Source organism: Nicotiana tabacum, chromosome 17 (genome assembly GCF_000715075.1).
Source record: "Nicotiana tabacum cultivar K326 chromosome 17, ASM71507v2, whole genome shotgun sequence".
NCBI lineage: Eukaryota > Viridiplantae > Streptophyta > Magnoliopsida > Solanales > Solanaceae > Nicotiana > Nicotiana tabacum.
This window is the reverse complement of record NC_134096.1, coordinates 134187378-134331556: the sequence shown is the minus strand read 5'-3', so window position 1 is coordinate 134331556 and position 144179 is coordinate 134187378. Positions and strand designations below refer to the sequence as shown.

The following is a 144179-nucleotide window of genomic DNA, read 5'->3' as shown; positions in this document are numbered from 1 at the left end:
ATTGTTGCGACGTACAATCCCATTAACATGACACTGTTGCGGCGTGCAACCCGATCCACATAACATGCCTATGGCGGCGTGCCACCCGATCCAGACAATATACCAGTGGCGGCGTACCACCCGATCCGCATATAACATCAAGAAGAAAAACACACATATCAAGCCGTAACGCTTATACTTACGAAATGCCCGAATATCGACCACAAGCACGCCAAGTGCATAATACAAATCCTGGGGAGACGGATAGCGCCATACGCTAAGAAACCCAAGCTCAACTAAGGTGCAATGATGACCTGCATCTCTAGAGCCATTTTGCTAACATAACACCACAAGCTACACGGGACCTCAACATGTGTGCGAATAATCAAGCCGTCTCACAACCCACATGGCACAATAGATATTACACGGAATAGCTGACGATGATAATAACATCCCATGCTCGACGAATCCTCTGTAAGCAATGCTATGACAAACGAACATATCCGACCTGACGTAGAGCACACACTCATATTAGACCCACCAACGAACCTCACATCGATTCTAATCATACCATATTGGTCCAATAACCTTCCAAAGATCCACAATGGCCCTATTCATGACACATAAGAATATCCGTCAAATCCGAAACAAACTCACATGGTCCACAACCCAAGGAATAGGATGCCTCTCAGGCATAAACTCTCGCATTTGCGATATTACCATAACCTCCATACTTGGTTTTACTCTTTCACAATCAAATGACTAACAGGCCATGCTTATACAATCTTCTCGGGGGGCACGCTCCCACGACCCTCCGTACCAGGTAGCGAAATCTGCACCTCCATACCACCAATAGTACTAATTCTCTAAGGCAAATCACAATCCACAAATCAATACACAATGCCTCTTCCATGGAACACCATTCTTAGGCGACACTAAGATAATGCCAGCTTACTCTAAACATCTGAATTCTTCCCTGCTCATCTGAGCTCGTGACATTCTTATCAACACCAAACCGCAACATTGATCCTCAACTTCCAATTCCTATGCCGCTTACTGCACCCATTATACTGCTACACGAGAGTATAATAATTCATCATAACTCCTGAACTACTAGTAGAATGAACACTCATTGGCTAGAAACCTCTCACTTAACTCATTTCAGAAGAACCAATGCAACACACAACTGAATTCCCAAACCGTAGAAAATACAAACCTCAAGTCGTGATCTAGACCGTCATGACTCTTCCGGAATCCATTTACACAACAAGGCCATTTGAATCAAATACCTCCCAAATCAATCAAGTTACAGTGGCTGTCAAGCCCGCACGTACATCCACAACTATATGTATAACTTCACACGCCGAATGAACTGATCATTTCCATAATCATGCCGATTCAACCGTTACTAACTGACCTAACTTCTTTCAATTTACTCTGGACTTGCCTCAGAAATAATAATACCTCCATTCAAAACATACGAACCCAATTTGCACTTATCCCGAGTGACCCGAATCGCGAGAATGTGATACCACCTTGTCACGACCCAAAATCCAACTAGTCGTGATGGCACCTAACCCAACCTGTTAGGTAAGCCAATTACCAAATAACCAATTTCAATAATAATTATTAAAGCAATTTAAGTGAATAAAGGTCTTAATCTTGTACAATCCCCAAGAACCGGTAGTACAAATCATGAGCTTCTAAGAATAGAGTATACAAAGTGGAAATGAAATAAATACATAGTCTGTTTGAATAATACATAAATAGAGCTTTTATAAATCTAAAGCTACCCTGAACAAGAGGCAGCTACAAAAGGAACACAGGTACATCTTCAAGTCCCGCAACCATCGAGCACAGCAACAACAACAGCCAATATCTGCACGCAATGTGCAGAAGTGTAGTATCAGTACAACCGACCCCGTGTACTGAGTAAGTAACAAACATAGCCGTAGGTTGAAATTAGTGACGAGCTTCTACCAATGGCGGGTCCATAACCAATAGTCCACAACAGTCCATAACAACATAAAGCAAGTAATACCAGAAGTAACTCATAGATAAAATGCTCATCCAAATCATGATTTTAAAAAAAAAATATAGTTCTTTCTTTCAAATACATCAGTGAAAATCCAAATTGTTTGCCGAAGTTGCCAAAAATATGAATAGTTTGAAAACAACAATTTCTCCCAAAATCTTTTCAATAATAAATAAGATGTTTCATTTTCCTTCCGGATAACCCGTGTAAAACAAATGCATCACTATGCCCATCTGTAAAAATTGTGTGAGAAATCATGAATGATGTGATGTTGTATAGCATGAGAAAAATACATCTATATGCCCGTATGTCATGTGTGCATGCCAATGCGATGCAACTTAGTGATAAAATCATAAACAGCCCCTCGGGCAGAACATCGCTCATATACAGCCCCTCGGGCAAACCTCACAGTCACTCATGCTACTCGGGCACACCTCACAATCTCTCTTGCCACTCGGGCATACCTCACAATCACTCATGCCTCACACGCACTCAGCACTCGGAACTCGGCACTCGCACTCAGTAGGTACCTGTGCTCACTGGGGGTGTGTACAGACTCCGAAGGAGCTCCTTCGGCCCAAGCGCTATAATCTGCACGGACAACTCACGTGCTATAATAATAAAGTATGATGCAGGCGGGCAACCCCGATCCACACTCATCCTCACAATCAGGCCCTCGGCCTCACTCAGTCATCATCATCCAATTACAAGTTCAACCATACTAATTTCACTCAATTCCGACTCCGAATCGGTATTCAAACTCGAGAAATTCGTTTGGTAACATTATAGAAATTTCCTTCTATTTATCTTGAAGATTCGATAATCTTACACCAAATATGAAGATTAATTCATGAAATATAATCACAAGGGAGTTAAGAACACTTATCCCAAGTTGTGTGAAAAATTTCCTCTCTAAAATCGCCCGAACCGAGCTCCAAAATGTCCAAAATGAGAAAAATCTCGGAACCCTCATTTTTAACACTGCCCAGGCATTTTCGCACCTTCGGTGCCTGGGCTCGCACCTGCGCATCCGCTTTTGCGGACAAAAATACGCACCTGCGGAAACAACCAGACTTCAAAACCTCCCATCTGCGGCCCTTTTTTCGCATCTGCGGGCTCGCAGATGCGCATTCCCCTTCGCAGCTGCGGTCGCCTCACGCCAGCCCCAGCCCGCATCTGCGCCAACACCTTCGCACCTGCGGCCTCGCAGATGCGGAAAATTCCTCGCACCTGCGAGCACTGCCCAATTCCCCACTTGGCCACTTCTGCGACTGATCTCACGCACATGCGGCTTCGCACCTGTGATAAAAAGTTTCGCAGGTGCCATCACACCAATAGGCAGCAGCCCTAGCATTTCCTTAAGTCCAAATTTGATCTGTTAACCATCTGAATCTCACCCGAGCCCCCTCGGAACCCCGTCCGAACATACCAACAAGTCCCATAACATAACATGGACCTACTCGAGGCCTCAAATCACACCTAACAACATCGAAACGACAAATTACACCTCAATTCGAAATCATTGAACTTTGAAACTTCAAATTCTATAACTTGTGCCGAAACACATCAAATCACGTCCGATTGACCTCAAATTTTGCACACACGTCACATTTCACATTATGGACCTATTCCAATTTCCAGAATCGGATTCCAACCCCGATATCAAAAAGTCAACCCCCCGGTCAAACTTCCCAAAAATTCAACTTTCGACATTTCAAACCTAATTCCACTACGGACCTCCAAATAATTTTCCGTACACGCTCCTAAGTCCAAAATCACCATACAGAGCAATTGGAATCATAATAATTACATTCTGAGGTCGTTTACACATAAGTCGACATCCGATCACTATTTTAACTTAAGCTTTAAACCTTGGAACTAAGTGTTCCAATTCATTCCAAAACCTCACCGGACCCGAACCAATTACCCCGGCAATTCACACAATAACTGTAAAGTACAATTTGAGAAGTAAATGGGGAAATAGGGTTGTAATACTCAAAACGACCGGCCAAGTCGTTACACCCATGAACCATCACATAGCCTTCTCAAGCGCACAATAACATCTCCAACTGGTACACCCATTTTGCAAGACCTTCTACGAATCCGAAGCTATTTCTTCATTTACTCCAATACTGCACCGCATACCCAATGGTGACATAGAACATTCTAAGTTCCGTTCGCAATCCACTGCGATAACTCTGTCCTTAACCACACAACGAACCCGAAATCCTTAGGCACTGTACTTTAATTCTTAAACCCACTAGGGCCGTTGTTGAGAGCCACCCACTCTGATCTGATCCCGAACATAACCGAACTCCAACGCTCTGCAAGCACATGAACACCATCTCAAAGAAGAAACATACTGAATTCTTTCCCTTGTACCTTACGTCCACAAGAAGCATAAACTCTGAGTCTTCCCAAATCCTGCACCTCAATCGATAAGGAGAAGTAAAGCACACATTCATCGAGTTCCTTGTTCGAATTACTCCTGACATTTCCTTTTTCATAGTCATAATTAATCCACCAGCGCATTGATAACCAGAAACCGCACAAGCAGACAACCACGCAATCCAATCGTAGACGGTGGGACTGCTCCACATAGCTTTAAGCTACCATCACATAATGTAGAGCCCACAATGATTCCTCCTTCTCAATTACCATTATCTCGTACCTTTAACTTGTCAACTTTCTCGAAGTCTTTTGTTAAGCTCTTCATGAACATTCCAAATCATCAGTCACAATCACACATTCGACCTCCTACCGGGTAGCAAGTAGTATTCTTTGTAGAAGCTTCACCAACATCACGCAACTGCTAACCTGCTCACAGGAGATAACCCACCTGTGGAATTCCATGCCGACATCTTCCAACGGTGCTGCACTAGGTACAACTACTACAATCAGTAAACCCTCCTAAGCCCACGCTCGTCCACCGGCTGTACAAGTCTGTTCCTTCCCCATTGACATCAACTGAAAATTCAATAATATCTTCTAAATTCAAGTCATATTGCATCTGAAACGATAATCAAATGTTCACACCCTTCTTCATTTCAAGCAAACTCCTTTATGCTATATTCAATCTCTCTTTGTACAGTAACTATCATTCCAAATAAAGTCCGTAGACCAAATCACCTTCCATCACAATTTCCAAACTATTTTACACTTTCTCAAGGCACGCGGCTATCCTACCGCATTATCCATATGCTAGTCTGCCACTCTTACTTCGGTTAAACCATCTCCTTTAAGCAACTCCTCCACCCATGTTATTTATACTTGATCTGCTAGTAATTCAACTACCGCGAGACACTTCGCGCCATGTCCTCCCTCATACTTTGCTGCCCAACTGCTGCCTTATACCAACTCCATATTTGTAGCACCAGAGCTAATGAATTGCCACCAACTCTAAACCTCATAGAAGATCATATTTCTCGAGCCATAAACATTAGAAATACTAATTCAATCCTAAACTGTTGCACACTGCTATCTCAGACCACCGCCCCTCAGTCACCATTGCACAACACCCTACCCCAAAGGCAAAATCAAGAAGACCATAACACCGGCGATCCGTAATGCGTTCAAACGAGGATGACGACACCGTATCACAATGAAAATTCCACCATGCTCAAAAATACCAAGTGTCGTTACTCCATCAACCAAAACCTAAACATCCATAGTGCTATTGCCTTTCCATTACTGGAATTAAATGTTGGACCTCTAAATCATTCACTGAGAAATCCTCCTTTCGAGCCATTCACTACCGCGATCCATAAATAAGCTCTCTACCATTATACTAACATTGCGCGATAACAACGCATAGACATCATAGCCATCCGTGCACAGTCTCGAAACCATATGTAATACAGATACTGAGTTGGAATAAAAGAACATGATTTTGCAAGGCGACAATAATAGCATGCCCGTACACGTAGGGAAAAACATCTTGCACTATGTCTACAGTACCAATACAACTCCTCGATGCCCAATTGATAACAAGTGGCCCACTTTGCGTAAGATTGAGTAGGAAGGAAATAAAGGCACAAGCCTCAATGGAATCAAACCGCACGATGAGGAAATCAAGAAGGGAAGTGCTCCTAACAGTCCTGTAGCCTCTCGAAGATAAGTACAGACGTCTCCATACCGATCCACAAGACTTTACTAGACTTGCTCATGACTCGTGAGACCCAAGTGAACCTAAGGCTCTGATACCAAGTTGTCACGACCCAAAATCCTTTATAGGTCGTGATGGCGCCTAATGCCGCCGTCAGGCTAGCCAACGTTGATTTACCAATTTATTTACTCATTTTATTACTTTCGAAATCATAATCTCCATTACCTAAATGGAATTTACAGGGTAAAATGATAATAACTATGTGAACTAAAATAACGAACAACCAGTAGGAACCCCCAAAATCCGGTGTCACAAGTGCATGAGCATTTTTCTAAGGAGTACAATAATAATACAATATCTGTCCCGAATGTAATAAGATAGAATAAAATAAATAGTACAATGGAGACTCGGTGGATTGCGATATGTAGCCTGGAATGCAGCTCAAAAAAGTCTCCTCAACTGGTGTGCCTACGCGCCAAGGTGATCATCAAATGAACCTGTCAAATCCTGCACATTAATGCAGAAGTGCAGCATGAGTACGTAAATCAATGCGTACCCAGTAAGTATCTAGCCTAACTCTGGAGAAGTAGTGACGAAGGGTCAACATCGACACTTACTAAAGGTCCAATAAAGCAATATAATAAAACATAAGTAGATATGAGGCATACGGCAATGATAGGGTAAATCTGTAAGTTAACCCAAACTCCCTCTGTATAACGCCGTGACGGCACCTAGTCTCTATGACTAGGTAATCCTAACAAATTACAGAAATAACAATACGAAAGTAAAACTTAGCAACTAATAGCAGTGGATAACTGAATAACTAGTAACAATGCCGCTCGGCAGATACAATAACCGATACTCTATAATACACAGTCTTCCCAAAACCTGGAACATCATATGTCACAAGCTACATAAGGAAACTAGTATCTCTATACAGCAGAGTCTAACAAAAGGAGTACGGAAGGTAAATGACATAGGAGAGAATATAGGGGGACTCTGAGGTCTGCAGACGCGACAGATGTACCTTGAAGTCTCCGTACAGTAGCAAGCACTCTCAGCTAACAGCAGGGCTGATAAGAAGCACCTGGATATGCACACAAACCATGTGCAGAATAGTAGCATGAGTACACCATAATGGTACCCAGTAAGTGTCAAGCCTAAACTCGGTAGAGTAGTGACGAGGTCAGGTCCGGACCCTACTAGGATATAAGAACAAGATAGATGATATAATAAAAATGAAGTAAAACGGAGAATTTAACAGAAGAAATTCACAGAGAAATAACAACACACAAACAATGTGATAACAACAGGTGGCGCTCCCGAGATACCGTCCGTAGTCCCAAAAGTAAATACTCAACAGGGGATCTCCCGAGTCTCATAGTCCCAAATGTATATATGTGAGGAGATATCCCGAGGTATCGCCTCGTAGTCCCAAGAGTACATGTACAGGGAGAACTCCCGAGGAACCGCCTCCCTTCTCAAAAGTAAATATGCAGGGAGAACTCCCGAGGAACCGCCTCGTAGTCTCAAAAGTAAATACACAGCTCAAACCGCTAAATACAATAGTTAACAGCAAGATTTCTACAGTTATACTGATAAAGAGCAAGGAAAAGCAGGAAATCAACTAGGCATGCTTCACAGAGTTCAAATAATACAGTTAAAGCATGTAGGCATGCGATATTAGACTAAACAGAATAGCTACACATATTGGAATAGCTCGATTAAGAATGAAAACAGGCTAATACACATTTAAACGGTATAACTCAATTTATAGGAAAACATATTACTACTCAGTAAAATAAATCGGGTTTTACAACAAATAGCCTGTATACGTACTCGTCGCCTCACGTACATGGCGCTCACATATCACAACAGTACCAAATCCTAAGAGAATTTCCCCCCACACAACGTTAAGCAAGCCATTTACCTAGAACCAAGCTCAATCAATCGGTAACAATGCCTTTTCCACGAATATCCGACTCTAAATAGCCAAAATCTAGCCAAAAATCAATTACATACCATAAATACAACTATAAGAAATTAATCTAATTAATTAAATCAAAGCTAAAGCAAGAAATTAGGAAATCACCCCAAAAGGTCTCCCAGGCCCACGTCTCATAATCGGGTAAAAGTCATAAAATATGAACACCCATTCGCTCACGAGTTCACTCGTACCAAAATTATCCAAATTCAATGTCAAAATCGCAATCAAAACCCAAAATCTTAGTTGAAAAACTTCTTCCCATTTTCTCCAAATTTTCAATCCCAATCCAAAATTAAAAGATGAAATTAGTGATAGATTAGTGGAATATAACCATAAATGGGTTAAGAATCGTTACCCAAAAGCTTCCTCTGAAACTCCCTCGAATAATCACCCAATCCGAGCTCTCAAAGTCCCAAAATAAAAAATGAGATCAAACCTTCGAAATTGATCTTTTCTGCCCAGTGATACCGCATCTGCAGACCACCAGTCGCACCTGCGGAATTTCCATCACAAGTGCGGAGATGGATTAAGGTCTAAATATTCGCTTCTGCGGATGACCTTCCGCATCTGCGACTCTACCCAGGCCACCCCTTTTCGCTCCTGCGGTCAATCCTCCGCATCTGCGGATGCGCAGATACAGCTCCCATTTTGCACCTGCGCTCATAGACCAGCTTGACCAAATTGCACCTGCGCTCCTCCTTCCGCACATGCGACCCTACACCTGCGGTCTCCCCTCCGCAGGTGCGAAAACACCAGAAACCAAAAAATCTTCAACAACTAGCCTAAGTCCAAATTCAATCCGATAAGCATTCAAAACACACCCGAAGCCCCAGGACCTCAACCAAATATACCAACAAGTCTTAAAATACCATACAAACTTAGTCGAGCCCTCAGAACACGTCAAATAATAACAAAAACATGAATCACACTCCAATCCAAACTTAATGAACTTGAAACTTCAAAATTTCTACAACTGATGCGGAAACCTATCAAACCATGTCCGATTGACCCCAAATTTTGCATACAAGTAATATTCAGCCATACGGATCTACTCCAACTTCCGGAATTGGAATCCGACCCCGATATCAAAAATTCCACTTCCAGTCAAAATCTCCAAAAATTCGACTTTCGCCATTTCAAGCCTAAATCAGCTACAAGCCTCAAATTCACAGTCCGGACACGCTCTTACGTCCAAAATTACCCAACGGAGCTAATGGAACCGACGAAACTTCATTCCGGAGTCGTCTTCATACAGTCCCGAATACGATCAAAATCCTAAGACTTAAACTTCCGTTTAGGGACTAAGTGTCCCAATTCACTCTGGAATCACAACAACAACCTCCCAAGAAGTCACATACTCATAAAAAGATATGGGGAAAGCAGTAAATAGGGGATCGGGGCTATAACTCTCAAAATGATTGGCCGGATCGTTACATTTCTTCAAGGTAAGCAATCCCCATTATATTGGTATGAAATTCCATAATTTCTACACTAGTATTGATGAAATCTATACATAAAATACTTAGATCCTCAAGAAATTTCTTCAAGAACTCAAAGGAGAATTTTGTAAGATTTCTTCCAAAAAAGAAATCATTCACCCTTAGACTTACATGTATGGATTTATTATGAGTATGTGAGCAAGAAATAAGTATTAATACCTATTGTATAGTGCTTGAAAGCCATAAATACTTAAACTAGATTATTGGGTGTTGTAGAGATTTTGTAATGAATTAATTAGCAACAATTGGGTGGATGTGAGTTCATTGATGATTTTAATGGTGCTAAAGAAGGTTATTTGTAGACAAAGGATGGTTTAATATCTCTTGTTGGTGGAAAGGAGGAATTGTTGGATGAAGAAACACCATTACTAGAGGTAGTAAAATGCTATGTACTCTAGGTATTTGATAAAATGCCTAAATGACCAAAAATCTAGAAATTTGTTTACTAATATTGGTGCAATTGTGTGGCATTGTTGTAGATTGAAATTTTTTTAGTGTGGTGGACCATCGTAGTATTATTAAGGGGCGAATTTCATATTTGAGTCATCCGAAGGTGGCTTCACTTGCGAAGATCATTTAAAGCATTGACTTAGTTTCGTCGAGGTAAGTATCTTGCCTAACGTTAAGTGGAGGAATTACCACTTAGGCATTGAGTCTTATATGGAAATTGCGTAATTTAAAACCATGTACGTGAGGTGACGAGTACATACTTGGTTTATATATGCAAATTATATCGGTTGAAATTCGTAGACACCCTTATGTATTAAATTGAAAAATTGTTGGAACTGAGTAAATCCTTGATTTGTCATGCCTCATTCCGTGTTGGTCGAGTTTGTATTGTATATGATAATTTGGTGTGATTGCCACTTAGATTTTTATGTGAATTCTGTGTATTTGTTGATTTGATATTTCTTGGAAATAATCATATTATGGATTTTTCATCTGCAAATAATTAATTAAATAAGTTTAAATTGAGGCGTTTATATATTTATCTAAAATTTGGATTAAATAAGGTGTTGTCCTATGATGAGTTATTTTCCCATCCTTGTGGTTGTTTTTGAGATTTTAGATACATTGTGTTGAGCCGTGGACTATCTGTTGTGAAATTAATTGACTTTGTTGTACCTTTGGAATGGTTGTGGCCTACAAGCAATTTGTAAATACGAGTTGATAATGTTGTGCTGTTGTGATAATATTCTGTGTGAATTGTTGTGTGATTTGGGTTACTGTTATGCGGCGTATAAAGGTGGCATTACATTGTTGACATTATGGGGGCATAAGGGTGGTATTTCACTGTTGTTATGTGTGTTGGTATATTATCTAGGCAGAGTGATAAGGGAGGCTATTAAACGAGGCGATAAGGGAGGCTATTATTGGAGAGATAAGGGTGGCTATAGGAGTGATAAGATGGCTATTGATATTGTCAGGAGAAGGGATTAGGGAGGCTATTATAGGAGTGATAAGGGTGGCTATAGGAGAGATAAGGTTGGCTATTGTCAGGGATGATATGTGATGATGTGGTGTTATTGCATTGGTAATTTTCATCTGATGTTGTGATTTTCCTTGTATTTATTTTTATATCTTGTGCAACTTATCTTGTTTTTCGGTAAACTTGATAATAATCTGCTCTATGTTGAAATTATGAGCATGTGGCTAGTGTCGAGCAGATTATGTTATTTGGGATCGGGTTGCACGCTGCAACAGATATGAAATGTGGGCACGAGGTGCCGGAGAAAATATGATAATTTTTATTATTGGCATGTGAGTTGTCTGTGCGGTTTTGATAGAAATATGGGCACGAGCTGCCGTGAAAATATGAAAGTGGGTTGAGACCCGTATTACGAAAATATAAAAGTGGGTTGAGTCCCGTATTTTATGATTATGAAATGAGGTGTCACAGAGTAACTTTTATTTGAAAGAATTTATATTCGAAAGATATTTATTTGAAAGAAGTATATTCGAAAGATATTTATTTGAAAGAAGTATATTCAAATGATATTTATTTAAAAGAAGTATATTCGGAAGGTATTATTTCGAAAGAATTATATGTGAAAGATTTATATTCGAAGGACTTGATTAATTGGTTGTACTTGTGTTCCTTATTCGTTTGAGCAATAATAATGGTGTTCTTGTTGCCTTGCTGTTTATATCACTGGTTGATTTTTGTTGCTATCACTGCTAGTTATTTTTCAGTACTATTGTACATTGCTATATTGTACAGGTTATTTGACTAGTGAGTATCTTGACTATACCTCGTCACTACTCCACCGAGGTTAGTCTTGATACTTACTGGGTACCGATTGTGGTGTACTCACACTACACTTCTGCATATTTTTGTACAGAGCCAGGTATTGGAGATATCGGACTCGGGCAGAGTTAATGTGTTGATTGCAAGGATTCAAGGTAGAGCTGTTTGGTCGTCACAGTCCCTTGGAGTCTTTTCATTTTATTGTACTGTCAACTATTATTCGAACAGTATTGTATATTCGATCCTTGAGATCATTGCATGTATTCAGTTAGAGTTTGTGGCTCAGTATTACCAGTCTTAGGAGGTGGTTATATTTGTTTCCGCTTTTGGTTTCGACACTTGTATTAAATTATGTTTTAAAAAAAATGGCTCGAAGTGTAATTGTAATCGGCTTACCTAATCTTACAGACTAATAAACGCATGTAAATAGTCTTAACAAAATTAGAAAAAGCATGAAGAAATATATATCTCAACAAAACCTGCAAACAAAGCATAATGACTATACATTTATCTTCGCCCCAAACGTTCAAAAGTAGGATTGTTCGTTCAGATTAATAAACACTTCCTCACAAGTAGAAATGAAAATAAAATTATAATAAAATCTAACTTACACTCATTAATTAAATATTTCGCTTTACTCAGCCAAGTACTCACAATTACACACCAAAATTTAAAACTCGTAATCTCAGAAGATAACAATAAAAGAAATAAATACAAGAAAACATAGAATGAGACTAAAGTTATAACACCACAATAGCCAAAAAGATACATATTTATTCATTAAAGTTACGATACCTCTAAATACTATAATTTAAATGGATTAACAACTGAATAGTTAATTATGAACAATACAAGAATTATATATACAACACAATCAGAATTTATATATTGCAAACCCCAAGCAATAATAGAAAAGGCACTTGAGTAAACATGTAACGACCTGACCGGTCGTTTTGAGTGTATTAGCCCCGATCCCTTATTTACTATTTTTTTCGTACCGTTTTCTATTTATGTGACTTGCCGGGAGGTTTGTTTTTAGGTTTCAGAGTGTTTTGGGACACTTAGTCCCTAAAACGGGAGTTTAAGTCTTATGATTTTTTACCGTAGTCGAAACTTTATGAAGACGACCCCGAAATAGAATTTTTTTTATTCTGTTAGCTCCGTTGGGTATTTTGAACTTAGGAGCATGTCTGGATTGTGTTTTGGATCCGTAACTTATTTAGGTTTGAAATGGCGAAAATAGAATTTTTAAAAATTTGGACCGGTAGTGAAAATTTTGTTATCGGGGTCGGATTCTAAATCCGGAAGTTAGAGTAGGTCCGTAAGGTTGAATATGACTTTTGTCAAAAATTTGAGGTCATTCGGACGTCGTTTGATAGGTTTCGACATCGGTTGTAGAAGTTTGAAAGTTCCAAGTTCTTTAAGTTTGAATTGGAGGGTGATTCGTGATTGTAGCGTTGTTTGATGTGGTTTGAGGGCTCGACTAAGTTCGTATGGTGTTTTAGGACTTGTTGGTATATTTGATTGAGGTCTCGGAGCCTCGGGTATGTTTTGGATGCTTAACGGATTGAAATTTAGAACTTAGGCCATTGCTGAAGTTTCAGACATTTGGTGTTTTCGCACCTGCGGTGGGGATACCGCAGGTGCGGGCTCGCAAATGCGAAGAAGCAAACGTAGAAGCGGATTTGGGCAGCTCAGGCTGGGATCGCAGGTGTGAGGTTAGTTCCGCATCTGCGATGCCCGCAGATGCGAGAGGAATCGCAGATGCTGCAAAGGACCGCAGAGGCGGACAGGTATCCGCAGGCGCAAACGCAGGTGCGGCCCCATTGCCGCAGATGTGGACACAGCCTTCATAAGTGACCTTCGTACCTGTGATGCTTTTCCCAAAGGTGGGGTACCACAAGTGCGATGATGAGATCGCAGAAGCGCGTTCGCTGGGCAGAAAAAAGAGAATTTCGAGGGTTTGATTCATTTCTCCATTTTTGGACTTGGGAGCTCGGAAATTGACGATTCTTTGAGGGATTTGCATAGAGAGCTTTTGGGTAACGATTCCTTACTCGTTTATGGTTGTATTTCATTAATCTATAGTTATTTTCTCCATTTAATTTCGGATTTGGATTGAAAAGTTGAAAAGGGGGGAAACGTTCCCTAACTGAATTTCTAAGTTTTGATTGAGATTTAGACATCGGATTTGGATAATTTTGGTACGAGTGAATGGGTGTTCGTATTTTATGACTTTTATCCGATTTCGAGACGTGGGCCCGGGTCGACATTTTAGGGCGAACTTCAGAATTTTTGTTAAAATCTTGATTTCATTAATTAGATTAGTCTATTATAGCTGTATTTATGATATGTAATTATTTTTGGCTAGATTTGGACCATTCGGAGTCGGATATTCGTGGAAAAGGCATTGTTACCGATTGATTAAGCTTGACTCGAGGTAAGTGCTTTGCCTAACTTTGTGTGAGGGAAATCCCTTTAGGATTTGGAACTATTGTGATATGTGAGCGCCGTGTACGTGAGGTGATGAGTACGTACATGGGCTAGTTATTGTATAACCCGATTTTACTGAGCAGCAACCTGTTTTTCTTTTATTTTGAGTTATACCTTTTTTAATGAGTATTAATCTGTTTTCATTCTTAATTGAGTTATTCCAATATGTGTAGCTATCTTGTTTAGTGTAATATCGCATGTCTACGTGCTTTAACTGTTTACTTGAACTCTGTGAAGCATGTCTAGTTGATTTCCTGCTTTTTCCTTGTTCTTTACCAGTATAGCCATAGGAATCTTACTGTGAACTGTTGTAAGAGATCCTCCTGTACTGCATATTTACTTTGGGACTACGGAACGGTATTCCAGGAGATCCCCCTATCTTGCATATTTACTTTGGGACTACAGAACGGTATTCCGGGAGATCTCCCTGTCTTGCATATTTACTTTGGGACTACGGAACGGTATTCTGGGAGATCCCCCTATCTTGCATATTTATTTTGGGACTACGATACGGTATTCCGGGAGATCCCCTGTTGTATTTCTGTGTATTGAGTTATTGCCTTCTATGAATTCTTTCTTGTTAAATTTCAGTCTTTTTTTACTGCGATATTTCATTCTTGCCTTGCCTTATTATTAATTACACCAGTAGGGTCCTGACCTGACCTCGTCACTACTCGACCAAAGTTAGGCTTGGCACTTACTGGTACCGATTGTGGTGTACTTATGCTACTCTCTGCACATATTTTTCGTGTGCAGATCCATGTGCTCCTTATCAGCCGCACTATCAGTGAGTCGGGACAGCTTTGGAGACTTCAAGGTATATTTATCGCGTCCACGGACTTCGGAGTCCCCTTCTATTCTTTCTCGTGTCCATTATCTTCTGTATTTTTCCTTTCTTAGACTCTGATGTATAGAGACACTAGATTTTTCTTCTGTAGTTTGTGATTCATGATGTTTCGGGTTTTGGGATTGTTGTGTATTTTTGAACAGGTTGCTAAGTTTATGTTTTCATTTCATTATTCTGCAAATATTAGAGTTACCTAGTTGTAGAAATTAGGTATCGTCACGATATTACACGAAGGGAAATTTGGGATCGTGACAAAACAGAAGACAGATGAACAAGAATAACAAAGAGAATACATGAAGAGTTCATCTGGCAACATAATATTTGCCTTGGCCTCGAAAATAATGCTAGAACTCTAAACTCGGTAGAAAATACAGAGCATATACAACAATATATGAATAAGGCCTTTTGAATTTCCATTGCCCAACACCTCACAATCAAGATGATAACTCACTTGTCATTGTCAATAAATAATCAATAATGTTATTGTAAACCAATGAAAAAAATATTATTTTCACATGGCACAATTCACATAAAAATCTTGTAATGTGATTGTACTTATAAGCCAAAAAGTACGCTCAAGGATAATGCTAAAATCTCAAAAGTCACGATAATGAAAGGTTATTAGCTAGTTTTCTTCATTTCTGTTACAAGTGAAACAAACACGGCACATTAGAGAGACTTTAATTTCAAAATAAATATTTAATTAGTAGCTTTTAAGTGTGTAATTATTGGTAGAAGTTGCAGCACGCAACTCCAAATGCCAAGCAAAATGTGGAAACATACATATATTTAATTAAATAGTAGTAACTCTTTATTGTCTTGCTAATTGTAACTTACAATTGAATTTTAGTCCATACAAGAATTTATAACGTATATTTACATATTTTGTACAATAATAACAAATTGAATATGTGTCATAATTGGGTAAAATGGTCGATCAATATTTGAAGGATATAGTATTTCCACTATTGATCAATAACAAATTGAATATGTGTCACAAATTGATCAATATTTCCACTAAAAGTCTTCACACTTGGAATATAGTATGATTGTTGCCGGATTAGTTGTCGATTATCAAGCATCACACGTTCACATTACAAGTCAATATATCATTTAATACTTTTAGTTATCAAGCACTTATTGAGATCGAAATAATAAGATGTTATGTGTAAGCCAAAAAAATAAATTTTGAGTAACGATAAAAAGACAATAGAAAAAATATATTACAAGAGACGTAATATTTAATATGTTTTGATCAATTGACCTACATATGTGGAAAAAAGTTATATAAAAGAAAGTATAAACATAGTCCCCCAACAACTAAGAAATTTAATGTAATGACCAAATCGGTCATTTTGACTTTTAGAATCCCGCTCCCCTAAACAAAACTCCCCGTATGTGCTTTTATTAATTTATGACTTGTGGGGATGGTTGGTTCGGAATTTGGAAGTGATCAGGTTGAAATCAGAACAATTGGTTCCCTAGATGGCTTTAAAAGGCCAAGTTTAACTTCGGTCAATACTTTGAGAAAACGACCCCGGAATCGGGATTTGACAGTTCCAATAGGTTCGTATAATGATTTCGGACTTGGGCGTATGTTCGAATCGGATTTTGGACAACTCGGAAGCGTTTTGGCGCTTAATAGTGAAAATAGCTATATGAAGGTTTAAGGTTCTTGAAATTTGGTTTGGGGTAGGTTTTGGTGAAATTGAGGTCCGTTTAGAATTGCGAGCCTGGGAATAGTTCTGTATGGTGATTTAAGATTTGCACGCAAAATTTGGTGTCATTCCGAGTAGTATAAGAATATTTCGGCGCATTCGGAGTAAGTTTGAAGAATTCAAAATTTCTAAGTTGAATTAATTTGGTTTGGGGTATGATTCTTAGTTTTGATGTTGTTTTACACGTTCCGAGGGTTCGAGTGAGTCCGTTTTATGATTTCAAACTTGTTGGTATGTTCGGGCGAGGCCCCGGGGACCCCGAGTGTTAATCGGGCGAGGCTCGGACCAATTTCGAACTTGAGAGAAAATGCTGAAGCTTTTTGCATCTGGTACGATCGTACCTGCGCTTGGACACTCGCATGTGCGACCCTCGATGATGCGACTTTTGTTCGCAGAAGCAGAAAGGGGAGGGCATGCCATCACCCGCAGATGCGGAATTTTGGCGCACCTGCGAACGCGCAGGTGCGAGGCAAGGCGCGCAGATGCGAAGTTGGGTCAAGCGAGTGAAACTCGCACCTGCGAGGCTTTTCCGCAGGTGCGAAGCTGCAGGTGCGGTCACACCTCCGCATGTGCAAAAGACCTGTTTGCCAGAAAGTTTAAAGAACGGGAAACAACCATTTTTTTCTCATTTTCTCTCTATATTTGGGCGATTTCAGAGCTTTTGAGAGGGGATTTCAACTAGCAACTTGAAGGTAAGTTAGTTCTATACACTTTGAGGTAAATACATGGATTATGGGTAGATTATAATCGATAAATCGTAGAAATCAAGGGTTTAGATGAAAAACCTAGATTTTTATAAAAATGAGATTTAACCACGAAAATGGTTATGAAATTGGATGAAAATTGTATATTTGAGTTCTTGAGATTATGGGTAACGTTTTCCTCCGAAAATTTCCGGAATCCAGGCACGTGGATCAGGTGTAAATTTTATTATTTTATCATTTTGGATAGGGTAATTTATTTAATAGTCTAATTTCGAATTATTGAGCATATATTAATTATTTGATATAATTTTTGGATAGTTTCAGATTTTTCGGCATCGAATTGAGGTTTTATGCGATATTTTGATCGGGAAGTGGACTTTGAGACAAGGTAAGTCTCTTGTCTAACCTTGTAAGGGGAAATCTACCCCATAGGTGATTTAAATTAATAATTATTATTAATTGTGGGGGCTACGTACGCACGAGGTGACGAGAGTTCGTGCGTAGCTACTATTTATGCTAAAATTCGGGCAGTTTAGGACTTAATTCATGAATTATGTGTGAAAATTTTATCCTTTATTTAATTAAAGTATTGGAACTATATTGTGAATTGTTAGAGAAAATAGTAAAAGATTGAAATCTCATATACTTGAATTTTTGTATAAATTAATAAATTATTAAAAGAAATTATACATCGTCTTGTATTAATCTTATAATATATATATATATATCCTCATTCCGGAGGTACATAAAAAAATGTCCTCCTTTCTTGTGGAGCGGGCCGAACGCCTCGACAGTATAGATGCATCTATGGATCGCACCGCACGTCCCTCGGCAGTGTACACGACACTCTGGATCGGGTCGTACGACCTCGGCAGAAATCGTACCTAATAATAATAATTACACGATACCTTGATATTTTAATTGCAGCTTGTGAAGTTAATTAATAAATTGAAAAATTATCGCATTTAAAGGAATTTAATTATTTCAGATGGTTAAAAAAAATTATTGTTAATTATATAAATCATGTTGATTTAAATATTTTATTTTATTTATTATTGTTGACCCTTAGTGAGTGTCAATGTCGACCATCTCGTCTCTACCTCTTCGAGATTAGGCTTGATACTTACCGGGTACACATTGTTTACGTACTCATGCTACACTTGCTGCACTTTTTGTGCAGGACCTGAGACGGGTGCTATAATTGGACCTATCGGCACGCACCCACGTTATCCAGAGGCTTAGTGGTGAGCTGCTTTACTGAGCCGTTCTGAAGCAACTAGTGCCTCTTTTTGAAATTTTATTCTGTCTATTTTAAATCAGATAGTATTTAGAATATTTGTATAATCTACTAGATGCTCATACACTTGTGACACCAGGTCTTGGAACACACACTAGTAGAACTGTTTTTTGAATTTAATTATTTTCTTGGTTATTTTAGTTTACCATATCTTTTCATACCGTCTTAATTATTGTAAGTAGGAAGAGTTAAATTATTCGGTTAATTTTTAAAGAGTTGAATATGTGTTTAAATCACTAGTTGGCTTGCCTAGATGTATCGTCGGGCGCCGTCACGGCCTATAGGTGAAATTGGGTCGTGACAACATGGTATCAGAGTACTAGCTTCACGTAGGTCTCATAAGTTATGAGCAGGCCTAATAGAGTCTTGAGGATCGGTACGAAGACGTCTGTACTTATCTTCGAGAGGTTATAGGGTGTTAGGAAACTACCTTTCTTCATCTTCCATCGTTCAATTGATGTAGAACTAAATATATTTCTCTTATTCTCTCACCGATGGTGAGAACGCGCTCTAATGAGGTTCCAAACCAGGGAAAAACTACTCCCCATGTTGTTAGAGGCCGAGGCAGAGGCCGAGGGAGGGCTCCATCCCGTGGTAGGGGATGAGGACGTCCCAGGGTTGTTCCAGTTATGCCACAAGTGGGTCCAGCAGAGGATCCAATTATTGAGGAACATGGCGAGGTTCTCATGGCGGAGCCAGCTCCGGTGGATTTCACGTCTGCACCGGGATTCCAGGAGGTCATGGGCTGTATGGTGCGGTTCATGGACACTATGACTCAGGCATTTATTTCCGGTAGACCCAGCCATAGCTCAGGCGGGCGGGGGAGAACAGACCCCTACCGCACAGGCTTATGGGCAGGCAGCTATTGTATATCAAACCCACGATGCACTACCCGTGGGTGGAGCCCAGCCAGTGGAAGCAACTGCACCTGAGCCCAGACCAGCTGCAGCCACCGAGCCGCAGAAACTATTGGACAGATGGACTAGACTACATCCTCATATCTTTGGGGGTGAGCGACATGAGGATCCCCAGGACTTCATTGATCGGTGAAGGGACAGACTGCACAACATGAAGATATTGGAGTCTCATGGGGAAGACTTTGCTACTTTTCAGCTAGAGGGCAGAGCCCGTAGATGGTGGAAGTCTTATCTTCTTGGCAGACCAGCAGATTTTCCTCCCATGACTTGGGACAGGTTCACTCGTATTTTTCTGGACATGTATATTCCACCCTCTCGGAGGGAAGAGTTGCGGTTTCAGTTTGAGCAGCTCCAGTAGGGTCATATGTCAGTGACCGATTATGAGGTAAGGTTCTTTGAGTTATCTCGCCATGCACTTATGATACTCCCTACTGAGGCGGAGAGAGTGCGGAGGTTTGTTGAGGGTTTACATACTGGCATTCAGGCCACTATGGCCCGAGAGGTTGAGATGGGTACTTCTTATGAGTTGGTTATGGAGATAGCCCGGAGGATTGAGGATGTGCGTCAGCGTAGCCGAGAGCAGGTTATGAGAGATAAGCGGTTTAGATATTCTGGAGAGTACAGAGGTGCTCCGTCTGGGGGTAGAGGTCAGTTCGTGAGAGGGCAGTCCAGCAGGCCCCCATATCCAGCATCACTGCCTCATCGGGGTGCTCCAGTGCGACCTTATTTCAATGTTATGTCAGATAGTTCTTACTGCCCACCAGCTATTCAGGGTTCTTCCAGTGGGTATTCAGGTCACTAGGTCCAGGCTCTTAGTCAGTAGCCCATAGCACCGAAAATGTGTTACGAGTACGGGGATCCCAATCACATGCGGAGATTCTGCCCCAAGCTTTAGGGTAGACCAGTGCAACAGGGTCAGCAGACTATGATTACTACACCAGTTGCTCCACCAGCCGTCCGACCACCAAGGGGTGGAGGACAGGTGGGTAGGGGTCGTCCTAGAGGTGGAGGTCAGCCAGGTGGAGACCATCCAGTTGGCGCTCCAGCTCGGTTCTATGCTTTTCCGGCCATACCAGATGCAAAGACCTCAGATGCCGTGATTACAGGTATTATTTCTGTTTGCGGCAAAGATGTCACCGCATTATTTGATCCAGGATCTACGTATTCATATGTGTCATCTCTATTTGCTCATTTCCTGGGTATTACTCGTGAGTCCTTGGGTACTCTTGTTTATGTGTCCACTCCTGTGGGTGATTCTGTTATTGTGGATCGGATTTACCGGTCCTGCATTATTACATTCTGTGGTTATGAAACTAGAGCAGATCTTCTGCTACTTGAGATGACCGACTTTGAAATCATCCTGGGCATGGACTGGTAATCTCTATATCATGCCATCCTAGATTGTCATTCCATGACTGCTACCTTGGCTATTCCAGCATTTCCTAGGCTGGAGTGGAAGGGAGTCTGTTAGTGTATATAATCGGGTTATTTCTTTTCTAAAGGCTCGACATATGGTCGAGAAGGGTTGTTTGGCTTATCTATCCTATGTTCAGGATACTACTGCCGAGACTCCGACTATCGATTCAGTGCTTGTAGTTCGGGAGTTCTCCGATGTATTTCCTTCAGATCTTCCATGCATGCCACCAGATCGTGATATTGATTTTTGTATTGACTTGGCTCCAGATACCCAACCTATATCTATCCCACCGTATCGCATGGCTCCAAAAGAATTGAAAGAACTGAAAGAACATCTTGAGGAGTTACTAGCCAAAGGGTTCGTCAGGCTGAGTGTATCGCCTTGGGGTGCACCGGTGTTATTTGTAAAGAAGAAGGATGGAACGATGCGAATGAGTATTGATTATCGCCAATTGAACAAAGTCACTATTAAGAATAAGTAGCCATTACCACGTATTGATGATCTATTTGACCAGTTGCAGGGTGCTAGGGTGTTCTCTAAGATCGACTTGAGGTCGGGGTACCATCAGTTGAAGATTCGGGATTTGGATGTTCCGAAAACTTCTTTCGGGACTAGATACGGTCATTATGAATTTCTGGTGATGTCTTTCGGGTTAACTAACGCTCAGGCAGCATTTATAGATTTGATTAACAGGGTATTCAGGCCATATATTGATTCATTTGTCATTGTCTTTATTGATAATATTTTTATTTACTCGCGCAGTGAGGAAGAGCACGAGCAGCATATGAGGGTGGTGCTTCAGACCTTGAGGGAACAAAAACTATATGCTAAGTTCTCCAAATGTGAGTTTTGGCTAAATTTTGCAGCATTTTTGGGGAATATTGTATCGGGTGAGGGCGTTAAAGTTGATCCTAAAAAGATCGAGGCAGTTCAGCATTGGCATCGTCCCATTTCGGCGACTGAGATTAGGAGTTTTCTAGGTTTAGTAGGTTATTATCGTCGGATCGTGAAGGGCTTTTCATCTATTGCAGAACCTTTGACTAAATTAACCTAGAAGGTTGCCCCGTTCCGATGGTCCGATGATAGTGATGTGAGCTTTCAGAAGCTCAAGACAGCATTGTCTACAGCACCAGTGTTAGTGTTGCCTTCCGGTTCGAGAATGTATACAGTATATTGTGACGCTTCACGCATTAGTTTGGGTTATGTATTAATGCAGGATGGGCGAGTTATTGCATATGCTTCACGTCAGCTGAAGCCCCATGAGAAGAATTATCCAATGCATGATTTGGAGTTTGCTGCAATTATTCACGCTCTTAAGATTTGGAGGCATTATCTTTATGGAGTGTCCTATGAAGTTTACACTGATCATCGTAGTTTGCAGCATTTATTCAAGCAGAGGGACCTAAATTTGAGGGAACGCAAATGGCTTGAGTTACTAAAAGATTATGATATTACTATCCTGTATCATTCGGGAAAAGCAAATGTGGTTGCAGACGCCTTAAGTAGAAAGGCGAAGAGTATGGGTAGTTTGGCTTTCATTTCAGTAGAGGAGAGGCCATTAGCTTTGGATATTCAGTCCTTGGCAAACAGACTTGTGAGGCTCGATATTTCAGAGCCCAGTCGAATTCTTGCATGAGTTATGGCCTAGTCTTCACTATTTGAGCAGTTCAAGGCTCGCCAGTATGATGATCCACACTTAATGGTTCTTCGAGAAGCGGTACTATGGGGTGATGCCAAGGAAGTTACTATTGGCGCGGATGGTGTTCTGCGACTCCAGGATCGTCTATGTGTTCCTAATGTGGATTGACTGAGGAAGAAGATCTTAGAAAAGGCACATAATTCTCGGTATTCTATTCATCTGGGTGCTACAAAGAAGTATCGTGACTTGAGGCAGCATTATTTGTGGCGGCGAATGAAAAAGGACATAGTTGAGTATGTAGTTAGTTGTCTAAATTTCCAGCAAGTTAAATATGAGCACCAGAGGCTAGATGGCCTACTTCAGCAAATAACTATACCGGAGTGGAAATGGGAACGCATCACTATGGACTTTGTAGTTGGGTTGCCGTGGACCTTGCGAAAGTTTAATGCAGTTTGGGTCATTGTTGATAGGCTGATCAAGTCGGTACACTTCATTCTGGTTGTGACTATGTATACTTCTAAAAGGTTGGCCCAGATATATATTCAGGAGATAGTTCGGTTGCACGGTGTGCCAATTTCCATTACTTCACATTTTTGGAGAGCAGTACAGAGTGAATTGGGGACCCATGTAGAGGTCAGCACAGCCTTTCATCCGCAGACCGACGGGCAGTCAGAGCGGACAATTCAAATTTTGGAGGATATGCTCAGGGCATGTGTGATTGACTTTGGAGGTCATTGGGATCGTTTCTTGCCTTTTGCCGAGTTTGCTTATAATAACAGTTACCAATCCAGCATCGAGATGTCTCCATTTGAGGCTTTATATGGTCGGTGATGTCGTTTGCCCATCGGATGGTTTGAGCCCGGTGAGGCTAAGTTATATGGTACTGATTTGGTGAAAAATGCCTTGGAAAAGGTAAAGTTGATTAAAGAGCGACTTCGTATAGCACAGTCCAGACATAAGAGTTACGCAGATCAGAAAGCACGTGATTTATCATTTATGGTGGGTGAAAAAGTCCTCTTGAAAGTTTTGCCGATGAAGGGAATTATGAGATTTGGGAAAAAGGACAAGTTGAGCCCAAGCTTTATAGGTCCATTTCAGGTGTTGAGACGAGTTGGGGAGGTTTCTTACAAGCTTGCTTTGCCTCCCAGTCTATCAGGAGTTCATCCGGTTTTCCATGTATCTATGCTCCGGAAGTATCATGCTGACCTGTCACATGTATTAGACTTCAGTACAGTTCAGCTAGATAAAAGCTTAGGTTATGAAGAGGAGCCAGTTGCCATTGTTGATAGGCAGGTTTGCCAGTTGAGGTCCAAGGAGATTTCTGCAGTAAAAGTCCAGTGGAGGGGCCAACCAGTCGAGAAAGTGACTTGTGAGGCCGAGGAAGACATGCGGAGCAGATATCCACACTTATTCAGCACTCCAGGTACAATTGTAAACCCGTTCGAGGACGAATATTTGTTTAAGAGGTGGAGAATGTAATGACCCAACCGGTCATTTTGACTTTTAGAACCTCGTACCCCTAAATAAAACTCTCGGTATGTGTTTTTATTAATTTATGACTTGCGGGGATGGTTGGTTTGGAATTTGGAAGTGATCAGGTTGAAATCGGAATAATTGGTTCCTTAGTTGGCTTTAGAAGGCTAAGTTTAACTTCGTTCAACATTTTAAGAAAACGACCCCATAATTGGGGTTTGACGGTTCCAATAGGTTCATATGATGATTTCGGACTTGGGCGTATGTTCAAATCTGGTTTTGGACAATCCGGGAGCGTTTTGGCACTTAATAGTGAAAACTAGCTATATAAAGGTTTAAGGTTCTTAAAATTGGGTTTGGGGTAGGTTTTGGAGAAATTGAGATCCGTTTAGAATTCCAAGCCTGGGAATAGTTCTGTATGGTGAGTTAAGACTTGTACGCAAAATTTGGTGTCATTCCGAGTAGTATAAGCATATTTCGGCGCGTTCGGAATAAGTTTGAAGAATTCGAAATTTATAAGTTGAATCAATTTGGTTTGGGGTATGATTCTTTGTTTTGATGTTATTTTACATGTTTCGAGGGTTCGAGCGAGTCCGTTTTATGATTTTAAACTTGTTTCTATGTTCGGGAGGGGCCCGGGGGGGCCAAGTATTAACCAGACAAGGCTCTGACCAATTTCGGACTTGGGAGAAACTGCTGAAGCTTTCTGCTTCTGGTACGATCGCACCTGCGCTTGGACAGTCGCAGGTGCGACCCTCGCAGATGCGACTTTTGTTCGCAGAAGCGGAAAGGGGAGGGCAAGCGAGGAAAGGCGCGCATATGCGAAGTTGGGTCAGGCGAGTGAAACTCGTTGCGAAGCCGCAGTTGCAAAAGACATGTTTGGCAGAAAGCTTAAAGAACGGGAAACAACCATTTTTGCTCATTTTCTCTCCATTTTTGGGCGATTTCAGAGCTTTTGAGAGGTGATTTCAACTAGCAACTTGAAGATAAGTTAGTTCTACACACTTTGAGTTAAATACATGGATTATGGGTAGATTATAACCAGCAATCTTAGAAATCAAGGGTTTAGATGAAAAATCTAGATTTTTATAAAAATGAGATTTTAACCACGAAAATGGTTATGGAATTATATGAAAATTGTGTATTTGAGTCCTTGAGATTATGGGTAATGATTTTCTCCGAAAATTTCTGGAATCTGGGCACGTGGGCCCGAGGTAAATTTTAGGAATTTTATCATTTTGGATAGGGTAATTATTTAATAGTCTAATTTTGAATTATTGAGGATGTATTAATTATTTTATATAACTTTTGGATAGTTTCAGATTTTTCAGTATCGAATTGAGGTTTTACGCGATATTTTGATCGGAAAGTGGACTTTGAGACACGGTAAGGGGGAATTTACCCCATAGGTGATTTATATAAATAATTGTTGCTAATTATGGGGGCTACATACGCACGAGGTGACGAGAGTCCGTGCGTAGCTACTATTTATGCTAAAGTCTGGGTAGTTTAGGACTCAAATCATGAATTATGTGTGATAATTGTATCATTTATTTAACTAAAGTATTGGAATTATATTGTGAATTGTTATATATATATATATATATATATATATATATATATATATATATATATATATATATATATATATATATATATATATATATATATATATATATATATATATATATATATATATATATATATATATATATATATATATATATATATATATATATATATATATATATATATATATATATATATATATATATATATATATATATATATATATATATATATATATATATATATATATTTTCTTGTGGAGCGGGCCGAACACCTCGGCAGTATAGATGCATCTATGGATCGCACCACACGTCCTTCGGCAGTGTACACGACACTCTGGATCGGTTCGTACGACCTCGGCAGAAATCGTACCTAATAATAATAATTACACGATACCTTGATATTTTAATTGCAGCTTGTGAAGTAAATTAATAAATTGGAAAATTGTCGCATTTGAAGGAATTTAATTATTTCAGATGGTTAAAGAAAATTATTGTTAATTCTGTAAATCATGTTGATTTAAATATTTTATTTTTATTTTTATTTTATTTATTATTATTGACCCTTAGTGAGTGTCAAAGTCGACCTCTCGTCACTACCTCTTCGAGATTAGGCTTGATACTTACTGGGTACATGTTGTTTACGAAATCATGCTACACTTGCTGCACTTTTTGTGCAGGACCTAAGACAGGTGCTATAATTTGACCTATCGGCGCGCACCCGTGTTATCCAGAAGCTTAGTGGTGAACTGCCTTTCTAAGTCGTTCTGCAGCAACTAGTGCCTCTTCTTGAAATTTTATTCTGTCTATTTTAATTCAAACAGTATTTAGAATTTTTATATAATCTACTAGATGCTCATACATTTCTGACACGGGTCTTGGCACACACACTAGTAGAACTTTTTTTGGATTTAATTATTTTCTTGGTTATTTTAATTTACTAGATCTTTTCGTATCGTCTTAATTATTGCAAGTAGGAAGAGTTAAATTATTCGGTTAATTTTTAAAGAGTTGAATATTTGTTTAAATCACTAATTGGGTTGCCTAGCTATATCGTTGAGTGCCATCACGACCTATAGGTGAAATTTGGGTGAAATTGGGTCGTGACATTTAGTCTCTAATAGAAACTAAGGGTCCACCAAACTATGTAAAGAATCAACTTCTCTATAAGTTCCCACAGAACACACGCATACTGCAGTAAGTAAGTAACACAATGGAATTTTACGTGGAAAATTTCTAGCTCACGGGATTAAAAATAACGACATACCATTGTAGGATTTCAACTTCACTACTGAGAAAACTTCAGATTACAAACCATTGTAACTTAGGAATTAACCTCTTAATCTCTCACTAACTTGTAACAACTCTATTACAAGCCCCTTTGTAATAACTCTATTACAAAGCTTACAGCCCGATTAACTCGAGAAAAGACACAAATACAAGGTTTATGATTTTACAAAGATTTCCTACACAATGCTTCTAACTAAGCTAAGTAGGAATTACAAGTAAAGTGATTTACCAAAGGTGCAACACAACTAAGGACATGTAATGACTCAATACAGGAAACTGGTCCTTCGTCATGTTGTTATTTGTTCTTGATGCCAGTGAGAATCACTTGCAAGATGACACAGACATGAGAGAATGCTTGATCGATTCTTGAATGTACAAGTATTTTGTTTTACCTTTGCTTGATATTAATAATTCATTTGTGACATCACTTGAATGATACAAGCAAGTTAGGTAAAGGGCATTCCCCATAAAGTTGACTGTTGCACTGTTTTTGCACTGTTGCGTGTGCAGGTAACAACTTTACAGCTGTTGGGAGTTGACTTGTACAGTCACCAAGGGAACTGGTGGTCATATGTTCCCTCTGTTGTTCATTTGACTCAGAAGAGTTGAACCACGTCCCCGACTTGAGACTTGTTATTCTTTAAATACTTGAGGATGTGTAACAGATTCCTTATCTGGTTCTTATCATTAAGTTTGTTAGATCATCAAAATATAATAGGGATATGTTATAAGAAAAATCAAATTATGGTGGATGTCTACTCTTCCTCCATGATCTTCTCAAATGCTTAATGACATATTCAATGACATATTTCTATGCTTAATGACATATTCAATGACATATTTTTCTTTACTTTTCATGCCTATATAAAGACCTTGTAATAGATAGAAAAATACACACAATTGAAGAAGAAAATCTCTTCCTTCTCTCTATCTCCATTTCTTGTTCATATTTTACTAAATTGCTTTTATTTCATAACAACATATCTTGTTCATGTTTTACTAATTTGCTTTTATTTTATAACACGTTATCAGCACGAATTGCTCATTTCATGATCTTCTATGTCAAGACTATATAAATTATAAACAGACAATGAGATCAAGTACAATGAAAAATGTCTTGGATGATAATACAAAGATAAGTTTTACATCCATCTAAACCCATTCATACTTTCATATCTCTGCATTAACTTTATGTGCAGTGTTTAGTTAAAATATTTTTTTCAATTGTATCAAATGAAATAAAGAACTGGAAAGGTATGTCTTTATTTGCTACATCTCTTATAGGACAACGATAATATTCCAACGTATATATATGTTCTAACCTTTTACATACTATGATAGATAATTATTAAGGTAATTTAGTAATAATATTTTTACCATAACATGATGTATTTCATTAAAAGCAAAATTGGCATATATCCTAACTAGCATTTTTGTTGCAGAGGAACTGTTTCAAGATTGAAATAGTTATATGTCTTCTTGAAAGTTAATTTATTTATGCCTATAATTATGAAGTAATAATATTTAAGGGCTCAAGTGCGAGTCCTAGTGAATTTTGGCCTATTATGCCAAAGATTGAGGGTAAGACGATGGGTTCAAGTCCCAACGCACTATGTTGATGAAAAAATGTTGGATTCAAATTCCAACGCATTATGGCCTAGCATGCCTTTATATGGGTAAGGCATTGGGTTTGAGTCCTAATGCACCATATTGATAATAATAATAACTAAAGAAAATATAATGTAATTTTCATGAAAAAGCATGAAACTTGTCCCACTTGATTTGCTCTATTCTTGAAGTAAATGTGATAGCAGTGCATGATAAGTCTAAATAAAGACAAGTGGTTGAACAATGAATGTGAGCGAGCGAAAAGCCAAAATAATAATAGTTATCACTATGGTAATTATAAAAAGGGAGAAATTCTTTGAAGAGAATGTGACATGTGCTAAACATTGAGATTGCATACTCATTCCTGAAAGTGAATGTGAAAATATATATATATATATATATATATATATATATATGATAAAGATTATGCATAATAATGTACTTGTGTATAGTTGGATAAATACTACAACTCACCTCTAAGGGAGGTTTGAGACAAAGAAAGATAATGAATATTATTGTGTAGTTACATTGGTCGCATGCATATGATATGCCAAAATATATTTTGTCATGCCTTATGAAAGTTATTAAAAGCAAAATTAAAGCAAAAAATTATTTTGCTTGTGATGATTTTGAACATTACAATTATTATGATATGATTCTCTTTGTGAAGGAGACATTCATTATATGGATGGTGTGACAAAAGATCTTGTAGTACAAAAATAGTTAAGAGCTCTGAAAGAACTAATTTGTTACTACCCGGATGAATGAAATTGTTCATAACATTAATATTGTAGTAAGTCTCAAAAGAAATATTTTGATTTACAAATATATTAGCCAAAGTGATTGGCATATTGAGACTATAAATGAAAAGAAGATTGAATATCTTTATATTACTATAATCATACCGGGTAAATATGAAAGGTTACCTGACTTTTCTTTTATTTGTACTACACAAGTATGAGCATGATGATGCAATCACAAGCCACAAGTAAACTAGAGGTTTACTGAAATAAATATTAGTTGGCATGACCGGTTGACCATCTCGGTTCAATTATGATGCGAAAAACTTAATTGAGAATTACATTGGCATATATTGAAAAAATATAAGATTCTTCAAGAATTCTCTTGTGCTGCTTATTCTCATGATATACCAGTTAAAGTTGGGATTGACTCCCTTGATTTCTGGAATGAATAAAAGGTGATAAATATATAGGCCCAGTCACCTTCCATGTGGACCGTTTACTATTATATGATTTTAATAGATGCATCTATTTTATGGTCACATGTACATTTGTTATCAACTTGTAGTTTGGCTTTTGCAAGATTGATTGCTCAAATTATTAGAGCACAGTTTCAAAATATAAATTATAATGATTTATCTTGATAATACTGGTTTAAATCCAAGTTGGTTTAGTAGAAATTGTATGCCTCCAATTATATCTAAACCATTGGTTATGAGAACAAAATTGCCAAAATAAAATTTGGTATTTGATGTATTATTTAATATACAACAGCACTTGTAAGCATCTAGCCAAGTTATGATAAGTTCTCCCTATCACAATCGGTTCAGGGTCAGGAACCAAATAATTTTCATCTAGAAATATGAATGTGCTATATGATTTAATTGTTCCACCACAGTGCACAAAGATGGATCCCCAAATAAGGCTAGGGATATGTGTTGGTGATCCCAACAATAGGGGGAGAAAATGGGCAGCTGAAAAAGTAATGCATGTAATGAATTATTATGAGTACATCGAGATCCTCGTACGAGAAAATGTGAACTTGAAGTTCAAGTGATAATTCATTTGCAAAATATTGCCGGGCGTATTTGCTGATCCAAAGCTAAATGTCATATTCAGCTGCTAATGCTCCAAATAAAATAAAGTCCATAATAAATAGAGTCCATGGCATGCATAAATCATAATAGACTAATCGGTTCCAAAAATAAAACTCCTTGAAGAAGGAGAGGAGCAAATATTCAAGATGGTCATAATAAGGAGGCAAGTGCTCAGGAAGAGCACCACGACATAACACTTCATAAGACCTCATGGGAGAGGCTCAGGTACCTGAAAATAATAAGATAAAGAGTTGTCAATAAGTTATGTCTTTATTGAATAATAGTAGAACCGATATAAAATAATCGTCGACGATATTGTTAATATAATATAGCGCTCAATATTATTAATATTGACGAGGATCTTGAGCTCAAATCTGTCATGAAATTTGGACAGATAAATGATTGGCCAAATGAAAAATACGCAATGCAAATGGATTTCACATGAAAAATATGAAGTTGGACGGATAGTCCCAACACCTAAAAGTATAAAGCCAGTTGAGGTATAAAATGTGTTCTTGTGCGAAAAAAAAAAAGGTCAAGTCGATAGACATAAAGACGACTTGTGTCACAAGAAGATTTGCAAATATCCTGGCATTGATTATATAGAGACATGTTCTCCTGTGGTGGATGTCGCCATTTCAGGTTTTAATCTGGCAATACAAGAAAAACGTGATATGCGTATAATGGAAATCATTGAAGGATTTAAATTGTTCTGAAGCATATTAAGGTTTCCAAGTAATTTATTAAATAAAGCTTCAAAAATCCTTATACGGATTGAAATAATTAGGGCACATGTGGTATAATCGCCTGAGTGAGTACCTGTTGAAAGAAGGGTACAAGAATGATTCAATTTGTCCTTGTGTCTTTATAAAAAGATCTGGATCTAAATTTGTTATAATCACCGTGTATGTTGATGATTTAAATATCATTGGAACTCCTATGGAGCTTCCTAAAGCAGTAGAGCTTCCTAAAGTAGTAGACTATCTAAAGAAAGAATTTGTAATGAAAGATCTTGGAAAGATAAAATTTTGTCTTGGTCTACAAATTGAGTATATGAAAGATGGAATTTTTGTCCATCAATCAACATACACTAAAATAATTTTAAAGCAATTTTATATGGATAAAGCACATCCATTCCGACCTCATGAAAATAATGAAGAGCTTCTTGGTCCCGACATACCATATCTTAGTGCAATTGGTGCACTAATGTATCTTTCTAACATTACAAGGTCTGACATAACTTTTTCAGTTAATGTCTTAACAAGATATAACTCTGCTCCTACAAGGAGACATTGGAATGGAATCAAACACATATTGCGGTATCTAAAAGGGACTATCGGTATGGGATTATTTTATGGAAATGATTGCAGTCCCGATCTTGTTGGTTATGCCGATGCTGGGTATTTATATGACCCACAAAAGGTTCGATCTCAAACAGGCTATGTGTTTACATATGGAGGCACTGCCATATCTTGGAGATCGACTAAGCAATCAATCGTGACTACTTCATCTAATCATGATGAGATAATTGCTATTCATGAAGCAAGTCGAGAATGTGTATGGTTGAGGTCTATAATACACCTTATTCGAGACAAATATGGTTTGAAGTGTGACAAACCACCCACAATTTTGTATGAAGACAATGTAGCATGCATATCCCAGTTGAAGGGAGGATTCATAAAAGGGGATAGGACAAAGCACATTTCACCAAAGTTATTTTTTACACATGATCTTCAAAAGAATGGTGATATCAATGTGCAACAGATCCGTTCAAGTGATAATATGGCTGATTTATTCACCAAATCTCTACCGACGTCAACCTTCAAGAAACTAGTGTACAAGATTGGGATGTGAAGGCTCAAGGATGTGAATTGATGCTCTCATCAGGGAGAGTTAATACGCGTTGTACTCTTTTTTCCTTATAAGGTTTTGTCCCACTGGGTTTTCCTTGCAAGGTTTTTAACGAGGCAATCAAAAAGCGTATTTCTAAATATGTGTACTCTTTTTCTCTCACTAGGATTTTTTTTCCCATAGGTTTTTTTTTCTAATAAGGTTTTAACGAGGTACATTATCTATGGACATCCAAGGGGGAGTGTTATAAGAAAAATCAAATTATGGTGGATGTCTACTCTTCCTCCATGATCTTCTCAAATGCTTAATGACATATTCAATGACATATTTCTATGCTTAATGACATATTCAATGACATATTTTTCTTCACTTTTCATGCCTATATAAAGATCTTGTAATAGATAGGAAAATACACACAATTGAAGAAGAAAATCTCTTCCTTCTCTCTATCTCCATTTCTTGTTCATATTTTACTAAATTGCTTTTATTTCATAATAACATGTCTTGTTCATGTTTTACTAAGTTGCTTTTATTTTATAACAGGATACATATAATCTATTAGTCTCTAATTTTTATTTGAAGCTAATCTAAATGCTACCAAGATAATCACAATTACATTGAATTGTTATCCAAGCACCATCAACTTAGTCCCCCAACAACTATTACAACATGTTGGAGCATAATAGCCGGAGAAGCCGGAGAAATACGCAAAATATTAACCAAAAAAGTACGAGGGTACGATTTATTATTATTAATTAAACGACCTTTGCTCAATATAACCGTTAGAAAAATTAGCCAAAAAACAGAAAAGAAAATGAAGTTACAGTAAGCTGAGGGCGATTTTAACTGGCTACTTGAAGTCAGTCTTCAACTGGTGCGATTTTAGAAATGTCGTTAAATGCCGTCATTTGAGTGCCCCTATTTTACTTTGTTTAATTTTATAAATTGTCAAGATTGACTCCATCATTTTAGGTAACAATTAGTTATACCCGGACAACATTGCGAGCCAAAGATAAAGGCGGAGAATTTTAAATTTATGAGTTCTGAACTATAATTTTTCTTAGTTAATGAATTCGCAATTAGATATTTATACGTATTTAATAAATTTTCTAATACAAAAATTATTAAGTTCATCTGAACCCGTAGCCATTAGTCTACCTACGCCCCTGGTTGTGGTAGGCTTACAACCGGAGTAAAACTTGTCATTTGCGATGAATCCTCCTAATACGGTCTTAAGCGAAGTCAAACGGATAGCCTCTACTTTCTGGTTCTTAATTAATTGCTTAAAGAGTTTAACTTGTTTTAGATGAAGACATAAAGAAATTTTTATACTATCATATCCCCAAACTGTTCATAAAAAATGAGATTTTTGATCTTAATAATAAGGTAAGTTACTGTTGCAACTAGGGGTATTAATGAATATTTAAAAATTAATTAAACCGATCGTACTGAATTGTACCGAACAGATTGTTAATTAGGTTTCTTTTAAGTAAACTGTAGATTTTTATATAAATCTATAACTGTACCGAATATTAGACTATGTTTTTAATTTTATGAAAACAAATCGAAAAATACCGAATCGTATCGAAAAAATTTACATATGAAAAATATATTTTATATATTAAATTTAAAACTTATAAACCATTAAATTTTCCTTGATCCCTAGGATTATGAAAGCATTTACAAGCCAAATAAGTAACTAAAACTCAAAATTCCAACTCCCAAACCTCTTCTACTACCCATATTGAAACTAAACTAGTTCCAACATCTTGAGTAGTACATAAGATATTCCAGCGATTTTGAGTAGCAAACTACAATGTATTGAATATTGTTTACTCTCGTATGATTTAGATTTCTCTTTTTGAATACTTAATCTTTTATAGGCTCTATTCTTGAGTCTCACCTTAATTAATATTTTTTCACTTGTGTGATTTATATTTTTTTTATTTTTATTTAATATTTTTTTACGTTGTTGGAGAATAGTGCAATGGATCTCCACTCTAGTCATCTTTCATATCTTCTTGATTTATCATCATTAAGCAGTAAAAATGTTTAGAGAGTTTTGCCAAGTCCTACACAAGCACATATATATGTTATTAAGTTCTAACTTCTACAAGCGAATTTTATATGACATTTAATAAAATAGAGAATATTAACTGAACTGTGCGGATACAAAAAAAATCTCGAGATGATTGATATGGTTTCAAAAGGTCTAATTTTGATTGTACAAAATAATATAACTAAGAAATTAGTATAGTGAAAATATAATTAAATAATCGGTCGAATCGATCCATTGACACCCATGAATGCAATATATCATTTAAAAGCCTTTATTCTCTTTCCTTCTCAATTGTTTAAATAAATTTTGAGGTTTTGTTGTTATCATCAAAATTATTGATACGAATAAATTATTTTAATTAATTATTTTACTATGTTCAATTATTTTATTCATCAATTTTATGTGCTTAAGCTCTTATTTTATAACTCAAAAATAATTTTAATATAATATTTATGTAAATTAAAAAATTACTCGTCGAAACATGTATATGCGCAAAATATGTACGTTAAGACTAATTAGATAATGCCTAAATAAAGCGGTAAAAGAATTATATTAGTTTCAGTAGCCTTTGACAGATTGGGCCAAATTCGCCATAATATCAGCAACCGAATTATAATTTACCTGGTCCAAAATTCAAATGATGATGCATTAAGTTTGCAGTTTGAGACTGCAAACTATATTTATGTTCTTTTTTAATATTTATATATGCCTGGAAACTATTCTTTATATATATATATATATATATATATATTTATTTATTTATTTATTTTATAAGTTTTACATAATATAGAGTAAAAAGAAAAAAAAAAAAGAAAAGAAGCAAAAGCTAAAAGTTGATAATTTAGAGAGTAAAATAGGTATTTGACCACCAAAAGTATGAGAAAACTAATTGAGTGACCTTCTGAGTGAGTGATGGACTCAAATATACTAGCCTACTGGGAATCTACACAAAATATCCATAAAATCTAAACTAATTATCTACCCTCAAACTAATTATAAAAACTACCCATACGGTTAAAAATAATTACACGGCCCTTCACTTATCTTCTACCAAGGTATTGCATTCACAAATCACGACGGCATTGTTGCTATGACCATCTACCCCCATTACTCACTCATGTGTTTAACTCATTAATTAGCACAAATATTTATAGACATGGAGAAATCACTATTGTCCTAATATATACGATGAAAATATATTCTTTTTGTAGATTCTCACGGGGAATGGTTTGAGCTTAAGCATTTTGTCACGACCCAACAAATAAATTAAACATATATCAATCATTCTTAGAATAATTTTCTAAGTAATTTTATTCTTTTACTAGCAATATTAAAGAAATTAGAAACGATACTAATAATTTAAATCAAAGAAGATAATACAAATCCAAATTCTATCAGTATGTGTGCAAAGACCTGGTGTCACAAGTGTATGAGCATTTAGTAGATTATACAAAACCCCAAATATTGTCTGAAATAAAATAGACATAATGTAAATACAAGAAGAGGGAATGGTAGCTGAAGAACTGCTCAGAAAGGCAGCTCACCGCTACGCCTCTGGATAACGTGGGTGTGCGATGATAGGTCCTCCACTAGTGCATATCTCAGATCCTGCACAAAAAGTGCAGCAAGTATAGCATGAGTACGTAAACAACGTGTACCCAATAAGTATCAAGCCTAATCTCGAAGTGGTAGAGACGAGAGGTCGACTTTGACATTCACTAAGGGTCAATAATAATAATTGAAATAAAGATAGAATATGTAAATACATGATTCCTAGAATTTACAATAATTCTTATTTAACCAGCATGAATAATTAAATTCTTTCAAATGCAACAAATTCCAATCTATTAATTAAATTCACAAGATGCAAATTGAAATATCAAGGTATCGTGTAATTATTATTATTAGGCACGATTTCTGCCGAGGTCGTACGGCCCGATCCAAAGTATTGTGTACACTGTTGAGGGACGTGCGGCGTGATCCATAGATGCATCTATATTGCCGAGGCGTTCGGCCCGCTCCACAAGAAAGAAGGATATTTTCTTATGCACCTCCGGAATGAGAGTTTATTTATTATAAGATTAATTCGAGAGGATGAACAATTCCTTTTAACAATTAATTAATTTAAACAGAAAATTAAGTATATTAGATTTCCATCTTTTAATATCTTTCCTTAAAAATTCACAATATATTTCTAATAATTTAATTAAATAAGGAATACAATTTACACATGTAATTCATGCTTTGAGTCCTAAACTACCCGGACTTTAACATAGATAGTAGTTACGTACGGACTCTCGTCACTTCGTGCGTACGTAACCCCCACAATTAGCAACAATAATTAATTGAATCATCTATGGGGTAATTTCCCCCTCACAAGATTAAACAAGAGATTTACCTCAATTTGCTCCAATTTAATCAAATAGTAGGTCTTATCCTCGATTATCCCACTCTTAATGGCTCGAATCTAGCCAAAATAAATTTGATACAATCACTAAAATTTATAGGAATCACTTTCATAAGAAAATACTACATTTTTCAATAAAATCCGAAATTAACTCAAAAATGTCTGTGGGGCCCACGTCTCGGAATCCGGCAAAAGTTACGAAATATGAACGCCTACTCAACTACGAGTCTACCCATACCAAAATTACTAATTTCCGATAATAATTCGGCCCTCAAATCCTCAAATCTATCCAAGAAGGTTTTCAAACTTTTCCAACTTAATTCACTGATTACATGATAAAAACAGTGATAGATTCGGGTAATTTAACCAATATTGAGTTAAGAACACTTACCCCATTGTTTTCTCTGAAAATCGATCAAAAATCGCCTCAATCCAAGCTCCAAATCGGTAAAAATTCCATTTTTACAACTTAAACTCTCTTCCCTGTGATTTCTTCTACGCGATCGCGCACAAAATAACCCTACGTGATCGCGAAGTTCAAACCTACAAGCCCACGCGATCGCAAACCATTTCACGCGATCGAGAAGCAAAAATACGTGGCCTTCCCTACTGCTCCACGTACTCTACGCGAACGCAACCTCCTCCACGTGGTCGCGAATACCAAATTCCCACACCTACGCGATCGCGGCCCTATTCACGCGATCGCGAAGAACAAAAATATCACTGCCTCAAACAAACCTACGCGATCTCAAACTATCTCACGCAATCGCGTAGAACAAAGTCACCTCTGCCAAAATTACACTACGCGATCACAAGCAAACTTACACGATCGCGTATAAGGGAATCAGAAGAAAAATACCAGCAGCTATCAGCAGTCTCCCAAAGGCCAAAAGTGGTCTGTTAGCCGTCCGAAACTCACCCAGGCCACTCAGAACCTCAACCAAATATGCCAATAAGTCCTAAAACATCATACGAACTTAGTCGAACCCTCAAATCACGTCAAACAACCCTAAAACCACAAATCATACTCTAATTCAAGCTTAATGAAAATTAAAATTTCCAACTTCTACATTTGGAGTCGAAACATATCAAATCAAGTCCGATTTACCTCAAATTTTACATACAAGTCATAAATGATATGACAGAGCTATGAAAATTTTCGGAACTGGATTCCGACTCTGATATCAAAAAGTCAACTCCCTGGTCAAGCCTCCAAACTTAAATTCCTATTTTATCTATTTCAAGCCTAATTTAACTCCGGACTTCCAAATAAAATTCCGAACATGCTCCTAAGCCAAAATACCATAAGGATCTGTTGGAATCATCAAAATTCTATTTCGGGGTTATTTTCTAAAAATATTGATCGAAGTCAAACTTAGCATTTTAAGGCCAACTTAAGGAACCAAGTATTCCGATTTCAACCCGAACACTTCCAAATCCCGAACCAACCATCCCCGCAAGTCATAAATTAATAAAAGCACATACGGGGAGTTTTTTTTAGGGTAACGGGGTTCTAAAAGTCAAAATGATCGGTTGGGTCATTACATTGTCCACCTCTTAAACAAATGTTCGTCCTCGAACGAGTTTAGAATTGTACTTGGAGTGTTGAATAAGTGTGGATATCTGGTCCGCATATTTTTCCCCGCCTCCCAAGTCGCTTCCTCGACTGGTTGGCCCCTCCACTGAACTTTTACTGCAGAAATCCTCTTCGACCTCAACTGGCGAACCTGTTTATCAACAATGGCAACTAGCTCCTTTTCATAACCCAAGCTATTATCTAGCTGAACTGTGCTGAAGTCTAACATATGTGATAGGTCGGCATGATACTTTCGGAGCATATGTACATGGAAAATCGGGTGAACTTCTGATAGACTGGGAGGCAAGGCAAGCTCGTAAGCAACCTCCCTAACTCGTCTCAACACCTTAAATGGGCCTATAAACCTTGGGCTCAACTTACCCTTTTTCCCAAATCTCATGATTCCCTTCATCGGCAAAACTTTCAAGAGAACTTTTCACCCACCATAAATGATAAATCACGCGCTTTCTGATATACGTAACTCTTCTGTCTGGATTGTGCTGTACGAAGTCGCTCCTAAATCAACGTTACCTTTTCCAAGGCATCTTTCACCAAATCAGTACCATATAACTTAGCCTCACCGGGCTCAAACCATCCGATGGGAGAACGACATCGCCGACCATATAAAGCCTCAAATGGAGCCATCTCGATGCTGGATTGGTAACTGTTGTTATAAGCAAACTCGGCCAAAGGCAAGAAACGATCCCACAACCCTCCAAAGTCAATCACACATTCCTTGAGCATATCCTCCAAAATCTATATTGTCCACTCTGACTGTCCGTCGGTCTGGGGATGAAAGGCTGTGCTTAGCTCTACACGGGTCCTCAATTCATTATGTACTGCTCTACAGAAATGTGAAGTAAACTGAGGGCCTCTATTTGATATGATGAAAATTGGCACACCATGCAATTGAACTATCTCCTGAATATATATTTGGGCCAACCTCTCTGAAGTATACGTAGTCACAACCGGAATGAAGTGTGCCGACTTGGTCAACCTGTCCACAATAACCCAAACTGCATCAAACTTCCGCAAAGTCCACGGCAACCCAACTACAAAGTCCATAGTAATGCGTTCCCATTTCCACTCTAGTATAGTCATCTGCTGAAGTAGGCCACCTAGCCTCTGGTGCTCATATTTAACTTGCTGGCAATTTAGACACCTAGCTACATACTCAACTATGTCCTTTTTCATTCGCCTCCACCAATAATGCTGCCTCAAGTCACAATACATCTTCGTAGCACCTGGATGAATAGAATACCGACAACTGTGTGCCTCATCTAGGATCTTTTTCCTCAGTTCATCCACATTAGGAACACATAGGCGATCCTGGAGTCGCAAAACACTATCCGCACCAATAATAACTTCCTTGGCACCACCCCATAGTACCGTTTATCGGAGAACCATTAAGTGTGGATCATCATACTGGCAATCTTTCATTTGCTCAAATAGTGAATACTGGGCCACAAACATGCAAGAATTCGGCCGGGCTCTGAAATATCCAGCCTCACAAGTCTGTTAGCCAAGGACTGAATATCCAAAGCTAATGGCCTCTCCTCTGCTGAAATGAAAGCCAAACTACCCATACTCTCCGCCTTTCTACTCAAGGTGTCTGTAACCACATTTGCTTTTCCCGGATGATACAGGATAGTAATATCATAATCTTTTAGTAACTCTAGCCATCTGCATTGTCTCAAATTTAGGTCCCTCTTCTTGAATAAATGTTTCAAACTGCGATGATCAGTGTAAACTTCACAAGACACCCCATAAAGATAATGCCTCCAAATCTTAAGAGCGTGAACAATCGCAGCTAACTCCAAATCATGTACCAGGTAATTCTTCTCATTGGGCTTCAGCTGACTTGAAGCATATGCAATGAATCGCCCCTCCTGCATTAATACACAACCCAAACCAACACGTGAAGCGTCACAATATACTGTATACATCCCTAAACCGAAAGGCAACACTAACACTGGTGTTGTAGTCAATGTTGTCTTGAGCTTCTGAAAGCTCACCTCACAATCATTGGACCATCGTAACGGACCACCTTTCTAGGTTAAGTTGGTCAAAGGTGCTGCAATAGATGATAAACCCTCCACGAACCGACGATAATAACCTGCTAAACCTAGAAAACTCCTTATCTCAGTCGCCGAAGTGGGACGATGCCAATTCTAAACTTCTTCAATCATTTTGGGATCAACTTTAATGCCCTCGCCCGATACAATATCCCCCAAAAATGCTACAGACTCTAGCCAGAACTCACATTTGGGTAACTTAGCATATACCTTTTGTTCCCGCAACGTCTGAAGCACCACTCTCATATGTTGCTTGTGCTCCTCCTTACTGCGCGAGTAATCAAAATATCATCAATGAGGACAATGACAAACAAATAAATATATGGCCTGAATACCTTGTTCATCAGATCCATAAACGTTGTCGGGGCATTAGTTAATCCGAAGGACATCACCAGAAACTCATAATGACCATATCTAGTCTGGAAAGCAGTCTTCAGAAAATTCGAATCCTGAATTGTCAACTGATGGTACCCCGACCTCAAGTCGATCTTAGAGAACACCCTAGCACCCTACAACTGGTCAAATAGATCATCAATACGTGGCAACGGGTACTTGTTCTTAATAGTGACTTTGTTCAATTGACGATAATCAATACACATTCACATTGTTCCATCCCTCTTCTTCACAAATAATACTGGTGCACCCCAAGGCGATACACTTGGTCCAACGAACCCTTTGGCTAGTAACTCCTCAAGCTGATCTTTTAATTCTTTCGGAGCCATGCGATACGATGTGATAGATATAGGCTGGGTGTCTGGAGCCAAGTTAATACAGAAATCAATATCACGATCAGGTGGCATACCTGGAAGATCTGAAGGAAATACATCGGAGAACTCCCGAACTACAGGCACTGAATCAATAGTCGGAGTCTCTACAGTAGTATCCCGAAAATAGGCTAGATATGCTAAACAACCCTTCTCAACCATGTGTTGAGCCTTCATAAAGGAAATAACCTAATTAAATGCACTAACAGACGAACCCTTCCACTCCAACCTAGGCAACACTGGAATAGCCAAGGTAACAGTCTTGGCATGACAATCTAGAATAGCATGATATGGATATAACCAGTCCATGCCCAGGATGATTTCAAAGTCAGTCATCTCAAGCAATAGGAGATCTGCTCTAGTTTCATAACCACTGAATGTAATAATACAGGGCCGGTAGATCCGATTCACAACAACAGAATCGCCCGCAGGAGTGGACACATAAACATGAGTACTCAAGGACTCACGAGAAACACCCAGGAAATGAGCAAATAGAGATGACACATAGGAATATGTAGATCCTGGATCAAATAATACTGAGGCATCTTTTCCGCAAATAGAAATAATATTTGTAATCACGACATCTGAGGCCTCTACATCTGGTCTGGCCGGAAAAGGATAAAATCGAGCTAGAGCGCCAACTGGCTGGCCTTCACCTGGCCAACCTCCACCTCTAGGACGACCTCTACCCATCTGTCCTCCGCCTCTTGGTGGTCGGACAACTGGTGGAGCAACTGGTGTAGTAATCATAGGCCGCTGACCCTGTTGCACTAGTCTACCCCAAAACCTGGGGCAGAATCTCTGCATGTGAATGGGATCCCCGCACTCGTAACAAATTCTCGGAGCGATAGGCTGCTGACTAAAAGTCTGACCCTGGGAACCTGAATACCCAGTGGAAGAACCCTGAATAGCCGGTGGGCAATAAGAACTCTCTGGCATAGCACTGAAATAAGTTCATACTGGAGGAGGCGGTGGTGCTGGATATGCGGGCCTGATGGACTGGACTGTCCTCTCACGAACTGACCTCTGCCCCCAGACAGAGCACCTCTGAACTCTCTAGAATACCTAAACCGCTTATCTCTCATAACCTGCTCTCGGCTCCGCTGACGCACACCCTCAATCCTCCGGGCTATCTCCACAACCAGCTCATAAGAAGTACCCATCTTAACCTCTCGAGCCATAGTGTCCTGAATGCCAGTATGTAAACCCGCAACAAACCTTTGCACTCTCTATGCCTCAGTAGGGAGTATCATAAGTGCATGGCGAGATAACTCAGAGAACCTTGCCTCATAATCGGTCACTGACATCTGACCCTGCTGGAGCTGCTCAAACTGAAACCGCAACTCCTCCCTCTGGGAGGGTAGAATATACCTATCCAGGAAGATACGGGTGAACCTGTCCCAAGTCATGGGAGGAGAATCTACTGGTCTACCAAGAATATAAGACTTCCACCATCTATGGGCTCTGCCCTCTAGCTAAAAAGTGGCAAAGTCAACCCCATGAGACTCCAATATCCTCATGTTGTGCAGTTTGTCCCTGCACCGATCAATGAAGTCCAAAGGATCCTCATGTCGCTCACCCCAAAGACATGAGGATGAAGTCTAGTCCATCTGTCCAATAGTTTCTACGGATCAGAGGTTGCACTTGGCCTGGGATCAGGTGTAGCTGCTGCCACTGGCTGGGCTCCACCCACGGGTAGTGCACCCTGGGTCTGATATACAATAGTTGCATGTCCATGAGCCTGTGCTCCCTCGCCCGCTTGAGATATGGCTGGGTCTGCCAGAAATAAACCAGCTTGAGTCATAGTGTCCATGAACCGCATCATACGACCCATGACATCTTGAAATCCCGGTGCAGATATGAAATCCACCGGAGCTGGCTCTGCCACAGGCACCTTACCCTGCTCCTCAATAATAGGATTCTCCGTTGGACCCACTGGCGGCATAACTGGAACAGTCCCGGGACATCCTTGTCCCCTACCACGGGCTGGAGCCCTCCCTCGGCCTCTGCCTCGGTCTCTAGCAGCTGGGGGAGTAGCTCTTCCCTGATTTGGGGCCTCATTCGAGCGCGTTCTTACCATCTGTGAGAGAGTAAGAGAAAGATATTTAGTACTACATCAATTGTATGACGGAAGATGAAGAAAGGTAGTTTCCTAACACCCTATAGCCTCTCGAAGATAAGTACAGACGTCTCCGTACCGATCCGCAAGACTCTATTAGGCCTGCTCATAACTTGTGAGACCTACGTGAACCTAGTGCTCTGATACCATGTTGTCACGACCCAATTTCACCTAAAGGTCGTGATGACGCCCAACACTACAGGTAGGCAAGCCAACTAATAAATTAAACATATATCAATCATTCTTAGAATAATTTTCTAAGTAATTTTATTCTTTTACTAGCAATATTAAAAAAATTAGAAAAGATACTAATAATTTAAATCCAAGAAGATAATACAAATCCAAATTCTACCAGTATGTGTGCCAAGACTTGGTGTCACAAGTGTATGAGCATCTAGTAGACTATACAAAACCCCAAATACTGTCTGAAATAAAATAGACAGAATGTAAATACAAGAAGAGGCAATGGTATCTCCAGAATGGCTCAGAAAGGCCGCTCACCGCTACGCCTCTGGATAATGTGGGTGTGCGACGATAGGTCCTCCACTAGTGCCTGTCTCAGATCCTGCACAAAAAGTGCAGTAAGTGTAGCATGAGTACGTAAACAACGTGTACCCAATAAGTATCAAGCCTAATCTCGAAGTGGTAGAGATGAGAGGTCGACTTTGACACTCACTAAGGGTCAATAATAATAATTGAAATAAAGATAGAATATGTAAATACATGATTCCTAGAATTTACAATAATTTTTATTTAACCAGCAGGAATAATTAAATTCCTTCAAATGCAACAAATTATAATTTATTAATTAAATTCACAAGCTGCAAATTGAAATATCAAGGTATCGTGTAATTATTATTATTAGGCACGATTTCTGCTGAGGTCGTACGGCCCGATTCATAGTGTCGTGTACACTACCGAGGGACGTGCGACGCGATCCATAGATGCATCTATATTGCCGAGGCGTTCGGCCCGCTCCACAAGAAAGGAGGACATTTTCTTATGTACCTCCAGAATGAGAGTGTATTTATTATAATATGAATTCGAGAGGATGAACAATTCCTTTTAATAATTAATTAATTTAAACATAAATTTAAGTATATGAGATTTCCATCTTTGACTATCTTCCCTAACAATTCACAATATATATATATATATATATATATATATATATATATATATATATATATATATATATATATATATATATATATGTAAGAATACAATTTACACAAGTAATTCATGCTTTGAGTCCTAAACTACCCGGACTTTAACATAGATAGTAGTTACGTACGGACTCTCGTCACCTCGTGCGTACGTAGCCCCAACAATTAGCAACAATAATTAATTGAATCACCTATGGGGTAATTTCTCCCTCACAAAATTAGACAAGAGACTTACCTCAGTTTGCTCCAATTAAATCCTATAGTAGGCCTTTTCCTCGATTATCCCGCCCTGAATGACTCGAATCTAGCCAAAATAAATTCGATACAATGACTAAAATTTATAGGAATCAATTTCATAAGAAAATACTATATTTTTAAATAAAATCCGAAATTAACTCACAAATCGTTCGTGGGGCCCGCGTCTCGAAATCCGGCGAAAGTTACGAAATATGAACATTCACTCAACCACGAGTCTACCCATACCAAAATTACTAAATTCCGATAATAATTCGGCCCTCAAATCATCAAATCTATCCAAGAAGGTTTTCAAACTTTTCCAACTTAATTCACCGATTACATGATAAAAACAGTGATGGATTCGGGTAATTTAACCAATATTGAGTTAAGAACATATACCCCATTGTTTTATCTGAAAATCTCTCAAAAATTGACTCAATCCGAGCTCCAAATCGGTAAAAATCTCATTTTCAGAACTTAAACTCTCTGCCCAGTGACTTCTTCTACGCGATCGCGAACTTCCTCACGTGATCGCGTTGCACAAATTTTTACTGCCCAAAAATAACCCTACGCGATCGCGAAGTTCAAACCTACAGGCCCACGCGATCGCGAAGCACAAACGCGTGGCCTTCCCTGCCGCTCCACTTACTCTATGCGAACGCGACCTCCCCTACGTGGTCGCGAATACCAAATTCCCACACCTACGCGATCGCGGCCCTATCCACGTGATCACGAAGAACAAAAATATCACTGCCTCAAACAAGCCTATGCGATCGTAAACTATCTCACGCGATCGCGTAGAATAAAGTCACCTCTGCCCAAATTACACTAAGCGGTCACAGACAAACTTACGGGATCGCGTATAAGGAAATCAGAAGAAAAATACCAGCAGCTATCAACAGTCTCCCAAAGGCCAAAAGTGATCTGTTAGCCGTTTGAAACTCACCTGAGCCTCTCGGGACCTCAACCAAATATACTAATAAGTCCTAAAATATTACACGAACTTAGTCGAACCCTCAAATCACATCAAACAACGCTAAAACCACAAATCATACTCCAATTCAAGGTTAATGAAACTTAAAATTTCCAACTTCTACATTCGGTGTCGAAACCTATCAAATAAAGTCCGATTGACTTCAAATTTTGCACACAAGTTATAAAGGACATGACGAAGCTATAAAGATTTTTGGAACTGGATTCTGACTCTGGTATCAAAAGTCAACTCCCCGGTCAAACTTCCAAACTAAAATTCCTATTTTAGCCATTTCAAGCCTAATTTAACTTCGGACTTCCAAATAAAATTTCGAACACGCTCCTAAGTCCAAAATCACCATACGGAGCTGTTGGAATCATCAAAATTCTATTCCGGGGTCGTTTTTCGAAAATGTTGACCGAAGTCAAACTTAACATTTTAAGGCCAACTCAAGGAACCAAGTGTTCTGATTTCAACCCGAACACTTTCAAATCCCGAACCAACCATTCCCGCAAGTCATAAATTAATAAAAGCACATACAGAGAGTTTTATTTAGGAGAACATGATTCTAAAAGTCAAAATGACTGGTTGGGTCATTACACATTTATACTTGTAGCCTGAATGTAGTTTTAAAGTAAGATGTTATGCTATAGTAAAAGAAAGGATATTAATCATACTGAATTTTGGTTTCATTTAGAGCTAATTTGAGGTGCTTGGGATTGAATTTTTAAAGACCCGCTATTCTTGAGTTTGAAGCTTTTGAATTGAAATTTCAACTTTAAGATCAGTTGTTTGATTCAAAGTACATATTTTAAAAAGTTATTTCTAGTATCTTTAGAAAGTTCATACTGAATATTTTTGAAGATTTATTATTAGAAAAAATCAAATGCACAATTGAAGGACTTTGAAGCTGGAAATTCATGTAGTGGGCTTGTTGAGTTTATAGTTATTTTAATCTGATTATGCTTGGGGTTTGTTTGAAATGTTGATTAAAAGTTGTAGCAAAAGCTTGAGCCAATTTGATGGAGATTTTGCAGTAGATGTGAAATTTGGGTTGAAATTAAATTGAACTAGCGAAGAAGATGGATTTGTACTGTATAACGAAATGGTATACATGTATACCACTTTAGTATATAATTTTTAATTTATACAATTTATTCCAACATTATACTCTTATAATATACAGTATAGTGTAATAGTATCCGTTATAATTTGGTCCTTTTTATTTATTGAAGTTTTTCATTGGAATCTTTTTAAATATTTAATGGAGTTTTCATGCCTTTTTCAAATTTTTATTATTCAAAAATATTTACTTTTAAATGTTAAATAGAGATTGTGGCTAAAGTTGAGCTAATTTGGTGGATTTTTTGTACTAGAGTTATAAAATTTGGGTTGAAATTGAGTTGAACTAGCAAAGAAGATGAATTTATACTATATACCAAAATAGTGTACATGTATACCGGTTTGGTATCATAGAGGACTGAGCTCTTTTTTTGAAGGAATGAACCATACCTATATATTATGTCAGTAATGATATATACCATGTGGGTATCATAGAGGATTGACGAGTATTTTTTTCTGTTAAAGGAATGAACTAGTCCTCTATGATACGATGTTAGTATATGATATATACCAGGTTGGTATCTTTTTCATTGGAATCTTTTCAATGTTTCAATAGAGTTTTTACGCCTTTTTAAATTTTTTATTAAATAAAAATACTTAGTTTGAAATGTTGAATGGAGGTTGTGGCTAAATTTTAAGCTAATTTGGTGGAGATTTTGCATTAGAGCTGTGAAATTTGGGTTGAAATTAAGTAAAGGTAGCGAAGTAGATGATTTGTATTGTATACGAAAATGGTATATTTGCATATCAGTTTGGTATCATAGAGGACTGAGCTCTTTTTTGAAGGAATTAACCAGAACTCTATCTTGTCAGTATATAATATCTACCATGTGGGTATCATAGAGTATTGAAGAGTATTTTTTGTTGAAGGAATGAACCTATCCTCTATGAGACCCTGTTAGCATATGCTATATACCAGGTTAGTATCATCGAGACTCAGTGTTATCTTGGAAGGAATGCCACATTATATCATGTCAGTATATGGTATAAACCATATATGTATTATAGAGAACTGAGTGTACTTCTTGAAGAAATGAGACCTCTATGATACCTTGCCAGTATATGATAATATACCATCTGAGTATCATAGTATGCTACAACAATATACTTCAATTACTACTAATATACTATTTTTCGTATACTATATGCTAGAGTAAGTTATTTTCTGATAATTAGTATAAGAAAAATTAAATAAAATAAAAAGATGTACTACATCAATTTTTTTTTTTACTGATATAGTAAAAAAAGAGAGAAAAAGAACAAAAATAAAGGAGCCCAAAAGATGTGTAGAATTAGATTATGAGAAAAAATAGAAATACATAAAAATAATTTAAAAATAATAAAAATAATATTAGAAGAGGGGAAAAAAGGAAAAAATGCAATGAAAAAAGAGAAGAAAAAACATGTATAATGTATAAGTTGTTCTAATAATTGATTTAGAGAAAATAAATGAGATAAAAGACATAAGGTATATTATATTAGTTATATTAAAAAAATAGTGAACAAATGTTTACTATATTAGTTATGTTTATTACTATAAATAAAGAAGAATAAAGAAAGGAAGCAAAAAAAGTGAATGTGATTAGATTATGTAGGAAAAAAAGAAAAAAAAAAGTTAAATGAAATTAGAAAAGAAACAAGAAATAAAGAAAAATGAACAAAAGAAAAGAAACAAAATAAAAATTAAGGACCCAAAATTGAGTATGGAATCAAATTATGGTAAAAAAAGAAAATAAAAAACAATATAATTGAAAAAAACATGAGAGAAAGGGAGAAAGAGCAAAAAATAACGAAAAAGAAAAGGAGAAAAAAAGAGTCAATTACCCACAAAAGCTACGATGGGTAGGAAGACTAATTAGTTTTATGGGTACAAAAGTAAATGAGTACACACAAGTAATTAGTTTAATTTTTATGGGTAAAGCTCTAAAAGTCCCAATATACTAACCAATTGTTTTTAAAAAAACTGATGGGCTGCCTTAAGTACGGAATAATAAAAAATTCCATAATGGAGGAGTTACTCCCCCCGGTCCACAATAAGTAACCAATTTGCTTTTTTATTTTGGTCCAAAATATGTGTCCATTTATATAATCAAGAAAAAATTCAATTTGTTTTTTCAAAATTACCCTTACGTATGTATCCCTAAAAAGTCTTTTACTCCTCACATTAACTATGCTGCAACATTTAATTAAGGGTAGTTTAGTCACACTAACTATTTTTGTCTAGAATTTTATATTTCTTTAATGGGTGTGCTCAGGATGGTCACTTACTGTGGACCGGTGAAAGTATTAATTAACACTTCAGTTATTACTCGAGGCAAAGAAATCCAATTATTTGCTCTCTATATATATATATATATATTTGGGCAGGTCCAGCAATTGGAGTTTGGAGCTAAAAGGAAATCATCAACCAGATAATCCTCCTTTCCTCCGATAACCGAGAAGCATCAGTCGCTTTCGTATGTCTATTTTCTCTTCTTCTTTCTTTACCTTGTTCTCATTGCTACTCGTCTTCTCCTCTATTGTGTTTATATTTGACTCATCTTTGTAGTTGTAGCTTATAAGTTACGAAAAGAACATGAACTTCACAATATGGTAAAGTTATAAACCACAAAATTAGCCTTATAACATTATAGGGGAGGAAAAATAAATAGGTTGATTCAAATATTTGAAGCCTGAGAAATTATGTGTCTTATAGTCCAGAATTTAGAAGATGTACTTGTCATTAACTCGAAAAGATATACAAAGAGCCGATATATATATATATTGATTCTGCATTAGATTCCTGTGAAGCATTTTGACTTTCTATTACTTTTTTAACATGAAGATATTCGTGGAAGTTTGAAACGCATCATAACCAATATATAGTCATATATATAGATCACTTACTATATTATTTTGAAATTCTGAATATTTTTACATAATTTTCGTTAAAAACGGAGCTAAACGTAACCTTTTCGATCCTGTTTATGCAGGGGCGAAGGCACAAGCCGGCTTACGGGTTTGGCTGAACCCAGTAATTTTTGCTTAAATAATGTATTTGGTATTTTTAATTCATTAAATATGTATAGATATTAAATCTAGAACACGATCGTTAACATTTGAAATCCAGAAGTTGAAATTATGGCTTCGACTTTATGCCTACGTCTTAAGTAGTATATATCAATCTGGTTCCAGTTTACTTACTCTGTACATTTTTTGTAGAAGCCAGTGCAGACAAAACTATAATGGCGGAGAGATCTATACGCAACGAATTTCCCTCAGCTAATGATCATTTTGAAGATGAACAAGGATCTCCAAATGATCAAATTAGTGACGTTGAAAGTCAACCTCCTCCTATTTCCAGTCGGCAGCCTGTACTACTTGTTAGTAGTAAGTTCACTGTTATATATTCTCTTTTGTTTTTGGTCAAAGGGAAAATTATAGAGCAGTATATATTAAGAACTACGTTACAGAGTACTGGTTAGATGGGGTACTTTAATCCCCCTAAAACAGGTATGTTTTGTTCTAGTATAAGGCATATTTTATTCTAGTATATCAATATTACATGCCAAAAAGTGTCTAATTATTTCAGTTCATAGAATGTCTCCCCAAAATACATCGTTTGCAAACACAACTGCTAGCATGGTAGTTCTTCCTAATTTTTTTGATTTTGCTGCTTCCTTTGCCAGTGCATCGGCCACTCTATTCTGCTACCCGTAACTATGTCTTACCATCACCCTGTCCATCCTTTGGATCAATAACCGATATTAACATATCATAGGATCATAAGTTAAATTGCCTATCTCACCATCACCCTGTCCATCCTTTGGATTAGTAACAACATTATTACTTCTAGAGGTACTCATCCATTTTGTTCAGCATTTTGAAGGCCCTTCCCCACCAATTCTCCAAATGCCTGGGTTGAGTTATATATTCTCCATATGCATGTGTAGATTCACAAATCAATTAATCTTGAAACTTAAACATAGCTAGTTTATTTTATTGGCAATTCAATTCCATGTGTATTTTATTCTCGCGAAAAACAGAACTTTTAGCAATATAGATACCATATTAGTTGTTATTCACAATGCAATGGGATAGGTGTTTCAACTTATGTGAACTATACCTTATAAGATTGTTTTGAATTTGTTTTTTTAAAACTTAGAAATAATTTAATTTAAACTAATTTATTTCTACTTCTTTATAATCTTACAAATATATAGCAAATTTAATTCCGTTTTTCCTTTTTAGTAACTCTTTAACTCCAACCTTAAAACCACAAATGCAAGAATATTTTGATATACTAGTATATATTTTTATTTTTAAGAATACAAATTTTAAAAGTTTTTTTTTTATTAAACTTCATGGCTAGTTGAATGAAGACACAAATAAATTGCAACGGAATGAACAGTTAGCCACACAAGCAACAACTTGTTTGGAGGGTTGTTGTTTGGTAACGTATATTATTGTATTGTAATATATCGTTTGATAAATATAATGTTTGGATAGGTTGTAGCATTTGCAATAGTTTTATGATATCATGCACCAATAATATGAAGAATAAACTTATAATATTTTAAAGAAAAATTATGATATGGATAAATTTATTATACAAAAAGATAAGATAAATAATAAAATAAAATTATTTAATAATAATAAATGGTGAAATAGAAAAAAAAGATAAAGATAACAACGCCACGTCAAATAGGTTGTTATAAACGGTGACATATTTTGTTATTATATAAATAACGTATTTAATACAATAAAATTTGAGTCACTTGAAATTACTTAATGAATTGTTTGACGATCCCACAATGAAATCGGTTCCCGAATTCGTCAGATGAGGAGCGTCCTCGTTCTTCAGATGTTGCTTCACCACCGGCGTCACCGACGATACCGGCGCCGGTGTCAGCGGAAGGTTTTTCAGATCAAGTTGTTGAGAATGTGCTAGAGAACTTTCTCTGTTTCCTCATTTCTTTCATCAGGAGAAAACAATCTCTTGTCGATCAGATACAAGAAATATCCCTTGACTTTCCCCAATTTTGTGCAAATGTGCCAGAATTTGGGTGGATCTTCCCCAATTATCAGAAAAATCACAGCCCAAGCAAAATCGAAATATCTAACCCTAACCCACTTTATAAGATCTACTAAATTTCTTGAGTAGGGCGATCCAAATAGTCTCGAAAGACAGAGGAATATGTGTTGTTATACCAGAAGTTTTTTCTGTATGCAAGTATTCAAAAGTAAGGGAAAAACAAATTTATGCTGTCATGATACATACATATTGAGTTGCCTTAGAATTACGTAATCATGAAGCTTCTCAATTTTTAGGAGGCAACAAAATGAAGTATCTTACCGTATATCAAGTTCTTTATCAAGCTGCTCTGAAAGATAATTGGAGAATTGCTGAACCTATCCTAAAGAATGATCCAAGTCTTGCTCGTCATAAGATATCAGAAAAGGGTGAAACAGTTCTTCACATTGCAGCTGCAGCAAGGAGCACCTTATTCGTACGAAAGCTAATGAATCTGATAGAAAAAGAGGACTTGGAATTGCTAAATGACGAAGGAAGTACGGCTTTTCATTTTGCAGCAGCGTCAGGGGTTGTTGAAATTGCTAAAGCAATGAGGGAGAAGAATGTGAAGTTACCTAACATCCCCGGTGAGGATGGTTTACTACCAATCACTATGGCAGCTACAATTGGGAACAATGATATGGTATCATACCTTTGTGAGGTCACAAGTCTTGATGTGCTACAACAAGTACGCTATGCACTTCTTGAAACCGCAATCCACAATGAGATGTATGGTACGACGTCTCCGCTTACCAATATAGTATTTGATTGAGCACGAAATCTAAAATGTTAATTTGATTTATATATTATATACTAATGTTAGTGGAATAAAATATTAAGATAGTGATTGAACCGTTATTCTCGATTGATAAACACTACATCAAAATTTGAAATTTGAATAATGTAATATATTTGATTGTTTAAAAGTTAGAGAAGTTATAAACTATACAATTGAAATAGTTTAATAAAATTAAATTGGAAGCTAGAAATTTTTTACAGAGATGAAATGAGATCAAACATTTTGCATTCTGAAAATGGTACGAGTGTCATATTGTTATGTCAATATATGTATAGAAATCACATTACATATACACTCGCTTTCTCTCTGTCTCTCTCTGTTTTTCTTAATGGACTATGTTGTTTCGTTGATTATTACTTTTCACTATTCACTTTGAAACGCTCACCTTTTAAGAAGCTAGTCGAGTACTGTTGAGATATGTATTTCTATCGCTAAGTTAATTTATTTTATTCAATTTTTTTCTTGCAGATGTGGCGTTGAATTTATTCAAGAAGGGAGGTGGTTTGGCCACTAAAGTGTTAGAAGGAAATGCATCAGTCTTGTACGCGTTAGTTAAAAAGTCTTTAGCAATCAGTAACCAAAATCAAGAAGGGAACTGGGAAAGATTCATTATACGAGCTTGTTCTCCAGTGTGGGGAATGTTTACTAGTGCAATTTCCATTGCTAGGATGCAATTCACTCCATGTAAGATAACTTTAACTTAGACTCTTCATGTTTCATTGGTACTAAGTAGACACAGTAGAAGTTGACACGTTGGGGCAGTATAGCTGAATTAATGAAACTGGTATCAAAGAATGATGAGCTGGTAAATCATTTTCTTTAGGGTCAAGATATGTTTTGTTGACTAACACCACTATCTGAATAGAAATTTAAAGCACACTGAGGTTTTATTATGTGCGTTTCTGGGCAATATGGTATGATCTTTTGACTGGGATGAGTTCTGTTATGGTCGAGAGTAGATATCATAACTTCTTACTTGCCCTTACGTGGATGCAGACATACATAGATCTTTTACATACGAGAAGAAAAAAGAGCTAGATGGTCTTACCTAATTAATAAGTGCCTTTGCTGAAAAGGGTCACACTACTCTATGTCCCAATGGAGACAAAACATTAGGTTATTTCTTCCTGTCTGTCTAAGTCTTGGTGGACAGATTTACTCAACAACTGTGCTGGTGGGAGTAGCAGGTATCTCGTGAAAATAGTCAAGGTGCACGCAAGCTGGCCTAGACACCACCCTTATTTAAGAGAAAGGGTCACTACCCTATATGCTGCCTCGCAAGCAACTCTCTTCCTATTAACCATTTTATGTTTCCGAACAGTTTAGGTAAAATGGACTTGAAGCATTAAATGCTCAAGGATGGAAACAAAAAGACAAAGAAAAATGTACTATCCGCTACTAGTTATGGGTTTAAGAAGTTGTCAAATAGTCTAGATCGTAGAATAGTAGAAGAATTCTGATTAACTTGAGCTAAAAAGTCCATACTTGAAATGATGATCTAAAAAGTCCATACTTTGAGCTCAAGGAAAATTTTGAAATAAAAGTCAAAACTGCAAATTATGGGGTTTGTAAAACCAAAAAGAATGTCAATTATGTTAGAATGTTAGTATGTTCATTTATAGGGTCAGTGTTAAGTTAGTCGCTCGACGCTCATCAAATAAATATAAGATGTCAATTATATCTCACACCTATAGATATGTATGTCTTTTGTTCCATTATCATCCATCTATTTTTATCTATCTTTATCCTCTCTTCTCTTATTGTTATCTCAAATCTCAATCGCATTTTATGTCTTAGGTCTTAATTCTTCGATAATTCTATTTTTTTCTCATAACGACTTGGTTTATCTTTTAAATGAAAGAAGATTCAAGAAACTAAGAATCATTATATCACGAAGGTATTTAACTAGCATATTGGGCGTGCACCATTTTAATCCCAGTATGTTCAAAACTTCATACTACATAATTGGAATCTATCTGGCAATCCCGATAGGTACAAAATGATGTCTTTTGGTGACAAAAATGATTCTACCACTTGTTAAGTCATACAAAATGATGTCTTTTGGTGATTGGTACTGGCACGCTAACATTGATCCAATAAGGGCAAACCTGCAGTCAGATTCTTAGCCTAAGCAAATTGGTCAGTGTCTTTGTAGAGCTGCTGCATTAGTCTCATCACTCGGGCTGAAATCATGGATTCATGGTGCCATAGATATTCTGGGATCTGAGTAATGAATCGGAATTGTTACCTCTTATAGATGTTCTGGGAATTCTAGCCAACATAGAGAACTTTGGAATGTAGGCAATGAGTTCGATCTCTAATGGGTCAGTGGTCAAGTTTAGGTGGATGCACTTATACTTTCTCTATGTTGTTCGTAGATGAATTTTCTTACATACTGGTAAATATTGGGAAAACTCACCTTATAAAAATCTTGTTGTAATTATATCGATGAGTCCATTAATTTCTTTTTCCTCATATTTATATCAAGACGGAGCTTCATATTTGTTCTAGTGCTAATATTGCTTCACATTTTAGGCTTCAGACGGGTTCAGGTACTTCCTGAAAAATCTTTACTGAAGAAGCAAGCTGGTCTACTACTTGAGGAGCTCTGGGCAGAGTTTCAGAAATGTGCAGGGGATAAGCTATTTGATCTAGTGGAAAAGTCAAAATTACTGCATTCTGCTGCAAGAGCAGGAAATGTAGAGTTTCTAGTTGTGCTTATTCACAATCATCCTGATCTCATATGGAAAGTCGACAAAAATAACAGAACCATTTTCCATGTTGCTGTTTTACATCGAGAGGAAAAAGTCTTCAGTCTTATACACCAAATAGGAGCAATTAAGGACTTAATCACTCTAATAGTAGATAATGATGGCAATAACATTCTACATTTGGTTGGAAAGTTAGGGCTGGCAATTAATAAACAGAAACTTGGAGAGATAGACGCCCCGAAAAACAAAATTGAGCAGTCAGTGCCTTCTGACGCTGATAATCATGTATTTTTAGAATCACTTCAGCAGCTGCTGTTGCGACAGACAGAGGTCATTAAACAGATAACAGAGTCAATGTGTGTTAAGGTACAAAACTCTTTCTTATTGTTTATATATAAGCATATTTTCAATTCTCAGCCTCCATTTCCCTTTTATGATCTCTTGTTTAAACTATACATGTTCCCATCTACCAGCCCAATTTAATATGATATAGGAACTATTATATAATTAAAGCGTCCCATTTTTGGGTTATCATTGTTCAAATAATTACTCAGTACTACAGGAAGAAGAGAAGATTATGCCGCCATCATTTCTCAGGGTATCTGGAGCAGCTCTTCAAATGCAAAGAGAGATATTGTGGTTTAAGGTGAGAGATGACCGTATTACGTTTCTAATCTCTTCCATTTTATTTTTAGTATCAAAACGTACATTTTAATGTTATTTTAATGTGATATGAGATTCTTTAATTTAGCATAACTTTTAAGTAGAGTTATGAATTTTGTATTATGCTAGCTGATAATCATCTGACTGGAATGCTTATTGGCTAGGAGGTGGAGAAAATTGTTCCACTTTCATTCCTCAGGATGAAAAACAATGATGGGAAAACCCCGAGGCAATTATTCACAGAGGAGCACCAGCTATTACTCAAAGAAGGGGAAAGGTGGATGAAAGACACTGCAAATTCTTGTATGATTGCTGCAACTTTGATTGCCACAATGGTGTTTGCTGCTGGCTTCACACTTCCAGGCGGTAATAACAGCGATTTAGGTACCCCTGTAATGCTAACATTGAAGGGTTTTTCAGTTTTTGTCATATCAGATGCAGTAGCACTGTTCAGTTCAATTGTTTCCATCATTATGTTCTTGTCCATTCTGACGTCTCGGTACACTGAAGATGATTTTCTTGTATCATTGCCTGCAAAGTTATTGTTTGGACTCACGACACTCTTTGTCTCGATAGTTAGCATGCTCTTGGCTTTTGCAGCAACCTTCTTCTTGGTCTATAATAATCATATGGCTTGGCAGCCAAAGCTCATTGCTGCTTTTGCTGGTGTTCCTGTAGCTTTATTTGGGTGTTTGCAGTATAAGCTATGGTTTGATGTGGCAAAATCGACATACTGGTCCAAATATCTTTTTAGACCGGGAAAGCACAGTCTCTATTAACAAATCCTTCACTACAGAGAAGCGGGCTACATCTTTTATTGTTAATAAGATGCTGCAGCAGCATTTCACATCCTAGGTCATAAGAGAACCAGGATTCTTGTTTTACAACGTGATACCTTGTTCTAAAGAAGGAAATGTAATGTTTGTGCATGGAATTTTGGAACTTTTTTCTATAACTGCTATTTGGGACTTGTAATAGGAATAGCACATTTGATTTCTGTTCTGAAAATATTAAGTTTGATTATGTAATGCTTTATTAAGCTCATTTTTTCAGTTAGATAATAATGAGCACTGCAGAAATGTCTCATAATATATCTTCGGATAGTAGTATTTGCAAATTGCATAAGCAGTTTTATCAAGCAATAGTTACATTTATTTCATATACCCTAAAACAGTGATGTTTTGCTAGTCTTCAAATCTTTTCTTAACGCTTCCTCTAATTTGTTTAATCTCAAGTCCAACCGGTTATCTTAGTTAATTCTTCGATTTATTTATGAGACAATACGTGGTTAAAGGCTGATTACCTATAAAATGCATAAAATCTTTCTAGTCATATCTCCACCTAAGTCTAAACAAATAGCAATATACCCCTCAACAATAATAACGAAATAATAATAACACCAAGAGATAGATATTGATTCCTAGGAATTAAGAATCCTAGGGAGTTGTTCCACTTTTGATAGGTATTATGCAAAGTGAATCTGGATAGTCAAGTCAGTTGATTATCACATAATTATACCCCCCCCCCCCCCCCAAAAAAAAAAAAAATATTTTAAGTACTATTATATCACATGAAAGCCAGAAAGAGGAAAAGAAAAAGAAACTAATGGTAGGAGAGTACGAGTTCTTTTTTACTTGACATCTATGTCATATTTCCCATTTTCTAATTAATTACTACATCAGAAACAAGGACAAGAAATAATTCATTTGAGCCTATGGCTCTAAAACTTACTCCTTGATTTCCTTCTTCTTTATCATTTTTTTTTTGTTTTACAAGACGCCAAACCAAAAGGCTAATCTTCAGAACAGAAATTAAACTGATAATAAGAGAGAGAAACTTGTATAGGAATTTAAGGGACGGCTGCTGGGGGTGGAACAGCAACATTCGGAACTCCAGGGATTGGAAAAGAAAATGGGTTATTATCACCAGTACCAGGAATTCCAAAACCAGGCAATCCTCCTCCTGATGCGGGTGGAAACCCAAAGTCAGGAAATGGGAAATTGAAGGGTATATTTGGAATTCCATCAGAAAAGGGTGGAAAATTGAATGGAAAAGGAAATCCTCCAATGTTTGGTGTAGCTGGAGAAGGAGAAGCTGAATCATCCTTTTCCTCCTTAAATAAGTTGTCATTTTCCTTTCCTTTCCCTTGGTAATTATTTTCCTCTCCTATCTTAGACTCCCTAAGCATCCTTTTAGCATTACAAACACTGGAAAAGTGAATTAAACAAAGCAAAGTGACAACACTAACAATCAACTTGACAGAAAATGTACAAGTCATTTTCCTTTCTTTTCTTTGATATAAAATAGAAAAGAAATAGACAAGAGTAATGAATATTGGCTTACACTAGTAAGCTGTTTATATAGAGGGATTGGAGTTCAAAGGGTTAAATTCTCAGTGTTAGTAGTTAGTATCTTTTGTTCTTTTCTACTCCTAGTATACTTTTGTTGGTTTGGTTTTTAGCTTTGTTATTGACTAAGAGTGTAGTATAAGATTGTTTTAAATCTATTCACACTTAAAAAATATGTTTTGCCAGCTACATCTTTTTATCCTTTTTTGCATTTGCACTTAATGATGATGGTTAAGGATATAATCCTAATTAATCCACTTTGACGTTTTTCCTGCTGAAGCAAATACGAGTTGTTGGTTGCTGGAGCATTAATGTTACTACACCAGGTTTTCAGAATGATGGTAGTTAGAAAGAAAGAAAAATTGCCCTTGATACTTAATAGTAGGATTTAATATTTTTCCTCTCTTATAGTGTTTCATTTGTCTATAGGTCACGAGTTCGAATCGTAAAATCACAGCTTTTGAGGTGCAACTCTTCTCTCGATCATGATTGAACGCGAAATATACTGTGTACCAGATTGTCTTTTTATTTATTTATAGTGTTTCATTTGTTTGAAATATTCTTCAAACACAGAGACTTTAATTTATACTAATAGTTTGTTAATTGTTACATCGTTGGAAGAGTTTCAAAAAACTAAAAACAGTACAAGAGGCAAGCGATTAAATCCAAGTAAGCATTAAGGTTAACACTATTTAATTGTTTTAAAAACTTGATGTAGTAAATGCTGGAGGAAAGTTCGAGTTTCGGTGGGGAAGGAGGCTGGTAGTTTGTACTTGCAGCTTGTTTGGATGGTCGATACATATTGTATCGTATTATTAATTTAAATATAATATTTGTTCTGATTGTTACTTAAATTTTATTGTATTATATCGTTACATAACGACAAAAAGTGTCACTTCATATAACGATCGATTTGGTGTAGTCGCGTCGTTTTCTTGTCTATTATCTTGCCCTTCCTTATTCTATTAGATAATCTTATTTTATTCTTTACCTTACCTTTTATATAATAATTCTACTTCGTACTTTACTTTTTCTTTGTAATATTGCAAATTTATTCTTTATATTGTCGGTGCATAACACAATAAAACGACTACAAATAATATAATTTATCCAAATATTACGTGAAAATAGCACGTGCTAGCTAGTTTTCGGACTGGTAATTCAAAAATAGCCAGCGTTTGCAAAGTCATTGAAAAATAGCCACTATTTTGTTGCAACACGGAAAGTTCCAGCATAATATACTGGAGATTGTTGCACATGTGTATGAACTTTCAGCATTTTATGCTGGAACTCCAACACATGGAAAGTTCCAGCATAATATACTGTAGATTGGAGCACATGTGTATGAATTTCCAGCATATTATGCTGGACCAGTATATTATGCTGGAATTCCAGTACATTATGCTGGAACTCCAGTATATTATACTGTAGAAGTATATTATGTTTGAAGTCCAGTATATTATACTGGAACTTCAGTATATTATGCTGGAAGTATTTTTCAGATTTTGAACAGTGTTTTTGTTCAGATTTATCTTTATATGAAAAATGACTAAATTTCGATTACTTTTTGAACCGTGACTATTTTTTAATTACCACTTGTAAATCTAGCTATTTTTAAATTTCACCCAAATATTACATACAGCCAAACGATTCAGTACAATACACTAAAACACTACTGTTACAGTTTAATTTTGTGCAATTCAAGAGAGAATAAACATTTGTCTCATTTATTGAGACGGTGGACTAAAAAAGAGAACAAGCATTTTCTTGAAACGTGTATCTTATAACTTTTAAATAGAAAAAGTTATAGTAGCATAAATTACTAGTGATGATTTTTTTTTTCGTCTTGTAATTTGAAATATGTAAGCTATTTGTTTTACGAAAAAATTGTTAGTGTCACATTTAATTATTTTCTATTTTAGCTTGCGTTTTATTTACTCAGTTAGATGTGTAAGACTTTCATTGTATAAGAGGTTTAAGTGTTTGATTTTAAAACATATACAACAACAATCAATAACATTATTATTTTTGCTGCTAATTCTCATTATATAGTGGGATTCAAGTATATTTGCTGGGTATTTACTAGGGGTATACATGGACCGGGTATGTTCGATTTTTATTAAAACCAAACCAAATCAATTATATCGGTTTGTATTGGTTCGATTTTATCAGATTTTTTGGGTTTTTCGGATTTTTTTGTAACATGAATACTATGTCAATCTTACTTTGTTAAATTTTTGCTAAGTAAATATAAGTTTAACAAAAATTTAAAAATTGACAAACATATGATCTATTAAAATATTCTTTTGGTAAAATTTTCTTAGTAATACATAATAGTTATTTTTTTTTGTTATCTGACAATAATTTTTCGTTGATGTGCATTTTCAAGGTTAATCGAATTTAATAATTAAATATAAAAATTAATATGATACCTAAATAATGATATGTTCTATTTAATTTTCAATTGGGATCTTTACATAAATAGCCGATTATATTCACTGTTTACTTTTTTTAGCCATATACATAGAGACATTAATTATACACAATTATGCATATATAATACATAAATTACGTACATATTATACCTGCACCGGCGATTTTTAGTTTAAGCGGTTGGGTGGACGGCTATTTAGGTTAATTCTTCTTTTCAATTATCGAAATACCACTTCAAATTCGAAAAATATATATGAATTTAATAGATCTTGACATATGAATAAGGAAGAACAAAAAGATTATCGCAATTCAATAACACTTTTAAGAAAGTGATCATACAACACATTATTTAAAGTTAATAAAAAATAGAGCACTTCATATTTTATTAAATATTATATCCCATAAGAGAATCCCAAATATTTTTAGATAGTTTTTTAAAAAAAATCTATATAAAGTATTAAAAGTATATATAAAATTATATATTTATATGTCGGTTTGATTCGAATTTATTTTATTCAATACCAACCCAAATCAAATCAAACCTTATCAGATTTTTTAATCGGTTTGGTTTGACTTTTCCGCCATTTTCCGATTCGGTTTTTACATCCCTAATATCTGATATCTGCTATCTACGAATGAATCACATTATAAGAGGGTTTAGAGTAATTAATTACTATTTTTTCAAACTTCAAATATTATACAACCGGTCCTCATTTGTCCAATGACCGAAAAACTAATATTCCGATGAACTCTAGTCTAGATGAAGGATAGCAGAGTATACATACTTGATACTCCAACCTTGAGATGAATTTAGATAACTAATGACTGAGCTGAATGTCGTAGTACACAGACATCGTAAATTTACCTTCAGTAAACCCCGCCTCAATTTAATCCCGCGATATTGACAGTATCAAAGCTGCTGCCATTAGACCTTAAGTTGGGTTAGGGTAAAAGGGTAACTGGAATAGTGGCCTCTAAACTTGAAACTTGTTCCTCGTCCTAAAGTTGGGTGATGCACGTAGAGTTACATAGCTAGTACTGAACTGGAATGATATCGCTCAGGTTTTGTCACAGAAGACTTTATGCAACACCAAAATTTACCTATGCTGAATGGGGATACTTTTTGGATGTGGCGAAAAGAAACTATCATTTAATGCAGGAATCCCAACATTTTCCCCTGCAAAATATGCTCGAAATCAACTCCCAATTGAAGGAGTTGGTAAAGAATGGTCAGTTGGAAAATGCACGCCACATGTTTGACAAAATGACTCAGAGGGATGAGGTCTCATGGACCAATATGATTTCTGGTTATGTCAATGACTCTAGTTCATTACAGGCGTTGTCATTATTCTCAGAAATGCGGCGTGATCCTATTCTCAAAATGGATCCTTTTGCTCTTAGCCTAGCGGTGAAGGCATGTGGGCTTAGTATGAATTTGAGGTGTGGTGAATCATTACATGCGTATTCGATAAAAGCTGATTTTGTTAGTTCTGTTTTTGTAGGCAGTTCACTTGTTGACATGTACATGAAAGCTGGTAAAGTGATGGGGGGTTGCAGATTTTTTGATGAAATGCCTCTTAGGAATGTAGTTTCTTGGACAGCTGTTATAACCGGGCTTGTACGTGCAGGTTACAATGAGGAAGGGTTGGTGTACTTTTCTGAAATGTGGAGGGACGGCGTAGAGTGCGATTCGTATGCTTACGCTATTGTGTTAAAAGCGTGTGCTGATATTGGGTGTCTGAATTACGGGAGGGAAATGCATACTAGGATAGTGAAGAAAGGCTTGGATATTAGCTCTTATGTGGCTAATAGTCTTGCTACAATGTACAATAAATGTGGGAAACTAAATTACGGTATGTGCTTGTTTGAAAGAATGAAGTTGCAAGATGTTGTCTCGTGGACTACAGTAATCACGACATATGTTCAAATAGGTCAAGACCAGTATGGCATACAAGCATTCTTGAGAATGAAAGAATCGAGTGTGACTCCTAATGCGTATACATTTTCAGCAGTTGTTGCTGCTTGTGCAAATCTTGCAAGACTAGACTGGGGCGTACAACTGCATGCAAATGTTGTACGTGTAGGTTTTCTTGATTCTCTGTCTGTGTCGAATTCAATTGTCACAATGTATTCCAAATGTGGACAGTTGGGTTCGGCGTCACTTATATTTCATGAAATGAGTAGAAAGGACATTGTTTCTTGGAGCACTATTATTGCTGGATATGCTCAGGGTGGTTGCGGTGAGGAAGCTTTCAAGCTACTATCATGGATGAGAAAGGAAGGACCAAAGCCAACAGAATTTGCTCTTGCTAGTGTACTTAGTGCATGTGGTAGTATGGCAATCCTTGACCAGGGTAAGCAACTTCATGCTCATGTTCTTATCATTGGATTAGATCATACACCGTTAGTACTGAGTGCTTTGATCAACATGTATTCAAAATGTGGAAGTATAGCAGAAGCCTCAAAGATATTTAATTCATCACAAGATGTTGACGTTGTATCTTGGACAGCCATGATTAATGGGTATGCTGAACATGGATACAGCCGAGATGCTATAAGTTTATTTGAACAAGTTCTTTTTGCTGGTCTAAGACCAGATTCTGTGACCTTCATTGGTGTTCTAAGCGCTTGTAGTCATGCTGGCCTTGTTGATCTAGGTTTTCACTATTTCAAATTGATGAAAGAGGAGTACAAAATAAGTTTGTCAAAGGAACATTATGGTTGTATGATTGATCTTCTCTGTCGCGCTGGACGAATAATTGATGCTGAGAACATGATCAAGAATATGCCATTTGAAAAGGATGATGTTGTTTGGTCAACCTTGCTTAGAGGCTGTAGGCTACATGGTGATGTTGAATGTGGAAGGCGTGCGGCTGAGCAAATTCTTAAACTTGCTCCAAATTGTGCTGTGACTCACACTACTCTGTCAAACATTTATGCATCAAAAGGGAAGTGGGGTGAAGTAGCAGAACTGAGGAAGTTGATGAGATTGAAAGGCGTCATGAAGGAGCCTGGCTGGTCTTGGATTAAGGTCAAGGATCAAGTCTCTGCATTTGTTGCTGGAGACAAAAGACATCCACAGAATGAAGATATTTATGATATTTTGGATCTTATATCCTCAAAAATGGAATTTTCTCTTCAGAATATTGCTTCTATTTTAGAGTAGCCAAAGCTTGAGCCGTTGGTTGAAGCTTCTCGAAGCATGAGCATCCTTCAGAGAACAAAAGAGAGAAATTTATTCTTTAATTTTATAATCACAATAATCATCATTGGTATATTATACTAAAAGATTCATAGCAATCTCCTAACAGCTAAAAGTGATTTGATTGGCATAGCTCGTGCTTAGTACTACAAGCAGCTTTGTTTAGTATTTTTCCCCAAATAGTTTGGCCATTTCCTTCGGAAATGATCTTGATGTGCTCTTTTGTAGCATCGTCCATTTATGGTGTTGTCATGAGATGTAATTTTGATTTTGAGTGGTAAAGCTGGTGTAGAGCGATGCTATGGGTTTGTGTTATAGTGTACACATGAAAATATTGCAGTCACAGATGTGTCAGATAACTTGACAACAGCTTCATCAAGCAGAGTCGCTTGTGTACTTGCCCTGTGAGCTTTGAGTCAACATGGATGTTGATTCAGTAGGGAATGCAGCTAGATAAGGCATCCTGCAAAACATGTGGAGGAAGATCTTTAGTTGATGGGATAGGATCCATATCTGGAAGCATGCTTAGCACTATCGGTTTGGAAGTTGTAAGTTCTATAAATCTAGAGTTGAGTTGGAAAGCTGTGACAAAGAAAATGTGCTCTGGAAATGCTGCTCAAATGGGGATGAAGGTAGTGAACTAGAGTCCCAAGAGAGTTAGAGGATTTTCAGGGTCAGATATGGACGGGGTACCTTTCATTCAATCTTCTTTTGTAATGACAGGGAACCTTTCGTTCAATCTCTGTGATGGTCATGTTTATTAAGGCCGTGCCACCTCTTAGGCCTTGTGAATAATTTTTCGTCTACCAGTTTATATTGCACATAATGTCTTGTGCCGTTGGTTTTTCTTTTCCAAATTAGAGTGCAAAGCGTTGCAAGTATTCTTTCTATATGAACTCTTACTTGAAGAAACCAGACGAGTATCTAGTTTTTTATACTGGTGGAGAAAAGATTCCGTTGTTTTCTCTACATACTGATTGTTCCCTCTTACTTCTTTCTTATCGTTCTGCACTCCAGATATAGCTGTGGAAAACTGAGTGTCCAAAATTATTCCTACTTCCCCTTTTATTCAAATGACTACAGGCTGTTTAGAGCAAAAAAAAGGACAAATTCAATGTCTCTGAAACCTGATTTGTTTTTATTTAAAAACTCAGCCACACCTTGTTGCAAAGGCATTATGCACATCATCTGTTGCATCTACAGTCCAATAAACTCTTGCTCCTCATAAAAATTTGCAGACTGTTGTTCAAAGACTGAAGGGAAGATGGGAATTAGTAGACTGTTGTGAATAAAATGTATATCATGTCAGCATGACAATTCAGACACAAAAATAAAAGGAGCTGCCTGAGATTCTATATTGTTGGCCCATGCTAAGCATGATGAAAGCTCATTCTGTCATAAATAGACACATTCTAGTGTAAAATGCTTAATTTTCCTTTTTTGGGGGTTTAAAGCACTTCATCACTCTTTCAAGGATATAAACGAATAAAAAAAACTGATGTAAAAAGATTAAATGTTAACAACTTTATGTATGTTATAGTATGACCAAAATAATTTAATGACAAATATTAGTTTGAAACGCTTTAAGTGTAAAATTAATTTTTAACGCAAAATGGAGTGTACAAAAAATTCAGCATTGCATTGCAAAATTCATCCCGTTACTTCTGATGGAAAAGATTACAATTCTAAATTTTATGGTCGTCGTTGATAAATCACGTCTATTCTATGTAAGGCTGTAATAATGTAACAAAATTATATGTATATCTGAAAGCACCTTTTTAAGAAATAATGGATGCTAGTACCACATGGATCGTAAAAGAGGGAGAACATGTATATCTAAAATAGCAGTGAGTAATTGAGTATTAGACTTGGAACTGCAAATATGTGCAGGGTATAAGGACTAAACAGTCACTTATTGCAAAGTAGTTTAGTTCAGATAGGAGAAAGAGTGTTCATTATAAACCACAATATCAGGTACTCCTTGCCTTGCCTTGCCTTCTTCACTGACTTCAGGTTCGTTACCTTCGTTTTTTCTTCTGATATCTGAATCTTTTTCTCTCCTCTTTCTTGTTTCTAGTTCTGGGTTTTAGTTTGGACCATCTTATGTTTCTACATTCCATTGTTGTGGATTTGGCAAATCTATTTTGCATTCCTGATGTTCGATGAAATGCTTCTGAGAATTTCTGACTCTTGTTTTCCTCTTTTTAATCGCTTTCAGAATATACGTAATATCATTGTTTTCCGATGGAGAATATTTGTCCGATTCCAAGCGATTCATACAAGGTGGGGTTCATAGGAGCTGGAAAAATGGCTGAAAGCATAGCTAGAGGTGTGGTTAAATCTGGGATATTGCCTGCTTCTCGTATTCGAACTGCCCACACAGGATCCGCTCGTCGTACTGCTTTTGAGTCTTTTGGAGTTACTGTCTTTGACAATAATACTCAGGTAATTTCTTTGCTGATAAAAAAAGATGCTAAAGTAACAGGACAATCTTGTCGATTCCCTTCCCGAATTGATTTGATCATATGTTCAGACAACAAAATTAGTAATATAAATGCTTCAAATTATTGATGTTTTCAAGCTCTCCTTACAGGCTATTAATAGGACAATCAAAGTTATTAATTATAAGTTAGAATATCGGTAAAAGATACAATTATTGCTGCGACTGACTTACTTATTGCTTGTATTGATGCAAGACAAGTGACCTTGAATACGTAAGCGGGAAGACCTTTTTTCAGATAAAATAATAACTATAATACAAAGCAAAGTTCTTAGATTCAGATTGACCTCAAAAATCTTGTTCAAGCAAAGAGACTCACCATTTAAGACCTGAGTTCACAAATACTTAGCAATTGCTATGTCAGTATCACCTCAAGGTCATCTCATCGTAGGAATAGCAAAAACTTTCACTATCTTCTTTCTCTATTTGCTTAATTGATCTTTTTGTTTTTTGTTTTTCTGAAGATCTTTTTATTTTAAAACATTAAATGCAGCCTGCATTATCGGTTTTCTCTTAAAAAAACTATCTTTTGTTTCTTCTTTTGCTGTTTCTGGAAATAGGAAAAATCTGAGATCTAGTAACTGATTCTAGTTTTCTCACTTTATCTCTCTTATAACTTATTATTGTTTTTTTGAAGATTCTTAATTTACATGTTTCTTGTTTTTGTCCGAGCAGGTGGTTGAAGACAGTGATGTGATTATATTCTCTGTGAAGCCTCAAGTAGGTATGGTGCATCTCTTTTCCTTTCTCTCATCACCTTTTTAAAAAACAAATTCTTACGCTTTCCCTTTCAACAATTGGGGGGGGGGGGGGGGGAGGGGATTTGAAATCCATTTTTCCACAATAATTCTGTTTCTGTTTCGATAGTTGTAAAATTTCCATCTTGAGGAAAATGTACAGGGAAAAGATTAAGTGAAAGATGATATTTCCTCAATTAAATGTTAGAACTAAGCAACTGAGATAAAGCTGTAAAGCAACCTATTGTAAAGAGGGATCATTTGGTTGGCAGCATAAGGCAAAAAATGATCGTAGCAATAACATTCGTCATAACTAATACAACTTTTCGCTTTCAGCATACAACTCTGTGTTACAGATTTTAGGCGCTAAAGAAGCTGCCGCTTCCAGATTGATTGCTTTTTCATATTTATTGGATATTTTGAGAATTCGTGGTGATTTTGCTGGTCTGCTCACTTTTCTGAATGCAGTTAAAAATGTGGTGTCACAGTTGAGGCCAATTCTTTCAGAGAAGCAGCTTCTGGTGTCGGTTGCTGCAGGCGTTAAGTTAAAGGATTTGCAGGTTTGTGTTTGTACACAAATGGGGTTAGAGCTTTACATAAAATTCCTCAACAAGCAAAATCACAGCAACACGACATGATTACCAAATTTGTTCTACAATTTACTGGTAGTTTAATCTAACACCTTGAAAGTGGCAAGTACTTTTTTCTTAAATTAGAAAATCACGAAACTTTGCCGAGAACCACACAAAGTCACCATCAAATAACAAGTAGGAAAGTTTAAATAATGGAAAAACTCTAAACTAAACTAAATAGGACTATTAATCCGTCGCAACCAAGAAATTATTGGAAATAAAATAAATAATAGTTCTTAAAATACTACAACAACAACAATAACAACCCAGTGAAATCTCACAAGTGGGGTCTGAGGAGAGTAGTGTGTACGCAGACCTTACACCTACTCCAGAGGCTGTTTCCGATAGACCTTCGGCACAAGAAGATGGAACGAGACTATGCAGCAGTAACAACAAAAGAAACCAGAAAGATAACACCAACAATACAATAACCAAGAAATAGAGAGGAAAGCAATAATACTAAGCAATAATAATGGCACAGTACTACAGACGCAATGGATGGAGTAATATGGACACAAGAGCCACTAACATCCTAAGGCAAATCACTACCAGACTAGCTTCCTACGACCTAACCTACAACCCTAATGAAGTACTAAGGATACAACTGGAGCCACTAGCAGCGTAGAACAAAACACTATCAGACTAGCCTCCTATCTCCTAACCTACAACCCTCATGCTCGACCTCTACAACTTCCTATCAAGGGCCATGTTATCGGAAATCTACAGCCGCCCCATGTCCTGCCTGATCACCTCTCCCCTATATTTCTTAGGCCGCCCTCTATCTTTTCTCATACCCCTCAAGGCCAGCCGTTCACACCTCCTTACTGGGGCATCCAAGCTTCTCCTCTGCACGTGCCCGAACCATCTAAGTCTAGCTTCCCGCATCTTGTCTTCCATGGGAACCACGCCCACCTTCCCCCGGATATCTTCTTAAAATACTCTTGAGTAATATCTAATATGGGTATGTGAAGAAAATGCTTGGGTCTAACTCAATCACAAAAGCTAGCTCATTGGATGAGGATTGTCCAAAACCATATAAGAAACAACAACCCACTTCCTCAACCAATGTGGGGAAATCTAACAGCCGCCACCTTGGCCTGGTTAACTTGAGCGTGAATAACATAACATGGGGATCCAACATTGTGTAAACCAAGAATAGGAATGACTTGGCTCAGATACCATGTGAAGAATATGAATCTTGGGCCTAACTCAACCCTAAAATGCAGTGCATGAAGTGAGGATTGCCGAAATCCATATAAGGAGAGCACATTCCATTTTCTCAACCGATATGGTAGAATATAACAGGATACATGTGGTTTTTGCTAATTTTTAGCATATCTTGAAGCATCTAAGTCCCCATACCCATGTACATACATTTGACATGGCTAGATCAGGGTAAGGGTTATGTAACACGGGAAAATAACTATAGAAACTACTAGAACAAGACTTCTGGATTAAATAGAGAATAATTAAAATTAATGTAAAAATTTAATTCTGTTCCCTCAGTCCTGTATCATGAGCATTCACGATCTTTTCTGTGTGATTTCTTTTACGCTATTGTGTGTTTGATATATGTATGGGGTTGTCCCTGTCTGTTTAGTCACTTACTTCCCCTTTCTTTATGAGTTACATGTCTGGGGGGTAATATTCTGCTTACATACAGCACCAGTAAAGAGCAAATTGACACTAGATGCCCGGTGTCAAGCTTTCTGTGGTTTGCAATATACATGATTAACAATCAGCTAAACCGTACATAGTTGAAAGATGGATCATTTCTCTTTTCTTTAAGTTTATGATTTTCTTCTATTGAGCTTATTGCTAACTTACAACCTAACATACCTGCTTTCTTCAAATCAACGACATATTCTTCTTGTGGTTCCCAAAGGTACAGAGCTTCTGACAGTGGGAAATTTAAAATTGGCTCAGTAGAGAACTTTTATTTGCTTAATCATATTTTCTAGAAATGAAGGTGAAACCAACGACTCATATTATTGACAATTAGTTCACATGCCTAGGCTAGCCGTGCCTTTTAGTGTCTACTGATGCTTACCTGTATATTTGCTCTGAGTTAAGAGTAGAATGACAACTAGATGCACGAAAGCATGCATATCTTGTCTGTTAATGATTCACTTTGTTGATTCAATTTTCTAATTTTCCCCATTTGGCTGAAGCATCTCCTATTTTCATCCTTTTGTCAAGGAATGGGCAGGTCAAGGACGATTTATTAGGGTGATGCCAAACACTCCCTCTGCTGTTGGTGAAGCTGCCACTGGTAAATGAGAAATAGATACTGATATTTGAATCATGTTACAGTTATACTCCCTCCGTTTCAATTTATGTGAACCTATTTCCTTTTTAGTCCGTGCCAAAAAGAATGACCCCTTTCCTTATTTGGAAACAATTTACCTTTATGCAATGATTTATAGCCACACAAAATATATGTGCCTCATTTTACACCACAAGTTCAAAAGTCTTCTCTCTTTTCTTAAACTCCGTGCCCAGTCAAATGGGTTCATATAAATTGAAACGAAGGGAGAAATTGATTATTCCTTCAAATATAATATCTCCGAGTCAAGTCATCTCTGGTTGTATCTAAGCATTAACTTCGGACATGGATCTACCAAATGTTTGTTGTCTAATCCTATAGAGGTGAATTAGTTTCCTGTAAAGGTACATGCAGTTTTTGAAGAATCCACACTAAGTGCACACCCATATCATACATATCCCGTTCTACATCAAAGGATTTATGTAACATGGTTTTGTTGTTGAGAATTTTGTTTGGAGCCTTTGATAATTAAATAAAAAATTGAGATGTAAGTAAATTGAATTCAGAAGCAATACTTTCTTACAATAACCATAATCAGATTTTTGTCAAATTCTGTCCCATATGTATTGAAGTAATTCTATCTTCTGTAGCACACAGGAACTTTACATGTTTGTGACATGAATATATTCTCGTGGTCGATCTTTTACCTTGAAATATTTTCTCTAGTGTAGGTTACTGAGTCACTAGTAATTTATATTTTTTGGTTGATTCTAATATAACTATGTGTGAGTTGTTATCTGTTATTGCTATTTATGTATCCTTCTAATTTATATGTCTTTATATAGTCTTTACTTTGGGGGAAAAGGCAACAACAGAAGATGGAGAACTAATTTCCCAGTTATTTGGAGCTATTGGTAAGGTATGGAGAGCTGATGAGAAGCTGTTTGATGCAGTTACAGGCTTAAGGCATGTTCTTTCTTTAATGTTTCTAAAACCGGATTTAGTATCACTTAATTTGATGCCAAAATCTGCTCTTGTGACTAGCTGTTTCTTGAGCCCGCTTGGGGATCTTAGTTGTTCCGAACTGCTTTTGCCTATACAAGCAGAGTTCATGCGAAGTTGGGAATCCAGTACCATTGTTAACAGAGTCTATTCTTTCTCCTTGAAATGTCAGTGGTAGTGGACCAGCCTATATTTTTCTAGCAATAGAGGCATTGGCTGATGGAGGGGTGGCTGCTGGTTTACCTAGGGATCTTGCACTTGGACTAGCCTCTCAAACTGTAAGTTAACAGTTACCCACCAATTTGTTCATACGCTGTCGTGCAATATGTTAGTATGGTTGTGTTCTTTGGAATAGCGAGAAGCAGCAAAATTGTATTCCTTTTCTTTTTCTTCTTCAAGAGAGTTACACACATTCCCTCGTATGTACTGCTGGTTGAATGACCACCAATTCTCTGTTGCATTGCAGGTACTAGGAGCAGCATCAATGGTCAAGGGTATGGCCAAGCATCCTGGTCAACTTAAGGATGATGTCGCATCACCTGGGGGGACAACCATTGCTGGAATCCACGAGTTGGAGAAGGCTGGATTTCGTGGTATCTTGATAAATGCAGTTGTAGCTGCAGCTAAGCGCAGTCGAGAGCTCTCTCAGAGTTGATTTAATTCTCTTAGGCTAGAGGTGGACCAGACGGAAGCTATGTTTATCAGAGTTATGCAAGTGCCTAAGTATAAGGTGAAAGCTGCAGAGTTGTTGATGTATGAGATAAATGAGGCTCTGCAATTCATTTTTGACCAAAATAAAGCACTGTATCATTTTATCTTTTGGACCAAATGCCCATATGTAGTAAAGAGAACGTGGCACAATCACTATAAATAAACATTATTTGCAGGTACTAGCAGAGTATAAATATTGTGCTCGCATCATGATAATTGAAAATACTTGGTCATACGAATCTTATTATATGTAAACATCAATTATTAGTCAGTAACCATTTAAGACCAGAAGAAAACTCGAGAAAGCTTCATATTCATCATTTTCTATTTTGGTGCAAACTGAAGGCATTCAACATCGTGGACAAAAAAACACCTCATTTGGATACTTCTGTTTAAGCACTAATTAGCAAAGAGATTTGCTAGAAGCTTGTGTCGAATCAACCTTGGAGCAACCAAAATAATTATATAGCAAAAAGCAAATCAAAGACGACACACAAATACCCAAAAAAAAAAAGAAAAAGGACCAAGAAATTAAAAAAATATTACAAACAAAATGATAGTATATACATTGTTATCAAATGAATTATTCATGAAGAACGATGGATGCTCCCAAAATTGACCTAAAAATTGTTCTTTAATTTATTTGGACTTAAATTGGCGTTAGACTGACTTGGTTGACATAATTTTTATCAGTTGCTTCCCATCTATTGAACTAACAGTTGTAACACTATAATACTTCCATAATTTCTTGAATTAACACTTGTAGCATTGTTCCTCCCCCCCCCCCCTCTCTCTCTATATATATATAAAGTGTGTGTGTGTGTGTTCAAGGGGGAATGTGGGCTAGATTCAGAAATGAGAATGATACTTGTCGATGCTCACTGGAATCTGGATACACCATGAACAACGTTAAGTTTAACAATCAGGAAGAGTAGATCATGATATAAGCAGAATACAAGCGTTTGAATCTCATCAGAGGTGGTACTTGTTCTAGCACAGCTAATATTTTGTCACAACAGTCTCCTCTGCTAATTCAAATATTATCTTATCCTATCAAAATTCTTGATGACACTGCATTAACAGCAAAACATTCTTCTGCAGCTATCCACTAAGCATATCCAGCAACAAAAAATCCATTTTAAGCAATTAGCTAGAGGCTTACAAGAGTAGATGCGCTGCCTTCAGATAAGGTACTTAAATAAATCAAAACTAACTGCATTCTCAAGAATGGGACAACCAAAATGAAGGAAGAAAAGGCCAAATGGTGATTAATCTCTATAATCCGTCACAAGATGTATCTATAATTAGTGCGCAGACCACAATTGTATTGGCTCAACAGCGGAAGACAAAGAAAATCTCATCTCTTACCATCAAGCATGTATGAAGACTCAAAGCAGCGAATAAAGTTACAAAAATTCCTAGAATTTCACCGTGATAACTCAGTGAGTTGCAATTCGTCTATAAACAGCTCGGAATGTTTGTCCATCATTGCGTGCTACCTTTTGTCCTTCTTCTGTTGCAGTACTGAGGAGTTTTACAACCTGATCAGCTTCAAGTTCTTCAGTTGTAAGTGGCTCAAACATTGGATGTTCTTCCAAACACGATTTCATCCACTCACCAAGCTCCTCAACATCTGTTATTGTGTATATAATTCCACCAACTGCAAGCACATACGCATACTCGTCTAGCAAGAACGGACTAATAACCCGTCGACGATGATTCTTCTCTTTGAAATGGGGATCCGGAAACAAGAAAAACATCTTTTTAAGCTGTCCTTTCCCGAAGTAATTTGGAATGTACTTCATTGAATTGGTCCGTACCACCGAAACATTCTGGTATTGACCAGGATTAGTCGTCCTCAACCCCAAAATTCGCTCCTTTACATACTCTGTCACCTTGTCCCTCAGCTCCATCCCAACCATAAGGGTATCAGGGAAAAGGGGTGCAAGGGCGATTAAAAGACCCCCAAATCCGCAACCAACATCAGCAAACTGGATCTTTTTAGAACCATCTACTTTAACCATTTCGGGGTAATGTAGGGAATAATCAACCTCAGCAGGGGAAATAGGAATTGGAAAATGCGAGTCACTTAACGGATTACTATGAGCACGAGCTCTATAAAAACGTTTACGGGGCAGACCAGTTTTCTTGTTGTGTGTAGGATTTGCAACCTCATGCTCCGACATCCTTTCACCCATGCTTTATTTCTTCTTTTTAGTTTTTTCTTTTTCCTCCTCTTCCAACTGCATAACATAGCAATTAATGAAAGCATGAACTTGGGCACTGAATTTCCAAGAATCTTACTAAAAAGGATTCATATTTGATACATCTAATTTGCAATTACTCTAACGCAGCACATAATAATGCAATTTCAAGAATAATAGTTGCCTCTAAATCATTAACTTACAGTAGTTATTATTAATTTTCTGGGGTTTGACTATTATTAATGTGCTAAACCTTTACAACACAGAAACTGCATATATACAACATATACACCAACTATATATCCACCCTTTTTTCTTAACTATTTGGTAAATGGGGTTCAGAGAAGGAGCTAAAAATTGAACTTTATACGATTAGAAGCTTATATTTTTGAATCCTGGCAAAAATTCAAGAATTTAAACTTAAAGACAAAAAAAAAAAAAATCACAGCAGGAAGTAAAAAGAGAGATAGTTTAAGTGACTATATGCCTTTACAGATTTTCAAAAGTTATACTTTTTGCAGACCTGTTTCTGAAGTTCGATGATCCAAAGCTTGAGATTTCCGGAGAAGACAAAATTTAGCTTCACAGAGAGAGAGATCAGAGAGGGTAGAGGAGTAGTGTGCCCTAGTATTTTTCTGGTGGTTGGGCTTTACGTTTAAAACTTATTTTGGGCCTTGTCAGCCATTTACACCATCAATGAATGATCGGCCCCGTCTACCAAATTATTTCTTTTCTTTTTCTTCCCTTTTTTTACAAAAAAAAAAAAAAGAGATAAAAAAATGGGAAAGGAGATAGTTAAAATATAACTCGTACTGAACCATTACATGAGCATCCGTTAAAACAAAAAAGTGATTTTCTACAGTTCCAATTTCATTATGTAAACGGTATCTGATTATGTGAATAAATGGTTATTGAAGTGTTTAATATAAAAATATCCAGAGGCGGATGTACCATACAATTACCGGGTTCAACTGAACCTAGTAAGCTCGATACAGAGCATAAATTCATGTGTACCACTAAAATTGCAATAAATAATAGATATGAACCCATAAGTTTAAATGTTGAACCCATAGAACTAAAATTCTAAATCCGCCTCTGAAAATAACCAATATTTCATTGAAGCATTATGCAATTGTTTGTTTGTTAAAAGAGTTATATAACGACCTGAGCTCGAGTATGACTGTTTCCATAGTCGAAATTTTTTGTAATTAGTTCATGCAAAAAAAAGATCTTAAGAGTCTTAGCGACCATGTTAAAGATGTAATTAAGTGTCAAATCCCTATGCATTTAGGCTTTCAGACAATGTTTATCAAGAATGAGTAAAAATAAATATGTATAGTCAGACATTCCTTAGCAGCAGTATGAGAAAAGTAAGACAAAATTTGAAAAATAAAGTTGTCTTTGCTCTTGGCTACAAAAATTATACTTGGTGACAAGCTCTAATCACATACCCTGGATGGAAATAACAATCAATTAGTTTCAAACAACAATGGATGGATATCTGATGATGAGGTGGTAGTATTTGTGCTAGTCCATGTGTAGTTAACTTCTGATATCACACTTCTTTCTTCTGTATTTCCCTGAAAATTTGTTACTGCTGCAGAAGGCACTTGTGATCTTATGGCTTCCAATGCTATGCTTACTTCCTTCATAGTTGGTCTCTTCTTACCGTTCAAGTTCAAGCAACGATAGGCTACATTAGCAGCTGCCATTATATCCTCCTTTCTACCTTCTTGTGTAACTTCTGCATGGAGAATTGTATTGAGGCGATTTTCATCCATTGCCAAAAGGAAATTTGTTGCTAAACTTCTGCCTTCGTTTGTTGTAGTTGAAATTGCTTTATTTCCTGTTAATAGTTCAGCAAGAACAACTCCAAAGCTATATACATCGCTCTTTTCTGTGAATTGGCTGGATTGGAAATACTCGGGATCTAAATAGCCAAAAGTCCCTTGGACTCTGGTTGTTAGGTGTGTTTGATCAATTGCTATAGACCTTGAAGTTCCAAAATCTGATACCTTGGCACGGTATTTTTCATCTAAAAGTATATTGCTAGATTTGATGTCCCTATGATATATTGGAACAGAAGTTGCAGAATGTAGATAAGCTAATGCTCCAGCAACCTCTGTAGCAATTCTCAAACGCGTGCTCCAAGGAAAGGGAAACTCATTATTCTCATTGTGTATGAAGCTGTAAAGTGTACCATTAATTATAAACTCATATACAAGTAGAGGAACTTCTGTTTCCAAACAACAGCCGAGTAGCTTCACAACATTTCTGTGATTGATCTGTGAAAGTATAACAACCTCGTTGATAAACTGATCCAACTGGTTTTCATCTACCAACTTTGATTTTTTCACTGCTACAATATTTCCATCGGGTAACATGCCTTTGTATACCGTACCTTGTCCTCCACGACCAAGTATGCGATTTTCATTGAAGTAGTCTGTTGCCTTCTCCAGCTCTTTAGCTGTGAAAAGTTTTGCTTTGTCAATGATCCCTTCATTGGATGATAGCTGCTGTTGTAGTAAGAGGCCACCATTTCGCTTAAAAAACATTTGTTTCTGTCGTTTGTTCCTTCTCTTCTTGAATGTTTTGTACAATAAATAGCTCCCAAACAGTATAAGCAGCACTCCAATACTTAGGAACACACCTGTGGATATAGGAGTGAGGAGAATTAGCCATTTTTTCTCCTTTTTTAAGGGAATTTCTGTGTGTTTCTCTGTGATTGAACAGGGTAGAATAGAAGAGATGGATAACTTTTAGAACTGGCCTCCTTTCTTCTTGATTTGCAACCTCTAAATTATTAAAATTTAGGATGTCTACCGTTTTATAGATGTAGTTCGGACAGTGTTGAGTTTTCAAATGGCTAGGAAGTACAACAGAAAGTGACTTACTGAGGTAAATGATAGTGGAAGCTGGCTTCTTTGAGTAGTATACCACCTCTGTGCAGTTGGTGCATCCTTGAATGGCTGATTGACATACAAAACAATATTAGAATGATATGTATCAAGGAAATACACCAAATATAAGTGCCCTGGCCTATTGATTTTTACTCTCCTCTATTTTTGAAGAGGTTATGTGTGAGCTTTTTTCCACTTTCAAATCTTAGTTTTCGAACTCCATAGCAAAAGATTTCCTACAGTCAACCTAATTTTTGTACCAACTTTATCAAATCACATTGAACTTCACATGCTACCGCTTAGCACATAACTATATAGTTTACCTCAACTTGACCCTATTGTGTCTTGCCAGTGGCCAGACATAAATTTGAAATAAGAACAACTCAAGCTATGTTAAAATGCCTTCTGTTGTTTGCTCTAAAGTTGTGTTCACTCGAGTCTCCTAATCGTATAGTCAGTCTTTTTTCCTAGAAATCTGGTTCATCTGATGTGCATATGCAGGATATTGTTCAATGCAACAGACACCTCATAACTCGACATAAATATCAAATGATTGTGTTAAGCGAGTCGTACCTTGGCATCCATTAGAGAAGTATGGATTCCCTTGTGTTCGAGGTCCACAGTGACACTGCAAATTAGCCACAGAAGTACCATCTTCCAACTTAACAGCAACACCAGATTTATTGCAAAGCAACCCGGCTTCCAACTCTTTGGCTTGGAGAGTCCAGAGCCAAACAACAGGAGCATAACCAAGAAAAGTAAAAGGCTGTGCAGCTTCATCAGGAACCCAAGTTTGGTCTACCAAGAAAGCAGCAGAACATTTCGGGTAAGGTCCTTGCTGAATCCCCGAGTTTGTGAAGTTTGCTGTGTACAAGCTAAGATCAAAAGGGACAAGAGATTGGCAACAGTTGATGCCATAGCATCCTGTCAACGTTGCACCTTCGCTACAGATAGATGTACATCCCGAAAGCACATTTAAGTTCTGTGTCACAAGACCATTACCACAACCAACAAGCATCAACTTGTTCCTGTCTTTTGAGTAATAGAAAGGACTTCCAGATAAATTTGTGCCTGTTGTGATGATTCTACTGCCTTGACTCGAATCGTTGCAAAAATTTATAATAGAAACTAAGGTAGTGATAGTTTGGTTTTTCAGTGACACAGATATCACTTCACTCTGGAGTTCAACTTGCAGAAATGAATTTAAGAAAAGTTTAGGAGGATTATAATTTCGATCACACTTGATTAAGTACCAAGAATTAAGGGAACAACTGGCACTTAATCCAAATGGATAAGGAATTGTAAAGTTGCCACAACTCTCTTCACAGCCAGGCTTTGCACTAGATGAAGCTGCTATGGATTGATCTAAAACCATAAGCAAAGGGAGAAGCAATAAAAGAAATACAAATTTAAGACTCATTTTAAATTTTTTTCTCTAGCTCTAGAGAGTTAGAATTGGATTAAAGTCTTGAACTTTGTACTTGTAAAAGATCAGGCTTTATGCAGGCATATTCTTTTCCTGATAGGTAATATGTCAATTCTGGAATTGAAAATTCACTTGGAAAAAACTTATTATATATCTTAGTTGCCTTCTTGGATCAGGTCAAGAATATGAAAGGAGTACTCTATCTGCTGTGGTATCATAAATTGAGAAAAGAACTTGTTGAACAAATATTTGAATTTTGTTAGGGTTCAATATTGCAACAAGACTTGGTCTTTACAAGAAAATTTATTTTGAAATTGTAGCAGGAACGGGAGTCTTGGAGTAACGGTAAAGTTGTCTACCTATAAAATCACGAGTTTAAATCGTGGAAGCAACCACTAATGCTTTCATTAAGATAGACAGTCTACATCATACCCTTATGGTGCGGCCCTTCCCCGAACCCTGCGTGAACGCCAGATGACTTATGCACCGGGCTGCATTTTTAGTAGGCCAGATATCATTTGTTAGCTTAAGTTCAATTTTCGTCCTTGCACTTGTGCAGTTGTCATATTCAATCAATAATTCTTAGGCCGGCAATTCTCTATAATTGTCAACTATTTGAAAAGAAGGGAATTAAAAATCTCACAACTTTTGAGATGCCTTTTGCACTCTAAATATCTCTAGTGGCGTAGCCATCCAAAGCTTATTCTTTGTCGAAAAATTATACTGCGTATATAAATTAAATATTATTTTATATGATTATATATTATATTTTGAATACTCTTAATATAGTTAAGTGAGGTAGTTCAGCGATTTAAGGTATTCAAAGTGACGTGTTGTTATGGCCTATTTGATTTTTTTTCATCTAAAAGTTCTCCTAATAAAATGACTTTCAATTTTAAAATTTGTGTAGAAATAAACAACTAATCTTAAAAGTAATTTCTAACTAAAAGTTATTTCTTAAATAAATTTTATAATTTAAAAGTCAAACTTTACAAAAATTTCTTCAAACAAACGCTCTCTACAAACTACAAATCCTCCCGATTCTCTCTTTCCTTTGATTTTATGCTTACCTTTATTAGTAAAATTTCTAATGTTCTTTTTTGTTATTTTAATTTTGATTTATAAATTATAGTTCTATTAAATGTTTTATTATTATTTAGCTAAATATTGCATAGTTTGATCTAAAAAAATTTGTGCAACATTCATCGATAAAAAGAATTATTGAATTTTTTAATGTTTCAACACCCTTGACGAAAATCCCGATTAATGAATATCTCAATTAAACCTTTCCCGAAACCTTCATTTTTTTTTTTAATCGTTACCCACTTAAATACTAGTAAGTAGTAAAACCCATGTTCTTTAATGCAGTATTGTCTAACTTACTTGATATTTGCCTCCATTCTGGTTGAGACGTAAGGACCTACGACCTTATCAAGTTCTCAAAGCAACTTCCCAAGGTTCGTCATTTCATCGACTTTAAGAGAATTAATTGATTCGACCTTGCTTGAGATTGAGAAATATTTGTTATTATTGTTGTATCAAATACATCATTCGGAAAAATATAAAGGGGATAGTTAATTAGTCAGAATGCCAAGGTAGTACATCGCGGAATATGTGATAGGCGCACGTCATAAATTCGAATGTTGATTGGTGAATCAAATATGGCATAAAAAAATTCTATCTTTTTAAATTTTCTTTTTTCTTTCCCATATAAATGTTGTGTAAATAAGATAAATTTGAGAATCAGAAGCCAAAGACGGCTTCTTTTGGGAAGAAACTTGTGAGTAGTTAACATGGAGCTTTTGTTTGGACCACGTCAAATATCCTTAACTTTGACTTAGAGGTGTCAAATGGGCGGGCCGGATCGGATACGGGTTTGTCAAATAAAAACGGATAATTTATCTAATTCGATCCATATTTAATACGGATAGAAAATAAGTTAACTGTTAGTAATATGGATATCGTGACTTCTTGAATATGGTCACTTTTGGGAGAATTCCTAGTCTTCCAAATTTGAGGAACTCACAATTTGAATCTTTACAAATATAAAAATTAAACTTATTAGTTATCCATTTAAGTGGATAGGAAATAATATAAATGAATAATTGTTTTTATCCAATTTTCCACCACTAGCTTTGACGAATCAGGTCAATGCCAAAATACCAAAGGAAAATATTTATTTATAAGTAGTGCTGCAAGTTGGAAAGTGTTTATCGTATTCTGTTTTCCTCCTCTTGCTGGAGTTATTAACAAGTAATTAGTGCAAGTACTTTGGATTTGTTATAAAATAAAAACGGTTTAGTAAAACAAGAACAAGAAATAGAGATATAGAGAAGGAAGAGTTTTTCTTCTTCAATTGTGTATATTTTCCTATCTATTACAAGACCTTTATATAGGCATGAAAAGTGAATAAAAATATGTCATTGAATATGTCATTAAGCATTTGAGATGAAGATCATGGAAGAAGAGTAGACATCCACCATAATTTGATTTTTCTTATAACACTCCCCCTTGGATGTCCATAGATAATGTGCCTCGTTAAAACCTTATTAGGAAAAATCCTCTAAAAAAAATCCTAGTGAACAAAAAAGATTACACATATTTATAAATACGTCTTTTGGTTGCCTCGTTAAAAACCTTCAAAGAAAATCCAGTGGAACAAAACCTTGAAAGGGAAAAAGAGTACAAAACGTATTAACTCCCCCTGATGAGAGCATCAATTTATATTCTTGAGCCTTCGCATCCCAATCTTGTACACTAGTTTCTTGAAGGTTGACGTCGGTAGAGATTTGGTGAACAAATCAACCATATTATCACTTGAACGAATCTGTTGCACATTGATATCACCATTCTTTTGAAGATCATGTGTGAAAATAACTTTGGTGAAATGTGCTTTGTCCTATCTCCTTTTATGAATCTTCCATTCAATTGGACTATGCATGCTGATTTGTCTTCATACAAAATTGTGGGTAGTTTGTCACACTTCAAACCACATTTGTCTCTAATAAGATGTATTATAGACCTCAACTATGCATATTCTCGACTTGCTTCATGAATAACAATTATCTTAGCATGATTAGATGAAATAGCCACGATTAATTACTTAGTCGATCGCCAAGATATGACAGTGCCTCCCCATGTAAACACATAGCATGTTTGAGATCGAGCCTTGTGTGGGTCAGATAAATACCCAGCATCGGCATAACCAACAAGATCAGGATTGCAATCATTACCATAAAATAAGCCCATATCGGTAGTCCCTTTTAGATACCGCAATATGTGTTTGATTCCATTCCAATGTCTTCTTGTAGGAGCAGAGCTATATCTTGCTAAGACATTAACTGAAAAAGTTATGTCAGGCCTTGTAGTGTTAGCAAGATACATTAGTGCACAAATTGCACTAAGATATGGTACTTCAGGACCAAGAAACTCTTCATTATTTTCATGAGGTCGGAATAGATATTTATTTATATCGAGTGATCTCACAACTAACGGGGTACTCAATGGATGTGCTTTATCCATATAAAATCGCTTTAAAATCTTTTTAGTGTATGATGATTGATGGACAAAAATTCCATCTTTCATATACTCAATTTGTAGACCAAGACAAAATTTTATCTTTCCAAAATCTTTCATTTCAAATTCTTTCTTTAAACAATCTACTGCTTTAGGAAGCTCCCCAGGAGTTCCTGTCACGACCCGAAATTCCCACCTTCGGACCGTGATGGCGCCTAACATTTCACTTGCTAGGCAAGCCAACGTTAGAATAATATTAACCAATTTTTGAACAATCTTTAAATTATTAATAATCAAAGAAATAAATGCGGAAGCAAAGTTTGAAATATAGTGAAATAACCCATAAAAACAACGGTGTCTAAATACCATCCCAGAATTGGTGTCACAAGTGCACGAGCTTTTAGAATAAATATAAATAAAGGTCTGAATAAAATAAAGCTGTCTGAAAATAAACACACAGCTAAAGTAAAATAGACGGGGACTTTAGAACTTGCGAACGCCGTGCAGTTATACCTCAAGTCTCCTCTGAGTAGCTGAAATCCGAGCAAGTCTATGGTACGCCGCTGGGACCAACTCCGAAATCTGCACAAGAAGTGCAGAGTGTAGTATCAGTACAACCGACCCCATGTACTGGTAAGTGCTGAGCCTAACCTCGACGAAGTAGTGACGAGGCTAAGGCGGTTCACTTACATTAACCTATACGCAATATTAATAACAACAACAACAATAGAAATAAATCAGGTAACTCATTTATAATAATTGAAGCCAACTCAGCAATCATAACCAATTATCATTTCCATCAATTCTGTTGCAGCGTGCAACCCGCTCTCGCAATATATTCACATTCAATTCTGTTGCAGCGTGCAACCCGCTCTCACAATATATTCACATTCAGTTCTGTTGCGGCGTGCAATCCACTCTTCCAATATTTTCATTTTAGTCAAGTCTGTTGCGGCGTGCAACCCGATCCCCCAATATATACATATGTATGTCGACTTTTTAAATAAGTTTGTTGCGGCGTACAACCCAATCCTCCAATATGGACTTTTAATAAGTCTATTGCGACATGCAACCCGATCCTCCAATATGGACTTTTAATAAGTCTGTTGCGGCGTGCAACCCGATCCTCCAATATATTCATTATAATTAATTCTGTTGCGGCGTGCAACCCGATCCTCCAATATATTCATTATAATCAATCTTGTTGCGGCGTGAAACCCGCTCCTCCAACATATTCATTTACCAATTCTTGTAGAAGAAATTTTTCCAATAAATTCAATAATTAATATAAAATTATAAGATAACAAACATACAATAATTATGATTTAATTATGAAACAAACAAAGGCAAATAGCAAATTATTATGGGAATCAGAGAGAAAATATGCAGTTTAATATTTAATATGCTAAATGTCAAATAACATATTAGGCACATAATTCAAATAGCATGTAACAATTAATGCAGGAATTCAAGAATTAATATTTGACAAATAATAGGAGAAAAATAATTATTATAATAATTAATTCATGATTTAAAATAATTTATGATTTTTCAAGTAAGCAGACAAACAATTAATTTGACGACGTATAGACACTCGTCACCTCGCCTATACGTCGTTCACATGCAATTCACATAACAAATAATTTAAGGGTTCTATTCCCTCAAGTCAAGGTTAACCACGACACTTACCTCGCTTTGTAAATTCCAATCAATTACTCAACCACAACTTTTCCTTTTAAATTTTTCTCCGGAAGTTTCGAATCTATTCACAAACAATTCGATATATTCAATACTAATCATATGAATTAATTCCATAAGACTTTACTAATTTTCAGGATAAAAATCCGAAATTCATTAAAATATTCGGCAGTGGGACCCACGTCCCAAATCTCAGAAAAACTTAGGAAATCCGAACACCCGTTCCGATACGATTCCAACCATACAAAATTTATCAAATTCCGATTCCAAATGGACCTTCAAATCTTAAATTTTCGTTTTTAGAAGATTTTATAAAAATTCCAATTTCTTCCATCTAAAACCGAAATAAATGATGAATATAGACTTAGATTTATGAAATGCAATCACTATATGATGAAGAAGACTTACCCAGTTCGAAATCGTGAAAAACTCCTTTGAAATCAACCCTAAACCGAGTTCTAATTGAGGGTTTGTGAAAAATGGGAAAAATCCCATTTTGGTTCTGTTTTAAGTCACAAGCGTCAGGCCTTCTTCGCGTTCGCGATGAATAGAAGCTCATGGCTTTCGCATTCGCGAGTCATCCTTCGCATTCGCGAAAGCATTTCCCCCCAGGCTTTCGCGTTCACGTGCCAGTGCACGCGTTCGCGTAGAAGGACAACAGACCCCTCCCCTAGACCTCTAAAGCTTCGCGTTCGCGTTGAGTTGGTCGCGTTCGCGTTGAGTTGGTCGCGTTCGCGAAGGGTGAAGTCCCCATAGCTTCGCGTTCGCGACCCAATCTTCGCGTTCGCGAAGAAGGAAAATTCAGCCAGCCCAGTTTGCTCTTCCCATTCGCGAGAGTACATTCGCGGACGCGATAAAGGAAATACCAGAAGCCTAAAGTTGCAGAAAATCAGATTTTTCTAAGTTCAAAATCATCCCGTATCCTATCTGAAATTCACCCGAGCCCTCGAGGCTCCAAACCAAACATGCACACAATTCCTAAAATATCATACGAACTTGCTCGCTCGATAAAATCGCCAAAATAACACCTAGAACTACGAATCAGACACCAAATCAAAGGAAGTTTTCAAGAAAACTTTAAAACTTATATTTTTACAACCGGACGTCCGAATCACGTCAAATCAACTCCGATTCTCACCAAATTTGGCAGACAAGTTATAAATATTATAGTGGACCTATACCGGGCTCCAGAACCAAAATACGAACCCGAGGTCAATAAATCCAATATCAGTAATTTCTTAAAAATCATTAAGCTTTCAAACTTTTAATTTTTCATCAAAATTCCATATCTCGGGCTAGGGACCTCGGAATTCAATTCCGGGCATACTCCCAAGTCCCAAATCACGATACGGATCTACCGGAATTATCAAAACACTGATCCGGGTCCGTTTGCTCAAAATGTTGACCAAAGTCAACCCAGTTGAGTTTTGAAGCTCTATTTTCACCTTTTAATCCATTTTTCACATAAAAACTTTCCGAAAATTTTTACGGACAGCGCACACAAGTCGAGGAATGATAAATGGTGCTTTTCGAGGTCTTAGAACACAGAATTACTTATTAAATTTAAAGATGACATTTTGGGTCATCACATTCTCCACCTCTAAAATAACCGTTCGTCCTCGAACGGAGTTAGAAAAAAGTACCCAAGCTCGTGAATAAGTGTGGATATTTACTCTGCATGTCCGACTCGTACTCCCAGGTAGATGCCTCTACCGGCTGACCTCTCCATTGCACCAGAACTGAAGGATAACTCTTAGACCTCAACTGTCGGACCTGCCGGGCTAGAATAGCCACCGGCTCCTCCTTGTAAGTCAAATCTTTGTCCAATTGGACTGAGCTGAAATCTAACACATGGGACGGATCACCATGATATTTTCGGAGCATAGGCACATGGAACACCAGATGAACCGCTAATAAACTAGGTGGTAATGCAAGCCTGTAGGCTACTTCACCCACCCTTTCAAGAATTTCAAAGGGTCCGATATACCTAGGGCTCAACTTTCCCTTCTTTCTGAACCTCATTACACCTTTCATAAGTGAAACTCGGAGCAATATTCTTTCTCCAACCATGAATGCAATATCATGAACTTTACGGTCGACATAACTCTTTTGCCTAGACCGAGCTGTGCGAAGTCGATCCTGAATAATCTTAACCTTATCCAAGGCATCTTGTACCAAATCGGTACCCAATAACCGAGCCTCTCCCGGTTCAAACCAGCCAACTGGCGAATGACATCGCCTTCCATATAATGCCTCATATGGAGCCATATGAATGCTCGGCTGGTAGCTATTATTATAAGCAAACTCCGCAAGTGGCAAGAAATGATCCCAAGAACCTCCAAAGTCTATAACACAAGCGCGGAGCATATCTTCCAATATCTGAATAATGCGCTCTAACTTTATGTCTGTCTGTGGATGAAATGATGTACTCAACTCCACCCGCGTGCCTAACTCACGTTGTACAGCCCTCCAGAAATATGAGGTAAACTGCGTACCTCGATTTGAAATTATAGACACGTGCACACCGTGAAGGCGGACAATCTCACGAATGTAAATTTTAGCTAACCTCTCTGAAGAATAGGTAACTGCCACTGGAATGAAATGTGCTGACTTGGTCAACCTGTCCACAATGACCCAAACTGCGTCAAATTTTCTCTGAGTCCGTGGAATCCCAACAACAAAATCCATAGTGATACACTCCCACTTCCACTCAGGAATTTCTAACTTCTGAAGCAAACCACCAGGTCTCTGATGCTCGTACTTAACTTGCTGACAATTCAGACACCGAGCTACATATGCAACTATATCCTTTTTCATTCTCCTCCACCAATAATGTTGCCGCAAATCTTGATACATTTTGGCGGTACCTGGATGAATAGAATACCTGAAACTGTGTGCTTCTTCAAGAATTAATTCACGAAGCCCATCCACATTAGGCATACAAATACGACCCTGCATTCGCAGAACCCCATCTTCCCCCACAGCAACCTATTTGGCATCACCGTTTCGCACTGTGTCCTTAAGGACAAGTAAATGAGGATTATCATACTACCTCTCTCTGATGCGCTCATATAAAGAAGACCGAGCGACTGTGCAATCTAGAACCCGACTGGGTTCTAAAACATCTAACCTCACGAACTGATTAGCCAAAGTCTGAACATCTGCAGCTAATGGACTCTCACCAACTGGAATATACGCAAGACTGCCCATACTCACAGCCTTTCTACTCAAAGTATCAGCCACCACATTGGCCTTTCCTAGGTGATACAAAATGGTGATATCATAGTCTTTCAACAACTCCAACCATCTTCTCTGCCTCAAATTAAGATATTTTTGTTTGAACAGATACTGAAGGCTGTGATGATTAGTAAATACCTCACACGAGACACCGTAGAGGTAATGCCTCCAAATCTTCAGCGCATGAACAATGGCTGCCAATTCTAAGTCATGAACAGGATAATTCTTCTCGTGAACTTTCAACTGCCGCGACGCATATGCAATTACCTTGCCATCTTGCATTAATACTGCACCAAGCCCAATGTGAGATGTGTCACAATATACCGTATACAATCCTAAACCTGTAGGTAAAACCAACATTGGCGCCATAGTCAAAACGGTCTTGAGCTTCTGAAAGCTCAACTCCCACTCGTCTGACCATCTGAATGGGACACCTTTCTGGGTCAATCTGGTCAAAGGGCTTGCTATAGATGAAAACCCTTCCACGAACCGACGATAATAACCCGCTAAACCCAGGAAACTCCGGATCTCTGTAACTGAAGTAGGTCTAGGCCAATTCTGAATAGCCTCAATCTTTTTAGGATCCACATTTATGCCTTCTACCGATACCACATGCCCCAAAAGGCAACTGAGTCAAACCAAAACTCATATTTTGAAAACTTGGCATATAACTGATTATTCTTCAAAGTGTGAAGCACACTTCGACGATGCTGCTCATGCTCCTTTCGACTGCTGGAGTAAATTAAGATATCATCAATGAATACAACCACAAAAGAGTCCAAATAAGGCTTGAACACTCGATTCATCAAATCCATAAATGATGCTGGGGCATTTGTCAACCCAAATGACATCACTAGGAATTCGTAATGCCCATACCGAGTTCGAAAAGCTATTTTAGGGACATCAGAGGCCCTAATCTTCAACTGATGGTAACCAGACTTCAAATCTATCTTCAAAAATACCTTGGCACCCTGAAGCTGATCAAATAAGTCATTAATTCTTGGCAGCGGATATTTGTTTTTGATAGTGGCCTTGTTCAACTGCCGATAGTCTATACACATCCACATAGAGCATCTTTCTTCTTTACAAATAATGCTGGTTCACCCTAGGGAGAGACACTGGGTCTAATGAATCCCTGGCAAGTCTTGTAACTGCTCTTTCAATTCTTTCAACTCTGGCGGGGCCATACGGTATGGTGGAATTGAAATGGGTTGAGTACCCGGAGCCAAATCAATACAGAAGTCAATATCTTTGTCGGGTGGCATCCCCGACAGATCTGCAGGAAATACTTCTGGAAATTCACGAACAACTGGTACTGAGTCCATAGAAGGGACATCCGCACTGGGATCGCGAATATAAGCCAAATAGGCTAGACACCCTTTCTCTACTATACGCCGAGCTTTCATATAAGAAATAACCCTGCTGGCAGAATGGCCAAAAGTTCCTTTCCACTCTAACCGAGATAACCCCGGCATAGCTAGGGTCACTGTCTTGGCATGACAATCCAATATAGCATGATAAAGGGACAACCAATCCATACCCAAGATGACATCAAAATCTACCATATCAAGAAGTAGAAGATCCACACTAGTCTCAAGATTACCAATAGTAACCACACACGAACGATAGACATGATCTACTACAACAGAGTCTCTCACCGGTGTAGATACACACACAAAAACACTCAGAGAATCACAAGACACAACCAAATATGAAGCAAAATAGGAGGACACATAAGAATAAGTAGATCCTGGATCAAATAGAACTGAAGCATCTCTATTGCAAACTGGAATAATACATGTGATCACAGCATCAGATGACTCGGCCTCAGGCCTAGCTAGAAAAGCATAAAATTGGGGCTGGGCCCCACCACTCTGAACTGCGTCTCTAGGACGGCCTCTAACTGGCTTGCCTCCACCTCTAACGGTCTGACCTCCACCTCTAATGGCCTGACCTCCACCTCTAGCTGCCTGACCCCTACCTCTAGTTGGCTGAGCAGACGGTGAAGTAACCGGTGCCAGTATGATGGAACGAGAATCTTGCCGAGATCTGTTACTCACCAATCTAGGGAAATACCTCTTGATGTGACCAATGTTTCCACACTCATAACACCCATCCTGATGCTGTGGCTGCTGAAGCTGAAGCTGACCCAAATGGGCCGGATAACCGCTGTAATAACTCTAGAGTGGTGAAATACTGATAGAAGCTGAATGTACACTGAATGCCGGCTGTCCAGAGTAAGGCATAATAGGACCGTGACTCCCTGAAGCACCGGGAGATGCATGAAGTGATGAATGAAGTGGTCTGGGAGGATAACCCCTACCAAAATTACCTCTACCTCCAGACGAGGCACCACTGAAACCACTGAACTGACGAGGCCTCTTGTCGTACCTCTACCCTCTCTCCTGTGCAAGAACCATCTCGATCCTCCTTGCGACATTATCAGCCGCCTGAAAAGAAATCTCACTTCCGGTCTCCTTGGCCATCTGAAGTCTGATAGGGTGAGTGAGTCCCTCAATAAACCTCCTCACTCTCCCTCCCTCCGTAGGTAGTAAAAAGAGAGCATGACGGGACAAATCCACAAAACGGGACTCATACTGAGTAACAGTCATACTGCCCTGCCTCAGGCACTCAAATTGCTTGCGGAATTCCTTTCTCAGTGTGATAGGGAGGAACTTCTCCAGAAATAGCTGAGAGAACTGCTCCCAGGTAAGTGCAGGTGATCCGATTGGTCGGGTCAATGTATAATCTCTCCACCACCTCTTGGCGGAACCCGTCATCTGAAATACAGTAAAATCAACCCCATTGGTCTCAACTATACCCATGTTCCGCAGCACCTCATGGCAACATTCAAGATAATCCTATGGGTCCTAAGAAGGTGTACCACTGAAGTGAACTGGAAAAAGCTTGATAAACTTATCCAGTCTCAATAAGGCCTCAAGAGACATGGCGGGCCTATCACCGATCTGTGCCGCAATAATTGGCTGAACTACCCCAACTGGCGGGGCTGCTGGAGCCTGATTCTGGGGAGCCATCTGCTCCGGAGCGGGAGTAGTGGGAGTTTGTGCTCCTCCCCCAGCCTGTGAGACGGCTGGTGCCACTGGAAATGTACCATTCTGGGCCACACCGTCCATAAGACTTACCAAATGGACTAGAGTGTCCTGAAGTAATGGAGTGGCTATGAATCCTTCTAGGACCTGAACTGGTCCAACTGGTACATTCTGAACTGGAACCTCCTCTTGAAGGTCCACCTGAGGTTCTTTAACAGGTGCAGCTGCTCGAGCTCTGGACTGAGCTCTACCTCGGCCTCTAGTACGACCTCGACCTCGACCTCTACCCTTGGCCATAGTTTCCACCGGGGGATCTGGTCCCTGTCCATCGGTAGAGGTATTACGTGTTCTCACCATCTGCGAGATAATAAGAGTAGAATGGTTCAATCATTGATGATAGAATAAAATCGCATGACAAAATAAGAAAGAAGTGATATTGTTCCTAAACTTCATAGCCTCTGAGAGATAAGTACAGACGTCTCCGTACCGATCCTTCAGACTCTACTAAGCTTGCTCGTGACTCGTGAGACCTATGTAACCTAGTGCTCTGATACCAACTGTCACGACCCGAAATTTCCACCTTCGGACCGTGATGACGCCTAACATTTCACTTGCTAGGCAAGCCAATGTTAGAATAATATTAACCAATTTTTAAACAATCTTTAAATTATTAATAATCAAAGAAACAAATACGAAAGCAAAGTTTGAAATATAGTGAAATAACCCATAAAAATAACGGTGTCTAAATATCATCCCAGATTTGGTGTCACAAGTGCACGAGCTTCTAGAATAATACAAATAAAGGTCTGAATAAAATAAAGTTGTCTAGAAATAAACACACAGCTAAAGTAAAATAGATGGGGACATCAAAACTACGGACACCATGCAGTTATACCTCAAGTCTCCTACGAGTAACTGAAATCCGAGCAAGTGGATGGCACGCCGCTGGGACCAACTCCGAAATTTGCACAAGAAGTGCAGAGTGTAGTATCAGTACAACCGACCCCATGTACTGGTAAGTGCTGAGACTAACCTCGACAAAGTAGTGACGAGGCTAAGGTGGGTCACTTACATTACCTGTACGCAATATTAATAACAACAACAATAATAGAAATAAATCAGGTAACTCATTTATAATAATTGAAGCCAACTCAGCAGTCATAACCAATTATCATTTCCATTAATTCTGTTGCAGCGTGCAACCCGCTCTCGCAATATATTCACATTCAATTCTGTTGCAGCGTGCAAATCGCTCTCACAATATATTCACATTCAGTTCTGTTGCAGCGTGCAACCCGCTCTCACAATATATTCATTTTAATCAAGTCTGTTGCGGCGTGAAACCCGATCCCCCAATATATATATATGTATGTCGACTTTTAAATAAGTCTGTTGCGGCGTGCAACCCGATCCTCCAATATGGACTTTTAATAAGTCTGTTGCAGCGTGCAACCCGATCCTCCAATATGGACTTTTAATAAGTCTGTTGCGGCGTGCAACCCGATCCTCCAATATATTCATTATAATTAATTCTGTTGCGGCGTGCAATCCGATCCTCCAATATATATTTATTATAATCAATCATGTTGCGGCGTACAACCCGCTCCTCCAACATATTCATTTACCAATTTTTGTAGAAGAAATTTCCCTAATAAATGCAACAATTAATATAAAATTATAAGACAACAAGCATACAATAATTATGATTTAATTATGAAACAAACAAAGGCAAATAGCAAATTATTATGGAAATCGGAGAGAAAATATACAGTTTAATATTTAATATGCTAAATGTCAAATAACATATTAGGCACATAATTCAAATAGCATGTAACAATTAATGCAGGAATTCAAGAATTAATATTTGACAAAGAATAAGAGAGAAATAATTATTAGAATAATTAATTCATAATTTAAAACAATATATGATTTTTCAAGTAAGTAGGCAAATAATTAATTTGACGACGTATAAACACTCGTCACCTCGCCTATACGTCGTTCACATGCAATTCACATAACAAATAATTTAAGGGTTCTATTCCCTCAAGTCAAGGTTAACCACGATACTTACCTCGCTTTGTAAATTCTAATCAATTACTCAACCACAACTTTTCCTTTTAAATTTGTCTCCGAAAGCTTCAAATCTATTCACAAACAATTCAATATATTCAATACTAATCATAGCAATTAATTCCATAAGAATTTACTAATTTTCGGTAGTGAGACCCACGTCCCAAATCTCGAAAAAACTTACGAAATCCGAACACCCGTTCCGATACGAGTCCAACCATACAAAATTTATCAAATTCCGATGTCAAATGGACCTTTAAATCTTAAATTTTCGTTTTTGGAAGATTTTATAAAAAATCTAATTTCTTCCATCTAAATTAGAAATAAATGATGAATATAGACTTAGATTTATGAAATACAATCACTATATGATGAAGAACACTTACCCAATTTGAAATCGTAAAAAACACCTTTGAAATCGCCCCTAAACCGAGTTCTAATTGAGGGTTTGTGAAAAATGGAAAAAATCCCGTTTTGGTTCTGTTTTAAGTCACGGGCGTCAGGCCTTCTTCGCGTTCACGAAGGGCCTGTCGCTTTTGCAATGAATAGCAGCCCGTGGCTTTCGTGTTCGCGAGTCATCCTTCGCGTTCGGAAAGGCCTTTTCCCCCTGGCCTTCGCGTTCACGTGCCAGTGCACGCGTTCGCGTAGAAGGACAACATACCCCTCCCCCAGGCCTCTAAAGTTTCGCGTTCGCGTTGAGTTGGTCGAGTTCGCGAAGGGTAAAGTCCCCATAACTTCGCGTTCGCGACCCAATCTTCGCATTCGTGAAGAAGGAAAATTCAGCCAACCCAGTTTGCTCTTTGCGTTCGCGAGACTACATTCGCGAACGCGATGAAGGAAATACCAGAAGCCTGAAGTTGCAGAAAATCAGATTTTTCTAAGTTCAAAATCATCCTGTATCCTATTCGAAACTCACTTGAGCCCTCGGGGCTCCAAACCAAACATGCACACAAATCCTAAAATATCATACGAACTTGCTCGCGCGATCAAATCGCCAAATTAACACCTAGAACTATGAATTAGACATCAAATCAAAGGAAGTTTTCAAGAAAATTTTAAAACTTATATTTTTACAACCGGACGTCCGAATCACGTCAAATCAACTCCGATTCTCACCAAATTTGGCAGACAAGTCATAAATATTATAGTGGACCTATACCGGGTTCCGGAACTAAAATAAGGACCCAATGTCAATAAATCCAACATCTGTAATTTATTAAAAATTATTAAGCTTTCAAGCTTTTAAGTTTTCATCAAAATTCCATATCTCGGGCTAGGGAACTCGGAATTCGATTCCGGGCATACACCCAAGTCCCAAATCACGATACGGACCTACTGGAATTATCAAAATACTGATCCGGGTCCGTTTGCTCAAAATGTTGACTAAAGTCAACCCAGTTGAGTTTTAAAGCTCTATTTCACCTTTTAATCCATTTTTCACATAAAAACTTTCCGGAAAATTGTACGGACAGTGCACGAAAGTCGAGAAATGATAAATGGTACTTTTCAAGGTCTTAGAACACATAATTACTTATTAAATTTAAAGATAATATTTTGGATCGTCACAGTTCCAATGATATTTAAATTATCAACATACACGACGATTATAACAAATTCAGATTCAGATCTTTTTATGACGATACAAGGACAAATTGAATCATTCTTGTACCATTCTTTCAACAGGTACTCGCTCATGCGGTTATACCACATGCACCTGATTGTTTCAATCCGTATAAGGATTTTTGAAGCTTTATTTAATAAATTTCTTGGAAACCTTATTATGCTTCAGAACAATTTAAATCCTTGAATGATTTCCATTATACGCATATCAAGTTTTCATATATTGTCAGATTAAAACCTGAAATGACTACATCCACCACAAGAGAACATGTCTCTATATAATCAATGCCAGTATATTTACAAATCTTCTTGTGACACAAGTCGTCTTTATGTCTATCGACTTGACCTTTTTTTCTGCACAAGAACACATTTATACCTCCACTGGATTTATACTTTCAGGTGTTGGGATTATCCCTCCAACTTCATATTTTTTAGGTGAAATCAATTTTCATTGCGTATTTTTCATTTGGCCAATCATTTATCTGTCCTAATTTCATGACAGATTTGAGCTCAAGATCCTCGTCAATATTAATAATATTGAGCGCTACATTATATTAACAATATCATCGACAATCATTTTATATCGGTTCTATTATTACCCAATAAAGACATAACTTATTGAGATCTCTTTATCTCATTATTTTCAGGTACCTGAGCCTCTCCCATGAGGTCTTATGAAGTGTTGTGTCACGACCCAAAATCTCACCTGTCGTGATGGCGCCTATCTCAATACTAGGCAAGCCAAAAATCCCAATAAACCACCATTTCTTTTAAATTTGAAAACGAAATAATTAATCTAGCGGAAGAAATCTCAAAATTTCAAATATATCACTCTCAAAACTAGGTGTCACTGAGTACATGAGCATCTAATATGAATATAATGTCTGACTGATAAAAAGCCACTGTCTGAAAGTATAGAACAGTACAATAACTGAAGGAAAGAGAGACAAGGTCAACGGACGCCAAACGGCTACCTTGATAGTCTCCAACTGATAGTACTCTGAAATCTAACAATCTCCGTGTCCGAAAGCACCTGGATCTGCACACGAGGTGCAGAGTGTAGTATGAGTACAACTAACTCAATAAGTAACCAGACTAACCTCTGGGCTAATGAGCTCCGCAGGTACAGTCCAGTAAAAATAATGGTACAGAAATGTAGGCACGCTTTCAAGTTCAACAGATAAACTCAGTACAAGTGAAATAGATCAATACTGCATGATATAAGGAATATGACATCTCAGTAGCAAGACCTCTTGTAGATACTGGTCACCAATTATTCAGTCACTCGGTACAGTTTATGGCCAGTCCAGCCCCGGGGTGTTCCAACCCGTATATATATACACATCGACTGACAGTCAGTCATTTAGTATCGTATAAGGCCAATCCAGCCCTGGGATAATTTATCCCCAATTGCAAATGATACGGACAAGATCCATGTCCAGGTAAATTCATTACAATATAAGTAAAGCAAGTCCATGCCCTGAAAAAATCCATCCCAAACATATATATAAGCAGTAAGTAAGGCAAGTCCATGCCCTGGGAAATCCATCCCAAACATATATATAAGCAGTAAGTAAGGCAAGTCCATTCCCTGGGAAATCCATCCCGAATATATATAATCATCTACGCTCACTGGGGGTGTACAGATTCCGGAGGGGCTCCTTCAGCCCAAGCGCTATAAGTCGACCGCGCTCACTGGGGGTGTGTGCAGACTCTCGGAGGGGCTCCTTCAGCCCAAGCGTGATATAAAGCCAATATGTCCTACTGCAGGCGGGCAGTCCCGATCCGTATAATAATAAAGCCAATGAGTCCTGCTGCAGGCGGGCAGTCCCGATCCATTTAATAATAAAGCCAATAAGGCCTGCTGCAGGCGGGCAGCCCCGATCCATAAAATAGTAAAACCAATAAGGCCTGTTGTAGGCGGGCAACCTTGATCCAGAACAATAATAATGTATAAAGCCATTCTGGCCTACTGCAAGCGGGCAGCCCCGATCCATTTAATAATAACATATATAAAGCCAAATGGACTGCTGCGTTGCGTAGCTCAATCCCATAAATATTCTTACAATGGAAAATTATTACTGAGTGTGAAATGTATATTTTTGAACAATTAATTCAACAGCATCACGACCCCATGGGTCCTAAAATATTGGCACATAGCCTAAACATGATCTTTATTACTAGCCTTAGCTTAATTCCTCTAACACGTGCCACATGTTCAAATAATCACATGATTATTTAATTTTACTACTTCACAGGATTTATTCAAGACACACTTTCTGTGGTGCACGTCTACATGTCCATCACCTATCGTGTGTGTCACCTCCAAACAATTCATATTATACCAAATTCGGGGATTCATACCCTCAAAACCAAGTTTAGAAGTGTTACTTACCTTAAACCGTGTAATTCTTTACTCCGCTATGCCTTTGCCTCGTGAATTGGCCTCCAAACGCCTCGAATCTAGCCACAAATAATTCGTTTCAGTCAATAAAAATGATAGGAATTAATTCCTTAAGAAAATACAAATTTTCCATCAAAATCCGAAATTTCACCCAAAAATTCCCGTGGGACCCACATCTCGGAACCCGACAAAAACTATAAAATTTGGAAGCACATTCAATCACGAGTCTAACCATACTAAGTTTACCAAAATCCGACCCTCAAGTCTTTAATTTAAACCAAGAGGGTTTTCAAACTTTTCCAACTTAATTCACCAATTAAATGATAAAAACAACCATGTATTCGGGCAATTTAACCAATATTGAGTTAAGAACACTTACCCCATTGTTTTCCTTGAAAAACTCCCGAAAATCGCCTTAATCCGAGCTCCAAATCGTCAAAAACTAAAGTCCCATTTTCTGAACTTAAACTCACTGCCCAGGCTTTTCTTCTTCGCGAACGCGGTCAGTGCCTCGCGTCCGCGAAGCACAAAATAGTTCCCGTCCAAATTCCTCCTTCGCGAACACGACATCACCCTCGCGTTCGCGAAGTACAAAATACCTCTGCCTCAATGCCTTCTACGCGAACGCGTTCAAGTAATCGCGAACGCGATGCTTCGTTTCCCCCTCACTACGCGAACGCGACACACCTTACGCGAACGCGTAGACCAAATGCCTGGGTGTCCTCAGCTGCTTCCTCTCTTCTTCGCGAACGCGTAACACCTCTCGCGTTCGTGATGCACACCCAGTCCACCCTTCGCGAACACGAAGAGCAAATATTGCCATCCTCTCAGTTCCTCTTTGCGAACGCGAGGCTCCACTCGCGAACGCGATGAAGGAAACCAGATGGTGCATCAGAAAAATTCTAGCAGAGTTCCAAGTCCATAATCCAACCCGTTAACCATCCGAAACTCACCCGATCCCCTAGGGACCTCAACCAATTATACCAACAAGTCCTAAAACATCATACGAACTTAGTCGAAATCTCAAATCACCTAAAACAATGCTAAAACCATGAATCACACTCCAATTCAAGCCTAATGAACTTTAAAATTTCTAATTACTACAAACGACTCCGGGACCTATCAAATCACGTCCGATTGACTTCAAAGTTTACACACAAGTCATAAATGACATAACAGAGGTATTCAAATTTTTAGAATCGGATTCCGACCTCGATATCAAAAAGTCAACCTGGTCAAATTTCCCAAAAATTTAACTTTCGGCATTTCAAGCCTAATTCCACTACGGACCTCCAAATAATTTTTCGGACACGCTCCTAAGTCCAAAATTACCATACGAAGCTATTAGAATCATAAAAATTCAAATCCGAGGTCGTTTACACATAGGTCAATATCCGGTCAACTATTTCAACTTAAGCTTCCAAGCTAACTCCGAAATACCATAAACCAAAACCAACAATTCACACAAGTCATAATACCTCGTAGGAAATTGTTCAAGACTTCAAATAGTTGAAAGGAGCGTAAATTCTCAAAACGACCGGTCTGGTCGTTACATGTTATGTCGTGGTGCTCTTCTAGAGCACTTGCCTCCTTATTATGACGATCTTGAACATTTGCTCATCTCCTTCTTCAAGGAGTTTTATCTTTGGAACCGATTAGTCTATTATGCTTCATGCATACCATAGACAATATTCATTATGAACTTTATTTTATTTGGAGCGTTAGCGGCTGGAATATGACATTTAGCTTTGGGTCAGCAAATACGCCTGGCAATATTTTGTAAATGAATTATCACTTGAACTTCAAGTTCACATTTTCTCGTACGAGGATCTAGATGTACTCATAATAATTTATTACATGCATTACTTTTTCACCTGCCCATTTTCTCCCCCTATTTTTGGGATCACCAACACATATCCCTAGCCTTATTTGGGGATCCATCTTTGTGCATTGTGGTGGAACAATTAAATCATATAGCACATTCACATTTCTAGATGGAAATTATTTGGTTCCTGACCCTGAACCGATTGTGATAGGGAGAACTTATCATAACTTCTCTAGATGTGTACAAGTGCTGCTGTATTAAATAATATATTACATACCAAATTTTATTTTGGCAGTTTTATTCTCATAACCAATGGTTTAGCTATAATTGGTGGCATACAATTTCTGCTAAACCAACTTGGATTTAAACCAACATTATCAAGATAACAATCAATCTTGCAAAAGCCAAACTGCAAGTTGATAACAAATGCATATATGACCATAGAATAGATGCATCTATTAAAATCATATAATAATAAACGGTTCACGTGGCAGGTGACTTGGACCATATATTTATCACCTTTTATTCGTTCCAGAAATCAAGGGATTCAATTCCAACCTTAACTGGTATATCATGAGAATAAGCAGCACAAGAAAATTTTTGAAGGAATCTTCTATTTCTTCAATATATGCCAATGTAATTCTCAATTAATTTCTCGTATCATAATTGAACCGGGATGATCAACTGGTCATGCCAACTAATATTTGTTTCAGTAAACCTCTAGTTTACTTGTGACATATGATTCCATATCATGCTTATATTTGTGTAGTACAAATAGAAAGAAAATCGGGTAACCTTTCGTATTTACCCGTTATGATTATAGAAATATGAAGATATTCAATATTCCTTTCATTTATAGTCTCAATATGCCAACCACTTTGACTTATACATTTGAAACTCAAAAAGTTTCTTTTGAGACTTTACAATATCAATATTGTGAATAATTTTATTCATCCTGGTAGTAACAAATTAATTTTTTCGGAGCTCTTAATAACTTTTGTACTACAAGATCTTTTGTCACACCATTTATATGATAAATGTCTCCTTCACAGAGAAAATTATATCATAATAAATTGTCATGGTCAAAATCATTTCTTGCTTTAATTTTTCTTTTAATAACCTTTTATAAGGCACAACAAAATATTTTTTTGGTGTATCACATGTACGCGACCAATGACATATTCATGTAACCACAAAATAATATTTATTCTCTTTATTTCACTCAAACCTCCCTTAGAGGTGAGTTGTGTGGTATTCATCTAATCATGCATTGCATGTCTTTATTCATTACTTTTATCACATATTTCCACATTCACCATTAGGAATGGGTCTGCATTCTCAATGCTTATCACAAGTCACATTCTCTTCAAGGAATGGATCATAATCAACGGTGTGCTTTATTATTTTTCATACCATTTTGATGATAAACATTGCCTTCACATTTTGAAGGACTATTTTGAGAACCCTTATTGTTCTCCTTTTATAATCATAGTGATGATTATTATTAGTTTGATCTTTGGAACGCCTACATTCATTGTTCAACCACTTGTCTTCATTTAGACTTATTATGCTCCGCTACCACATTCAATTCAAGAATGAAACAAATCAAGTGGGACAACCTCCCAGGACTGGTAGTATTGAGCCACGAACTCTAACTGAATATATGGAATGATCACGAGGACCGAATATACAATACCTTTTGATTAAAAACTAATAGTACAATGAAATGAAAAGACTCCAAGTGACTGCGACGACTAACCAGCTCTACCTTGAATCCTTACGATCCCGTTTTAACTCTGCTAAGTACGATATCTCCAACACCTGGCTCTGCACAAAAATGTGCAGAAGTGTAGTATGAGTACACCACGGTCGGTACCCAGTAAGTATCAAGACTAACCTCGGTGGAGTAAAAATGAGGTATAGTCAAGACACTCACTAGTCTAATAGCCTGTGTAATATAATATACAAAATAATAGATAACAAATAACAATAAGGACAACATAAAACAACTAGTGATATGCACAGCAGACAACAAGAACACCATTAATATCGCTCAACAATTAATAACAAGTCATTCAAATAAATATATTTCACATATAATTCTTCCAAATAACTCTCTTTCAAATATAATTCTTTCAATAAATCTCTTCAAATAAATATCTTTCAAACACAATTCTTTCATATAATACTTTTTAAATAAAAATCCTTCCAAATAAATATGTTGAATATAATTCTTTCAATTAAAAAGTTACCATGTGACACCTCGTTTCATAATCATAAAAATACGGGTCTCAATCCATTTTTATTTTTTTTTGTAAATACGGGTCTCAGCCCATTCTTCATATTTTCCACGGCAACTCGTGCCCATAATTAAATCATCATATTTTTCCGGCACCTCGTGGCCTCATTTCATATCACAACTGCACGGACAATTCACGTGCCAAATATCATTATCATTTAATCACATCACCTCGTACCCACATTTCATATCACAACTGCACAGACAATTCATGTGTCAATATCCTCATTATTTACTCACGGCACCTCGTGCCCACACTTTATTTTATAATCCGCTTGGCAATAGCCACAATGCTCTCAATTTCAACATAAATCAGATTGTTATCAATTTACCAACAACAAAAAAAATTGCACAAGGTATAAAAATAAACACAAGAAAATCACAACATCACATGAAAATTACCAACACCACAACTCCACATCATCACATATCATCCCTGACAATAGCCACCCTTATCTCTCCTATAGCCACCCTTATCCCTCCCCACTGACAATATCAATAGCCACCCTTATCGCTCCTATAGCCACCCTTATCCCTTCGCCCTGACAATATCAATAGCCACTCTTATTGCTCCTATAGCCAACCTTATCGCTCCGCCCAGACAATATTCCATCAAATACAACAACAGTGAAATGCCACCCTTATACCCATATAATATCAATGGTGAAATGTCACCCTTATCTCCTCAAAATAATAACTCAAACAACACAACAATTTACACGGAAAATTATCACGGCAACATAACAAAATCAATTCATCTCACAATTTACACAATTGCCACAACCAAAAATTTTAAAGATACAACCAATCAATTAATTTCACAACAAATAGCCGAAGGCTCCACACAATGTGTATAACACCCCAAAAGCAATCAACAGAGATAGAAATTACTCAACATAAAGCAAAGCCTTCATTAATCCAAATTTAGATAATTATATTAACACTTCTTTTAAACTTGCTTAATTAAATATTCGCATAGGTAAAGTTTATATTGAAATTAATTTCCAAGAAATATTAAACCAACAATACTCATAAATATTTCAAGTAACAATTACATCAAATTGTCATATAAAAACAAATTCAACAACAAGGATTTAAGCAAGGCAAACAAATGATTCAATAAATGTCCACAATTACCCAATTTACTACACAATAATTCCTAAGACTTTAATCTAATAAAATTTGCACATATAAGCCTGAGTACGTACTCGTCACCTCGCGTACACGGCTTTTCACATTTCACAAACGGCACATAAGACTGAATGCCTAATGGGTAATTCCCCCACTCGAGGTTAAGCAAGACACTTACCTTTTTGAAGTTATGCCGATATTCTAAAATTGCCTTCTTGCTTGAATTGACCTCCGGACCGCTCAAATCTATCCAAATTAATTGTATAACTTCATTAAAATTCACCGGAAATAATTCCGGATAATAATACGCCGACTTAAAAATTTATTTCAAAAAGTCAATAAAAGTCAACGCGGGACCCACCTCTCAGAATCCGGCATAATTTTCACGAAATTCGATCACCTATTTTGATACGAGTTCAACCATACTAAAATTATCAAATTCCGATGTCAAATGGACCTTCAAATCTTAAATTTGTGGTTTATGAAATTTTTACAATTTTTTTAAAATTTCCATCTCAAAGTACTAATTAAATGATGAAATCACTGATATATTCATGTATATTACTCAAATCCGAGTTAGAATCACTTACCCCGATGAATTTCTTGAAAAACCCACGAAAAATCGTCTCAAACCGAGCTCCCAAATTCCAAAAATAAAATAATAACTTAAACCTCGGATATATAGTACATCCTCTGAACTTCCAAGGTGCGGTCCACTCAATTCCAAGTGCGGCCGCACATCCCAGCTTCTGCGGTCGCACAAAAATGGTGCGGCCGCACTCTCTTGGTGACTGCACTGCCATGCTTTAGTATTTTGGCCATAACTTTCTCTACAGATATCCAAATGCAGACTTCATTACTTTTCTGGAAACTAGACACGAAGGGCTACAACTTTCGTTTTTGAAGCATCTCCAATTTCCTCGTAGATCAAAAGATATAAGCTTCTGAAGTCGGATGAGCGAATCTGAGAGTTCTTGAGTGCGGCCGCACACAAAATTGTGCGGCCCGCACACTCCACTGCGGACTGAAGTGCGGCCGCACCAAAATTGTGCGGTCCGCACAATTCCCATGAGGTCCGCACCTCCCTTTTGCCTCAGCACTCCCGAAACTTCTCCGGAACCTCCCGGACACAAACCATATATAAATTTCAATCATAAAACACGCTACGGACCTGCTCGCGCACTCCAAACACTGAAAAGAGGTCGTCTTGACCCGATATTGACCATGGCCAAACTCCCAAATTTCTTAACTTTACTAATCTCTCAACCAATGATCCAAAAATACACTCAAGCCCCTCGGCACCTCAATCAAATATACCAACACGTCCCAAAATACAATACTAACTTAGTGGAGGCTTCAAATCTCGGCAAACAACGTCAAAATTACTAATCGCGCCTCGAATCGAATTATGAGTTTTCGAATCTCCCAACTTCTATGTTTTGCGCCGAAACGTATCAAATCAATCCGTAATAATTTTAAATTTTGCACACAAGTCATAAATGACATAATGTAGGTATTCCAATTTTCAGAATCAGATTCCAGCCCCAATATCAAAAAGTCAACTCTCCGGTCAACTCTTTTCTTTTAAGATTCTAAATAAGAATTGTTCTTTTAATTAAATTCTGAATCTTCCAAAAATCAAACTCGACCACACCCGCGGGTCATAATACTTATTACGAAGTTGCTCGAGACCTTAAGTCATTGAACGGTACGTTAATTCTTAAAACGACAAGTCGGGTCATTACATTCTCCACCTCTTAAACTTTGTTCGTCCTTGAACGTGCTAAGAATTATTCTGAGATTACCAAATTGATGATTTTACTTTTACATATATACTCACGGTTGATCCCACGTTACCGCATTTGAGATAAGCCCGACAACACCATCTCAATTGAAATTATTTCTTTTATCCATATTTGTAAACTTTAAGACCAATTTCTTACACTCCAAACATTTTCAAAAGGCGTGATTTTCACAACAATGCACGGTATTTGTCTAAACTGGCTATAGTAATTCGTGCCTACGCACACATCAACTTTCTTGATAGTGTTGAAGTACTTCAATTTTTTTTTTTTGGGTGTTACATTCTTTCCCGTTTAGGATCATTCGCCCTCAACCACATAACATAATTTATCTCTTCTTTTGCACGTCTCAATCCCCCATATTTTTACTAACTCCCAAATTTTTAAGAAATTTCTGCAGAGTCTCCCCTGTAATTGGGTATATCCACCTGCCAGAGTAATACCAAAACAACTCCTAACAACACGTCCATAACCCAACAAAATACCACAAGGTATATATCAATAACACTAATCTCAGCATTACAATCACTGCATTATCATAATGATATCAGGACATGAAGCACATCATATGTATGTCCATCACCACATCCCTGGTCTTAAAATCTGTTCATAATTAATTCCAGTATCATCAATAAATCTCATATTAACCACCATCTCATTTCAAATTTTCACAACACTGACAACAGAATATGAGGCATGAAGACCTCATGATTACTTACTCGTATTAACGAGTCACATTTAACGCCATCTCAATGTTTACAGCACGAAAATGGCTGAATATGCACAAAAAATATACAAGAATTATCAAATAAGCCCAACAGGCATGACTCCCTATTAATACTATTGTACAAATTAAATTTCACTAAGGGAGAATTTTAAACTCATAAATATTTCACCACAAGGACCTCATCCTTATATAACTTCCACCGCGGCTTGTAGCCTGATTTAAATGTTTCACATCATATAAGAATAAATGAGAGGATCTCGTCCTCAACTCCGTATCACAAGTATTTTGCACATTGTGCCAACTAAAATTTTTAATTTTCTTTCTTTCTTCTTTTCAATAAATTTCGTAAATAGTTTTTCATAACACATAACGAACCCTCATACCGGTAGGGCATATAATTCATAAAAATTGGAATCAATTATTCTGAAATACATTAAACCCACTGTAGTGAATAATAAACATTACTTTTGGACTTATAGTCCTCAATGGTGTACAAAATAAAATGACAGACACAGGCTCACATCTTTAAATCTCCCAACAGGGATAAACATATAAGTGGGTCACAAACTTACGAAGCTCGCCCATAAGCGGAGCATAATAGGAGGACTCACCTCAATATTCAGATCTGAATCCAACTAAGGGGAAAATTCTTTTATAACAAATCGGGATCATACCTGTAACGATACCATCTGGTGTATCGGCCTCAACCAAATCATAGCGATTATATTAATAGGTCGGGCCTCCACCTCTTAGGCGCCCACTACCCGCCTGTCCTCCACCTCTAGCTGACTGTGCATGGGGAGTATTAACTGGAATAAAGCTTGTAGCTTGAGTGCTCTGATGAAATCCACCTCTCCCAAGTCTGGGATAATCTCTCATGATGTGCCTAGCATCACCACACTCATAACAACCCCTCTGAGGTCGCGGCTGCTCGTACTAAGTCTGTGCCGGATAACTGAAATAATTATTATAGGAATCTCATGTCGGTGGTGCATTGTAAGAACTTACTGGAGCACTCCGATTAATCTGATGTGCTGACTAAGCTGACCGACTGCTAGAGCCTCTGCTATAATGGGTCCTAGCTGAAGAGTAAAATCCACTTAACCCTCCAGATCTTCGAGGCCTTTTGGCCTCCTTAGACTCTCCTTCCTCGCCTAACAAACCCTCAATCTTCCTTGCAATCTCCACTACTTGTTGAAATGGAGTATCAGTTTGCAACTCTCGAGCCATTTATATTTTAATATCATAATCGAGCCCCTCAATGAATCTGCGGACCCGTTCTCTAACTGTAGGAACCAAGATAGGTGCATGACGGGCTAACTCACTGAACCTGATAGCATATTCTGACACTGTCATAGTGCCCTGATGCAACCGTTCAAACTCTGTGCGCCACGCATCTCGGAGAGTCTAGGGAACAAACTCTTTCAAGAACATTTCCAAAAATTGAGCCCAAGTTGGTGGTCTTGCATCGGCTGGTCTACCTTCTTCATAGATTTGCCACCACCAATACGCTGCGCCTGACAGCTGAAATGTAGTAAAGGCAACTCCGCTCACTTCCACAATACCCATGGTGCGGAGAATACAATGATAATTTTCTAGAAATCCTTGGGCATCCTCTGTAGTTGTGCCACTGAAAGTAGGTGGACTATACCTCTTAAACCTCTCAAGTCTCTTTTGTTTTTCTTCTGATGTCTCTGGCCTGACATCAGGCCTAACCGAAATAACAGGTTGTACCAGTACTACACCCGAAACCTGACCAATGTGAACCTGCTGCTCTGGAGTTGTGGTAGGATTCTAAGCTACTCCCTCAATCTGCGGAACGTTTGGTGCAACAGAGATCAATCCCGCCTAAGTTAATGTACCAAACATACTCAGGAACTATGCTAAAGTCTCCTGAAGTCCGGGGGTAACAACAGGTGCTTCCGGTACCTGTCCCCCAACTGGAGCTACTCGTGGCTCCTCAACTGTTGTTCTGACAGGTACTCTAGTCGCGGCACGTGCCCTTCCTCGACCTCTACCTCGGCCCCGGCCTCTTGCAGCCCTAGTAGTATGTGCGGATGCCTGTTCAGCTAACCCGGCATCACGTGTCCTCACCATCTGTGAGAGAATAGAGATACAAAGGCTCAAATTCCACAATCAACAAATCTGCACGACATGAATGAAAGAAGTGAAAATTTCCTAACAGTTCTGTAGCCTCTCGAAGATAAGTAAAGACGTCTTTGTGCCGATCCGCAAGACTCTACTAGACTCATTCGTGACTCGTAGAACCTATACAGCTCTGATACCAACTTGTCACGACTCAAAATCCCACCACAGGCGTCGTGATGGCACCTAGTCTCTAAGACTAGGTAAGCCGATTTCTATTACATTTTGAAGCCATGTTTTTTTTTGAATTAAATAAGTAACCAAAACTAACAGCGAAATAAATATGAATATACAACCTCCCAAGACTGGTAGCACTGAGCCATGAACTCTAACTGAATACATGAAATGATCGCGAGGACCGAATATACAATATTGTTTGATTAAAAACTAACAGTACAATGAAATGAAAAGAGTCCAAGTGATTGCGACGACTAAGCAGCTCTACCTTGAATCCTTACGATCCCGCTTTAACTCTGCTCAAGTCCGATATCTCTAATACCCGGCTCTACAAAACAAATATGCAGAAGTGTAGTATGAGTACACCACAGTCGGTACCCAGTAAGTATCAAGACTAACCTCAGTGGAGTAGAGACGAGGTACAGTCAAGACACTCACTAGTCTAATAGCCTGTGCAATATAATATACAAAATAATATGAAACAAATAACAATAAGGACAACATAAAGCAACTAGTGATATGCACAGCAGACAACAAGAACACCATTAATATCGCTCAACAATTAATAAATACAATTACACCCAATTAAATAAAGTCCTTCAAATAAATGTATTTCACATATAATTCTTCCAAATAACTCTCTTCCAAATATAATTTTCTCAAATAATTATCTTTCAAATATAATTCTTTCAATAAATCTCTTCAAATATAATTTCCTCAAATAAATATCTTTCAAATACAATTCTTTCATATAACACTTTCTAAATAAAAATCCTTCCAAATAAATATGTTGAATATAATTCTTTAAATTAAAAAGTCACCATGTGACACCTCGTTTCATAATCATAAAAATACGGGTCTCAACTCATTTTCATATTTTTTTTGTAAACACGGGTCTCAGCCTATTTTTCATATTTTCCATGGCACCTCGTTCCCATAATTAAATCATTATATTTCCCTGGTACCTCGTGCCCTCATTTCATATCACAACTGCACGAGCAATTCACGTGTCAAATATCATTATCATTTAATCACAGCACCTCCTACCCACATTTCATATCACAACTGCACGGATAATTCATGTTCCAATATCCTCATTATTTACTCACTGCACCTCGTGCCCATATTTCATTTTATAATCCGCCTGGCAACAGCCACACGCTCTCAATTTCAACATAAATCAGATTGTTATCAATTTACCAACAACAAGAAAAATTGCACAAGGTATAAAAATAAATACAAAAAAATCACAACATCACATAAAAATCACCAACACCACAACTCCACATCATCACATATCGTCCCTAGCAATAGCCACCCCTATCTCTCTTATAGCCACCCTTATCCCTCCGCCCTGACAATATCAATAGTCACCCTTATCTCTACTATATCCACCCTTATCCCTCCGCCATGACAACATCAATAGCCACCCTTATCGCTCCTATAGCCGCCCTTATCGCTCTGTCCAGATAATATTCCAACAAACACAACAACAGTAAAATTTTACCCTTATACCCACATAATATCAACGGTGAAATGCCACCCTTATCTTCTCAAAATAATAACTCACACAACACAATAATTTACACGAAAAATTATCACAACAACATAACAAAATCAATTCACATCACAATTTTCCCAAATGCCACAACCAAAAATTTTAAAGATACAACCAATCAATTAATTTCACAACAAGTAGCTGAATGCTCCACACAATGTGTATAACACCCCAAAAGCAATCAACAGAGATAGAAATTACTCAACATAAAGCAAAGCGTTCAATAATACAAATTTAAATAATTATATTAACACTTCTTTTAGACTTGCTTAATTAATTATTTGTATAGGAAAAATTCATATTGAAATTAATTTCCAAGAAATATTAAACCAATAATACTCACAAAATTTCATAAATATTTCAAGTAACAATCACATCAAATTGTCATATAAAAATAAATTCAACAACAAGGATATAGGCATGGCAAGCAGATGATTCAATAAATGTCCACAATTACCCAATTTACTACACAATAATGCCTAAGACTTTAATGCAATAAAATTTGCACATATAAGCCCGAGTACGTACTCGTCACCTCGCGTACACGGCTTTTCACATTTAACAAATGACACATAAGACTCAATGCCTAAGGGGTAATTCCCCCACTCGAGGTTAAGTAAGACACTTACCTTTTTGAAGTTATACCGATATTCCAAAATCGCCTTCTTGCTTGAATTGACCTCCGGACCGCTCAAATCTATCCAAATTAATTGTATAACTTCATTAAAATTCATCGAAAATAATTCTGGATAATAATACGTCGACTTAAAAATTTATTTCAAAAAGTCAACGCGGGACCCGCCTTTCGGAATTCGGCTTAATTTTTACGAAATCCGATCACCCATTCCGATACGAGTTCAACCATACTAAAATTATCAAATTCCGATGTCAAATGGACCTTCAAATCTTAAATTTGAGGTTTATGAAGTTTTTATAATTTTTCCCAAATTTCCATCTCAAAGTACTAATTAAATGATGAAATCACTGATATATTCATGTATATTAATCAAATCCGAGTTAGAATCACTTACCCCGAAGAATTTCTTGAAAAACTCACGAAAAATCGTCTCAAACCGAGCTCCCAAAGTCCAAAAATAAAATAATAACTTAAACCTCGGATATATAGTACATCCTCTGAACATCCAATGTGTGGTCCGCTCAATTCCAAGTGAGGCCGCACATCCCAGCTCCTGCGGTCGCACAAAAATGGTGCGGCCGCACTCTCTTGGTGACTACATTGCCATGCTTTAGTATTTTGGCCATAACTTTCTCTACATATATCCAAATGATGGCTTCTTTATCTTTCTGGACACTAGACACGAAGAGCTACAATTTTTGTTTTTGAATCATCTCAAATTTCCTCGTAGATCAAAAGATATAAGCTTCCGAAATCGAACGATCGAATCTGAGAGTTCTTGAGTGCGGCACCAAAATTGTGCGGTCCGCACAATTCCCATGAGGTCCGCACCTCCCTTTTGCCTCAGCACTCCCGAAACTTATCCGGAACCTCCCCGACACAAATCATATATGAATTTCAATTATAAAATACGCTACGGACCTACTCGCACACTTAAAACACTGAAAAGAGGTCGTCTTGACCCGATATTGACCATGGCCAAACTCCCAAATTTCTTAACTTTACTAATCTCTTAACCAATGATCCAAAAATACACCCAAGCCCCTCGGGACCTCAACCAAATATACCAACACGTCCCAAAATATAATACAAACTTAGTGGAGGCTTCAAATCTCGTCAAACAACGTCAAAATTACAAATCGCGCCTCGAATCGAATTATGAGTTTTCGAATCTCCCAACTTCTATGTTTTGCGCCGAAACGTATCAAATCAATTCGGAATGACTTCAAATTTTGCACACAAGTCATAAATGACATAATGTAGGTATTCTGATTTTCAGAATCGAATTCCGGCCCCAATATCAAAAAGTCAACTCTCCGGTCAACTCTTTTCTTTTAAGCTTCTAAATAAGAATTGTTCTTTTAATTAAATTCTGAATCTTCCGAAAATTAAATTCGACTACACCCGCGGGTCATAATACTTAGTACGAAGTTGCTCGAGACCTTAAGTCACTGAACGGGACATTAATTCTTAAAATGACAAGTTGGGTCGTTACAATTCTCAATAATAAACTTTCGTTTACTCAAATAAGCTAAGTAATTATTATCAAATAGATATATGAAAATACAAAATAATATTGAAAATTCATGCGTGGTCTTTGCTGCAATAAGCTTACTTCAAGATGAAAGTGATATGACCAGAACATTAAGGAAAAATGATGTACCAAACAGAATAATAATACTACTAGTTACCATGCACTTTTGTGAAAACTAAGTATTATGCTCTCTAGAAAAATAAAAAGATATTGCAGAGAATAAAAAAAAAATAGTGGACAAATCTCTGTCTACTATCTACTACTATATGCTTTCCATATAGAAATGATTCAACATGGTAATTTGATAAGAACTATCATCAATGAAAAATTTAGTGTAGTACATACTTCTTGTACTATTATTTTATCTTATCAAAATAAAATAGTTACGATTATTATTATTATTATTATTATTATTATTATTATTATTATTATTATTATTATTATTATTATTATTATTATTATTATTATTATATTATATTTGACAGTAAACTAATGTATAATCATTATACTAGGCATACTAAAATCGTATTATAAGGTAAAACCATAAACATATATAATAAAGTATAATTTTAATTTTGTAGATTATTTAGTATACCGCATGACACCTATTATTTAGTTCATGAAAACTTAACAAGGTGATATCCTTAGCAGCCACATAAATACTAATTTTCTAATAACCAGACCATTGCTTATTCCAAATAGTGGTATAAACTTATCTGGTTTAAAACTCGGACTTATTGTTGTAGCAGAAAGGCATGCCTGTAACACTACATACCTTTCTGAATAAAATCTGAATTTAATTTGCGAATATGACTCAATAACATATGGACTATAATGGTGGTATTAATGTCCCAATCCATGTGTTAATACATGTAGATATATGTTAAGTTAGATTGTTAAGACTATCAGATATAGGATCACTTTAATCTATTTAACCTGTAGTTGTTTAATCCACCGATTCAAGAAACAAAAATTATCTGATATGTTATTCTAGAAAATCTTGTCTTATTGACAGGATCAATGTGATAGAAAACTATGCAGTTTGATAGGATATTCCACATTACCAATACATCTATTTGATCTAAGGAATTAACCAACATGTTTTCAGGTATAGTGTTGTAACTTGATAGGTATATCTGATATCAAAATCTAAAAGAATTGTTAGGCTTGATAATTTTGACAATAAATCCTCGAGATATACCTTACCAGAAGTGGAATTCAACCTTGAGGTTAGAGACTTCGTGTTGATAACGTGTTATAAAATAAAAACAGTTTAGTAAAACATGAACAAGAAATAGAGATATAGAGAAGGAAGAGTTTTTCTTCTTCAATTGTGTGTATTTTCCTATCTATTACAAGGCCTTTATATAGACATGAAAAGTGAAGAAAAATATGTCATTTAATATATCATTAAGTATTTGAGATGAAAATCACGGAAAAAGAGTAGACATCCACCATAATTTTATTTTTCTTATATCAAGATTTTATTTGCCACGAGGAATTATTTCTGCTATAATCTTCTTACATTTTGGGAGGAGAATATAACACTTAACATCTCAATTTACTGCATATAGACAGAGAGCCTCTAGCCAATAATATTCTAACAGCAAAAGAGATTTCGGGAGTAAAAAATGAAAGGACAAAAATTCAAATGATTTTTTTAATTTCACATAATTAATTGAAGGAGGAGAAAATGACAAAAGTACAACAACAACAACAACCCAGTATAATCCCACTAGTGGGGTCTGAGGAAACCTTACCCCTACCCCCTAGAGTAGAGAAACTGTTTCCGATAGACCCTCGGCTCCCTCTCTCCAAGAACTCCCCACCTTGCTCTTGGGGTGACTCGAACCCACAACCTCTTGGTTGGAAGTGGATGGTGCTAACCACTAGAGCAACTCACTTTTGTCTAGGAAATGACAAAAGTGTTGACTATTTAATCACACCCAACTCTACTTCTAAAAAAGTATAAGTGATCGCTGCAAATGTATTCAGTTCAAGAGTTCAGAATCGAATCCCATAAATAATTAAAATTTAGCTACAGCAGTTCAATATCAATAGGAAGACAAGTTCGAATATTTTTTGAGTTATGAAGAATGTAAATTTTGTTTGAAGCTAATTAACTAACAACTATAAGAAAAATAATATTTTTGCAAGATGAATAATTTAAACAGAAACTTTTTCATTTTTCCCTAAGAAAATCAAATTGTATCTTTTCTAATAGAATTAAACAATTTATGAATAAACATAAAATATCAAAAGATAAGTGATAAACTTTGGAGCTTATTTCATGTTCTCTCGTCTTATCTCGTGGGGTACTCTTATCTTTTTAGTCAATACCAAAAAAAATATTTTTTTATTTAAAAATAATTTATCTTTAAAATTTTTAGTTTATGAAACGCTGAATACTACTAAAAACTGAGCTCGATGCTCAAGGAAATTTATAGAATTTCAAAAGAAGCACCCTCTTTCTCATCGCATAGAAATGAAAAGTTGCACACAAATTAAGGAGCCTTTAGGCTAATGATCTTTCTCATACAAAGTAACATGTTCCTCTTTAATTCTTCAAAAATAATAAATAAAACTAGGAATAATAAATGAACAAATCTAATTAATAAAAAGGATACTCTCCTCCCATGCAAGTTATATACATGTGAGGTGTTTTACTTTTTACCTCGATCATGCTCAAGCCCTGTGATCACATGTTTCATTTCAACTGCATTAATTTGCATTAGCTTGAATATTACTCTATTAGATCTTTTAAAGAAAAATTACTAACTAAAATAAAATTTTGATGTACGGTTTGGAGTCCCCAATGTTGGGAATAAACCCCCTACAGAAATAATATTCACAATAATAAAAGCAGAATAATAACGTAGCACCGAGATACGATAATTAACAAAAATAAAAGAGTGACAACGACATCAAGATTTTTACGTGGAAAACCTTTTGAATAAGGGAAAAACCATGGTCCCGAGACGAGCAATTGATATCACTATAGCAAGGAATTTTACACTTTGTTGGTCCGAGTAAAATACTCTAAAGACCACTACAACACTTAAAAGAAATAACATTCTTTTGATATTCTCGCCTCACTACAATATCGCACACTCTCTATTTTTCTCACAGATTATTTTCTTATACCATGTGTGTGAAACCTCACTCTTTCTTTCTCTCTTTGTTGGTGTGTAGAAATGAGAGTTGAAACTTTCCTTTTATAGCTGAAGCCTCACTCTCTAAAGCCTACTATATTTGATAATTTGCACAGACTTTTGCTTCTTTTTCTTCAATGTTGACAATTCAACAAAGTTGGCTACCAAACCAAAGAAATTCAACAAAGTTAGGCTACCAAACCAAAAAAAATTTCAGCCAAATATTTTCCTTAGGCACATGCCTATTACTTTGGTTTTTGAATGAGATGGACCCCATCAATCTCCCCATACAGTCCCGTTCATCTAGAGGATGTAGCATTGTCTTCTAGTTTGAGTGCACGACGACAAGTTCTTTGCATAGCTCGAACTTGTCTCTTAGTACCACCTTGGTCAACATATCAACAGGATTTTTACTCGTGTGAATCTTTTTAACCTTCTCATGAATCCAATGATATCTCACATCTATATGCTTTGTAATTGCATGGTACATGAAGTTCTTGCTCAAGTCTATTGCACTTTGACTGTCACAATAGACGACATACTCTTTTTGATGCAATTCCAACTCTTGAAGAAACTGCTTGAGCCATACCATCTCTTTACTAGCTTCTGTAGTAGCAATGTACTCTGCTTCAATTGTTGAAAGTGCAACACACTTCTGCAATTTAGACTGCCATGATATAACTCCCCCTGAAAAAGTAAATAGATATCCAGTAGTAAATTTTCTATTATCAGTACCATCGGCCATATCAGCATCCGTGTATCCCTCCAAAATTGGATCAGATCCTCCAAAATACAAGCAATCTCCTACAGTACCTCTTAGGTACCTGAGTATCCACTTGACTGCTTCCCAATGTTCATTTCCAGAAATTTCAAGGAATCTGATGAGAACACCAACTGCATGAGCAATATCAGGTCTGGTGCATACCATTGCATACATCAAGCTTCCGACAGCTGAAGAATAAGGAACTCTAGCCATGTTCCCTTTATCTTCTACTATTGTAGGACACATCTTCTTGCTCAACTTCAGATGACCAGCAAGAGGTGTGCTGACTAGTTTAGCATTCTTCATGTTGAAATGTTCCAGTACACGTTCAATATACTTTTTCTGAGACAATCACAACTTTCTGCTTGTTCGCTCTCGAACTATTTTCATACCCAGAATTTATTGTGCTGGGCCCAAGTCCTTTATATCAAATGACTTGGACAAATTTTCCTTCAACTTTGCGATCAGCCCCTTGTCTTTTCCTACAATTAACATGTCATCCACATACAAAAATAATATAATAAAGTTATTCTCAGAAAATCTTTTGAAGTATACACATGGATAAGAATAGGTCTTTATGTATGTTTGACTTTTCACGAATGAATCAAACTTCATATACCATTGCCTTAGTGCCTGCTTCAATCCATAAAGACTCTTATTCAATTTGCACACCATGTGTTTCTTTCCAGCTACTACAAATCTTTCTGGATGCTCCATGTAAATCTCCTCTTCCAAATCTCCATGAAGAAATACAGTTTTCACATCCAACTGCTCCACTTCAAGATCTAGGTTAGCTGCTAAGCTCAAAATTATTCGAATAGAAGTCATTTTGATAACAGTTGAGAAAATTTCGTCAAAATCAATACTTTTTTTCTGTTCGAAGCCTTTAACCACCTATCGAGCTTTGTATCTGACCAGCTTGTCATTTCCATCTTTCTTGATTTTAAAGACCCACTTACATTTGAATGGTCTTTTACTCTTTGGAAGTTCAACCAACTTGTACGTGCCATTTTTCTACATAGATTCCATCTCCTCTTGCATGGCTTTCATCCACTGGTTCTTTTCTGTACGGGACAACATCTCTTTAAGACTTTCTGGCTCTCCCTCATCATTGACAAGGACATACTCTGTGGCAAGGTACCTACATGACTCTACCCTTGGCCTTCTGATCTCCTAAGAGGTTGAGGTTGAGGTTGTTCTTTTCCCTGAGTGGGGGTGTTCCACTTGCTCGACATCATCATCAAGTTGCTCCCCCTGCTCAATAACCTCACCAGGTTGCTCCCCCTGCTCGGCAACCTCGTCGGTCCTACTTTCTGCACTTGTGGGGTTGTTAGAAGTAGAAGGAATAGTAACAAAGTTAGGAATTATACCATTCTTGTCCTTCTCTGGCATATCATCAGCCGTTCCAACTTCACTTTCATGGAAGACTACATCTCTGCTTCTGATGACCTTCTTCTTTACAGGATTCCACAATCTGTATCCGAACTCTTTATCTCCATATCCGATGAATATGCAGGGAATAGATTTATCATCCAGCTTTTTTCTCTGCTCCTTTGGTATATGTGCAAAAGCTCTGCAATCGAACACCTTCATATGCGAGTAAGACACCTCCTTGTTGGTTCAAACTCTCTTTGGGATGTCAAACGCCAACGGAACTGATGGATTCCTATTGATCAGGTAACAAGTTGTCTAAGCTGCTTCACCCCAGAATGACTTAGGTAGTTTAGCCATTCTGAGCATACTTCTCACCTTCTCCACAATGGTGCGGTTCATCCTTTCGGCTAAGCCATTGTGTTATGGGGTTCCAGGAACTATTTTTTCATGTCTGATCCCATGGCTCGAACAATATTCTTCAAATTCCCTTGAAGTGTACTCACCTCCATTGTCACTTCGGAGACGCTTTAGCTTTTGGCATGTCTCCCTTTCCACTATAACATGAAACTTCCAAAAAAATTGAAACACTTGATCTTTGCTTTTAAAAAAATAAATCCATAATTTTCGTGAAGCATCGCCAATAAAAGTATCAAAATATTTGTTACCGCCCATCGATTCAATTTCTATTAGACCACAAATATCAGAATATACGAAATCAAGTATATTCAATTTTCTTTCAGACATCGTCTGGAATTAGACTCTATGATGCTTACCAAATAAAAAGTAGTCACAAGGTTTTACCGTTGTACCTTTGGCATAAGAAATGAGTGATATCCTGGCAAGAATCTGCAATCCTTTCTCGCTCATATGATCCATTCTTTTGTGCCACAAATCTGCAGAAATCTCTTCTTGTGCCGCGTTCAATTCACCTTGGCATATTTCTGCATTTGTCATGTACAACGTGCCACGAGCAACTCCCTTTGCAATTACCAATGATCCCTCGGTGAGTCTCCGCTTTTGATTTGCAAAATAGTTCTCGTATCCATCTCGGTCTAAAGCAATTTCCGAGATCAAGTTCATCCGCAAATCAGGTACATGTCGCACGTCCTTTATAACAATGTGCATTCGACATTTGTCTTGATACAAATATCACCGATCCCCGCAATCTTTGAGTAACTTGTGTTACCCATTCTTACAGTGCCGAAATCACCTACTACATATCTACAAAAAAGATCTTTTACCGGTGTGGCATGGTAACATGTTGCTGTATTAACCACACATTCCGACTCTGGACCTGACAAGTAAATGCATTCCCCATCCTCATTTATAAAGATGACAACATTATCATTGTTTTGAACCATGATAGTTGTGTTGTCATTATTCTTCTTGCCACTTCTTTCACCTTTTCCCTTCCTTAGATATGGGCAATCTCTTTTGAAGTGACCTGGTTGATCATAATTGTAGCAATTTCTGGCTCTTGATTTGGATCGGTTCTTAAACTTCCCACGAGCTCCGGATCTACCATAGTTGCACGAACTCCTTTGATAACTCCTGTCTCTACATTCTGTAATGAGAGTCTGTCCTTGATTTTCATGCTTCTTTCTCATCTTCTCATTGAATAGAAGAACCGATGTGACATCTTTCAACTCAATAATAGTCTTACCGTGCAGGATGGTTGTAATATTATCGTACGAAGATGGCAACGAGTTCAACAACAAGATGGCTTTATCTTCTTCCTCGATTTTCACTCCGAGATTGGCGAGCAATGTGATTAATCCGTTAAACATATTTAAATGTGACAAAAAAATTGTACCTTCACTTATGTGTAGGGCGTATAGCTGCTTCTTCAAGTAATTTATTGTTAGCGTTTTGGACATGTATAGGCTTTTTAACCTTGTCCTAATTCCACGTGCGGTGTCTTCATCAATGATGTTATTTACCACATCATCTGATAAGTGCAACCTGATTGCACTAGCAACCCTTTCATCCAAGTCAGCCCAATCCTCAGCTTTCATGGTATCAAGTACCTTGTGTAATCCTTGTTGAATGAGCAGATCCCTCATCCTTCTTTGCCATGTTGAGAAACCGTTATCTCCGTTGAATTTTGCTGCCTCGTACTTTACTCCTGACATATTTTTTTCACCGAGTATAGTACTATCGACAGTGAATAGTACTTCTGTGAGCAAGCAGAACCAGTGCTCTGATACCAGTTGTTGGGAATAAACTCCTTACAGAAATAATATTCACAGTAATAAAAGCTGAATAATAACGTAGCAACGAGATACGGTAATTAACAAGAATAAAAGAGTGACAACGACACCAAGATTTTTACGTGAAAAAACCCTTTTGAATAAGGGAAAAACCACGACCCCAAGACGAGCAACTGATATCACTATAGCAAGGAATTTTACACTTTGTTGGTCCGACTAAAATACTCCAAACACCACTACAACACAAAAAAGAAATAACCTTCTTTTGATATTCCCACCTCATTACAATATCGCTCACTCTCTATTTTGCTCATAGACTATTTTCTTATACCTTGTGTGTGAAACCTCACTCTTTCTTTCTCTTTTTGTTGGTGTGTAGAAATGAGAGCTGAAGTTCTCTTTTTATAGCCGAAGCCTCACTCTCTTAAGCCTACTATATTTGACAATTTGTACACTTTTCCTTCTTTCTCTTCAATGTTACAATTCAACAAAGTTGGCTACCAAACCAAAGAAATTCAACAAAGTCAGGCTACCAGACCAAAAAAAAATTCAGCCAAATATTTTCCTTAGGCACATGCCTATTACTTTGATTTTTGATGAGATGTACCCATCACCCAAGAATATCATTAATTGCCAATATAATGAACCAAACTGGCATCAAACTAGTGTAAGCTATCATCGTTTGAAAAATCAGTAGGAGCTTAGCTCAATTAGCAATGGAAACAATTATCCTCTCTAAGGAAAAAGTGAAGCCGTCCAAACCTACACCTCCAAACCTAAAAAACCACAAACTATGCTTTTTAGACCCAATTCAACCGCCAATAAGAATCAAAATTGTCCTCTTCTACGAAAATACCACACGCACAAAATCAAAATAACCTCAAGAATGCCCTTTCAGAGACACTAACTCTGTTTTATCCACTTGCTGGAGAATTAAAAGAAGGTTCAACTTTTGTAGACTGCAATGACACTGGAGTTGTTTACGTTGAGGCTCAAGCGAAGACGCGTCTTAGTCATTTTCTTGAGAACCCTGATCTCTCACAACTCAAGAAACTGATGATAAATGTTGAAAGTAATGATGATAACACTCAATTAGTTTCTTTACATGTTACTAGATTTGACTGTGGAGGAATAACAATCGGGGCAAGCATGTTTCATTTAGTATCAGATGCAAACACAATGAGTGCATTTCTCAACACTTGGGCTAACATTGCACGAGAGAGGATCATACCATCGGCGCCTCTTGATTTCACATCATCATCACTACTCTTTCCCCCTCAGAACCATTTACCACAAGAGTTATCGGCATTTCTCAAAACTGTATTTTTCAAGGAGGGAGATCAGTTCCTCCAAAGAAGAATTGTCTTTGATTCTAAAGAAATTGCAGCTATCAAACTGAAAGCTGGATCCAGTAGTTCAGTGCCTAAACCGACGCGTGTGGAGGCATTGACAGCTTTCATATGGAAGCATATGATGTTAGCAAGTAGAGCAGTAAAGGGAAGCTCAAGCCCCAGCTGCATGCTAAATCAAGCTGTGAACTTGAGGCCAAGGCTGCATCCACCATTGCCTAATGCTTTTGGGAATGTAGTTTGGTTTGCAACTACATTTTACGAGTCAGAAATAACAATGAGTGATAATATTGATCTGTCTCAGCTTGTGGGATTAGTGAGAGAAGTGTTTGAGACCTTTTCAAATGGTGAAAACTTGAAGGATATGGAAGGTGATGCTTCCTTTACTTATCTAGTGAATTTGGCCACAGATACTATTAACTCTTTTGACAAAACAGATAACTAGATGTTCACAAGCTGGTGTCGTTTTGGACTTGACGATGTTGATTTTGGATGGGGAAAACCTATTTGGGTTGCTCCTCTCTTGGATCCTACTTGTTCATTGGGACATGTCCAAATAGTTATTCTTGTGGAAAGTGGACGGAGTAGTGATGGAATTGAGGCCTGGATCCTGAGAAATAAGGAGGAAATTCTTGAGTTGGCGAATGATGAGGAATTTCTGCAATATGCATCTCCAAATCCTAGCATCCGTATCCCTTAAATATTCTTCTTTTCTTTCACAGCATGCCCCTTGAATTGTTCTCCCAACTATGAAGTTAATTTAGTTTCTTGTTATAAATAATATGAAATAACATCTCTTTGTGTTCCAGTACGTAGTTTTAATTTTTCTTTATTGGTTCCCTTACTAAAGGAGATAACTCCATGTACTAAACTACCTCATTAATTAAGTAAAAGAGTTTAATGTTAGAAAGGGTTAAATTATAATCTTTTTACATTAATAATAAATAAGTGAAAAAAATGGTTACAAGAAAATTAAAATAAAGGAGGTAAACGTAAAGCCAAACCTGAGGAATGAACTCTGAAATTAACACTTTACTTTAACACCGTAAAATCACAAATCCTCTTTACATTTGTAAATTTCGTGCTCGGCCGATCTAAGACACATAAAATGCAATCAAGAGTGAGTGATATATTTCATTCTGAATTCCAGTAAATAATATGTCGGCAAAATGGCTTGATCAACAAAATTGATAGAATTCATAATAACGCGAAATCTCTCCATGGTAAATGGACCCCGCAAACGGGAGGCCTCATTCACCCAAAAGAAATTGCAAAACAGAAAAGTAAAAATAAAAGCAAACATAAAGCCAAAAAAAGATAGTGCTAATACTTACTAAATTAAACGCGGGAGATAGCAAATTAGCAACCGTATGAAAGCACAGAAAGAAGAAAAAGTCCAAAAGTTGAGAGTGACTATGGCGATCTTGAAAAAGTACAGCAGCATAATAGGACAAAATAATAAGTACCACACTTGGCAAGATCAAGATGTATTTTCCGTGTTAATCTCCAAAGTTTCGAAGAACCTGTGGATGGGACCATTAAACATTGACATGTAAATGAGAAATTTCTTTGTAACTTTTCAGTTGACTGACTTTGACAACATGCTAAGAAGAAGTTTCAATGAAATTTTCAGTTGACATGAGCTGCATCATGACTTAAAAGACCTCAACAGACTTGTCAGGAAGTCAACAACTTCAAGTTCCAAGTGAAGAACAAAAGATAAGCAACAAAATTCTACTTTAAATCCTCAAAGTGTGTATGTAGAGTTTTAACATGGAAAACATCCGAAAACTACAACTGGAACGTACACTTTCAATTCCAACATGTTTCCCGCAAAGAAACTCAGTACCAAGCACTACAGCAACGTCAGAAGGGGTATCTTTGAGAAACAGCAGCTTCAATACAAGCAGCTCTACTCCGCAGCATATTGCAATTCAATTAAATCAGGGAATTGGTCAAGCTGATTCTACAGTGCTGCCTTCTCCCATTCAAAGGGAAGCTGTCTCTAGGCCAATCGCTCCTGCTCCTCAGACACTTCCCACTTCCTTCCTCAGGCCCAGTTAAGCAAAATATATTTCTCAATGCTTTTAATTTCTATATATGCTTTGTTTTTGTATAATGGGGTGAACCTGGGAAAGGTAAAGGTTAGTCACGAAGTCAGATTATGGACGTGCTCTAGATTATATGTTAGGATTTAACTTACACACATTCACATTGTAAATATTTTTTGCATTATTAGTGCACTTTAACCTGTTGTAATATGTTATTACCAGCTTCCTTTATTAATACTAGTTATCTACTTATCTTTTAGGTGATTACGCTGCCAGTATCTAGAAGTTAAACCATGTTATATCTTCTCCAAGAGTATAGAATTTACCCTGTCCTACGGCATGTTGAACATAGACCCCAGCCTATCCCTTATGTGAGTCTATCCTACACCACTCTATGCTACCCGGTTAGGCCCGAACATTTGGGTCAGTTCACATATCACCTAATCCACTTGCTCTCATTCAAAAAGTATGTTGAACAAGTTACAAAAACCATATCTAGATAAATCAAAAACAAAGTAACAAGCATCAATTTTAGCCAATATCTATCAGCTGAAACAACAGACAGATCTGGTGAATTCTCAGGAAATGGACATTCAGATATACTTAACTGAACCATGAACATGGATAATCATCTATAAGAGAGAAAGCCTGTAAGAGAACTTCACAAAGAGCCTCCTTTATGAAACAAGATACAACCAATGAGAGCGGGAAAGAGTAGATTCTCATCTTTCTTTTTTCACATGATTAATTAACAGAGTAAAGTCACACCACTTGCAGGGACTAAACCTATAAACCTTACCATGTATGTGCCACTTTGCCAAGCAGCACTAGGAGGTGATTGGGAGAAGGCTAGAGAATTTTTCAGTCTGCACCCTGGTGCAACATCTGCCAGGATTACCAAAGGGTGGGAGACTGCTCTTCATATTGCAGCCGGGGCTAACAAGGTTCAGTTTGTTGAAGAACTGGTTAAACTTATGAGTCCACTGGAACTGGCACTGCAAAACAAATATGATAATACTGCACTTTGCTTTGCTGCTGCATCTGGACTCACAAGGATCGCAAAAGTTATGGTAATGAAAAATCAATTCTTGCCAATAGTGAGGGGCAGCAAGGGAGTCACACCACTGCACATGGCTGCTCTACTAGGGCACAGAGAGATGGTGTGGTATCTTTATTCAGTGACAGATCATCAGTATCTATGCAAAGACGACTATATCAGCCTGCTGATTGCTACTATAAACTCCAATCTATTTGGTAAGAACATATTCCGGTTCCAAATTGCTTTTCGAAAATGAGAACTTGATAAATTTAATATGGCCAGTTACTTGTTTCGATAAATTAGTGTTGCCATTTATGTTATTGCACAACCAACGTAAAGTTGAACTCTCAGAGGAACTTAAAACAGCTATTTACTTACATCGCTGTGAACAGATGTTGCTTTACATATACTTCAGCACATGCCTGAATTAGGCATTGAACGAGATCAAAATGGAGACACAATACTTCATGTTTTAGCACGAAAGCCCTTGGCATTTTCTGACAAAATTGAACTTGGAATCTGGCAAAGATTTCTTTACGCATGTAAGTTCTCCATTTCTATCCAAATCGAAATGAATTAAGATATATATTTATATATATCATTAGATCAATGGAACATCCTGCCTGATCCCAAAAAAAAAAATTAATGGAACTTCCTATAGATGTCTCTGTTCATTTGCAGAATAGATCAAGCAACATGTCCAGCGGATCAAGGATAAAAAATAACACTAAGGGTATGTTGTATACTTGTCCCAGTTGAGACATTTATCTTCTCTGTAATAGCATTTCTATAACCAACTGATCCTAAACATTTGTGAAGTTGCAGCTTACGCGTTCATTCAGCATCTACTAAAAACATTAGGTATGGCACATATGACGTGGTCCCAAGTTCTAGATTATTATTCTCTGTACCTGTAAAACTAAATACCTAATCTGCAAATTTTCAACACTAGGAGTCAAAGAAGTTCTGGAGACAAAATTAATGCACTTACAAGCACTTGAATTGGTAAAATGTTCATGGAAAGAAGTTCTCTTGTTGAATGATTCACAAATAGGGAACTTACTTAGAAGTCCGTCGCGGCCATTGTTTGTAGCAGCAGAGTTGGGAAATTTTAAGTTCATAGTTGAGCTTATTCAGTCTTATCCAGATCTCATTTGGAAGGTTGATGAGGAAAGCCGGAGCATCTTTCACATTGCAGTCATTCACCGCCAAGAAAAGATCTACAAACTTATCTACAACATAGGAGCACACAAGGATATAATTACGTCCTATAAAAGTAGAAATAATGAGAACATTTTACACTTGGCAGCAAAGTTGGCTCCTACAAATCGACTTGGTATTGTTTCAGGTGCAGCACTCCAGATGCAGCGGGAGTTATTGTGGTTTAAGGTAATTTCCACATCTGGTGAAATGCTGCTTCCCTATCACGCATACTCTCTTTCTATATTTCATAAGATATTACTTCTTCTCATTTCCAAAGGAAGTTAAGACAATTGTTCAAGCCTCGTATAAGGAGATGAGAGACTTAAAAGGTCGAACACCTGGAATGTTGTTCGCTGAAGAACACAAGGAATTGGTCAAAGAAGGAGAGAAGTGGATGAAGGAAACTGCATCATCTTGCATGCTTGTTGCTGCACTAATTACAACAGTAATGTTTGCAGCAATCTTTACCGTGCCAGGAGGAAACAACGATGATACAGGCACCCCCATTTTTCTTAAAGAGAAAACATTCATTCTTTTCTCTATAACGGATGCACTGGCACTGTTTTCTTCAGTAACCTCAATATTGATGTTCTTGTCCATCCTCACTTCACGCTATGCCGAAGAAGACTTCCTGAGTACTTTACCAAAAAGGTTAATCCTTGGCTTCATCGCGCTCTTTGTTGCTATAGCAGCGATGCTAGTAGCATTTAGTTCAAGTTTTTTCATCGTACTTGGGCATCAAATGGCCTGGATTATCACCCCAGTGGCAGTACTTGCTAGTATTCCTATAACTTTATTTGCATTTCTGCAATTTCCTCTCTTGGCTGATATGATCAGATCTACCTATGGCTCAGGAATATTCACTTTTACAAGTAAGGATACGATTTATTGATTTTTTTTTTTACAAGTTCATAGGTGCAAAAGCTCCAAAATATAATTTTTCATCTTTTTTATGAAAGAGTGCCTTGAAATTGGAAAGGTTCCAGGTACTTGCAACAAAAGCAGTTCTGTATCATTCCAATTAAGCCCATGAACTTTGCCCTCCAGACTTCCCCAGTCCAGCCATTTGGAAGAAGAAGAAAAATCCTCCAATAGCAGTAATAATAAAGCATAAGCCTTGCCTCATTTCTAAATCTTAATAAATGGACGGACTTGCTGAGAATTTTAGGAAAAGCTCCGTATATCCCTATGCATTTGCACAAATTACTAAATAAAAAAATTACCAGCCATTACAATGTAATATTTTCAAAATCTGAAGACTACAAACTAACCTTGAATTTGATAAGAGAGACCTCCTCGCCGGAGCTACATTAACCTAGTCGGTAATTCTCCCAAATGAACTACTCGGCGAGCTCAATAAATCACTCGCCGAACCCGTAAAACCGGAAAATACCAGTATCACCCATTGCCGTTTCATCGACGAAATTTAACCTGAGAAGGATTAATCGGAAATTGATCGCCGATTTCTTCCACGGTAAATTTTTCCTTTTTTGGGAGTTACCCACCGGTTACATGGAAGATTTGAGATTGAGGAAACTTAGAAAGTAAATTCCAGTTAACCCCTTATAATTTTGGATTGGGGAAATAATACCCGCCATCTTTGGATGAGATGGAGAACCCTCTTAACCCAAGTGATGAATCTTCAAAAACTCAAAAATGATCGTCCGCGCATACACAATTTTTAGTTTATGGGTTGCTAAACAATGTGAAGTTAATAAATAATAATAACTGAATCGATGAATTAGGTTACAAAGTAAATATTCTAATAAATTTTTCAATACAGATATATAATTTAGACAAGAGCACGGATACCGTAATTATTATTTTGGATCCGCCTCTGCCCTAGATACCACCGAAGGATCTCATTATCCTTAATTGTAAGTTTTGGATTTAGAGTTTGCTAGGGAGGCCGAGCTCGTTTGGACACATAAGAAAAATTTTATTTTTTTCGAAAAATTTTCATTTTTTCTCGAAATCAATGTTTGGCTAAATTTTTAAATTTTCAAGATGAATTTTGAAATTTTTAAAAAATTTAAAAAACTTCAAAAGGCTTATTTTTAAAATTTTTACTCAGATCACTTACAAAACTTCAAAAACAACCATGACCAAACACAATTCTAATTTCAAATAACATTTTGACTTTAAATTTTTTTTTCGCTTTTTTCCGGAATTTTACCATTCTTACGTCCAAACGCCCACTTCCCGATAGGAATACAATGGAATGAAAAAGCAAAAGAAAGACCCTCAATTAGTACTTAGTACTGTTTAACAGTCAATAATTTACGCAGTATTACACAAAAAGTAAAATTTCGTACCACTTTTTTCTTCTTTAATTTTTTCTATTTTGATTTTCAATCCTCACTGTGCTTCATGGATCTTTTTAACAGAGTTTCAAATTTGAAATGTCTTGATCCATTTCGTTACTTGCATTGTTGCTTGTAATAAAATTTACCCATTTTACAAAATTATCGGGTATTTTTATCCAAATTTTCATTTTTGAAATAAACGTGTAATAGTCCATATTTATAGGTCATTTCTGCATCTTAAAAAAAAAATGCAACGGTTAGTGTTTACCTTCAAAATCGGATAACAATTAAATTTGTAAGCGGTTTAAAGGATACACGGATTAATTTGATACAAAACGATAAATTGGATAAAACGAACAAATAGAAATACAATAAATCCAAACCACGCGGGGATGATGTCTTCAGCCTTAATGAACTATTTGCCCAAGATCCGGGTTCACAATAGTCAATATTGATGAATGAAAGAAAAGCTTAGAACAACAGTGGAAACAATAGTATATTGCTTTGGAATACGTGTTACAACTTGATTAATGAATTATTAGCCCCATTTATATAGTAGAGGAATCTTACTCTAAGTATAACTTTATAAAAGGTAAAAAAAATCTTTTGTTTAATTGATTGCCGGTTCTACATCGATACGTGCCGAAATTCACGCCGTGATATCCGGACGGTCACGGATATTACGGCCTCCTGTTGGCCGCGCTTGATTACCCGACGACGCTCTCCGATGTCCTTCAAGTTTTAGGTCGATCTCGAATAATAACCCCGATATTATCGAGGGTTGATGGTCGGCCCCCGTACTCTAACTCGAGGATATCCTTGCTTCGATTCCAATCTTTTGCAATCATATCTCGAGCTCGTTTTACCCTGTTGGAGGCTAGAGTGTATCATGAGCCCGATTTTTTTTCGTACACAGGTAGTCCCCTCATTTTTCGGAAAGTAAGTTGATGAGAAATGACATGAGCGTCCCGATTGCTTCTTCGATACACCGTGACATAAATGACAAAAACCCAAAACGTCTCATCAGTCATGTCATAATGGCATTAAATACATGTCAGTCGTCGGTTGGTTGTCCTGGAGGCGAATCATCACGACACCACTATAAATAACCCCTCTTTCGTTCATTTTTTACTTTGCGTTAAACCGTCTACCCTCGTACCCTCACGATTTCACTACTCTCTTTCACATTCTAGCATTTTTACCTCCGGTATTCGAGATTCCTTTGAATTTTTTACTCAACATCCACTCAAGCCAACACATATGAGCCTCCAGTTTTCAACCCTTTTTCCATCTTCTTCAAGCTTTCTCTTAGAACAATGGCCAAAACCTCAAATTTTGTTCCCCAAAAGGTTACTTCTACCTCCCAAACGACTGCTGAAACTAATGAGACCACTCCCGATGTGGTCGACCTCGGGGATCCGCTGTTAACGTGGCCATCGATGAACCGGATCCCGAACCTCCTTTAAAGATTTTCATTCCCGGAGGTTATTCGATTGCCGATAACTTCAAGGTCGAGAAACCCTCCTCGGTGCAGGGTCGGTGTGAGGAGGCATTGAGATTTATTTGCTCAATCATCAAAGACGATCTCCCCTTAGTCTGAAAGGACTGTAACTGGGCCAATAAAGACCCAGTGGTCCCCGACTCTGAGGAAGCCATTACTACACACGTTGAGGGATACCTAAGTATCTACACTTATCCCTTTACACTGGGCCCGGTGGATCCGGTCATCATAAACTTCTGCAAGAGGTACGAGGTATGTCTCGGCCAAATTCACCCTTCACTTTGGAGGATCGTGATCCTCCTCCAATTTTTTTGTAAATAAAATCGATTCTTGCACCTTCACCATCGATCATCTACTGTTGATACCCAATTTTACCCTCATATTTTCTCAAACAGTATATATATTTTCAAAATATCACTTTATGTCATTACTTAGTTTACAAGCATCTATATCTATATATAATAAAAGGAGAGGCAAAGGCGCATTATTAAGACAAGTGGCATAACCATAAGAAACCAAGTGGCATTATTAAGACAAAAACAAACTAACTTTTTAACTAGAAAAACCTTTTTAAATTTTGAATTAATTGGTTACTCTATTTGAATTAATAAATATAAATATCATATAATTAGCTATATTAAAAATAAAAATATATTAAAAAAACTATTCGTTCAAATTGGGGATTAGTTTCAAGTTGGAGTTTTAAAGTTATTTTAAATTTAAAAACGAAAAATAAGAAAAATAAAATTAGCTACAATAAATAAAACGAAAATATTAATAATAAACAGAAACTACCTATTCAAGTTGAGGAGTAGTTTCAAGTTGGAGCTTTAAAATTATTTTAAAATAAAGAAATAAACAATTGCCAATTCAAATTGGGGTTTGGTTTCAATTTGGAGTTTTAAAATTATTTTTTTTAAAAACGGAAATAAAGAAATAAAAAATTACCAATTTAAATTGGGGAGTAGTTTCTTTCTAATATAGTAGTTATATATATATATATATACACACACACACACACACACACACACACACACACACATACACATACACACACACAAAAAGAGAAAGTAAATAATTATATGATGCCAAGTGGTATAACCATGAGACGCTAAGTATAAATATTTAGGACAAAGTTCTAACAAATTTGGTGTTTTAAAATTATTTTAAATTAAAAACGAAATTAAAAAAAATTGCCAATTCAAATTTGGGAGTAGTTTCAAGTTGGAGTTTTAAGACAAAATAAACTATATTTCTAACTAAAATATCTTTTGAATTTTAAATTTTGAATTAATTGGTTACTCTATTTGAATTAATAAATATAGATATCTTATAATTAGCTATAATAAAAATCGAAAAAAAGTTACCCATTCAAATTGGGAAGTAGTTTCAAGTTGGAGTTTTAAAAATATATTAAAATAAAAAATAAATGAAAAAATAAAATTAGCTATAATAAAAAAATGGAAATATATAAATAAAAGAAATATCCATTCAAATTGGGGAGTAGTTTCAAGTTGGAGTTTTAAAATTATTTTAAAATAAAAAACGAAAATAAAGAAATACAAAAACTTTCAATTCAAATGAAAAATACAAAAAGTCAAGTGGCGTTGTTAAGACAAAATATATTTCAAGTGGCATTCAAATTGGGGAGTAGTTTCAAGTTGGAGTTTTAAAATTATTTTAAAATTTAAAAACAACAAATAAGCAAAAATTAAATTAGCTCCAGTAAAAATGAAAATATTAAAAAAACAAAAAAACTACCTATTCAAGTTGGGGAGTAATTTTAGTTACTCCCTTTCAAATTAAATAAATTTTGGATAAATTGGTTACTCTATTTAAATTAATAAATAAATATATCTTATAATTAGCTATAATATAAAAAAGGAAAAAAAAACTACCCATTCAACTTGGGGAGTAGTTTCAAGTTGGAGTTTTACAGAATTTTAAAATAATAAAACAAAATAGCTATAATAAAAAAAGGAAAAAAATTACCCATTCAAATTGGGGAGTAGTTTCAAGTTGGAGTTTTACAAATATTTTAAAATAAAATAAAATTAGCTATAATATAAATTAGCTATAATAAAAAAATGAAAATATATAATAAAAATTATCCATTCAAATTGTGGAGTAGTTTCAAGTTGGAGTTTTAAAATTATTTTAAAATAAAATAAAATAAAAAAAACTTTCAATTCAAATGAAAAATACAAAAATATAAAGATACTATTAGGATATTATACATAAGATAAGCATATTATATATATATATATATATATATATATATATATATATATATATATATATATATATATAATGCTTATCTCTTTATACTTTTGATGAATTCAAAATTATAATTTAGTAAAAAAATATTACATTATCTAAATTTTTAATAAATTACAAAATTTGAAAACTAATCAAATAAGTATTACAGTAGAAAGGAATGTACGGGTAGAGATAATTTTATTATATTTTAAATTAGTTAAAAAATAAAAGATAAATAAATAACACTTAAGAAAATTATCAATAGTACTAAGTACTTGCTAATTCAATAATAAAAATAAAAAAGATCCAACAATTTATTTGATTACTATATGATGTGTATCCTTTAATTTTGTATAGATTGTGTTATATTTTTGCACACTTATATTAAATAATAAAATATAACTAATATTTATTAAGTTAATATGATATATTAGATCATAATTTTATAAGATTAATATTCTATCAAATTATTCGCGCATCGCGCGGGTTCTTATACTAGTTTCTATAATTTTTCATAATTTTTAAAGCTCAAAAATTAATTCCTTTCTACATTTTTATTCTATAAATATCTAATAATTATCCTTTAAAATTATTTTCGGATGACTTAAGTACCTAAAATTATTATTTGCATCCATAATACATATTTTAAATATTTTCACTTTATTTTATAATTACAGTGGTATTTTAAGCTATTTGCACAATCTTAGAGGCATAGCCTATATTTTGCATTTGTCATTTTGGTCAGGGTCAAAATAATATTTTATATTTTTGTAATCTCCTACTATTATTTTAAAGTATTAATTTGCATAAATAGAATTTTTATATATTTATTTAATTATTTTTATTAAATTATTTTCCTTTTAATCTCCTATTTAAAAATTAGCCCAATTCTAGGCTAATTTTCGGCCAATCTTGGCCCAAATCCTAAGCCCACACCCTCTCCCCTCTCAGCAGCCCAACCCTTTAATGAACCCGGCCGCGACCCATTTTAAACTACCCGCCCCACTCCCCTTTCGATCTTGGCCATTGATCTCAAATGATCAACGGCCCATAATAATCCCCTACCTCTCCTTATAACCCCTCAACCCCAAACCCTAACTTCATTTTACCCGTTCTCTGCCCCCAAATCCTCTCGAAGCTTCTCTTCTCCTCACAAACCCTAACTGTCGCCTCCCCAATCTTCTCCAAATCCGAGTAAATCATGGATTCCCTCTGTGATTTATTTGTCTTTTACGCGTTATCTCGTTGTTACTTGCAAGATTATGGTGTTACTTGGTACTTGCCTAAACATGACAAGTACTACATCTCTGATTCTGTCCGAATGAGTCCTATTTCTTGAATCTAGACCATATTTCGTCTACACACGTCTGATTCTTCACTGTGTGAGTCCGATTTCGTTTGGATTTCTGCTGATTTACACTTTCCCTAAAAATTAGGGTTTACCGAATTTCTCTCTTAAATCGATTTCAAATTAATTTGCATGTTGTCTTCCCTTATTTGTTGCTTAATTCACTCTGTTTCCTTATGTGCTTGCTCGATTTTTGACTACTATATAAACCCCTCCCCATCCCCCTTTTGAGGCAGACCGGAATCGCTAGACTTTCACTAAAAATTGGAGTTATTACTCTATTGTTCTCTTATTCTCTTGTTCTATACTCTGATTCTTGGCCGACTAAAATCCAAGCCTACCGGATTTCGATTTTTTAACTTTTCTTGGTGCGAGCACTGCCTGGGGTTCATTCGAAGCCCTTGGAAACTCTGACGCACTAAGATTCTGGGTTCTCGCTCTTTGATTGATATTCAAAGTATTGTGGAGTTGGTTCTTTCTTGTTGTATATTTTTTGTCAACTGATAACTAGTGAGTCTTTTGGCTTTTACAATTTTGTTCTTCTGTGTTCACGATTTGCATACTCTTACCCCTGAAATTCGTAACCTAATGTGTTCTGGGCTATTTCTATGTGCAACTTTGTTAGTTTTGCGCTTGTCTTGAACCTCTTTAGCATTTGATTTTAAATAAAGCTACTGGTTATGAGATAGGTTATTTGAATATGTTTCACCTAAATAATTTAGACCCTCTTAAGCTTAATGTGTTGATACCTGAATGTCTATATTTGTTGTTTGAAATGAGTTTGTTTTTCCTACTATGTTCTGCATTCCTGTAATAACTAACTCGCATCTGTAATATGTTCACTGTTAACTATGATCCGCTTCCCTGCTAGTTTTGATGCTTCGTCATGTCTTTGTTTGCTGAATCTCATATCCTTAAGTGATTATTTGAACCTTTAGAGTAGCTATCTCAACTTGTGTTTCTTACCATGTTTGATACTGTTTAGCTTCATGATGTAAGTTAACATGTCTGTCTTTTGATATTGTGATGGATACTTAACATGATTTGGGCCCCCTAGGTTCTAATACTTCAAGTTAATGTTCTACTTCAGACTCGTTTAGTATTATGCACCTTTGTATGTCAATCTTGTAATGTCAGAAACTTTGATGCCCTTGCCTTTCGCAAAAAAAAAAAAAAATTCTGCCCAATATGCTAAGTGTTTGAATTTGTGATAACAACCTGCTCTTTGAGTTTTGTGATTCTCTTTGCTTGTATGTCACCCTTGTCATGTCTGCTTTCTAAAAAAATACAAATGTTCCTCTTCAAATTCTGCGCTCTTGATCACTATTGCCTCACTCTCATTTGTTACCTTACACTATTCTGAATATATCACTCATGGTTGGCTGAAAGCCAAGGCCACTAAGACTTCTCTATTAACCACCCTAGTGTAAGCACTGCTCGGGTCCATTTGAGACCCTTGTGAACTCTGACACACTAGGGCTTGGTCCTTAGTCACTCCCTCAATATCAAATTGTTCCTATTCACTCTACTTCCCTTTGTTATGTGTTGTGTACTTGAATTGGCTGATTTAAATAATGCAACACTTGGTGCCATGGTTGAGTAAACTGGTTCTAGACTCCTCTATGGATCCCTGAGTCGTGTATCGAATGTGGCACTTTGTTGAAGGCTTGAGTATGTTGTGTAAGAGCTATTGAAGGCCCAGACAATGCTGGGTATTTATTTTATTTGGGCATGCTATGGGCCTCTTATCACTGTTATGTAATATTTATTAATTTACTCATTATTGGGCCTGTAATAATCTTTGTATAAACAATTTGTGTTGTTAGCAAAGGGGAATGAGGTAGATTTTAATATTCACATGCGATGGGTAGATAACATGCCTATAGGAATTAATGATGTGTTTGCTATATGTGTCGTTCACTCTCTATGTACACTATAGAAATCATGCCATTAGGAAAAGCACACACTCACACTACTTGCCTACTAGCAAAGCATGAGCTCAAATGCTTCAATTATCCTCGTCGCTACATGTTATTAGAAAACATGCCTATAAGATTTGGATCACTTCATTTTCTACTGTATCGCATTGATCACTAGAAATCATGCATATAGGATTTTGATAATTTCATTTGCTATTGTATATCACTGTTCACTAGAAACTATGCCTATAGGACTAAGTACAACAATAAAATGAGTTCTAAGCGTCAGCTTTTAGAGAACCTGCCCATAGGGTATAGTTACTCGTTCTATATTAATGCTGAACCTCTAAAAACTGTTTACTGCTTGTTTATGCCACTCTCATCAAGCATAAGTAATTCTGGGCTCCCCCAAATGGTCTTCATTACTCCTTACTGCGTAAGTCACCTAGACTCAACATGGTTAATAAACTGGAAACCTGTAATCTTAATAATCATCGTGTATAATCCTGTCTATGAGCAGTGCCTGGCCTCTGAAGCTGCTTGTCTGCTTCGATGCCTTGTCACATAGAAATCATGTCTATAGGGCTTAAGGTTCGTAATTCGGAATTGCCTAACACGAAAACTTGTCTTGCGTGCATTTGTTGCATAAGTGTGGAGGCAAACTTGAGCCCTTAATTGTTCATACTTGAAGTCCAATGTGTTTTGGTATGTCGCCTAGTTTTGACATTTCTGAGCAGCCTAAGTAAGGTCTAGAACCACCCAAATAGAGGTCCAAAACCTCTTGGACCATAGGTATGAGACAGGTAGTGCACGCATAGGGTACGACCTATAATTGAATTAGAACGCTTTTAGGTAACAACTTTAATATAGTAATCGGGTAGCAAGGCCCGCTGAATAATATGAGTAACACCCCATCTTGAGGGAGTTATGAAGTATTATTTATGTTGCACGGGGTGATCCTTTAGGCTAAAAGACTTAAGACCCCACCCCCCCTCTATTCTTTGTATGTCGTTATTAGATCTAAATAGTCGTATCCCTATATTCGCACTAGGATCTGTATTAATCATGTTGTAATAAATTTTTGTGACTTCTGAACTCCTTGGTTTATTTGATCACCTAGCTTAATCATAATCCCCATAATCATAAGTTCAGCCGGGACCCACAATTGTGGACCTCGAGGATTGTCTAACATCTTCTCTTTGAGGTAACTTGAGCCCTTACCCAGTCTTTGGTGACGTAGATTAGTCAAACAGAGTTATTTGCAAATAGGTGCCCTAACGCACCTTAAAAATCGTTAGGTGGAGACTCTCCTCTTTTAATACCTCCTTTAAAAGAGTTGTCACACATCGAAACCCGCTTTTCGCGAGAAAAATTGGGGCGCGACAGCATGGCGACTCTGCTGGGGATATACACTTAGGATCTTACCATAATGAACTTGGCTTATGTGGATTAGTTTTTATAAACGCATATTCCTTTTTCATATTTATTTGCTAAATTTTGCTATTACATGCACATCCCTTTCCCGTTCGCCTTTACTTGTTTAAACTCGTTATAACATACACGTCCCTTCCCTTCTCCATCTTTATGTGCTTAAATTTGTTATAACATGCACATCCCTTTCCATATTCGCCCTTAGTTGCTCTAATTTCTATTTATTAGCTATATCATGTCTCTTCCACCCCTACTCCCTTGCTTACTCTATTATATTCCCTATATTCCACGAACTAACTTCTTCTTTTGTCTTTCTTTTTTACTTCCTTTATGTTTTATCTTAATACTGCATTTATTTCTTTCACATATTTAACATGCAAATACTTGGCAATGTGTTATTATCTTTGTATAAAGTATGCTCTACATCATATTCCACTCGTTCCCAACTAATACCATAGCGGCACTTGATGAGTGTCCGCACTCATCCAAAAATTACCCTTTTAATTTGGAAAGGCTTATTTGCGGTAAAACTAGTCGATCAGCGGTGCAGTCGACGGTTCCGTGCATTTCCCTCTCAAGTTGTCCACTTGAGGGTACCGGTCTAGACCCTTCTATAAACCTCACTCCAATATCAATTGTGCATGCATCATGTCAAACCTAGTACGGATTAGAACATTGTCCACGTGATAATCCACTAAGATAAGCCTTGTCCAAAGTCCGATGGGATTTCTATAATCTCAATGGAAACCATCACGTTATGTGAAATACTTGGAGAAAACATGCCGATATGTTGATCATTAATGTGTAAATAGTCAGACCCGGAGGGGGAAAAGGCTAACTCTATTTGTTTTGCAAAACATAAGGCACGAAGTTCCCAGGTTCGGCATGGTTCAAAACATCCCACTGTTGTTGCTTGATTGGTGGAAGAACCTCTCACCTAGTGACCAGAATCATGTGAAAAGGATCCTTGGAAATTTACCTTCCTTATTGGACATTTGGCCAAATAATGCATTGATTGAGGCCACCATTATGTTTTGGGATGAGAAAAGAGTTGTCTTTTGCTTTGGTCATGTAGATATGACCCCTATCTTAGAGGAAATAGGAGGCTTCGCTAGGTTGCCATGGGATAGTCCGGGTTTATTAGTACCAGAAAATCACACTCCCTGCGGTTTTTAAAAAATGATGGGTTTCAAGAAAAATGATGAATTACTTTGTCTGAAGGAGTCATACATACCATTTGAATTCATTTATGAACGTTATGGGCATAGTAAGTCATATCGCCTTCATCGTGATGAACTTGCCATTACTTCTTTGGGTTGGACACACTGCCGAGTTTTTGTGTTCATTGTCTGTTTCTTGGGGTTGCTGATATTTCCGATGAAAGGGGGGAGGATCCACACTCGCTTAGCCATTGTCTCTAGGACTCTAATGGAAGGAATTGAAGGGCAAACTTACGCCATCATCCCCATGATCTTGGCCGAAATGTACCGATCTCTATATCGATGCAAGCATGGGAATGGGCATTTCGAGGGATGTAATCTGTTGCTACAGGTTTGGTTATTAGAACATTTCCAGAGAGGTGAATATCGTTAGGAACTTCTGCGACGACCATTGAATGACTACATAGCCTACCATCATCCAAAAAGAATGACATTTATCCCAGATAGGTTCGCGCAACCTAAAAATGTTGTGAGCTGGGTGAGTTTCTTCGGTAATTTGACTGACGAAAGGATACATTGGATGTTCGAATGGTTCCCTAGCAGTGAGTTCATCGTCAGATCAAGAGAAACCACTCATTTAGTGTTGATCGGCTTAAGAAAAATCTATCATTATGCTCCTATAAGAGTAATGAGGCAAGCGGGAATAAAGCAGGTTATACCTTGGGTTTCCAACATGGTCCAGTATAAAGCAGACTTTAAAGGGAACATCATTCCGTTCAAGTTCGAGGCACAGCATATGTGGAATCAAAAGGTCATTGTAGAGAAAGACACTATCGAGCCAGACAGGTACCACGCCGGCCATGTATACTTCTACCCATCATGGTTGGTAGATGATATAGCGGGAGATGCCAAGCCAGGGATTAATCTGGAAAATAGGGTTATAGATGAAGTTGCTGAAGCACAAGTCAAGTATAGGATGCTGCGCAAGAGGGTTTTCGAGTCTGAAGCTAGACATTTGGAACAACACAAAGTGGATATGGAAGACATCGGTGAATGGAAAGAAATTGCTACTAAATCAACAAAAAGATTAGAATATTTGGAGCAAGGGTTAATGGAACATGAGGGGAAGATGAGGAAGAGGCTCTCAGATTGTCAGAATACGGAAGGCAATGAGGGAGGGCACCTAGCAAGGGATTACCTACTATTGGACATGCGCAACCTGGGGAACTTGATTGATGGATCCAAGAAGGCCATGCATGGAGAAGGTCCCTCTAGGGCCAAATAGATTAGGAAATGATGTTCTTTACTACTTTTTAGCTTAGTTTTAGATTTCGATTGTAATAAGGCAAATGCTATTAGTAATTTTCTTATTATTGTTGTTTTAGTATGGATCAGATTCATTTTCGCATTAATGAAATGACACAATTGTTGGCATCAATTTTCTCCAAGTCTATGTGTCGCTTAGGCCTACCTCGGGCACAACGAGATCCCCCAAATTAGGACGCAAATTTATTTACTAATTCTGTAACACATGTTCAATATCGCAAACATCCTTTTAATACTCTTTACTGACTTGGTTACCTTTTTATTTTTCTTTTCTTTTGTTTATTCCCATTCCCCAAGGTTGGTTCGTCCATACTGGCATCATCCGCATATCACACTAGATCCAGAGGTCCTCCACCTCCTCCTCCACCAAGTGATCCTAAAGGCAGAAGCAAAGGGAAAGAAAAAATGGATGATTTAAGCGGTATCAGAAATGACAATGCAGAGAACGTTGAAACCTCGGACGGTCGGAATACTCCAGCACAGAACGAATTGGTCCTACGTCTGGAACAGAAAATATTGGAGCTACAAGGGGAACTTGAGCAGTTCCGGAACTTGAAAAACCTTTCCCTCACCCTAAACGTCCCCGTCCTTAACCAACAAAACACAAATGCCCAAAACCCGGTACCTCCCCAAAACACACAAAATCTGCCAAATCCTCCTGCATCACATCAATACGCCACACCTCCTCAGAACCACAACCCTCTATCGATACCTACTCCTCAACAACACCATCACCACCCAACTCAATACCCACAAACAACCACATACCACACCCCTCAGAATGTGCCACAACCTACTCCTGACCCGCAAAACTCAACCAATGACCACCATTACGCCCAGATTCCCGGAGTTCACCATAGCAATCCCATATATGTGGAAACCTTACCCCACACCCCACAACAGACCCTATACATACCCGAATCCGCCGAGAAGGACTTGCTCATCAAGAACATAGCGGAGGAACTCAAGAAACTTACTGGCAGAGTTCAAAGTGTCGAAGGGGAAAAAGGCATTGAGGGTTTGAATTATAAAAATTTGTGTATTCGGTCAGATGTAGAACTGCCAAAGGGTTACAAACCTCCTAAGTTTGAAATGTTCGACGGGACTGGTGATCCGAAGGTGCATTTGAGAACGTATTGTGACAAGCTTGTAGGGGTTGGCAAGGATGAAAGAATACGCATGAAGTTGTTCATAAGAATACTCACTGGAGATGCCCTGTCTTGGTACATCAGTCAGAACCCAAAGAAATGGGTTAATTGGGTGAGCATGGCATCAGATTTCATGGATCGGTTCAGGTTTAACATAGAAAATGCACCAGGCATTTTCTACATTCAGAATCTCAAGAAGAAGCCAACAGAAACTTTCCGCGAGTATATTACTCGGTGGAGGTCGAAAGCTGCAAAAGTAAGGCCAGCACTGGAAGAAGAACGGATGAATAAGTTCTTCGTCACAGCTCAGGATCCGTAATACTACGAAAGACTGATGGTTATTGAAAACCATAAATTTTCTAACATCATCAAATTGGGAGAAAGAATAGAAGAAGGGATCAAAAGCAGAATGGTGACAATTTTTGAAGCACTCCAAGCCACAAATAAAGCTTTGCAGTTATGAGGTATCTCTAAGAAGAAAGAAGTAGGTGCGGTGATGGCAGCCCAAGATCTAAAGTCTCCTCTAACATACCAAACACTCCCACCCACATATCAGCCTTCACCTTCCAGACACCAACAACCTACCGCTATTTACCATACTTATAACACCCAGCAGCATACTACCACTCACCACCAGCTCGCCAAAACTACCAAAAACCTAGACCAAATTTCGACCGTAGACCACCCAGACAATACACCCCAATTATTAAACCTATAGACCAGCTGTACAAGAGACTAAAGCTTGCCGGTTATATCACTCCCATTCCCGCTGTTGCTATGGAAAACTCTTCCCAGTGGATTAACCCAAATAAGACACGTGCCTATCACTCAGCCATGAAAGGTCATACTATTGATGAGTGTCGTACTTTGGAGGATAAGATTCAGACACTAATTGACACCAAAGTCATACAGGCAAAGGAGGATGCACCCAATATCCGTAACAATCCTCTCCCAGATCACAGGGGTGGAGGAGTAAACGTAATAGAAACCGATGAAGAATGGGACTCAGAGGGGTCAATTGGACTCATTCGAGAAGGGGATAATTCTGAAACATCTCCAGTCACTCTCACACTTATCATGGTACAGACTCAGGCACCAATTGAATTTGAGGTAGCTGCACCAACTCTGTTTGAGGTTGAAGTAACAATGCCCTTCACCGTGATGGTAGCACCTATGTCGTCTTATAAGTCTAATGCTATACCATGGTATTATGTTGTGGAATCAAGAAGGAAAGGAAAGGCAAAAATGGAAGAAACAGGTGCAACGCAAGGCATGACCAGAACTAGTAAGGTTTATACACCCGAGCATTTGGGAGTAACAAGCAAAGAAGTTGCATCTAAATCGCCTGTCATTGAGACTGGCCCAGATGATCTTTGGAGAAAGGTGCAGGTAAGAGAGTATTCTGTGGTTGATCATCTGAACAAAACCCCTGCTCAAATATCCATTTTATCACTACTGCAAAACTCCGAGGCACATAAGAATGCCCTGATGAAGGTGTTGAATGAAGCCTATATACCCAACAACATCACCAGCGGGGAGATGGCCAACATGGTAGGGCAAGTGTTGGAAAGCCACAGGATCACCTTTCATGAAGACGAGTTGCCACCAGAAGGACTAAGTCATAACAGGGCACTGCATATCACAGTGCAGTTTAAGGACAAGTTCGTTGCCAGAGTCCTGATAGATGGGGTTCGAGTCTTAACATATGTCCACTAACTACTCTGAAAAGATTGGGTAAAGGCATGCACAAGATAGGAGCAGGAAGTATGAATGTGAAAGCATTTGATGGGTCTCAAAGGGCCACAACTGGGGAAACCAACCTCAGCCTACAAATGGACCCAACCTAGTTTGATGTTGAGTTTCAAGTGTTGGACATATTTGCTACCTACAACCTATTATTGGGACGACCTTGGATACATGCCGATGGGGACGTAGCTTCTACACTACATCAGGTCGTGAAGTTTGACTGGGACCATCAGGAAGTGATCCTCCATGGGGACTGAAGTAATCCTATTTACACCAGTCAAACTGTTTCGGTCATCGAGAATAAAAGGAAGTGGGGTGGAGAAACATATCATCGCATCGAGCGCGCCAACGTAATTCAAAAGGACAAATGGTGGAGCAGTAAGATAGAAGGCATATTGGCATGGACAGTGTATGAGCCTGGCAAGGGTCTCGGTAAGAATCTCCAAGGGATTACCAAACCGATACAGCTAAAGTGTCACGGCACAACTTTTGGGCTTGGGTATGAATACACCTGGCACGAGTATCAGAATTGGTCGCCACCATAGCGTGGTCCTTATTACCCTCTAGAGCAACCAGTACCGCATATGAGCTAGTCATTTTATCAAGCTGACATGATGTGGGAGTTCAAAGAAGATGAAGTTCTAGCTGGCATAAGGAATCTATTTCTGGATGATGAAGACATGAATTGCGGTGCGATAATTGAGGAGGAGGAGGAGGAGAAGGAAGGCCTCATTATTCAGACCGTGAAGAAGAGAGTTGTTCTCAAGAATTGGACTGCTGCACCTTCAAGGGCCCGTCGAGTTCCTGGGTAGCTTGGCAATCAACATCATTTATTTTGAAAGCAATTTTATGAGCATCTAAGACATTTTCAGTATTTTGTTTTAAGCATATTTTGTTTTGAAATAATTGCTCGAGTCATCGAGCCGTACTTGTTTGACGTTTTTAAGATTTATCTAATGCATTGTTATTTTAGTATTTATTATTATTCTTTATATTGTTTTTCTACAGCATTATTATTACCTATCCCGATGAATTTACGACTGTGACATATAATGAGACAACACAACATAAGGATAATAATTCAGAGGATCTGGAAGAGGATATAATACCCAAGGAAATTGTCAGAGAAGTGAAAAATTTTGAAAACAAGCCTAAGTCCAATTTGGATGAGACCCAAACAGTTAATTTGGGAGACTCCGAAATAGTCAAGGAAATGCGTGTAAGCATTCACCTATCACCGTCAGAGAAGGAAGAGTACGTCCTGTTCTTGAAGGAGTATGAGGATATTTTTGCATGGTCCTATGATGATATGACCGGTTTGAGAACTTCCATAGTGGATCATAAACTACCTACCAACCCTATGTGTCCTCCTGTAAAGCAAAAGCTCAGGAAGTTCAAACCAGATATGAGTTTGAAAATAAAGGAGGAAATCACCAAGCATATCAAAGCTAAGGTTCTCAGAGTGGTTGAATATCCGACCTGATTGGCTAACATTGTGCCAGTTCCAAAGAAAGATGGGAAAGTCAAAGTGTGTGTCGACTATCGGGACTTAAACAGAGCAAGTCCCAAAGATGATTTCCCATTGCCCAATATACACATACTGATCGACAATTGTGCCAAGCATGAACTTTAATCTTTCGTGGATTGCTTCGCGGGATATCATCAGATTTGGATGGATGAAGAGGATGCTGAAAAGTCAACCTTTATTACACCATGGGGAGTGTATTGCTACAAAATGATGTCATTTGGCCTAAAGAATGCCAGAGCCACCTAGATGAGGGCCATGGCAACCATTTTTCACGACATGATACACAAAGAGATAGAGGTGTACGTGGATGACGTCATCATCAAATCCAAGAGAAGCACAAATCATATAGAAGATTTGAGGAAATTCTTCGATCGACTTAGAAGATACAACCTGAAACTAAATCCCACAAAATGTGCCTTCAGAGTCCCTGCCGAAAAGTTGTTAGCGTTCATCGTCAGCCGCCGAGGAATTGAGATAGACCCGTCAAAGGTCAAGGCTATCCAAGATTTGCCACCTCCAAAGAACAAGAAAGATGTGATGAGTTTCTTGGGGCGTCTCAATTACATTAGTCGTTTCATAGCACAATCAATTGTGATATGTGAACCGATTTTCAAAATGTTAAAGAAAGACGCTGCAACAAGTTGGACCAAAGAATGTCAGAAAGCCATTGACAAGATCAAGGAATATTTTATCCAAACCACCTGTTCTGGTCCCACCGGAACCTGGTAGACCTCTGCTACTCTATTTGTCCGTACTAGATGGGGCTTTCGGTTGTGTCTTGGGACAACACGACGAGACGGGAATAAAGGGACAGGCCATATACTATCTAAGTAAGAAGTTCACACCCTACGAAGCACGATATTCTTTGCTGGAGCGCACCTGCTGCGCTTTGACGTGGATAGCTCAGAAGTTGAGGCACTACTTATGTGCCTACACCACAAATCTCATATCAAGAATGGATCCGTTAAAATACATCTTCCAGAAACCTATGCCTACGGGAAAGTTGGCAAAATGGCAGATACTACTGAGTGAGTTCGACATCATCTATGTAACTCAGAAAGCGGTCAAAGGACAGGCATTGGCATATCACTTGGCAGAAAATCCTGTGGGTGGAGAATACGAACCACTAAAAACGTATTTTCCCGATGAATAGGTATCATTCGTAGGAGAAGATATTACCGAAACCTATGACGGTTGGAGAATATTTTTCGATGGAGCTGCAAACTTCAAAGGAGTAGGTATTGGAGCAGTTTTGGTATCGAAGATGGGTCAACACTATACGGTATCCGCAAAACTTAGATTTCCATGTATCAATAATATGGCAGAATACGAGGCTTGCATCTTGGGGCTCAAGTTGTCCATTGACATGAACGTTCAGGAATTGCTGGTAATTAGAGATTCAGACCTTTTGGTACATCAGGTTTTAGGAGAATGGGCTACAAAGAATACCAAAATATTGCCGTATCTATACTATGTGCAAGAATTGAGGAATATATTCACAAAGATAGAGTTCAAACAAGTTCCAAGAATCCAGAATGAGTTCCCAGATGCGTTGGCCACTTTATCTTCCATGATACAACACCCAGACAAGAATTTCATCGATCCTATTCCAGTAGGGATCCATAATCATCCAGCTTATTGTGCTCATGTTGAAGAAGAAACTGATGGGAATCTGTGGTTTCATGACATCAAGGAATACTTGGCAAAAGGAGAGTACCCGGAGCATGCAAATCATACTCAGAAACGCACACTCCAAAGATTGTCCAACCATTTCTTCTAAAGTGGAGGAATTCTATACAGAAGGATTCCAAATCTAGAATTATTATGGTGTGTTGATGCCAAGGAAGCATCCAAATTGCTCGAAGAGATACATGCCGGAACTTACGGACCACACATGAATGGCTTTGTTCTAGCTAAGAAGATATTAAGAGCAGGATATTTCTGGATGACTATGGAAACGGACTGCATCAGGTATGTCCAAAAGTGTCATCAATGCCAAGTACATGCGGATATGATACGAGTGCCACCCAATGAACTCAATACAACAAGTGCACCTTGGCCTTTCTCCGCTTGGGGGATGGATGTCATCGGTCTAATCGAACTCGCCGCTTCAAATGGGCACAAGTTCATTCTAGTGGACATAGACTATTTCACAAAATGGGTTGAAGACGCATCTTACAAGACTGTAACTAAAAGGGTCGTCGCAGATTTCGTTAGGGATCGTATTGTCTGTCAATTCGGGGGCACCGGAATCAATCATCATCGACAACGCCGCCAACCTTAACAGTGATTTGATGAAATCCATGTGTGAAACCTTCAAGATCAAGCATAAGAATTCCACAACATACATGCCACAAATGAATGAAGCTGTAGAAGCCGCCAATAAGAACATCAAGAAGATATTAAGGAAGATGGTAGATAATCACAAATAATGGCACGAGAAGTTACCATTTGCCCTACTTGGATATCGTATCACGGTTCGCATATCAACTGGGGCAACTCCTTATTTGCTGGTCTATGGTACTGAAGCCGTCATTCCCGCCGAAGTAGAAATTCCTTATTTGAGAATCATACAAGAGGCTGAACTCAGTGATGCAGAATGGATACGAAGTCGGTATGAGCAACTGGCTCTCATTGACGAGAAAAGAATGAACGCAGTATGTCACGGTCAAATTTACCAGAACAGAATGTCCAGAGCTTTTAACAAAAGGACCAGGCATAGATAATTCACACCGGGGCAGCTGGTGCTGAAGCGGATCTTCCCGCATCAAGATGAAGCCAAAGGAAAATTTTCACCCAATTGGTAAGAGCTTTACATGGTTCACAGATTACTAACAGGAGGAGCGCTTGTACCCGCAGAGATGGACGGAGAAGTTTGGCCAAAACCTATCAACTCAGACTCAGTCAAGAGATACTATGTTTAGATTGTTTACATTTCTTCATGTAACTGAACTACGCTTGACCTGATTCCCGTTTAAGAGGGGATACGCAGGCAGAATTTTGTGGAGGACCCTCAAAATTCTAAAGCAAGTCTAGCCAACTTCGTCATACACAGAACAGTCATAGAATTGCTTTTAAACTGGGGCAGAATTTTGAGGAGGACCCTTAAAATTCTAGAGCAAGGAAGCCGCATTGTCTCTAAAATATGTCATAGTCATTGATTCATCTAACTTAGTCGATGTTGCATACTACTATATTTTAAATAACTACAAATGCACGCATTTCTTTTGAATTTTTTTTATTTCTATAAACAGTCAGATGTTACCCAGGGTAACTCAAATAGGATCTCAATATAGGAGCACAGGCAAAGCAAAAGACAAAAGCGCGAACCAACCTTCC

At 37.3% G+C, this 144179-nt stretch overlaps 7 protein-coding genes and 1 long non-coding RNA gene across 17 annotated transcripts; 5 read left to right on the top strand and 3 right to left on the bottom strand.

Annotated features, from left to right (window-relative positions):
• Positions 1–49393: 49393 nt before the first annotated feature.
• On the top strand, positions 49394–57325 carry LOC107814134 (uncharacterized). 6 transcript variants are annotated; one of them, XM_075235129.1, is made up of 8 exons: positions 49394–49466; positions 49983–50023; positions 50212–50379; positions 52321–52797; positions 53331–53546; positions 55398–55939; positions 56136–56219; positions 56401–57325. In XM_075235129.1, the coding sequence occupies exons 3-8, from the start codon at positions 50235–50237 to the stop codon at positions 57013–57015; spliced, it is 2079 nt and encodes a 692-aa protein (XP_075091230.1). In that variant the 5' UTR covers positions 49394–49466; positions 49983–50023; positions 50212–50234; the 3' UTR covers positions 57016–57325. The 6 variants fall into 6 exon arrangements, 5 of the variants coding, with proteins under 5 accessions (XP_075091230.1, XP_016494983.1, XP_016494968.1 ...); XR_012701490.1 differs by lacking the exons at positions 49394–49466; positions 49983–50023 and having other exon boundaries at positions 50214–50379; positions 56128–56219; positions 56401–56620; positions 56837–57325; XM_016639497.2 differs by lacking the exons at positions 49394–49466; positions 49983–50023 and having other exon boundaries at positions 50220–50379; positions 56401–56620; positions 56837–57325.
• A 4403-nt stretch (positions 57326–61728) lies between these two features.
• Positions 61729–65041, top strand: LOC107814168 (putative pentatricopeptide repeat-containing protein At3g47840). The gene has a single exon (XM_016639521.2). It carries the CDS (start codon positions 62066–62068, stop codon positions 64181–64183), a length of 2118 nt encoding a protein of 705 aa, XP_016495007.2. The 5' UTR covers positions 61729–62065; the 3' UTR covers positions 64184–65041.
• A 985-nt stretch (positions 65042–66026) lies between these two features.
• Positions 66027–72297, top strand: LOC107814177 (pyrroline-5-carboxylate reductase). 2 transcript variants are annotated; one of them, XM_016639539.2, is made up of 8 exons: positions 66027–66193; positions 66438–66664; positions 67395–67443; positions 67925–68016; positions 70288–70360; positions 71200–71320; positions 71529–71634; positions 71823–72297. In XM_016639539.2, the coding sequence occupies exons 2-8, from the start codon at positions 66464–66466 to the stop codon at positions 72009–72011; spliced, it is 831 nt and encodes a 276-aa protein (XP_016495025.1). In that variant the 5' UTR covers positions 66027–66193; positions 66438–66463; the 3' UTR covers positions 72012–72297. The 2 variants fall into 2 exon arrangements, with proteins under 2 accessions (XP_016495025.1, XP_016495016.1); XM_016639530.2 differs by having other exon boundaries at positions 66065–66232.
• Positions 72298–73309: 1012 nt separating this feature from the next.
• Positions 73310–74933, bottom strand: LOC107814187 (tRNA (guanine-N(7)-)-methyltransferase). Of its 2 annotated transcripts, none has more exons than XM_016639551.2 (2): positions 74795–74933; positions 73310–74310 (listed from the first exon to the last, which is right to left on the bottom strand). In XM_016639551.2, the coding sequence occupies exon 2, from the start codon at positions 74263–74265 to the stop codon at positions 73507–73509; it is 759 nt and encodes a 252-aa protein (XP_016495037.1). In that variant the 5' UTR covers positions 74266–74310; positions 74795–74933; the 3' UTR covers positions 73310–73506. The 2 variants fall into 2 exon arrangements, with proteins under 2 accessions (XP_016495037.1, XP_016495044.1); XM_016639558.2 differs by having other exon boundaries at positions 74784–74912.
• A 700-nt stretch (positions 74934–75633) lies between these two features.
• Positions 75634–78710, bottom strand: LOC107814201 (wall-associated receptor kinase-like 1). Its single transcript, XM_016639567.2, has 3 exons — positions 77745–78710; positions 77166–77240; positions 75634–76921 (listed from the first exon to the last, which is right to left on the bottom strand). Exons 1-3 carry the CDS (start codon positions 78589–78591, stop codon positions 75741–75743), a joined length of 2103 nt encoding a protein of 700 aa, XP_016495053.1. The 5' UTR covers positions 78592–78710; the 3' UTR covers positions 75634–75740.
• A 39995-nt stretch (positions 78711–118705) lies between these two features.
• LOC107800192 (akuammiline synthase 2-like) lies at positions 118706–119320 on the top strand. The gene has a single exon (XM_075235901.1). The coding sequence runs from the start codon at positions 118706–118708 to the stop codon at positions 119318–119320; it is 615 nt and encodes a 204-aa protein (XP_075092002.1).
• Positions 119321–120495: 1175 nt separating this feature from the next.
• LOC107800193 (uncharacterized) lies at positions 120496–124072 on the top strand. Of its 3 annotated transcripts, XM_075235128.1 has the most exons (8): positions 120795–120934; positions 121187–121297; positions 121704–122180; positions 122358–122507; positions 122627–122698; positions 122785–122826; positions 122918–123354; positions 123446–124072. In XM_075235128.1, exons 3-8 carry the CDS (start codon positions 121727–121729, stop codon positions 124058–124060), a joined length of 1770 nt encoding a protein of 589 aa, XP_075091229.1. In that variant the 5' UTR covers positions 120795–120934; positions 121187–121297; positions 121704–121726; the 3' UTR covers positions 124061–124072. The 3 variants fall into 3 exon arrangements, with proteins under 3 accessions (XP_016478831.1, XP_016478830.1, XP_075091229.1); XM_016623345.2 differs by lacking the exon at positions 121187–121297 and having other exon boundaries at positions 120496–120934; positions 122791–122826; XM_016623344.2 differs by lacking the exon at positions 121187–121297 and having other exon boundaries at positions 120496–120934.
• On the bottom strand, positions 120866–125480 carry LOC107800194 (uncharacterized). Its single transcript, XR_012701489.1, has 4 exons — positions 124440–125480; positions 122344–124354; positions 121726–121921; positions 120866–121004 (listed from the first exon to the last, which is right to left on the bottom strand). It is a non-coding gene; the product is annotated as an uncharacterized LOC107800194 (long non-coding RNA).
• Positions 125481–144179: the final 18699 nt, after the last annotated feature.

Coding starts and splice junctions, on each gene's coding strand:
- LOC107814187 (XM_016639551.2), bottom strand. CDS start 74,265: ATGGGTGAAAGGATGTCGGAGCATGAGGTTGCAAATCCTACACACAAC.
- LOC107814177 (XM_016639539.2), top strand. CDS start 66,464: ATGGAGAATATTTGTCCGATTCCAAGCGATTCATACAAGGTGGGGTTC. Junction 70,361..71,199: donor TGTTGGTGAAGCTGCCACTG/GTAAATGAGAAA, acceptor GTCTTTATATAG/TCTTTACTTTGGGGGAAAAG. Junction 71,635..71,822: donor TTGGACTAGCCTCTCAAACT/GTAAGTTAACAG, acceptor GTTGCATTGCAG/GTACTAGGAGCAGCATCAAT.
- LOC107814134 (XM_075235129.1), top strand. CDS start 50,235: ATGGCGGAGAGATCTATACGCAACGAATTTCCCTCAGCTAATGATCAT. Junction 52,798..53,330: donor AATCCACAATGAGATGTATG/GTACGACGTCTC, acceptor TTTTTCTTGCAG/ATGTGGCGTTGAATTTATTC. Junction 55,940..56,135: donor CAGAGTCAATGTGTGTTAAG/GTACAAAACTCT, acceptor TCAGTACTACAG/GAAGAAGAGAAGATTATGCC.
- LOC107814201 (XM_016639567.2), bottom strand. CDS start 78,591: ATGAGTCTTAAATTTGTATTTCTTTTATTGCTTCTCCCTTTGCTTATG. Junction 77,241..77,744: donor CTTCTCTAATGGATGCCAAG/GTACGACTCGCT, acceptor TATGTCAATCAG/CCATTCAAGGATGCACCAAC. Junction 76,922..77,165: donor TTCCACTATCATTTACCTCA/GTAAGTCACTTT, acceptor CTATATCCACAG/GTGTGTTCCTAAGTATTGGA.
- LOC107800193 (XM_016623344.2), top strand. CDS start 120,649: ATGGAAAACATCCGAAAACTACAACTGGAACGTACACTTTCAATTCCA. Junction 122,181..122,357: donor TATAAACTCCAATCTATTTG/GTAAGAACATAT, acceptor CGCTGTGAACAG/ATGTTGCTTTACATATACTT. Junction 122,827..122,917: donor GCATCTACTAAAAACATTAG/GTATGGCACATA, acceptor TTTCAACACTAG/GAGTCAAAGAAGTTCTGGAG.
- LOC107800192 (XM_075235901.1), top strand. CDS start 118,706: ATGAGTGCATTTCTCAACACTTGGGCTAACATTGCACGAGAGAGGATC.
- LOC107814168 (XM_016639521.2), top strand. CDS start 62,066: ATGATATCGCTCAGGTTTTGTCACAGAAGACTTTATGCAACACCAAAA.